At 34.4% G+C, this 134,242-nt stretch overlaps 1 protein-coding gene across 1 annotated transcript; it reads right to left on the bottom strand.

Moving 5' to 3' along the window:
- Positions 1–16,324: 16,324 nt before the first annotated feature.
- Positions 16,325–116,150, bottom strand: LOC150104168 (gamma-aminobutyric acid receptor subunit alpha-2-like). Its single transcript, XM_090396413.1, has 12 exons — positions 115,886–116,150; positions 113,506–113,523; positions 91,294–91,296; positions 72,473–72,608; positions 64,865–64,968; positions 57,566–57,633; positions 56,931–57,151; positions 54,506–54,588; positions 53,440–53,574; positions 43,630–43,785; positions 30,037–30,326; positions 16,325–16,672 (listed from the first exon to the last, which is right to left on the bottom strand). Exons 1-12 carry the CDS (start codon positions 116,148–116,150, stop codon positions 16,325–16,327), a joined length of 1,827 nt encoding a protein of 608 aa, XP_090252539.1.
- Positions 116,151–134,242: the final 18,092 nt, after the last annotated feature.

Below are 134,242 nucleotides of genomic sequence, written 5' to 3'. Positions count from 1 at the left end.
TTAATTTTGTAATACTTTATAAGACCTACCTGTTGACTTTAATTCGATTAAAATATTATTAGTATTTTGTTGTCAAATTCAATACATAAACTTTCTTAATATTGCAAAAATTACTTTTATTTTAAAAAATAATAAAAAAAACACTAAGTCATATAAGCTATACAACGTAAAAGTTCCAATCGTCTATTAGAGTCATAATTTTGTACAATATTTGAAATACGTTGTTTTAACGAAATGTACATACGACGTCCTGGATTTCGTTGCCAGTTAAATGCTGCAAATAGTTTGTATGTTGTAAATATAATTCTTTAACAATGTTATCCAAAAATTTCCAAACAGTTGGATGGGAACACTGAAAGAGAGACTGAAGTCCATAATGCCATCCTTCGATACAATTTCTAGTTCTAGCTATGCAGTTCGCTGCAGAGTGTCTATGGTTCCAAGTAGAAATATTGAATAGAGGTTGTCTATAAGTGCCGTTCCTGAGCTGTCGACCTCGAATATATGAATGTTCGAAGTAAAGGAGAACTTGCTCGATTTGTTCATTATATTCCTCTAAATTTTAGTCCACATTCATTTACTTTGGGTATAATAGATTGTGATAAGTGGAAAAAGCAGCCACCAATTTCGATGTTTTCAAACACGGCACGGAAAGCATTCATTGCTGCTGTTTCAAAATCGGTCAAAATGTTTCATGGTCGAGCTTGAGGAATTTTCTCCAGTAACATGTTCAGCATCTTCACGTATATTTCTTCCTTTTTGCCTGGTAGAAGAGCCAGTAGACAAGGAAAAGCGACGCCTGAATCATATTGGACATGGATACTGTATAACTGATAATATATTTCTGAACCCACTTTAAATGTACCATCTGGTAGCCAAAAATTTAACTACAAGTTGATCTAGAAGAATCTTGTGACCAATTAGTATTATACGTCCTGCATCTTCTGACCTGGAATCATGAATAATCCATTTAGAGTATTTCTCTGGTATTTCAAAGTTTTTGTTATCTGGATTTGATGGAACGTTTCCGATTGTTTTAGCTTTGGATCTATTTAATCGCCTCGTCATGGAGCTCTTCTTCGGTAGGCACATTTTTAATCCGTCTGATACAGTCACTAAATTGTTAGCTATAATTGCACGAGCCGTTGCGCCTGGATTTGACATTTTTCTTTTCATTTGATTTGCAAGTTGATGAGCTTCAGATTCAAAAGTCCTATTAACATGACAGTGTTCTGAAGACTCACGGATAATCTTGTTGTCTCTGGTATGGAGCAGCGATCAACAATGTAAAGTTCTAAACTTTGCACAACGCCAATGAATAGTTCCAATAGCAGTTTCACGGTGACGAACAAACTCGAATCCTTTGTAAATTCTAATTTGACCACCTTTATTACTAACGCCGTACTCAAAATCAGCCATGGGTAAATTAAAAATTAATTTTAAAAAAATTAATCACGAAATTTATTAACTCGCACGTTATACACTAGTTGTATTACGAGTCATTAAACTAGAACTGAAGAATGTAAGACAAATATTTACTTATATACCGTCACCCAAACAATTCTTAGAAATTCTTGAGCAGTTCATGGTGATTAACAATTGTCGATTAGTGATTTACCTTTTGATGGTTATAAATTTTGTACAATTTTTGGTAAATTTTATTTTATGTGTAATTTCTTACTTGTGTATTTTTTCCTTTTAATTTTTTCGTAGTGTAATTTTCGTAATTTCGAAATTGCTTGTGTAAATATTTTCCTATTTTTCCTTTTAATTTTTTTCGTAATTTCGAAATTACGAAATTACGAAATAAAATTACATTTAATTTCTTATATGTGTAATTTTTTGTTTTTTGAAATTACGAAATTACGAAATAATTTTTTGTTTAATTTCTTATATGTGTAATTTTGTCCTAGTGTAATTTTGGCTGTATAATTTTATCATGTAACCAGGTCAGGCATGCATTAAATCTCCCAGATACTAGTGCTGACCATGTTGCACCCGCATCACCTGTTGAATTATATGATATTATTAAAAAACCTAAGAAAAATAAAGCTCCTGGACCATATGGCATCTCAAACAGGGTGATCAAGCTGCTGCCTCGAAAAGCTGTAGTGCACTTGACCAGTATAATAAATGCAATCTTAAGATTTCACTATTTTCCTTCTACCTGGAAACTGGCTGATGTAATTCCTATACATAAGCCAGGCAAAGACTCACACCTACTGCAAAATTATCGTCCAATCAGTTTCATCTCCAATTTGGGTAAGGTTGTTGCGGAGAAGATCATCCTCTCACGACTCCAAACCTCAGTAAATGACCAAAACATCCTCCTTAAAGAACAATTTGGTTTTCGGCCACACCATAGTACTACCCAGCAAATCCACAGAATTGTTGACTACATCACCACCAGCTACAACTAGCGCCAGTGCACAGGAGCTGTTTTCCTAGACCTATCGAAAGCATTTGACAAAATCTGGCATTTTGGACTCCTTCACAAACTTATCTCAGTCGGTACCTCACTAAAATGGTTCATTTAATCCATTCATATCTTCAGAATAGATCAATATAAGTCAAAATCAACGGTTCTATATCGTCCCGGCACCATATCGTTGCTGAGTGCCGCAAGGATCTCTACTGGCTCCATTGCTGTTTTCTGTATACATGTCAGACATCCTGCACAATCAGATGTCTTCCATTTTGGCCCTGTATGCGGACGATACATCAATACTAGCCAGATCTCTCATACCCCATTTCATTACCAGAAAGCTTCAAGAAAACCTTCTAAAGCTGGAGGGTTGGTTCTCCAAATGGAGATTGGAAGTCAACCCCCAGAAAAGCTCAGCCGCTCTTTTCTCAAAAAGGCCAATGTCTCCTGCAGGAGATGTGTTACTATTCAATACTAAAATTCGCTTGCAGACAGAAACAAATTACCTGGGTGTAATTCTCAACAAAAAGCTATCTTTCAACCAACACATCAAGTCTACGTGTACAAAGGCATCTAAAGCCATAGCTCAGATCTATCCGCTAATTAATAGAAATATCAAGCTCAGCAACAGAATCAAATTGCAGCTATACCTGATGACGGTTCATCCTATAATCACCTATGCCTCTCCAGCCTGGAGTCACACCTCTAATACTAACATTATCAAGATACAACGCGTGCAGAACAAGTGCTTGAGAATGATTCTGAACGTCCCGTGGTATGTTAGAAACTGTCAACGTTATGGATATACAAATATTCCCTATATTTTCTCTTTTCTACAATCCTTAGCATCCAAGGTTTTCCTAAAGACGTCCACACACCCCAACGATTTGGTTCAGCAACCTGCAGCATACGAGGGTTGCTGAACCAAATCCCATTCCCATGCCCATTCAGGGCGAGCAAGCTGCTCATAAATTTTACCCTCGCTGTAACCACAACAGATAGCGGGGAATATGAAAAACATCTTGCTTCACCTCTAAAGACATAAATGTCAATTGTCAATTATTTCCGATTTGTGTAACACTTAAAACTAATGTGTCTTGCTTAATTATTTGATGCACAGCATCATCTTTTGCAATGTCTAGGAGTCGGGGCAACAGAAAAGAAAAAAATTGGAATATGATTTAAAGGGTTACTAAAATCGCCTTTGGCTGTGAGGATTTCATTGAATCTCCGTTGCCGTATTTACTTTACACCAGATAAAATTAACAAGCCAATGTGTCATTTTGTAATTTTATTCTAATATTTAACGGAATCGTGTTTTCAAAAAGTTACTAAACCCGAATTATCTTTTGACATGCGTTTCATATACAACAATGGTTTGCTTTATTTACATCGGCTAGTTTTGAGAAAAGATAATATTTTCTTTCTTAATTTAAACTGAAAGTACATTTTAAGTCCAGTTAAAAAAATGGATTTTTTCAACTGGAGTGAAGTTGAAAAACTTAAATATTCTTCTCGTCCTAGCCTAGACGAAATTCCAACTCAGGTTACTAAGAGCAAAGGGTGCCATTGCTGATGACTGCGCTACAAAGATGATGATGAGACGCAGACCCATAACGTGATAATATTATTCATCTTTCCCTTTAATAAGTCAATTAATTAATTTTAATTTTTTAACTGTTTTGAGTGCGAATCAAAACCCTTGGAGTGATACAAAGAATGCCAGAACAAGTCAGTACATTAAAGAACCCATTTTGAACACGCTTAAATGGTAGATAATGTAAAGGTTTTTTACAGACCTCGTTTCTAATATATTGAAGCATTCCAATTTCTCTCATCTAATACTGAAATATTTCATAATCGTTGTGGTCTCATTGTTTTTTTTTTATCAGTACAGTGTTAGAATTATAATGAGATATATAGTTTATTTTTTTTTTCATTTGCAAAACTCGGGAGAAAGAAATTTATAACAAAATTGGATATGTCATAAAATATAATCGCATTTACGTGAATAACTTCACGTAAAATTAGGCCATAGTGGCAATCTAATGTCTCTGGTACATGTTTACAGCAGGCGGACATGTCTGTAAAATCTGCTGGGATTTCTGCATCGATCTTTAGGCCATGAATAATGTTCAGGAAGATGCATGTAGTACCGAGAAGGATGAATCTGAAACTTTAATAAAAAAAAAAAGTATGCATTTTAGATCATAGCTGTTTTGACAAAGTTTTATTGCTGGTGACGTACATAAAGTGATTAAAAAGTTAGAATAGCCGGAGAACTTCAAGATTACAAGGGATTGCAAATATACACTACCCCTTTTCTTTCTGGGCTGATGATAAAATTAATTGAAAAAGCCGTTTCTTTTAAACTGCTATTCTAGATTTTTACAAATTCCCAAGAGAATGGAGACTAGTTATTCGAAAAGACGTAAGAAAAAGTCGTTGTTTGAAGAGGCTTAAGCGCTGTCCACATACAGCTTTAACTTTCTATATGCTGCAAAATGTTTCCTGATGCGTGTGTAATTGATATTAAAAATGTGTAAAGTAAAATACAATATAGTTTCCTGGTTTTATTTCTAAGTCTCTTTTTACCATATTTGATAATGACGTCATATACGTTACAACGCGAAGCACTTAGAAATACACAGGAAAAATGGCTAAATTTATAAATAAATAACTCTAAAAATCAAGCTATTTATAAATAGTTATATATTTCAAACAGAAAACCTCACCTAACATATACAAGAATAGAATGATATAACAAAAAAGCAAAAACGATGAATAGGATAATTATATTAATATGAATCACATTCACTCCAAACCGAAGATCCCTGAATCTATTGTCTTCTTTAGTGTGAAGTTGATAATCATTCACGTATAATGAGAAGTCACAAAGAAATGTGTTATAATTTTAGACCAGGTCTAAACACGGAAGAGCTCAGTTGGTTTTCATAGAATCAATATACAACGGAAAGCAATAGGAAATGTATCGCAGCCAGCTAAAATTCGACTAAAGAGGGAGAATCTTTTGGCATTCACGATATTTTTATTACAATTAAATTAATATGCGTAAAATTTAAGATGAATTATTTATATGGAATAAGAAGAAGTTGGCAAAAACTGTAACGTAGAAGAATAGAAAGCAAAATTCGAACTAGTTTTATTTTCTAGAGTCGAATTAGTCATTAAATAGCTGCTCAAAAACTGGAGATCACAGATATGAAAATACCAATAAGAAATATTAAGAGGATGGTGAAGATCAGTGGTGGATTCATATTAAAAATTAACCTATTACGGAGAAACGTGATATCACTAGTATTCAAGAATGCCTGACTAGACCCAGTCTAAGCTGGAAATCGTTATCACGTAAACAGAATGGGAGGGATGAAAGGTTTAGCAAAACAGGTGTTTAACCTCAGAATGGCTGGAAAAAAGTCATTGGAATCCCAAGATCCAGGCGAACTGATGCGGTTGTTAGTGTCTAGACCGAAATGAAGGATTCGACAATATCGGAATCTGAACAAATTAATTTCGAGAAAATCTTCACAGAAAATTAGGTATAATATTAAACTAATCATGTTGTAATATTGTAGTATCTGCACACTTTCAACTAGTTTCGCAGGACTTGTCATCTGTTTCTTCAGTATTAGTATTACATAAGATATACTTAAAAGAGAAATATGTAGAGCAAAATCTTCGTAATTCAAAACTTATTGAAGCATTTTAGGGTATATTACTTATGATTATAGTATACTAATTTTGAAATAAAGAAAATCTTCAAGCTTACTAAAATAATAAATGCCATTTTAAGTTTAGGAGTGGCTAGGCTTCGAAGTCCCCCTTTGAAATTTCAGAGCGAGTTCTATAAAAATGTAATATGAAATAGCCTCTCACATAACTCAATAAATGACCGAATTGTCATGTGTTTTCTACATAAGTGTGAAGTTTTATGAAGACATAGCCGAACAACGGATTCTAGAGTATTGAAATGAACATGACAGTAGTTGTAGTAATTCAGCCAGACCGATACTTCAGTACGCATTTGGAAACACTCTAGTGGTCATTGGTTGGAAAAACTTCCTTCCAATCCCTACTCCTTCCTCTCCTTCCTTATGTAGGGTTTTCTCTTCTGAAAGATCCGCATTTTTCACACTATGTATAAAGTTTCCGTAGTTCAATCGGTTTCGAGAACCTCCCTTCAGTTGGAAAGATTTTGTTTTTTCGAATCAAGGTTTTTCTATCAACGATGTGTTACCAATTTCATCTCACACAAAACAGACAGGACAGCAAGAAGAAAACGCGCAAATTACAGACATTATATACTGGCCTTATATCCTCAGTTACTTCTGCCGTAAATCCAAAACACCCAATCCAATCACACTCATTATTTCGACAAAATTCGATTCTAGTCGTAAAGGCGAGGACCATTTCTTCGGAATAAACTTACAAACGTACAGTTGGATTTTCAACCCACACTGAGTTAGTATACAGAGATGCCAGGTCTAAGAACATAAATTTTTCCTAGAAGTGGTGTTGTTTTATTTATTTTTCCCCTAAACCGGAATCTTTGAAATCATTTCTGCTTCAGTTTCATCCCATCCTACTACACGTCACCAAATAGCCCGGGTAGAGTTATGCTCTAGTATTTCCAAGCGGTTTGCTAAAAATTGTTATTACAAATGATTCCATTAATTGAGGTGACTGATCAAAATTTTGTACGGATAATAAATATCAAAATTCTATAAAATTCATCTATAAAATGAATCTATAAAATTATTCTATAAAATAAATCCGACAGATGCTGCTCGTATGGATAGGTACTTGAAGCGTTAGGCTCCTAAAATGCATAACGTATAGGCGATGTTTTCAGAGAAAGCAGTGGCAGTATGCAATGGTTATAGTCCACAAGCGTAATGACGACATATCTGTTTAATATGACAAAAAGTTATTATTATTATTATTGTTAAATTAGAGATACTTTTAACCCTGGTCCACAGTTATGCTACAAAATGTAGATTAATAAATAAGTAATTACACATCTCGATAGTGATTTAAAATTTACTGCTACACACAAACCTTAAACGGCTTATACTTAATACAAGGAACAACTCTATGAAACTGCTAAATTTCAGGCTACAGCTTATTTAACACTGCGTATATGCAGATTCTACAGTACGTTGTAATTCATTGTCATCTGTTCATATTGTAGTTATAACAAGTTCACTTGTTCCAATTCTAAGTAATTACATGAATTTCAATTCTCTATATTACTGACGAAATATTTGCGATTTTAGGGATATTTTTGAAGAACCCATTTCTCTTTCTGTAAAGTCAACCGACTAATCCATTTGTTCTCAACTTCGAGAAACGGTGACTACTTAGCATGAATCAAAATGATTTATGGCAGCCTGCGCTCCTAAAGTTATGAGACTTTGTAATCCGGAAATTACTATGCTCTATATAAACATATTTGAATTACTATTCTGTACACTTCCGGTGAAACATTTGCTAACTGCGAGAAACTTTTAGAGCTATATATGGACTCTCAAAATTACTATCCATCTATTACTTCTTGCTCTTTATCCATTACGTGTTATCTAAGATACCTTAAACATGCGCAACAGTCCGTACACAGATTCTAATGTTCGCGGAATCTGCTCCAGTAAATGTAGAATGAACGTTTACTCCCGCCAAAAGCTTCCTTCCCGCCAAATTTCCGTTTCAGCGCCACTGGAAGTGGGTAAACATTTTGATTTGTCAATCATTTAGCCAACCACTAACCAGCTATCACAAACACAGGTTTCTACAAAAGACAATATATTTAGCTGCAAGTCGCTTGACTAACCTTTGCCACTAGTTGCCTTTGTATGTACTACTTCAGAAATGCATTCCTTAGGTTCATACCGAAGCGCCACATAGTGGCTGAATCTCTTATTGCATTTATTCGTTTTGCTTTGGTAGGTGAAAAATATGGATATTTAAATACATTTTAGGATGCCGATCGATTTTGTCTAATTAGATTCTTTTTAGTAAAATTTTAGCAAAAAAAAAGATTAAGTGATACAAACAAAGGTTACATGACATTAAATGAAATTATTAGAATTTCTATTAAAATATTATTATTATTAAGAGGGACCTACAGGGAGTCAGGAACGCATCAAGGGAGGCTACATGCATAATCTATCATACTTATTCTTGAATTCATTCACACTGCTTGCACACACAACATCCAGTGGCAATCCATTCCAATCAAGCGCCACCCTTATGAGAGAAAAATCTAGCCCCCACCCAACTTAGCGAGATTCATTCTCAGATTCCAAGGATGCTCTCTTGTCTTTTTCCCACCCTACATAAAATGAAAAATTTCATCAACTGAAATCCTGTATGACCCTTTCAGAAGTTTGTAAGTCTCCACTCCTCTTTCTTCTGTCTGCATTCTATAAATTGTCAATCTGTCTTCATAATCAGTATTCCACAATCACTATATCATTTTAACACTCTCCTTTGCACTCTCGCCAATATATCAAATTCCAGGAGGCCAGACCTTTCCACAATAGTCCAAGTGAATCAAGGCCTTGTAAAAAGGCAAAATGACATCTTTATGTTTAAATGTAAAAGTTGGTTTCAATATTTCAATTATCTTTTGGATTGTATTTGCAAACTTTGCTATCATGTGGTACCCGAACTTCAACTTCTTATCTGCTAACACTCCAAAATCCCTAGCCTTATCAGTTTCTTCTAGCATAATCCCATCAATATAATAAGACATTGGATATCTAATAACGCTGAAGTGCATGACTTTATATTTATTGATATTGAACTGACATGTATTTCCCCATGCCAAAAATTTCGGCCTATTTAAAATCACTCTGCAAGTTCTGCAGATCGGGATCATAACGGATTACTTTACCTATCTTTGTATCATCAGTAAATAGCTTCATGTCGCCTGTCAGTTACTTCCCAATATCATTAATGCATAGATTGAATAACAGTGGATCAAGAACAAATCCTTATGGTGCACCACTAGTTACCTTGAATCTTGCAAACTCACACTCCCGTATACTACTTTAGTCAGCACGCTAATATTTTATAAGCAAAGCCTATATTCTCCAATTTATGCAACAGTCCACACATGCTGTATTCTGTCAAACGCCTTAGCAAAATCCAAAAGTATCATGCTGTATCCATTCTCCTTGTCTAACTCACTGGTACCATTATTATAGAATGTTGCTAAAACATGACCTTCCCTTAGTAAACCCATGCTGTTCGTTGCAAAGTAGAGATTCACAGTCAACCCATTTCTGAATGCGAGCGCTAACCATTTTGTTTTCCAAATCTTCACCACTACTTCTGAGATACTGATTGGTCGATAGTTGGATTTGGCGGTCTTTGCACCACACTTGTTCAATGGGATTACCGTACATTCTTTCCACTCCAGCAGAATTTCCCTGTTCTGAGATTCAAATTTTATTGAATCTCAGAACAGGGCAGAGGAATATAGCCAGGTCAAAGGAATAGCCAGTTCATGAATACTCTTTTAGCATACGTGTTATTCATCAGCTATAATACCTCTTTTTCATACACTTGAGTGTCTCCATTCAGTAAAGAGGTAGTAGTGAACTCAGCAATGCATACACCAAGTCGGTAGCTTTTAGCAAAATGGGCACGTATTAACTGAACAACCACTTCTGCATCTACCACCTTCACATCATCCGATTTCAGAAGAGTTATTCTTTCATTTTCCTTCGTTCTTTTAATTTCAGCATATCGAGAGAATTCTTGTGCGTTGTCTTTATCTTCCAGAACCAGTTTGTTTTCATGCTCAGACTTTGCTTTCCGTACAACAGTTGTGACTGTTCTAGCCTGCTTCTTATAATTTTCATACCGGACATCATCTTTATGCACACATTCCTTCCACCTCATCCATTTCTTACGAACCTCGTACTTAATAAGATTACACATCCATTTGATTCCTACTCTATTTATTCTTCGAACTCTCTGGACACTTTCTGATATTGCGTCATTCAAGTCTTTTTAGATTGCACCTCGCACCAGATGGCTTCAATGTCACTGCCATATTTCATATGGCAGTGACTTTGAAGTAAGGCAAGGCAACAAACTGTATCCCTTTGTTTCTGAGACTTAGTATTCGTGTATAAACATAACAATCTACTTGCATGGTCTTTTTTATACTCTTGTCTGCAGTCTGCATGACACAGGTGAACAGCTTACAGATCTCTAGTTTTCATTAATATGCTCCATTAATTAGTATTAATCTCGATTTTAGTATCAGAATAAAAAAAAGAAATTATCGTACAACAATCGGATAAAGCACGTTTTGATAGATCCTCTTGTAGACTGAGAAATCAAGGAATTGTTTTAATTCCTATACTAATCATACTTTTTAACCAAAAAATCGGAAACATTCATGCTGCTGATTAGTTAATATTCTTATATGATATAATTATGAAGGTGTATTTATATTTTGGAAACCAAACATTTGCAATTTCTTAACGTCTAAAACATTTTACTAATTCATCTATCGTTTTTTTCCCACAATCTATTTAAGGGAAGTTGTTACTATATACGTCCGCGTGTCGCACTGGCAGGATCGTAAACATTTTACTCCTACACATCAGCAAGAAAGATAAATAGACTAAATCGCTCATCCACAGCAAATGCTTTCGTATTTCCTTGGTTTTGGTTCCTAGAAGCGATGCGATGTATTTTAATCTTTCCCACAAATCTAGAGACACACACACACACACACACACACACACACAGAGTGAGAGAGAGAGAGAGAGAGAGAGAGAGAGAGAGGGAGAGGGAGAGAGAGAGAGAGAGAGAGAGAGAGAGAGAGAGAGAGAGGGAGAGAGAGAGAGAGAGAGAGAGAGAGAGAGAGAGAGAGAGAGAGAGAGAGAGAGAGAGAGAGGAGTGAAATATGTTTTCCTTTAGTGTTCTCCCTAGGAAACAATTTTGCGTTATACGCTGACAACAGACCTCTTTCCCGGCAAACTATGTTTCGTAAAGTTGTTCAGATTGTTTACTTTAGCTAAGAAAAATAGTCACAATCTAACCTGGTGTCATTCTTTGTTATGAAAAGGGCACAATGTGTGTGTTTTTGTCATTTTATTTCCTTTTTTTTAAAGGAAGCAAATCTGATCTAACCAAACCATTCGATATAAAGCAAACCTAGAGTGTTTTCTGAATTTAAAGGAGAACACCAGCTGAACGCTGATTTATTAGTTTGAAAAAATGACTCAAAAGCATGACAAACGTTATCAATAAAACATATATATATATATATATATATATATTGGCTTCACCAATTTTTATTATTATCATTTATTTATTTAGTACTTTAGATCAATGTCGAAGCTGCAACCACGAGATGCAGGTTATATGTCAATTTCTTTTCACATCGTCTTATACAGGACACAGTGGACAGCTTTGCTCAAATTGTGACCGAGCGGATCTCAAACATAATTTCCTTCTCCACCATTCGCATTATGAAATGAATGTGCTGAAGGGACATAATCGGCATTAAGATTTTCTGAGGACTTGATAAGACGGTCACAGAAATGTAAAAGAATTAAGACGACATTCGAAATAACAGCGAATATAAGATGCTAGTTTCATTGGTTTTCCAAAGCAGTACCGATCATCGCTCTCCTGAATATGGAGGTCCTTTTACATTATATTTTATTCTCATGGCTAAACCATGAAGAAATCGTACTGCAATGAAATAAATGCTATTGACAGCTATTCTTTCATAAAAGATCTTACATATAATTAATGTTCTGTGTTTTTGTACCACGATAATGTATCATGCCTCAAGTTTTCAAAATTCGCATCAAAGGACAACATTTCTTTAGTACCTTCTTAGCCTGATTCTCCAGGATGGTTCTCCTCCCCCTCTGAAACTCTTAGTTTAAATGATTGCAAAACATCACAAAATGCGATAAAGAAGCATTTAGAATAGGCTTGTCAAAGTTTTGATAACAGAAAAATCCGTCCTTGCAGTCGAAAGGATTCTACTTTTAATGAGTTCTTTTTAATGATTCTTTGTATCTCAAACCACGTTCCCGGTCTCTGTTACCACTTATTGGAGTATTTTAACAAGATGATAGTGTTCATTCGTAACAAATGCGGTTTATTTATTTATTCATATGGAGTTTCCTCCCTTTTCTCCCCCGTTCCTATTGGGGCGAGTTGAACCTCCTCATCTATGGCTGTAGATCCGTGTGTTCACGGTGCCGGTTTGCCTACTTGTGGGATGAAAAACCCCAGATAAACTAGGAGAAAAAACCTGCTGTCCACGCCCAAAACCGGCTAACTTGGCTATGGCTGAGGAAGATCCTTAAACTCCTCACGTAGTCAACGGGAATCGAACCTAGGACACTCCTTCCCCAGGCATATGCTTGCGAAGCGCATAGCCACTAGGCTAACCGCGCAGACACAAATGCGGTGATATACCGTTAAGGGAAGCTACTATCATGTGTTTATTTAGAAACTTTTTAAAAGTGTCGTATGTAGTCCCGATTATAACTGTGAAGTGCCATTAAGATTCTAATAAAGTATAGATTTTGGAAGCAGCTGATTTAGATCGAATGCCATATTCTGGATAAAATAACGGTATTTTGTGGGAGTAGCATTGGAAGAGATCTTTGGAGTCCTTTAGTTAAAAGACTCGCATCTAAAACAGATCCACACTTTATATACATTTATACAATCATATAAATGCAGAAAAAGTGAACTAGTTGAAACTACATAAGCGCTTAATTGAGTTTGGTATAACTTCACAAGCAATAAGTTTATTCATGTAAATAAGTACAATAGACAATTTGAATAATAATTAAACTACTTAACGTAACAATATTCATACGGAAGTACCAGGGTTTTCTTTAGGAGACTCGGCTTGTTCATCCCTCATGCAAAAAAATCGGACAGAGCAGGTATGGAATTTACAGGCAAAAAATACTCTAAATGGCAGTAGAGGACATTACATATAGATAACGGATACTGGTCTGTTGTGTAGATAAAGGATTAAGTAAGAGATCTTTGCAGTCCTTTAGTTAAAAAACTCGCATCCCATCGTTAAAAGACGTTGAGTTGTGTAGAGTGAAGTATCCTCGTTCAGGGAGTTCTTAGACTCTTTGGAGGTGTCACATATTACTACTACCACTACTACTACTACTACTACTACTACTACTACTACTAATAATAATAATAATAATAAATGCTCTAATGCTTTAGCAATTAACATAAAATGTATATATTAAAATTAAAAAATTAAGCATCATCGCATTTATTAACTTTAATAAATAACATATTTTACATTAATAACTGGCATTATTAATTCAGTCAATGACAATTGATAATTATTATTGTCAGTTTGCATATTTAATACGTTTTTATCTGCTGGAACGTACCTGTTGACTTTGTCAGCAGTTAGATGACTTTTTTCCTCCCTTTTATATTCAAGAGTATTGGGATTCCATTCATATCGAAGGAGCTCAATCTCTTTCTGCTCGATGGTGTAATCTGCCTCGTAACAAATAAAGAATTCCCATTCAACCTTGTGCTAGTGATTCTCGAAAAATCATTTGCTACTTTAAAGCAAAGATTACTATTTTGTATCTTAGAGAAAGCTGGTTTGGTTCCTTGCATGTGATCTGAGATTGAAGATATCTATGTGACTTATACATGAAGATATCTATGTATAAGTCACATCGTTATTAATAAACATATTTTTAGAACCTTCCTGTGTGTAAGGGATGGGGGGAGGTTTCGGCGCGTGCTGCTTTCTAACTATTCTTTTCTTCTATAGTTTTAGAATCATTTTTACAAAAAGAAAAAAAAAAACGACGATTTTCACTCATCGGAAGGTGTTCTGCTGATAATCTGAAAGCGGATGTAGACGTATGTTAAGAACGTCATAGGAATCTTTCAGGATTTCGATTTCATCTACATTTTCTTCACATATTGATACAGTTCAGTGCAGTCTGTAGTTTTCGCGAGCGCGAATCCAGAAAAAAAGTTTTTTTTTTTTTTTTTGGAAAATTTGATTCTATTATTCTTTTAAATAGTTCAATAATGCTGACGTTTTTAACAGTACCTAGGAATTCTCTGTCTTGTGAGCACAGTGCTGATCACTCAACAGTTTGTCTAGAAAAAAACTAGCTCCATTCAAATGTAGTTATTGTTTTTCAAAGGGAAAGCAAAAGTACTAAAAACTAACATATTACCCATGTTGCTTCGAGCCATAAACATAAGAAATATAACGGAAGCACGAGAGAGAGAGAGAGAGAGAGAGAGAGAGAGAGAGAGAGAGAGAGAGAGAGAGAGAGAGAGAGCAGTTCATAGGCTGTTAACTTCTTTTGGAGCCTAGGAAACATGAGACACTCATGGCACGTCTTAATCTTCAATCCACTTACGTTTTCACTTCCATTTCTAAGATACTCATACTTAGAAACAGAATTTGAAATTTGAACCATATGAAAAGAATATAGGCATATTAATTCCATACATTTTACGGCAATTCCTGCCCTATTTTGGGATCAGGGACAGAACTAGTCTGTATGTGGTTATTTCAGAATAGTATTATTTCATATCTAATAAACTAAGAAGACTTTTAACACTAGAATCTGGTTTCTTCGGCCGGAAACATAAGAAATGTACTGGAAATTTTTTGATTTTTTTTTCGGTTACAAAATGCCCGACCTCTACACTGACAAAGAGATACTAGGTACTGGTGGACATGTCTTATTGGGTTTTTATTCTAGGTTATACTGCTATTTTATACAATTTTAATGTCCACTTTTATAGTCTGTTTATTTTGGTTCTAGGTATTTAGTATTTTTTTATCCTTTTTAGGACTTTTCTCTAGAAAAAGTTAAAAGTCAAACCTTCCGTGGCTCTCCTTCGATGAGTCACTGAACCTGCACAAGTGACCATATGTAATAAAAATGATATGCATGTTACTAATTGAATATATTTTGTTCTATTTTTAAGTATGCTAATAATTAAAAAGGCTCTCTTCAATTTCTAAAGTTTTTGTTTTTATGATATACAGTATTTCGAAGAGAAATCGTAAAACGATCATTTAGTCTCCAAAAGAATGTAACCATATACAACTTCCTTTATAACTAACGAATAATAACAAGTTACCTAGGATGAAATAGTTTCTGTCTTTTCATGAGCATCTCTATACACTTATATCGATTCGTCCTTGGCATGGTTCATGTTATTTTGATCGCCTCAACAGATGACTCCTTCCAGTGTAAAAGTGTTACAAAAATTTTTATAGCTATTAATAATTCTATGTGTCTCTGTCGTCAGCTGGCTGCTCTCTAAAAGATACGAAACTGCAACAGAGAACCTAGCAAACGAGATGACTAATTGAACATTCACAATTAGTTTGTAGTGTGTATTAGAAGGAAACCAAACAATTAAGTAAATAATTATGTTTATTTACATATATACAATATCTTGCAAGCTACACAAATCAGATTGGTAGAACGCAGTTGTAAAGAGATGCGTTAAATGAAAAATCCACTACAGTGTCTTCGCAGACGAAAGTCCTCCATATTGATGCAGTTTCACAAAGAGAAAACAATAGCGCGACCAACTTAATATTTCAATTGCTGTCATGTTGGGAACATGTTGCGAAGCATTATGAAAGCCAGATCAGAGAGGATCACAGAAAATCCAAGTGGTGCCATGTTTGTCATCTTTTCGTTTTTAAATCATGAAGGTCACATGATCCAAACTATAACCAATAATTCTTCGAATTAATAACTACGATAAAAATCTTGGATAGTTTAGCGAGGGATTGAACAGAAATATAGGTATATATAAATAATGATCGTCTGTCAGTTGAAAGTTTATTATATTTCACCTGTCCTTTTCTAGATAAGTGTACCAATAGATGAAGTTCATCAATACAAAAATTACAGGAAAAACTATCCGAGAACTCTTATCAATTCGGCTAACACTGTTGAGCTGTACTTGGACCGACCGTTTTCTTTCTTTCTTCTTCTTGCGTCTGTTGAATACGGAATGGCGTTTCTGTTTTCTGTTGGCAGGTGCTGGAGAAGAATTAAGAACCACTGAGTTGTTCCTTAAATCTCTTGGCTTAAGAGTTCTCGTGTCTTCTTGAGTAAGTGGATAAGAATTTGAAGGACGCATTTGATTTTCGTCTTCTTTCTTGTGTAACTGGTTATTAGGGGTGCACTCATCATTCTGGATGAAAACATCATTAGGAATTACTAGACGTAATTAAATAAGACAGAATAAAAACAAAAATCTAAATTTTTACGATTACTTCGACTTAATTATTATGCAATCAGATTGTTTATCACAAAAAGATTAATTGTAGGTTTGAATCCAATGCGCAACATTTGTTAACTACAAAAGAATTTATATTATTGTTTCTTGTTGATAAATTATTTTAATAATAACATGTACTGATTAATAAATAATTATCTTTCTACGCCACAGATAGATGGCGCTGCATACGAAATGAAAACTTTTATTGTATTTCTCCGAAGACTAGTTCCTAAAAACAGAAAAACAAGTTGCTTTATTACACAATAAATTTAGAGAAACGTTTTCTTCAACATTTCAATATAACGCGCAATATACAATGAAATGGAATCATGAATCTGTGACGAACCAAAGGATATAAAAACGATATTATGGGGACAGCAAAATCATATCTATTGATTGATTGAAAATAGCTGCCAGAGAAGCAATGAAATCCGTGATGTAATGGTCTTGGAATTCGTGCCTTTGGATATGTTTAGACTATATCAGGCGTTATATATGAATTTAACTTTGTTTCATTTGATAACTTGTTAATTTTCGTTCAAACATTTCAAGCAATTTACCATTAGCGAATCATAATAGTTAATATTTTTTCAATATAATAATTTGCAGATTATAAATAAACTATAGAACTCTCAATAATCATTGAAATAATTACGACTGCAACCTCCAAGTCTCACAATTCAGCATGCTATCATCAGTATTTCCAAAGTAAATGTCATAATAAAATTTATTTTATTTAAGACATTTAATTTATTTTATTAAGGCGATAAAAATCTGCCATAATCAGAAGAAAGCATATATGCGAATTCAAAATTATAAATAAGAAAAAATAATAAACAATTCATAAAATTTTACACTATAAGCAAAATGGATTTATCTTTAAGTAATAAAAATTGGAATAATTTTTATTACTATCGAGGAATTTCTTCCAGTATCAAACAGCATTTTTATGATAATATAATAAAATATAAAAGTAAAAAGGTTGTGCTTGGTTTTGATTAAGAAAGTAATTTTTAATTATTAAATATATGAAGAGCCAAAGGCGTCAATTCGGCGACATGAACTTATTTAAGTTAAGGGATATTGCATCCCATATTGTTTCATAGCCGAATAAGAAACTGAGAGTTTAATGCCGAATATAGAAACTATATAAAGTTTGGCGAGTCCAAGCGTAAGCAAATACCTGGACAGTGCAACATTGACCCATTTGGTAGTGCAACATTGACCCATTTGGTAGTGCAACACTGAGACAACTCATAGTAAGGGTGGAGCAAGCTCTGATCACTATTCTTGGTATTTACCCATAATGTGAAACCCAGCTCCGAGGAGCTGTATTATTGTTCTACATTATGAAAGAAGGTTACTACCCAGACCGGTTTCAACCTTTATTGAGGTCTCATCAGTGAGTATGTAGACCTTGGTATTACTCGGTCTACCTACTCACTGATGAGACCTCAATAAAGGTTGAAACCGGTCTAGGTAGTGACCTTCTCTCATAATGTAGAACAGTAATACAGCTCCTCGGAGCTGGGTTTCACATTATGGGTAAATACCAAGAATAGTGATCAGAGCTTGCTCCACCCTTACTATGAGTTGTCTCAGTGTTGCATTACCAAATGGGTCAGATGTTGCACTGTCCAGAAATTTGCTTACGCTTGGACTCGCCGAACTTTATATAGTTTCTATATTCGGCATGAAACTCTTTCAGTTTCTTATTCGGCTATGAAACAATATGGGATGCAATATCCCTTAACTTAAGTAATTTTTAATGCTTTTAAAGACAGTCACGTAAATCGATGCTCACATAAAAATCTTTCTTTATAAATGATATGTACGATAAGTACTCCATAGCTACTGGTCTTTGGAATTTTACTTACGATGCTAAATTAATATTTCTGCTATGAAAAAAAAAAAATCACTTATTAAAATATAATTTGATAAATATTGAGAATCAAAAATTTTTAGCGTAGAATAAAACAAATATGAAAAGTATCCGAGAATCAGATTTTAATTTCCTATTAAAAGTTTATTAATACGTAGTAATTTAGAAAAAGATACTAAATTTTGTGTAACCAGGGAAGTGTGATGTCCAGATATTATATTAGCTCTTCCATTGAACATAACTGGTATTACTCACAAGACTGCAGGACAATTATAAGAGCAACAATCTAAGCAGTTAACAAAAATGGAAATTATTATAGGTTTGATCAAATTATTAATATTTTTTGAGAAAATCGCTTTTTATCTTGTATATAATCAACAAATTAATGGTGGTCTCTGTGTAAGAGTATATTATTATTATTATTATTATTATTATTATTATTATTATTATTATTATCGACACATAAATACATTCCAAGTTATTGTGTGTGTGTGTGTGTGTGTGTGTGTGTGTGTGTGTGTGTGTGTGTGTGTGTGTGTGTGTGTGTGTGTGTGTGTGTGTGTGTGTGTGTGTGTGTGTGGTGCGCGCGCGCGCGCGAATTTCTCAATCATAGATCTCGTAGCTTCCCAACACAACAAAAAAAAAAAACCAATAAATAATAACCAACTGGTGTCATCCTCAGATAAGCTGACATGTAAGCTTCGCGGATGAAAGCAGAGAAATTAGTTACATTATTCCTTATATTACATATATTTGTTTACATATAATACATACATTACATACTTTGGTTTACATGTGATACGTACATTACATGAACTTGGTTACATATGATACATCTTGGATGAGATGTATCATATGTAAACAAATGTAAGTAATGTATCATATGTAAACAAATGTAAGTAATATATCATATGTAATCAAATGTATGTAATGTATGTAATAACTGTAACAAAATTATGCAATATAGAGTGATTATATCCATTGATATTATATATATAAAGTGTAAAATTGCAAAGAAACATCTGTAATAATCATCATTATGAATATTATAATAATATATGTTGTAAACAGTTAATTTTATTATTATTATTTTTTAAAAAAAACTTTTTTTTAAAAAATAATAAAAACATATTATTTATTATATGCATAATTGTCTTCATATAATGTATGTAATTTATCTGAGAAATAATAATATGTTAAAAAAATTATCATTATTATTATTATTATTAATTACATAACGGCTTACAACACAAATAAGAAATACAAAAAGAAACTACTACAGAGACAAATTAACCTCTTCACAAAACAACATGAAATAAAACCTGGCACCTGATCAACGAGATGCTAGATTGTGCTCCTAACGCCACCGCCTCCGAAACCATAAAACACAGCTTCATGAAAGACGCAAAACCTATACAACAACTAGCAAATGACTTTAACCAATACTTTGCAGACTCCATCCAAGAACTGCACAGAAATATTCCCCAATCACAAAACGTAATCCTCCACTTGGACCACAATCAAAACAGACATTATGGTTCCCAACAATAAAAGAAGCAGAACTTCTCTCTGCAATACATCAAATCAAACCAAACAAAGGCCCAGGAATTGATGGTATAAGACCTAAGGATATCAATCAATCAATCAATCAACATGCAACTAGCTTAGGTCCTATCCTACTAAAATTAATAAACAAAATATTTTAAACAGGAGAGATACTAAGTATGTTAAGACCGCCATAATCACACCCATATTCAAACATGTAAAAAGAAATTTAATCTGCAATTACAGACCCATAGCAACATTACCAATTATCAATCAAATTATGGAGCGGATCATACTGAAGAAACTCATAGCATATACAGAGACCTTTCATATTATCCCCAAAACACAATATGGTTTTCAGAAAACTAAGGGGGCAACATCTCTCTTGGAAGGCTTTACAAACGTAATTAATACCGCCTTAGACAAAAACAAAATTGCCATGGTAGTCTTTATTGATCTAACTAAAGCATTCGATACACTCACACATCAAACCTTGTTAGAAAAGCTGAGGCATGTTGGAATAGACGGGCCTCTTTATAGGTGGTTTAAAAACTACCTTCAAAATAGAAAGCATATCACACGTATCGGGTCAAACCGAAGCAGAGAGCTACCAGTAACCTGTGGAGTGCCACAGGGAGCTGTCCTCTCCCCAACTCTATTCAACATTTACACGCATGTTATTAATCAGCTACCACTCAATGGTAAAATATTCCAATACGCAGACGATACAGCAATAATATCCATCCACAAAAACTCAAGCATAGCCCAAACAAATATGCAACATGATATAAATCTGATCATAGACTGGCTCACGAAAAACTCCATACACATAAACTCAGAAAAGACAAAATTAATGATATTCAGAAACCCACTGACTCGACCAGTTGATAACAAATATATAACCATCCAACATCCACTTTTCAACATAAATAACACACAGAACAGCGAAACCACTATAATCACTCAGATTGAAACAATACGATACCTTGGAATTTACTTCGATGCAGATGTGAATTGGAATAGCCACATGAACCATCTACACAGTAAACTCCGAACAATAACTGGCAAACTCTACAGGTTAAAAGACATAGATTCCACACGCCTAAAACACTAATATGAAAAGCACTATTCCAAAATATACTAAGATACGCTATAACAACGTATGCTTTCTGTGCACCCCATAAACTAAATAGATTAATCTCGTTAGAGTACAAGATCATAAAACTGATCTTTCGGGAACAAAGAGAAAATAACGACTTTATATACACTGCAATGTCAGAACACAGAATACTGACAGCAAAACATTTCTGCCACTATGCAGCCTTGCTAAAACATTATTTTGATGCCACCTACAGGACAGTCAGAAACACATATCGCATAACAAGACCTCAGACAACTAATTATACCACATATAAATACAATAATGACTACGGAAAACCCACACGAAACTTCTACATCCCAGACATGATAAACAAATTACCTTTTGAATACAGAAACTTTACAAATTACAATAGCCCGAAAAGAGCTCTAAGGACATACTATGAACAAGACACACGCACCCAAAATACCATACAAACTTAATGAAACACAATATATTCGTTCAGGCTTCCAGTTCAGCGACGCATCAATACATTCCAACAAAAAACGCATACATACAAGTTATTGTGGGTGGGTGTGCGTGCGTGCGTGTGCGCGCGCAAATTTCTCCTCAATCATAGATTTCATAGCTCCTCAACACAGCAAAAAAAAAACTAATAAATAATAACCAACTGGTGTCATCTGAGGATGACACCTGTTGGTGTCATCCTCAGATAAGCTTACATATAAGCTTCGAGGATGAAAGCAGAGAAATTACTTCTCATCCAAGATGTATCATATGTAACCAAATGCATGTAATGTACGTATCACATGTAAACTAATATATGTAATGTATGTATAAATGTAAACAAATGTACGTAATGTATGTAATAACTGTAACAAATGTATGCAATGTAATAAAAAAACGAAAAAATGTAAATCATGAGTTTACACTGTATATTTGTGAGAATTAGGAAATATAATATTTTGATTGCATATGTGTAAATACTGTTGTATAATCACACCTTTTCAAACTTGAAAAATAAAAAACACAGTAAACTACAACATGTAATATTATACAACTTATGTAACTGTGAACAATATAATTGTAAATTTTTACTGTGATCGTTTTTTTAAAAAAAACTACATTATCATTACTATTTAAATCTCATTATATATAGCACAAAGTGCTGAACCTTGTAAAATAATATACTGAATAGATGATCATTGTACATATGTAAATATTTGAAAGAACAATTTAAAAAAAAATTAGGGAAGGCGTTATGTAGGCAGGCAGATGCATGCACGATGTTATCGCTGCTCCCGTTTATATAAGTTGGAAGTGGTTTTAACTCATATTTTTAATTTGAAAGTGCTGCTGTTTAATTCCACTAGTCACTCTGAAGACAAGGACGTTTAAATAATCAAAATCGGCTAAGTAATATCCAAATTTTCTGTGCTAAAAGTCATAGAGTGAACTGCTGTCACCAACCAACAAAGATCCAAGGATGTCGTCATTTTAAAAGTCGCACTACAGTCGTTAAGGTCAGAAAGTCCAAAGGACTACGAGACAGCTAAGGTCAAGCACAATGAGCTGTAACAAGTGCAATAAGCCATTAAGCAACGAAGGGGACGGGTCTCATTTTTCTGGATGTGGTCAAAGACAATACTTCCAATGTTGTGGGATCTCAGAAAGCACGTGGAAAGCAAAAGGAGCCTCGAACACTCACGGCGCTGTGTACAATGCCGTGAGAAAATGAAGAACAAAGAACAGACACCAAAGAAAAGCAACGACGAACATCAAAGTAAGTCTTTTCCTAATCATAAAATTACAGACAACTTAGACTATTTCAAACTTATGTTTAAAGATTTTCTAAATACACACATGGAACAAATTAACAAAAAATTCGAGAGTATGAACATAAGATACAGTTCATAAGAAAAGATAAAATAACATGACCGTTGAAGAAATGTTAGGAACTGTGCGAGAAATAAAGACAAAATTAACGATAGCGATAGAAATACAAGAAACACTCAAGCGCGAAAACTAAGAATTGTGGAAAGAGGTAAACACACTCAAGTGTCAAATGGAGCACATGCTACAAAACGATCTTCAAATTGAGGGAATACCAAAAGAAACAACAGAAATTTAAGCAACATAGTACAACTGATCGGCAGCAAAATTTGCATTCAAGTCGCAACCACAGACATCGACTCTATTAACAGAGGCCCACAACAAAGAGAGAGAGAGAGACCGCCATTAATCATCGCTCGTTATACCAGCAAACGTCTGAGAGACTCCATTCTTGAAGTTTTAAGCAAGCAAGAAAAAAGAACGAAAACATCAATCTTAAATGACAAGAAACTCCTAACACCAATCTATATATATGAACACTGGACTCCATACTTTAAAAATCTTTTATACCAAGCAAGGAAGACAAAAACAGAGGAAAAACTACAAATTCCTCTGCACTAAGGATTCACAGAAATTTATAAGAAAGAATGAAAACACTCGAGTTTATATACTTGCAAAAGAATCCGACCTACACAGCCTACCAATATAAAACACTAACTCTTCACATCCTTAAGAACAAGATTAGCAATCAGTTAAAAACTATATAATGGAGACCTCAAATATAGGCGAACATATCCAGTGAGACAATATAAACTTCAAGGTCTTTGACTCTTTGAAGAAATGGTCAGACAACATTTCCACCAACACCAACTTCACTATCATACACACAAACATAAGAAGTATAAAAAAACACTGGCTTACATTGATAACACTGCTCAACTTCACCTTGTCAAACACAGATGAGCTAATACTGACCGAAGTTGCAATAAATGACACAGAAACTTACCCATACAACATTAATAATTACCAAACCTACAACTTATGTAGACTAAACAAAAGAGGAGATGGTATCCTGGCATTTATCAAAGAAAAATACAATGTGACAGAAAAACAAACTCACATCGAACATGCGGAAACACTAATTTTGGAAATCACAAATAGCGCAAACATAGTATCAAATACACAATAAACATAATATACAGACTCCCAGATAATAATCCACTCAGCTTTCTGCATGAGTTAGAAGCATGGCTAAGCGGCATCGAACAACACACAGGCTAATCCTAATAGGAGACATTAATATAAATACTCCTGACCACACTTCTTCAACCACTAACACATACCTTGATATACTAAGTAAGTACAATATGAACCCTGCCATACATATACATCATCAGTAATTAATTTCAAAATTTGCCGATCACTACTTTGTTTCAACTTCGTTTTATTACGTTACCTACCCCCCCTCTCTCATCACCACAAAAGTCAACAAAACTTGATTATATTAAAGAGCATTGCCAACAACCTTTTAAAAAAAAACAGACTGGAATTGCTTACTTAAAATAAATAATCCTGTAACATTACATGAAAATTTCCAACTAAAGTTCACAGAATTATACAAAAAAGCGACACTGCCTAGACAAACGAGGCGACAAACAGACAATAATCCATGGATAAATGGCAATATACTAAATAGTTACTGTAAACGAAAATCTATGGAAAAAATTAAAAAAGTCACCCAGTAACACACATTTACAAACATTATACAAAAACACAAGAAATCACCTAACAGCAAAACTTTGTAGGGCAAAAATACACTACTACTTCCAAAAATTCATGGAATATACCGACAACATTTAGGAAACATGGGCTCAACGAATTAGTAACTCCAAAAAGAAATCTTCAACACAAGATTTTATTGCAAAACGTTTTAGTCAGGATACAAACCAAGAGGAACTAGCAGACTCATTCAATCATGCCTTCACAAACAATATCACACGACTCAAGAAAGACAATAGACCGACGATCAACAAAAAACTGCCGACACAAAGTCAACAACAAACTATTTATTCTCTACCTGTAACAAAAAAGAAACTGAAAGAAGCCCTCTTACAGCGCTAAAATCAAAGACCACTCCAGGAACAGACAAAATAAGACTCACAGACCTTTTAACACATTTTGAACAAATAAATCCAATACTTTTGAAATTAATGAACATAATATTCGACACTGGCATTATTCCACAACAACTAAAAACTGCAATAATTACGCCTATTTACAAACATGGTAAACTAGAGACCAACAGCTACCCTACCAGTCATTTCAAAAATTCTAAAAAAACTAACACACACCAGACTACAGTACTATCTACAGAAGTATAACATCATCTCACAAAACTACGGCTTTCAGAAAACAAAAAGCACCACTTTATTAGAAAACATCGCCGACGCAATAAACAAAGCTCTCGACAAAAACAAGTACATCGTCCTTATACTGTTTGACTTAACCAAAGCATTTGATACACTTGAACATGACATACTACTCACCAAACTATACTCAATAGGTATAAGAGGAACACTGCATACATGGTTCAGGAACTACCTCTCAAACAGAACAAAGTAACAAAAATAGGTACATGTCACAGCCGGGGTATACAAATAAAACACGGTGTCCCTCAAGGCGCCATATTATCATCCACTCTGTTCAACATATACATTAACGATGTTCATAACCTGGCCATAAGAAGTCAAATATATCAGTAGGCAGATGACACCGCACTACTAGCAGTCCACACAGACATCAACACGGGCTCTCTCCAAAGCACAACAAGACCTAAATGAAATCACAACACCAAAACGCAATTGTAATCAACGGCACCAAAACACAGATGTTAATAATACATAACCAGAGAATCATACGCCCCGCACCACTATCGATACACACACACATACCGCTGCATTAACAACAGAAAAAAACCTGCCAATGTCCCGAAATCAAACCTGTACCACATGCAAAATACCTTGGTCTTTACATAGATTGCCACCTTAAATGGACAAAACATATAGAATACCTACACCAAACTCCACATCATCGCAGAGAAACTCTTCCAGATAAAAGATATTATTCCATCTAACATAAGAAAACTCCTCTATCACGGTATCTGCGATTCCCCGAAACAGAATATACAGAATTCTATGCAAACACATCAAACAGCCACCTAAGAAAATTAGAAATATTAAATTTGTGTCAACAGTGATTTGGACACCTTACACCCAACAAAATATCCGACAAGCACATAGCAATACACAGAATTCTGAGCATTAAAAACCTGAAACACTACATGACATTAACAAGGAATTACTTCAACATCACCAATCGAAACAACAGAGACACATATCGTATAACACGACCTGCAACAACTCTTTACATTCCTACACCTTCATCAACTCACCCGGTTCTTTTGTGAGATCACATCAGATACACACGCAACTCAACAACCTACCAAGAAATTTTAAAACACATAGACAACTACAGAACACTAAAGCACGAACTCTGGAATATAATCCAACAAAGTTAATATACCATTAACACTAATATATACATCACAAATCACCAGCATCCAATGCCTACATCCCATCTAAACAGTAACAACAATATAAATAGTGGAGGCTAAATCCCACTCTCTTCATAAAAGTTTCCAAATAGGTGAGATAAAAACGCCTCATTGATACACACGTAATCCTCATAAGCAAAGATTGCAAATTATGTAACAAAACAGTCAGTACGGTGTATAATAATAATGGAGATACAGAATATACAAAAAAAAGTATATGATTTTGAATCGAAAGAAAAAAAAATATTGAAAAAAAAAAGAATGTGCCTTAAACTGCGTACAGAATAATGTATAGAGTATCAAGTGTAATATGCGTTAATTGTAAATATGTAAATACTCTGTACTATGGGAAAAAAATTGTTATTTTATACATAATGTGTAAACCAGCAAAAAGGTCTGTAATAATCATCTGTAATAATCATATGTATGTAATTTATCTGAGATCTTATCATATTATTATTATTATTATTATTATCCATTATTCAAAAATTCCGTATAGTCTTCATTGTTAATATTAGAAGAACACGTGTTGTAAATACAGATGCAAAAAAAAGTGTTATTATCAAAATTTAATTGAAATGCAATGTAGAAATGAATCACATATGCAGCACTTAGTGCTGAGTTTTGTAAAAATTACAAGCTGGAATATCACTAAAGACGATTATTGTAATTGCTTAAGTATTCTAGAAATCAATAAAAAAATATTAAGAGATTATTATTATTATTATTATTATTATTATTATTATTATTATTATTATTATTGTGTTAATTTTATGAGGTTTCTTAGAACTGAAGATACGACTGACTGTCATTTTATTTTCTGAAAAATGAAAATGGATTTTTATCGCAGAAATTCAAATCTTGTAACACAAATTAGCGACAGTTTTCCTTATTACGCATAACAGGGAACAGAAATGTATTCGTTGTGTTAAGGAATTTCGAAAAATGGTAGAAAAGACGTTCTTCAATCTTACATTTTCTTTCTATCTTTATTCCGTCATTGTTTGATACTTGAATTTCATTCTGTCGACTGTCCTCAAGAATCGTGAATAACTTATTCACTCGACATACAAAACGCTAATCTACGAATTCCGAACACGGTGCGCGTGTACAAGGCACGTTCCCACACATGTCCTCTTAACTGAAAGTGCTGCCGGTCTACTTATGGGGATGTGGGAAAGAGTCGACCATAGAGAGGGAGAGAGAGAGACGTCCGTGTTCGTTCGATAAGCGAAGCCTCGAGTGCCGACCGGGAACGAATACAGGAGCATTCTAAAGGGCCGAAGTAAAACGAGATCTCCGGATGTGACCTCTTTTGGAAACGGTGAAATGAAAGGGTTTCTACAGCTTTTTCATCCCGCAGTAAAGTTCAGAATATTAAATGAGAAAATCGGAATATTTTCTTATGTGCATGGGAAAATTGGGTTCACATTGCAATATAAATAATTAAAATAAAAATAAACAAACACTGAATGTGAAAAAAAATACGATGAAATTATTTTATAAAGGGCAATTAAAATTACTATAAACAAATAATTTATCTCATAGAAAATGTTAGTCTCTGTCTATCTCTCTATCGCTCTTGGTCCGTCACCGCTAATTATTGTCACAGAATTGCATCTTAAAGATAGATTAGTAACTTCAGAAGATGAACAAATCACAACGATAACAATAATGCATTTCAAAACTTTTTTTGCCTATAGCTTTCCACATGAGAGAATTTGAACTTTAATTGTTGATTGATAATTGGATATATTAGGGACAGTTCGTTAACCAACTAGAGCGGTATACATTTAACCCTGTATTAGTATCTCTCTGTTCAGTATTTTTTCCACATTGCACTGGCAAGTATACCAACTAAAATAATATCATTTCAGTATTTCCTTTAGCTGATTTATACTGTATGTTAAAAAAACTGAATGCAGTATATTGGAGAGAATTCTCCCTTGCTCACAAACGTAATCCCTTTTGTCTGATGTACAACAGAAACAAAACAGCTTGATTTTTGGTTCGAATACAACCGAAGTAATAAAAGCCATGAGAACAGCATATTATGTTTGTTAATTTGCGCGTACTCACTAACAAGGCAATATGTTGGTCTTATGAGCAACCAACGTTTTGGAAAAAAAAAAGGGAAAAAGCAAATATGGATCTTACTGTAAAATCTGTTTCATTTATTATGTAAGAACAGGTACACCCACACCAACTAGTGAATGAGACATTTTTACTTAATACCCTGGATTCCATATCGGCATGCGACTACCATTTCAGATCCTCCTCAATTCCCTACGCATAGTTCGCTGAGAAATGGATCGGGAACAGTCTTCATTAAATGCTTCGGTCATTTGCTATCCACAGAGAGTTCTGTTTTTTCCGTAGAAGTCTTTTCAGACTACGGCGATATCGTTCCTGACAGAATTTCTTAAAAACACAGTTACGCCTCTTAGACAAGCAATGTAGGCTATTTTTCCACTGATTAAACAAAGCCAGTCAGCTCTGTTGTTTTCAAATTTGTTGCTCCAGCCATACGGGCACTCACAATAAGTCCTTTATGAACTCTGAAAGATCCTTTGAGTTTTCCTATTGTGATCAAAACTATTCTAGAAATAGTTTCCTGGAATAGTTGATGCACGTGACGAAATATTTTGCATATACTGCATAAGTTTCATTTACGTGTATCTGCATTAAGGTTTCTAATTAATTGGCAGACTTTGATATTAACTAAGTTTTAGGCAATCTGTAACTATCTTACAAGAATCACATTGTTTTACTGTTAACGTCAAGTATAAGGTTGGTTTTTTTTAGGAAGAAAAAAAAAACTTATTTTAGTCTCTCTCTTTCTGGCTTGGCTTGGTTTTGAAATGAGAATTTCTTATCCAAACAGGTTTTACCTGAGAATTAGCAAGCTTCAAACCTCTTCTGATTCACGCTGGACGAATAATTAAAATATTTTTAATATTTCATTTAACTATATTAATATTTTCAAAGCAAATCACATTAATGTGCCTTTCTTATTTGGGAGCAGTATATGCTCTAGACTTCATAACATGCTAGTAGCTAAAGCTCATAACCACTATGGCAAAATCTGAGTATTTGCATACGTTTATGAAGAGTTGTGTTCATGGCTCTATCTCGTACTGCAGTTATAGGTTATTACAAAGAATAACTCTTTCATTTATATTGCTAGCGACTGCTTTGACGTCTTTATTTAAATACTAAGTTATTTAAGTTTCCAGGTGCCCCGTCTTTCGGCCTGAACAATAAAAGAACTTGGTTTGACACGGGTGATAGATAACGGACATTACCTGGTCGATAAAAGGAATCGTTTCGTCATCCTTTGTCAATGCTTCCTCGTTGTTTTCTTCAGTGTCCCATTCTTCGCTGCAAGACTCGTCAGAACTCGTCGGTGGAAAGTAGATTTCCCCACTGCCGACTTTCGTAAAGTAATGGACTGCGGCGAACTCAATAATGACGGAGAAAATGAAGACGAAACTAATAGCGACATAGAAATCTAGCGCTGTACAGTAAGAAACTTTTGGCAAGTCATTTCTAACCTCGAGCCCCAGAAAGGTCATCGTAAGTAGAGTGGTTATACCTATTGTAAAGGAGTCAACAAAGAAGTAAATGGTTCATTGTCACTGGAAAATATAATAGAAATACATTTTATATATAATAGACCAGTAGAGAAATTTTCCAAAAGTATTAAATTGAAAATACATGTGTTAAATATTAAAATACTGCGATAGAGAATATAATTAATCATCCATATTTTATACAATGATTTTTTAAATCACCATTGATGGAGTCTTTCGGCTCTATACCTCATAATTTAAAATATTTGATGTTAAAGGTTGATTTTAAAATATGACTTTAAATTAACGTAATACCATTTCAAAAAACTGAAATGTTGCAAGTTTTTTACATGCTACAAGTTTTGCAACATTTTTTGGCTAGATAGGTGAAGCAAGAATGCTTTTCATATTCCCCGTTATCTGTAGAGGACAGTGTATGGATAAGGTGTTATTGAGCTATTAAAACTCTGATCATGGCAGGAGGATAACAGCCGAGCCTCAGTTAAAAATTCATTAGCAGGAGGATAACAGCAATAGCCGAGCCTCAGATAAAACTTCATTGTCATCCATTACCCTCCCGGGGTACCCATTTGAGTCGCCGTGCATGAGTTATAGTGGGGGCTATTCTTATCCTGGCCACCACTAGAATTTTGCTTTTTTGGGGGGAAGGAGAGATGGACTGAGTCCTTGACTCTTTATCCCTTCATCTGATTGAAGAAAATCTGTGCAGATAGGGTGTTATTGAGCTAAAGGATCTAGTCATGGCTGGGTAATGGCAATAGCCGAGCCTCAGTTGAAACCTCATTGGTTAGAGCATTGTTCAAATGCCACATTTTGAACGACGTTTTGCAGCTCCTTATCCTTATAAGGACTGGCTTAAAGGGGCAAAGCAAGAATGCTTTTCATCTTCCCCGTTATCTGTAGAGGACAGTGTAGGGATAAGGTGTTGATGAGCTATTAAAGCTCTGATCATGGCAGGAGGGTAAGAGCAATAGCCAGTTAGAACTTCATTGCTACAGCACAAGTTTTGCAACTCTTAAAGTTCTTAAAAGAACTGGGAGATGGACTGAGTCCTTGACTCTTTATCCCGTCATTTGAATGAAGAAAATCTGTGTGGATGGGGTGTTATTGAGCTAAAAGGTCTAGTCATGGCTGGGTAACGGCAATAGCCAAGTCTCAGTTAAAACTTCATTGGCTACAGCATTGCCATTCGTTACCCTGGAATTCCTAAAAATGACTCTTATCCCTCTCCAAGTTTTGCAACTGTTAACTTTAAGGGCGTGATGGACCTCAATCCCTTGGATTTTTATCCCTTCAGCGCTAGATTGTGATTATTAATAATGAGAAATTTTTGAGCGCCTGGCTCACCCGAATTAGGGCTGTGTAGAATCGTTTGAAACGATGATCAGAGCTGCCTTCCGGCGTTTGTGTCTCCATCTGTCGTTTTCATCATAATTCGATGCATCACGAATGAGTTGGTTGGGATGGAGTGATGCCTGAGCGAAGTACTTGGCAGCAATCTGGTTGAGATACGAAGGTATGTCTGGCATGTTTCCTTCTTGGTGGAGGAGAGCATTCCTAACAAGCCACGGGGCGTCGAAGATCATTCGGAGGCATTTATGTTGTAGTACCTGTAGTCTTTTGATGTTGCTGGGGGGAGATGTGGCTCCATGCCGGCGATCCGTACGTTAGTATGGGTCTGATGATTGTTTTGTATATTGTTAGTTTGTTTACAGACTTTGCTTCTTCGGTTGAGTAGTGGGTAGAGTTGAGCTATTGCTGAGTTTGCTTTGTTGCAAGCATGTGAGATGTGGGGGTTGAAGCTGAGTCAGTTATCCAGTTTGATTCCCAGATATTTTACTTCTTTTTGCCATGGGATATCAGTGTTGAACATCGCGACTGCTCCGTGGTGGGTTGCTTTCCTTCTTGTAAAGAGTATGGCAGTGCTCTTGTCGGCATTGACATCTATCCTCCATTTTCGAAACCATTCTTCAAGATTTGTTGCTGCGTCTTGTAGTCGTTGTGTGGCTAAGTGTGGCCTGAGTGATCTGGTCAGTATTGCCATGTCGTCTGCATAGAGAGCCATGGTGGTTGATGCTGTGCTTGGTACGTCTGAGATGAAAATGTTGAAGAGTAGCGGCGATAAGAGGGAGCCTTGCGGGACACCTGCTGTGATGCTTCTCATGGAGGATCTGAGGCCACGTAGCTTAACTTGAAATTTTCGGTCTTTCAGATAGGATTCTATGATTTTGGCGAGGTTTAGTAGGTATTTTGCAGCTATTAGTTTGTGGATGAGGCCTTTGTGCCATACTTTGCCAAAGGATTTCGCCACATCCAGAAGACTGCACTTGTGTGTTGTTTCCAGTTGTATCCAGTAGTTATGAATTCTATAAGTCTGTGGACCTGCTGGGTTGTGCAGTGGCCTTTGCGAAATCCGTATTGTTCTTTTGGGATTAGGTCGATCTTGTCCGTTTCGTTTTGTACGCGGTTCAGAATTATATTTTCCGCGATTTTTCCCAGATTTGATAGGAGGCTGATAGGTTTGTAGTTCTGGGGAAATTGAGGTGCTTTTCCTGGTTTGTGGATGAGAATTACTTCTGCCTGCGTCCAGCGAGAGGGGAAGTAGTTGAGTCTTAGCATCGCGTTGATGATAGCCACTGTTTTATGGGGGAGTGCTTTTATGGTTTGAAATCTCGTCAGGACCTCGGGCCTTTCTGGTGTTGAGGCTCTTGATGATTTGGTGTACTTCCTTTGGTGCAGCATATCGTGTGTTTCTTGGATGTTGGTTTGATGGAGTGCACAGCGGACATGCCTGTGTATTTTTTCAAGTGCAAGTCCGCATGCGCATAGTTTAGGATGAATTGCAGTTCCAGGGCGTCCGCGAAGGCTTCTGCTTTCTCGTCGACTCGGTAAGCTATGCCCCTTTCTCCGTGGATTGGCTGAATGTTGAGGCGGTCGCTTCGAAGGGCATTAGTCATTTTCCACAATGAGTTGTCTTCGGTGTTTAAGGAGCTTAGCTTCTTCTCCTACAGCTAGTTCTTGTGATCGTTGATCGCATATCGGACTAGGTTTGTTGCCCTGTTTAGCTCTTGTCTATCCTGGGGAGATAGTGTTGTATGGTAACGGCGTCTGATCCTGTTTTTGCTGCTGATGAGCTTTAGAATCTCTTCTGGAAGCAGGTTGGCTTTTGCTGGAGCGGTAACGGTGGAAGCTACTGCTAGGTCAGCTTGAATTGTGCTTTCCAGGTTTCTGATCGCTGTATCTATTTCTTTAGGTGAGAAGTTGGTTGGAACGGATCCTGTGAGGTTGCGGAGAGTAGCGTTCAGCTTTTCGAAATTTGTGGAGTACTGCCTGGGGATGATATCTGTTTCCCCTCCTAGGCTTAGTAGTACCGGATTGTGGTCGGAGCTAAGATCATTGACTACCTGCAACTGGAATTGGTGCGAGGTGTTCCTGAAAATGGCTATATCCAGCACATCAGGTCTTCCCAGTGGTCCGTAGTGTGTTGGTTCGGCGGGACCTGCTATGATGATGTTTCTTGTCATAATGAACGTGTGTAGGCTCTTCCCGGAGTCGGAGTTTTTGGTTGTTTTAAATTTAATCTCGGAGTTTCTCATCGCCTCTGAGATTGTCGACCATTGTTTTTTTCTCTTAAGATTACCGGCGGGATTCGTTCTTTGATTTGTGCAGCTGTGTCCATTAGCTGGTGTTCCGGTTTTTCGGGTGGTGTCTCTTTTCGTCGCTTTTTGCTTCTCACCGTTTGGTAGTCGTCCGGTTCTTCCGGGGGTCTGGGTATCTGTGGCTGGGTTGTTGTCTCTTGTGTCATCTTGAGAAGTGCTGGGGAGAGGTTCGGAAGGGTGATAGTACTCAGATTCGACTTCCGCGATTTGATGGATCTCTATTTTGCCCGCCCATTTTATATGTAGCAGGTTTCCTACATGTCGGAAAATTGCAAGCAGCTGTTTAAAGTCTAGTTCATCGTACGGAGTGTTCATGACGATGAACAGTTATCTTATCTCACTTATCTATCTAAGACTTATTCTCCCTATTGTATCACCTCATCCTATTTTTCCTTATCGTCTCTTCTCTCTTATCCAAGTATCAAGTTTTGCAACTTCCTTATAGTCTTAAATAGGACTGGCTTAAAGGGGCGAAGCAAGAATGCTTTTCATCTTCCCCATTATCTGTAGAGGACAGTGTAGGGATAAGGTGTTATTGAGCTATTATAGCTCTGATCATGGCAGAAGGGTAACAGCAATAGCCGAGCCTCGCTTAAATACTTCATTGGCTACAGCATTGCCAATGCTGTAGCCAATGAATCTCACGTTCGACTATAACAACCTCCCACCAGGTTTTATAACCTTATATTCCTTATAAGGACTGGCTTAAAGGGGCGAAGCAAGAATGCTTTTCATCTTCCCCGCTATCTGTAGAGGACAGTGTAGGGATTCCTACACTGTCCTCACGGTGGATTCCTTCCTTTCTCCGCTAAGGGTCTGACCTTATAGTCCTTATAAGGACTGGCTTAAAGGGGCGAAGCAAGAATGCTTTTCATCTTCCCCATTATCTGTAGAGGACAGTGTAGGGATAAGGTGTTATTGAGCTATTAAAGCTCTGATCATGGAAAGAGGGTAATAGCAATAGCCGAGCTTCTGTTAAAACTTCATTGGCTATTGCGGTGATTAATACCCTTCGAGAGTGATTAATCACTGCATCTCACGGTCGATTCTCTGCCCCTAAGGGTCTAACCAGGACGCAGGACGCAGGACATATATGGCACAGAGGGTGAAGCTTGACGCTTTTCATATTCCCTGTTGTCTGTTCCGGGAGCAGATGGGAGAGATTTGTGAGCTATTTTAGCTCGTCCTTAGAGGGCAGAGGTGGTTATTCGTCGTTGAGAATGGTCTAACAAATGCAACTTGTGACTAGTTATATCAAGTGTATCTAATAAAAATAAAGGTGTTTTAAAATATTTAAATATATATTTTAAAAACTTCAATTTCGAGTAAATAAACCTGTGTTCGCTAAAATAATTTTTAATAAAATATAATAGTAATCTTATAAGTTTGTTAGTTTTAATTCAAAGTAAATAGATTTTCTGAAAATATTTACAAAAAAAATTAAGAAAATCATTTTGACGGAGCTTTCTCCTTTGCTCCTACTCTACAAAAATATATAGGCCTCGTTGTTTGCTAAAACAACATACATAAATATAAAGTAAAAAATAATGGGATGGAGTGCATTAAGTCAAGTGACCATTCAGATTTAAAGAGGTATATTATCGTTGGCCATTTAATAGGGGAACAGCTATTAAATGCCCAACGCTAATAATCCAGTCTATGAGAGGATATCACTTTATATATTCTAAATATTGCCTTGTTCATTTTATTCCTTAAAAGAAAATTCTTAAGACATTTAAATTGATTAATTGGATGGAAAGGATTTTACTAATGGATGCAATCGCACACTCAGTGTTTCCGTAGTGGATAGCAATAGTGTGCCATCGAAAAACATTAACGTTAATTGAGGATCATTATTACGCATGCTCAGACAATGCCCGCATCATCATTGATACTGAAAGTACTTAGGAAATGCAAGAGCAATAGCAATTCACAACCAAAACATTGTAATAGCTCCTAAGATACCATTTCTATGTAGAAGTTTTATATGTTCAAAAAACACCCTAAATTATTCAGGTGTTATTCCGTTCTCCTCTTTCTCCAAGAACAAGAGACCATTTTAAATAAAATATAGACTAATATTTATATTGTAAATTAAATAACTAATTACGACTGAATTGACTGTAAAACTGATTAACTTTCGTAAAGAACAGGTTATATAAATTCATGACCGACAGCGATACTTTCATATACATATCGAAGTAACAACAATTTGTTATTGCAACTAAAGGGGAAAAAATCGGAACGAAATAAAACTGAATAAACTGTTTTCAGATTTTAAACGAGAATCTTATTTTGAAATATTCTATTCTCCCAAATCATTTTTGAAGTCCAACCTAATTACTTCAAACTTACTATTTATTCTGACGTCATTATCGCATTCATTAGTTTGTAATTACGAATATTAACGTCATTAAATGCATTAATACCTGAATGTACCATTACCTATTGGAGCGTGAAATTCATTATCCTTAATTTAAGGTTCTCATTAATTAGTAGTGATATTAATTAGACAGAAATTAATCAGTTCGTTAATTAATCCAAATTTCTTCTTTTTCGGAAAATGTAATTACAATGCTTTGTTTATAGCGGGATATGAATCCAAATGTGCTACGAATTTTTCAAACTATAATAACTCTCAAAATATATCAAATGATAGAAAAAGTTAAAATAAAAATGAAATGGGTAAAATCTGGAGCAAATTTCCCTTCAATTAATAATTGCAATACGATAGAACGTAAACATTGAACTTTTAGTAATCCAATTGATTTCTATAGAGAAAACATTGTAAAGAATTGATGGACTGGGAAATTAATGTAAGTTGTGTAAGTTTCTATATGATCGTGGTTATTGTTGTGTAAAATAACCCTGGTCTTTACAGTCAGTGGACGTTGTCGATACCGAGTGAGCAGAGGCTTTTTCATTAAAGAACGGTTGCTAGCAAGGCTTCACCGAGAACGAAATGTTGAAGCGTGGTATATTTCGCTTACAACATTTCTACTGTGTTCGGAACGTTATGTTCTAATTGTAGGAGATAAATGCTTCGGTAGACCATTCAAGCCCATAGATAAAACGTACAGGATGGTGCGATGACAGTAATTGTCCTCCGCTCAGAAATTCTGTATGAATCCATAAGTAAATAAAAATAAAAGAAAAAGTACATGCATTGGCTCAAGAAATAATTTCGGTCAGTTTTCTGCTGAAGGATTGCGCAGACGAGACTGCAGTATTCAATTGTGATCAGAAGTAGCAACATTGCTTCTCATCGACAACACACACGCATGCAATCTAATTCAATAACACTTCGATTACTAGGAACAGGAAGTGCTCTGTCATTCTTATCTTCATTATAGTCTTGACTTGATTGTTTCCCTCTATTTAAAAGGAAATGGCTCACCTTCATTTTAGAAGTGTTGATATTGATTCTCTGTGTAATAGAATACGAAATGAACTGTTGCGCAAGAAGCCACAACGGTTCATATTCTCTAGAATAACAATCAAGATACTGATGGGACAAATTCGGCGAGAATTTAAAATTACATTAGAATCCGATAGTTATGAAAACTTTGTGAGTACTGAAAAACAATTTAAAGATTCATGATCTCCTTTTATAGTTTGGTATGTGGATAACACTTCGATATGTCAATAATGGCGTAAACTTTAGATTTATCTTCCTGTTTTTATTAATGAATAACCAGAGTTTCCAGGAGGGGAAATCCTGCCAACACTGTATGAGACCGACTAACTCAACTTCGGTTGAAAAGCCCTGATAAAGGCTCTTCGCGTCCTAGACGGAATTTGAACCCTGTGTGTATGTGTGTGTGTGTGTGTGTGTGTGTGTGTGTGTGTCATTACCATTATTAGGCTAAATTTGGTGCAAGAAAATAAGCAACAGAGAACAACCTACAAAGTCAACATTAATGGCTCTTCAGGCAATGTTAAACCTTCCATCCCTAGTATATATATATATATATATATATATATATATATATACTAGGGATGGCTCTTTCCCCCTAGCGCCTAACCCCCCGAGTTCTTTTTACTACAATAGGATTACTTCTTCTGGTTCCCATCTGCCATACGGCCACGGGAGGGTAGCTATATGCTACCATTCTAGGGAGAGATGATTATGAGCAAGGTGGCTTCCAGTTGCCTTCCTTGCCGTAAGTATTTATGACCGTAACCTGTGTGTTCACGGGGCCGGTTTGCTGCTTACGGGATGAAAAACCTCAGATAAACTGGCGGAAAAAACCCTGCGGCCCACGCCCAAGACCGGCTAACTTGGCTATGGCTGAGGAAGGTCCTTAAGCTCCTCACGTCGTGGACGGGAATCGAACCTAGGACACTCCTTCCCCAGGCATATGGTTGCGAAGCGCAAAGCCACTAGGCTAACCGCGCGGACTAATAGGATTACATGCATACAAAATATTAACAAGAAAATTAATTGTTGAAAGTTTTTCAGTTGGTTATATTATAAATTAAAGATACGAAGAAATTTTATACTTGGTTTAATCCATTATTTAAGTGTAAGCAAACAAAGTCTGCGCCCGAAGCATCTTTCAGGACAGGGGCAACTCGTGGTAAAGGTGGTAGAGTTCATATCACCTGTCTTAGTATCTCATATGCGAAGCACATCTCCTTGCAGATATCTATAGTGCTATGCATTATGGGAAGGTCCATCACCTAGACCGGTTTCGACCTTTATATAGGTGAAGCGGGCTCTAAAAATTAGGCGATCCCGAAAGATCGCCCATCTCAGCGTTACTCCACTCAGTGACAGGCTCATCCCGTCACTGAGAAGAACTTCTCAGCATGGGGCTCTACCCAGTGGCAGGCTCGTCTTCCCCCCCACCAAGTAGTGCCCTAATCTCAGCGGTAGCCCCACTCAGAGATAAGCAAAAATCTACCCTCAAGCAGAGCCAGAGCCGCACTGCTTTCGACTTTTTTGAGGTCTCGTTAGTGTGAGTCGGACCATGAGGTGTGTATCAAGTCCTTATAAGGACTGGCTTAAAGGGGCAAAGCAAGAATGCTTTTCATCTTCCCCGTTATCTGTATCTGTAGAGGGCAGTGTAGGATTAAGGTGTTATTGAGCTATTAAAGCTCTGATCATGGCAGGAGGGTAACAGCAACAGCCGAGCCTCAGTTAGAAATTCATTAGCTATAGCATTGCCATCCATTACCCTCCAAGAGTATTGGGTTGAATGAATCAATCACCGCCTTGTGTGTATCAAATTAACATTAACATTTCTGGCTAGATGGGTGAAGCAAAATTGCTTTTCATATTCCCCTTTGTCTTTTAATGGTAGGACTTTAAATGGAATGTTTGTGAGCTTTATGCTCGCCCATTGAGGGCAGTGAAGTTAGTTGTGTTCAGCTGAACTTAAGATAGACTTTGGTCTTTTATATTTGTTGATTTCTTCTTCATTATATTCCGAGGCTTCCTTGATTAAAGGGTTTGGGTGGTTACTTGTCTTGGTAAAGAACTTCTCAGCTAGATTTTTGAGAAGGGAAGAGATATATAAGGGATATTAACTTCTGTATGGATCTGGGTGTTTCTTATGTACCAGGGGGCATCCAGAATCATCCTCAGGCTCTTATTCTGTAATCTCTGAAGTTTTAGAATGTTTGAATTTGCGGTGTGGCTCCAAGCTGGGGATGCATAAGTGATAACCGGTCTAATTGCCATCTTGTAGATTGTTAATTTTGTTTGCATATCCAGTTTACTTTTTCTGTTGATCATAGGGAAGAGCTGTGCTAAGACGTTGGATGTCTTAGAGGTAATGTAACTAATATGTTTGCTGAATAGGAGTTTACTATCAAGAATCACTCCAAGATATTTAACTTCAGTCTGCCATGGAATCTTTACTCCCAATAAATAAATATCCTCCATGGTGTGAATTTTCTTTCTAGTGAACAGTATGGCTGAGCTTTTCTGGGGGTTAACTTGGATCCTCCAGTCTGCCATCCATTTTTCTAAGGTGTGTATGCTATTTTGTAATCTTTTAGTTGCCAGTTTTGGGCTCAGTGATCTTGCCATCAGTGCAGTATCATCTGCATATAATGCAGTGAATGTTGTTCTTGGGTTCAGAGGGATGTCTGCTACATATATTGAAAACAGTAGAGGTGCCAGAAGAGATCCTTGAGGTACGCCTGCCGAGATCCTGCGTCTGGTCGAAACCGTTTCGCCTACCCTGACCTGCATGTATCAAAGTTGAAGTCATGTAGAAGTCATATTTTCCTATATGAGTCTCCAAAAGGTGTCAGACCTGATTATCAAAATACTCTGTTTTAGAGATAGACAGTTGTCGAAAGTTTTTCACTTGGTTATATTATAAATTAAGGACAACAAGAAATTATATACTTGGTTTAATCCATTATCCAGTGTAAGCAAATATAGTTTGCGCCTGAAGCAGCTTTCAGGATAGAGCAACTCATAGAGGAAAATATGATTTCTGTATTACTTCAACCTTGGTATCTCACCTCCGGGTCTGGTTCCCACTGATGAGACCTCAATAAAGGTCGAAATCGTTCTGTGTGATGGCCCTTCCCATAATGCATAGCATTATACATGCCTGTAATCAGATGTGCTTTGCATTATGAGATACTAAGGCAGGTGATGTGAACTCATACCACCTTTGCCACGAGTTGTCCCTTTCCTGAAAGATGCTTCAGGAACAATCTTTGTTTGCTTACACTTGGATAATAGATTAAACCAAATATAAAATTTCTTGGTATCTTTAATTTATAAGAATACATTAAATTAAATGTACAGGTAAAGTATACCTAACTATCCGAACTTCTCTGTACAAACTCTGTTAGTAGTATTTCCAAATGCATTATTACGTTCGTTAACCTTCCCTTGTACACAGAACGGCAGTCTTAATCAAATTACACAACCTGTGTAAGAGTGTATTTTTCCTAGAGGATTTTCTCCTAAGTTTTCAGGAAGAAACCTTTGTCACATCACTATACTAGGACGACTGCTTTTAGATGTAGAAATATCCCATCTTAGATGGCATGATTCTACCTCAGGCCTTTCAGACGAAAGCGCACCAGTGGTAATAGAACCTCGCTAATAATGAATATAATTTATAGTATTACAAGTGAAAAATACACCATAAGTAGCTGTTTTTGTGCTAATATAAACAACGCAACTAATAAAAAAAAAAAATCAGCTAACGCCATTTTATTCCCGTATACGGGAGTAGGCGAGGCCATTTAGCCCTTTCTAACTTTTGGAGACTGAGTGGGCAGTTCAATCTCCACTGGTACCCAATCAGAGACAGATGGCCCAAGGCTATCACTAATTAAGCGGTACGCAGTGAAGAGAGACGGCTCAAATGTGCCGCCATCTCGTGGTCCCTAACCCTAACACAATATATTTAATGTCTGAAATAATGTGGGTTCTACGGTCGATTTTCTTGAGTTTACAGGACGAAAAACCCGAGTTTCCGGGAGGAAAAACCTGCTTGCCCGTGCCAGAGATCGACTAACTCGGGAACCGGTCGAAAAAAGGCTTAGAAAAATTTCCTCTAGTCGCCGACTAGACTCGAAACCAAGACTTCCTTCGTGCGGCCAAGCGCGGCGGTGTGCAAACGCGACATCCGCTGAGCTACAACGCAACTATAATCGTACAATAAATTCAACTGAATGCTAATTTAGAAAGATTTCCGTTACCTATATTAAATCCTTCCTTCCGTATACGTATATTAGGCCTAGTGGCCTGCTACATCAAAAATGCCGCAGCATTCTTGGTTACAAACTATTTTAAACCTTACACAGTTGCATATGTATCGATTTTAAAGACCTGTGTTTTTAAAGAAAATATTATTAGAAAGAAATTTTTGCTTAATTAGCTACATTTGGTAAGCCTCAACAATCTTTAACATCTACGATCGAACTCCGCTCTAGAGTCTCTAAAATTCAAGGGTTTGGGAGAAACCTGTGGTCGTGAAGTATCATTAAGGAGAAAAACGTAACTACAATTGTCCTTCTATGACAGACAAGGAAATAAATGTCCAACTAACACCATCTTAAGAACAAAGCGGCAGTCCTTGATCGAGTCACGCAATCGATGCTACAACATAATGTTCTGGAGGGCTTCTGAAGACTAATTATTTTGGGATTACTATCGTGTTCTTATTGTGGTTTAATGTCTTACGGCACTGTCGATTCAATCACATGACTCGATTAAATACAATCGTTCTGTTCTTATCACTCCCTTGTCAACTATACGGTTTCTTTTTTTGGCTGTCTTTCTTATGTTTCTTTCTTTTATGATAACAATAAAAGTTTCGCAAGAGCCGATTTTAGGTTTGTGCTTGAATTTTAAAACTACGTGGGGGACGTACGTCAAAATAATAGGATGTCTCGTTCTGATAGTAATAACAACGTCCACCTTCAATTGTTAGTGTAATAATCATAGAAATGCAGTAATAAAATTTAGAAGGGTGTTTCAAGAGTGGATCGTGATAACAAGTAGCTTATAACATCAGATGTTTTCTTTAGTCAGACATTTTCTTCTCTCTCTCTCTCTCTCTCTCTCTCTCTCTCTCTCTCTCTCAATCTCTCTCTCTCTCTATTTCTCTCTCTCTCTCTCTCTTTCTCTTTCTCGCGTCAATTGTAAAGAAAAATCCATGTGCACAGTATAGTGCTGTTGATGTTGCTCTAAGGCAGTGTCTCAAACTCAAGGCTCGTGTGTGTATGTGTGTGTGTTGACATTTAAGAGCACTAAATTTTGTTCAAACTATTTCGGTAAATCCTTTTTCTAAGATACCAGCTCAAAACACATTTTTCTTATCTTTCGTTTCACTTTTCGTTGCACACAATATGTAGACTTGATCGATAAACTACTAAAATATCTAAGACAACTTATATGTTTTTATTTATAAATGGACGAATTAATTAAATGAAGACCTGTTTCGAATTCTTGTTGCAGTTTGCTGCTTAGGTAGCTTTCTGTACCAGTGAATTTTCGGGCAGGAATTATTTCTCGAAATTAGCGACGATCCCTGGCTTCGTGTATGGGAAGACATGAGGCTAATCATCCATTTATAGTAATGAGTTGTGGCACTCCAAACTACGAAAATAGTATTATCTGGTAGCGTATATAGGTACTGACTTATTTTGAATTACATGTTGAGAATTTTATGACACAATGCAAGAAACTATTTTTGGATTGTTGACAAGGCAATTGCATTTGCTCAATTTCACACATAGGAATTTAAAATAAAACCCCCTAGTTGTTAACAGATGATCTTTGATTGTGAAGACGTTATCAAAAACATTCTTATTAAAAAGATACTTATTTTCATTAAAAAAATAAAATATTATAGAAACCTGAGATTTTTTTCATCCCTAGTTTCAAAAAATTGTACAAATAAGTTTAATGTGAAATATTAGTTGCATGTCCAAAAAAATCTCTGCAAAGAATTTGCATCGTTCTAATATTTGAACTCTATACTATTGTGTTCTTATAACGGTTAAAATGGTTTCTGCATGGAGCTTCATTTCAATAATTTTCATTTTCTTCCTCTAATTGTGAAAATCAAGGTTTTTGCACACAAAACGTAATTTCTTTTAACTTGATAAATACAAAAGAAATTTTGGTTAAAATCCAGCAGTGAAATTGTAATACGAGAATTACCTAAGGCTACTCTGTCTGCGGTCGCTTCTCTGTTGATCCAAAAAGAAACCCAAGACAGTACCACCAGCATAGTGCATGGAGCGTATACTTCAATTAAGAAATATCCCATATGGCGCTGAAGATGAAAACTCACAACCAGCACTGAAAATGGACCGCCTGAAAAGAAGAGAAAAAATTTTTTCCCGTTATTTCTACGATTTCCATGTTTGCATATAGAAAACAAACATATGGGATAACATCACCTCATTGGATATTTCAGTTTTAAATGGCGTGGATGTATTATTTAAAATTTCATTACTTAGATTGATAAAGCATCTAAAACGTAAAAACACACACATCTAGAATGATATACTTTGAGGTTGTTTCTGAAAGTGCGAGTTGCATAACTCACCGATTTTGTCTTTTCCTAACAAAAACATTTCAACTATTTTCACTGGTGATGAAAACGAAATATATACTCTAAATACTAATTGAAATTTTTGACTCATATTCATACAATACACGCAGTTCATCTTTCTAAAACATAATAAAAATTGGTCTTAGTCCAAAATCTTTGTTAAAAAAATCAGTGACAACTTTTGAATTCAGGACCTTAAATTTAAAGCTGTTTATTATAAAACTAAAATAAGTCTCTTAAAGAAACTTTTGCCACTCTCTACACAGCAACTAGATTTTAACTATCCGGATATATTCTAATAACCTACTATATTCATAACCTACTATATTCACATGTCAATGATTGCTGCTTATAACAGGAATGGTTATCTTATAAGATCCTTATAAGGATTGGCTTAAAGGGGCGAAGCAAAAATGCTTTTCATCTGTAGAGGACCCGTTATCTGTAGAGGACAGTGTAGGAATAAGGTGTTATTGAGCTATTAAAGCTCTGATCATGGCAGGAGGGTAACAGCAATAGCCGAGCCTCAGTTAGAACTTCATTGGCTACAGCATTGCCATCCATTACCCTCCAAGGGTGTTGGATTGAATGAATCAATCACCGCATCTCACGGTCCATTGATCATTCAATCCCATTATATTCAAGGAATGGTTATCACTGAATGCCAAGCTCTTATCAAAAAAGTTAAATATTATTGTGTTGTAAATAAAAAACTGAAATCTAATCTGATTATTGATAATCAAATATACAATTTAAGATTTAAACAAATTGTTTTTATTGCAATAAAAATTATATCTACGAATATTATTGAAATGCATTGAGCTTTGCACTATCTAATTTTGATATATTTAAACGTCTATGAAGTTTATGTTTTGTCGATTTGTTTCGATTTGTATGTTAAATAAGATATCTTTATTTCTGCTATTCCTGCAACTCATTTGATATTTATTTCATATATAAATATCCTCTCGTAGTTAAGTTTACTGGCCAAGTTTCAATTAGTTTAAGGAATATTTATCCAATACGGATTATTTTAAGTACAATATAGTTAATAGATTATTTATTTTTGAGTACGAAAGTTTTGGCCAGATTCGTTTCCTCATAATGGAGTTAAACAAAAAAACAAAGGAAAAATAATGATCAAGATGGTTAATTCTGTAGCTTTGAAACAACTGTAGTTATTTCAAAAGTTATTCCGAAAAGAAGTGATCATTTCAAATATGATCACTTCTGATTCATAAATATGATTCATTAATATGATTCACAAATATGATTCATCAACAAAACATTTAGTGATGAAGTTTTATCTCTGCAAATGTTTTAACACTCTTCTAGCAACAGCAAATAAATAAAAATCCAATTATGAAAGAACGCAATTGTAGAAAACTAGCTTCTTCTCTAATGCCATTCGAGCGTTGTGGTCCTCAATGGACAGGCCTTTGGTTATAACTTCTGCTGATACAATCATAGTTTTAACCAAAGATAAGGCAATCTTCCTGGCTTTCTTCTTCTTCAACATCTGCACAGATGGCTAAAGTAGTTTATATTAAGCATTACTAAAGGAACTCACACTATGACTTCGTTGGTCTTTCGTCAAATTCAAACTAGAAAACTTCAGATTAGTGTAGACACCTACTTCTCGACCACCTAAAGATCTGGGAGCATTAATAACAAGCAAACACATCAATAGGGTTTTCTTTTTGCTTAACCTCTGAAGAGTCCCCCCCCAATCCCGATATATACACACATATGACATTATCTATAGGTTTTGCTAATTTTCGTTCTTGTCCGCATGCACTCTCGTTATGTTATAATAGTGCATAGTGGCGGGATAAAAATGTTTTCCTTAATTTCATTGATTTTATATATATATATTCTTAAACTGATTTTTTTTCATAATCCAGAACCCTTCTATAAGACCAAACATGGAACTTTTACAAGCCCTTTCAGACCTCTAATAAACAGTGCGGTGGTTGGTCTCACACCTGGTGTAATTCATGTAATTCCTCTCCAATCTCAAGACACTCACAAACATCCATACCAACAGCCGATTTGAACCCCCTATCCTGCTGACTGAAGAGCGTATACGCTAACCACTGGCCAGTATTTCAGTCACCAAATTCATTGTTGGTATTTCATTTAATCCTGTAAATGAACATTAATGGAAATTAATATAAATTCAGAATATTGGATGTTTATTTAACTCAAGTCCAGGATGTCAATTTAAAGTACGCTTTTTAAGAGATTCTTTGCTGGAAAGACGTCACGGTAACTGTTGTTATAGCAAAACGTGCCTTAAAGCAAAAGGTTTAATTAGAATATGTCAGTTACATTTTGTTCCATTGCTTCTGTTGAACACTTCATACTGTCCTCATGTAAGAGAAAAAATCGACAAGTCTTGAACAAAAAATTCTAAATAAACTATTTCGAATATGACCTGTCTCTTTTGTGCTTGTATACAATAAAGGTACAACGAAATTATTAGATTTTTCTGGTCCAAGAATGACATTCATCTAAAGATGACCATTTGTCTTATTTGTATTCGACATATTTGTATTCAGGGCTAAGGCGGATTCCTGGAATGTGTCTCAGCCTTGAAAACCTTTCCAAACCTCAACAAATTTGGGTAAATGAAACTGCCGAAATTTGGAAAGCACTCATCCTCAGAACTTGAGCCCAACGACCAAGAACGTCATTGAGAAATCTAGGCCCGACTTTGGTTGCCTTTCTTCAGCCTTATTTATCCAGAGTAGTGCATGCGTGCATATATCATTGTTTTGTGAGTCCTGATGATGGCAATGTAAAGTTGCGGAAATATAGGAAGTTGTAATTATTATTATTATTATTAATATTATTAATAATATTAATAATATAATATTATTAATATTATTAATATTATATTAGGGCGCCTACACAGCGCCCTAATATAATTATTAGGGCGCTGTGTAGGCATACGAACGATCGCATGGTGATATCGCTGCTCCAGTTTTTTATAGTTTTAAAGTGGTTCCAACTCATGTTTTAAGTTGAAAGTGCTCCCAAGTAACCCTACTTATCACGCCGAAGACAGTGATATAAAATTCAACGAGATCGGCTAAGAAGAAACCAAATTTTGAAGTGTTGAAAAGGGAAGAGAGAGGACCGTGGTCAACAACCAGCGAAGAACAAAGGACGTCGCCATCTTTATAATCACGCCTCACTGCCTAAGGGAAGAAAGGTGAGTCATGAAGTGTATCAAATGCCTGGAGGAGTTATCGTCCAATGGAAATAATATAACTTGTACGAAATGTAGTAGTATTCTACACTTAAATTGTGCTGGCTTTTCAGAAACAACCGGGCAACATAAGTATGAACCCGATGTAACACGTGAGGAATGGAAGTGTGTAATCTGCATGAGGAACAAAGAAACGCACGTAAGGCAGCCACCTACGATGCAGCCGATTATACCGGAGGCAAAATCAGATGACGAACTGAACAGACAAAAAAAAGCAGGTGAGTCCTATAATTTAAGCTCTTTAAGTATACTAATAGAAAACGGTCTAGTGACTATAAAAGCCAGCTTAGTAGATCTTGTGCAAGAACTCTTTAAGAAACAGAACGAACAAATAACAAAAAAAAATCTAGCGAATATCAAGATTTGGTAAAACATAATAATTTAGAAGTTATAGAAGTGTTGCAAACGGTAAAAGACATTAACGCACTAAAATGAGCATTAACGCACGAAAAGACAGGCAACACAATTTGATGAAAGAGACATCCGAACTCCGTCAAGAACTTCATTCTCTAAAACTACAATACGAACGTTTAAATCAGCAACAACATACAAAAGATCTTGTCATAAACGGTCTTCCTGAAACTGCACCTACAGAAAACCTCAGAGATGTGGTTTTAAAATTAGGCCATGTAATTGATATCCCCCCTACAGCTTAACGACATTCAGACCATAAATTGGATTCCTAGGAAGAGCAAAAACCAAGGCTTCCCACGACCTGCGCCAGTCATAATTCGTCTTAAGAGCAAGTCCACAAGAGACAATCTCATAAAAGCCAGCAGGCAGAAAAAACCAGTTGCCAAGGACTTGAACGCACAGCAAGACGATACACCAATCTTCCTATCCGAATATTTAACACCATTCAACCAGAATCTGTTGTACCAAACAAGAAAAGCAAAAATGGAAAAAAATTACCAATTTTTGTGGACCAGAGATGCCAAGATATTCATAAGGAAGTCACAAACTTCAAAGACGATACAAATTAAAAGCACAGAAGACATAGAAAGGCTGCCACTGTGAAGAAAAAAGCCTCCTAAATAGTTCAAAAAGAAGCCCACAATAAAAAAAGAACGTGAACCATCAAGAGAGATGCAATAACACAGGATATATCGGCAATTTCACTTTGATCTGACCTTTCAGATCATTCATTTGACCTCCCAAAGATCTGCCTACTTCCAACACAGCAACCAAATCAATAACAAATATATGTATATATAACGAGTATCACCCTCAGATAAGCTAATTACAAAGCTTCGAGGGTGCGGTTGAGTTACATCCCAGTATCAGTATTTATCTATCATTATTCACTTAACATTCTGTAATGAATTCTAGTAGTAAACAGAAAATGTGATAGTAATACTTCAGTTATATATTTAAGTTTAAAATTATATATTTAATTTACAATTTAAATGTAAAAAAATTATCATTATGTAAACTGCAACATAAGTAATATTGCTTAACTTGTGAGTCATTAATAATAAACACGATTATTATTACTATGATTATTATTAATGGTAATAATACACACTTTTTACTCTTGTGTCAATGAAAAATTCTGCAAATGATAATGATATTAAGAGTAATTATAATTCTTACTGAACCATTTTGCAAGAAAAAGATGCATTGTTGCCTAAATATTAGTATATTCATGTAATTATTTGAGAGATAATAAACTATAAAAAATTATTATTATTATTATTATTATTATTATTATTATTATTATTATTATTATTATTTATATTACGTTGCAATTTCCTGAAAAATAATATTTATGAATACCCAACATACAAGCCATGATTGATTTAGGAGTGATTATTGTTTTATATTTAGCGCTAAAGTATATCTAAAATAGTAAAGTATTTTTATAACTAATGGAAGAAAAGCATATAGATTTATAGAAATGTTTCGAGGTTGAGCAAGATTTGAACATCTAAGAAAGAAAAGTAAGAATTAATAGGTGCTTAGAAAAAAACATAATTTTAGATGCTGCCAAGTTTGGCTGCTTAAAAACCGTCGACAATAAAAATCATAACTTTATGTATACTAAAATGTAATGTATTTACATTTTAGAAACTATATTTAAATAAAACATGTTTCAAGTTACTTTGACAATGTTCTTATTCTCAATTCTGTTTAAAGATATTTGTGCACTCCAGAAATATTTTTTTCTCGTTTCAAAAATACTACTAATCATATGATATACATAAATGATAACTCTGGATTGAGTTATTATATACTACCAAGGGAAATCTTCTGAACTAAGATGTCAGATGTTTATTGAAATTATTGAAAATATCTTCACATAAGTATCCATTATTGCTGATAGTTCTCTTCATAGTCACCGATTCAAAGGAAGAAACTTTATAAGAGCTTTTCAACTGAACAAAACTTATCCAGTTTCTCACCGAGATGATAGAATTCTTCATCAAAAACTCAATTTTTCAATCCCATAAAATGGGCAATTCAGCAGTACATTACATGCGTCTTTCAGACATAACAATTCACTACCGGTAGTCTTAGTTTGTGTAAATTTCTTCTGGTTCGCAGGTTAAGTGAAATTTATTAATATATTAGCATGCTGGCAAAGGTTGGTCGACGGGTAGAGCCTCTGCTACTAATGGCTCAGTTAAGTAAGTTTGAGCGCGGTTAGTAGTTGGAAGGGAACAATCGTTCGATGCTATTGGCACACTCTCCCTCCATGAGTCCTTGGACTCCCTGGAGGTGTTAAATAATAATAATAATAATAGCAAACTTCGAAACAAGAACATTTAAATATCTCTAACTTACTCGTAGAATGTGCTGAATATAAAGAGATATATTTGTTATGTTGGACACCGTTGTTTGCAGAGCCCTCTCGTGGCAAACGGCTAAACTAAAAATAATAAACAAAAAATCTGTGCGATTTCGTGTTTCTTTTAAGTTGTCTGACTTTTTGTCAAATAAATATGTAAGTCGATTGAGTGCAATAAAGTTATCTATAATGTGTAATTAATAAAACATAAATTATTTATTAATAAATATTGTTATTTAATGTAACGAAAGTTTATTTAAACATACTAATATTAAATATACTAATTAATGTCGTAAAATCTATAAATTATAATAAATAATTTATAGATTTTATAGATTAAAATCTTAGCATTTTTCCAGAAAAAAAAATAATAATTGAGTAAAGATTAACGGACTCTAGAATCAGAATACAAAAGACTTACAACGACTTACAACAGTTACTAGACTTAGTAACATTTGATTTACTTTAAAATTTGTCAATAAAAGATTGCCTGTCGTGGTTGTTGTTGTTGTCTCTAGAATTACTGCAGATTCACTACAAAGTCTGTAAATTATGATTGTACCGGTTTCAGTAAGAAAAATCTCGTTTCTTCTTCACCTTCAGATGAAAACGAACTTTCTTGATATTCACATAGGTTGCATTACTGATTACTGTCAGTAATCTGGTCTGTAGTTAATAGTCTGCCAGAGATTTGCAGATCTGGATAGCCACATTTTGAGAATAAATTTGCTTGGCATTTGTTTTTACAATTCACATAGTAAACTTCGAAACAAGAACATTTAAATATCTCTAACGTACTTGTAGAATGTGCTGAATATAAAGTAGACTTTACGCTTTTAAGTAGATACACTTGAAAACAAATATATTTTTCTACTTGATAGTCTAAATGATTTGGTATGATAAACAGCAAGAACTGTCTCGTGCAATAATATGAAAACTTTTAATTAAACACAATAATATTTCAATGATCTCAAGAGTCAAGTAAGAAAAACATACAGTCAATGGTAACTAAGATGAAGTACTAAATTTTGAATAAAAAACCACAGTATAAATATTATATGAAATATACATACTTATTCTGTTTTATTCTCTTTCCGTTACTATTGAACGACTGTTTCCCATTTAACTTTCCAGTTCTTTACGTATTTAGCCAATAACCAGCATCTCATGACGAACCATTGTAGATTATCCCAACATTTTCTTGTTCTTTGCTGATATTTAATCTGCCATTTTCCATTATCGTCATCGCATATCTTCATTTATATGCTCCGCAATAAATCACAATAACCTCTACGCTAATCTTCTCTGTATAATTATGCCATTCTATCCCTTAGTATTATGTGAAACAATCTTCTCTCCAAGGCTCTTTAGGTTACACTCAAGTCTTCCTGCTTTACAGCCGTTGTCTATGTCTCACTTCCATAGGTATATATATACTAGAATAACGCACATATTAAATACCGTTCTTTTTTTTTTTTTAAGCATAAAGCCTCTTAACATATAAACTTGGTACAAACAAAACGCTTTGTTTATTTATATGATTCTTCTATTTATTTTGTTTTTCCTTAAAATTAGCTAATTGTCTTCGGTAAATATGGCCATCTACAGTTTCAATAGGATTAGTAGATAATTTTATTTCGACTAAACTGAATTTGAATATGAATTTTGCTTAAATTATGCAACTTTTGAAATTTCGTTTTTCGTGCTAACTCTGTTAAGTATTTTACCCTTTCCTGAGCTTGATATTTTATGGATTTTATGAATGTTTTGATATTAATTCCATGTTTTCTCCACGAGACATTCCTAAAGACACATTCTAATGGCAATTCCTTTCTCTCAAGTTCTAACTTTATACAGGCCGGCGAGTTCTGATATACTTTTTAGGATGGCGTTTTAGTTGAATCTATTTATTAATTTGACTGCTATAAAGAATAAAGGGCTTTCTCAAAATCTACAAACACTAAATATACAGAAATTTGGTATTCGTTTACTTTTCTGTGACTTGGTTAATTATGTGGATTTTTCTTTTTTAGGGAATCTTGCTCTGAAGCTAGCTTGTTCATTTTTTGCATCTTGTAGCGTATAAATTATTTGATACCAGACTAATTCTCCCATATTTATTGATATTATCAAAATTATTTTTTTATGCAATAAGACAATATTTTCTTATGATGCTCCCGCCCATGTTATTTGTAAACTTGTAGTACATTTTGTACCGTGAGCTGGTTAGGAATATTATTTTCCTATTTTAATCAATTTTATACTTTTTTTGTATTTTTCATTTATATTTTACACAGTCAGGAAACCCTGCTCTGGAGACCAAATATCGAACCTTTTCAAGCCACTTCAGACCTCCAATAAGCGCACAGATGGTCTCACACTAGGAGATGAAATTCATCTCTCACCTGTAGACAATCACAAACACCCATGCCCACGCGGGATTCAAACCCGCAGCCTATAGGTTGAGAGCGAGTACGCTAACCACTCGGCCAACCACAAACCGGCAGATCATTTCTTTATGCCACTAATTGATTGAGGAGTGATTATTATTTTATAGTTTGCGTTGAAACATAACTAAAATATTAATGTATTTTTAACCAATATAAGAAAAGTACATTAGACCAATAGAAATAACTGGAGGTAGTATTCCTCTCTGTGAATTGGTGTTTAGTAAAACATATACTTTTAGATATAGTTAAATTTCTATGGTTAAAAAAACACTATCGGAAAAAAAAATTATATTTCTGTGTATGTTGGTAAATGTATTATGCATTTCAGAGTAGTGGCCGGGATAAGAATAGCCCCAGTGTAGCCCATGCATGTAGTACGAGGCGACTAAAATGGGTACTCGGGGAGGGTAATGGATGACAATGCTGTAGCCAATGAAGTTTTAACTGAGGCTCGGCTATTGTTGTTACCCTCTTGCCATGATCAGAGTTTATAGCTCCTATACTACTCCATCCATACATTTTCTTCTACAGATAACGGGGAATATGAAAAGCCTTAAATGCATTAAATAAATAAAAATACATTTCAGAAAAAATATATAAATAAAAAATATAATTCGAGTTCCTCTGACGATGTTCTTATACTCAACTCTATATAATGATAACTGTGCACTCCAGAAATATTTTTATCGTTTCGAAAATATAATATTACGAGAATTATGTTATATACCATGGATTATTCTAAATTTAATTATTATACAGTTACAAATTTCTGAACAAATATGTCAGGTGCTTATTGAACGTTTTGATAATATCTTCGAATTCATGACCGCTGATAACTTTGTTTATCGTATTTATTCAATTTTTTTGGAACAATTGATTATCATAAGTTCCAGTTCCTTACCTTTTTCAACCATTCTTGTCATATTCCCGACTGGATTAGAGATTAAGTCGAATGAAGACATTTTCATGTCTGAAGCAATAACAACACGTCTTGATGGATTCCATCTGTAAAGAACATCTTTAGATGAATATCCATCTGGAAGAGAAAATACGTTATATTCAAATATAACAACACAAAGTTATGTAAACTTTGTACACTTAAATTGAGTAAAATATATCATAAATATTTTATGTGATATTTTTGGTAGGTTGATACATTCATCGAATTTAATTGGTTAATTACTAGATAGTATTATTATTTTTAAGAAAGATAACCCATATTAACAAATGCTGGTCATTGTTTTGTGAAAAAGGATAATATAATTTCGCTTCCTTACCTAAACAAAGAAAAACCAAATTTGGACTTCAAGAAACCGAAATTATTGATACTATTAGCAGTTAGTTGTGGTCGGAGAACTAGGTAAACCTTCAGCATAAGCTGCCTGCCACTCAAAATTAAATTATCACATCGAAAGAACGGCTATCGCATGAATAAAATACTTAAGGAAGTGGTAAAGGACTTGTATACTGTCCTGCTGGATTCTTTCAGAAAACGTAGTTCAAATAACCCACTTTAAGATGTGTTACTGAGATAATCATCTCAAAGATGACGGGAGTCGTTTTCTTATGAATAATTATTCATAAGAAAACGACTCCCGTCGTTTTCTTTGAGTACTAAATTAAAGTACTATTAATTAGTACTATTTAAGTAAATTAAAGTACTAATTATAATTAGTACTTTAAAAAATCAACATCTTAATTAAACCTTTAATTCATAATATTCTTATTATAACGTTTAATTGGAGATTATTTGATTATACGATATTTGGAGTTGATAAATTCATTTATGATCTAAGCCCTACTAGATTCAGGAATTAAATTAGTAAGTAAGCATGTTAGAAAAGCATAAAATAATATACTATGTAAAGTATTCTAAAAATAAAGCTGTTTGATAACTCTGTATAATTTTTAAATAAATACAAAATATTATAATAAAAAACATCATGTTACATAATAACAACACTTACAGCTTCCAATATGCAGTGGGCATCTTTGTATATCCATGGGAAATTTTCTCAAATCCATTGGACAGTTAGCCCTAACTGTTAACCTAAACACATTGAGAAAAAACAGAAATTAATCAATTCCATTAAGTAAAGGAAATTTATTTATTGAAGAAAAAGGAGGAAAAGCTATATTAATATCGTTTTTCAACGGTAAAGTCGATTGCAGAAAACTATTTCGACATATTTGAAGATCACGTGTTATATTTAAACAATAGTTTAAATATGATTAATAACAGTGTTATCCAGATGCAAAATTATGATGGTATAGCGGAAATGTTGTACAGAAGAATTTCTGAAAAGCCATTCAAGAATTAAATACTTTAGCATAATGACTCAAATATTTTCAATCATGTGGAAAGTGTTTGACTAGGGAGTCAAAATCTGGTCCCCAACCGGCATCTTACGCAATTCCTATACGAACAGAATGGTATGACTAGTCTGTAGCATTGTCGAAAATGTAAGAGATTCTTGTGGGTTCATGTGTTATTTAGATTTCTTGCAAAATGTTCTACTAAATACTTCCTAATTCTTCTATCATCTGAAGACATTCGACATACCTTTAGGTGGGATCGAATCAATGGCTGTGTGCATGTGTGTGTTTGCATTCGCTCACACACGCACACCATTAAAAGCTAGTTAATTTTGTAGGCAGAAATATAAATTGCAGTTCGATAGAAGAAAACTGATTCTGATAAATTTTTCGTTATATAAACAACTAGGTTAAGCAGTGGGATGGATCGAAAACGAATAATTTTTAGATGTTAAGTCTTTCAGATGATCTTATGAATGTAAAAGTCGCTAACATTCGGTAGAGAACATATGAATTTTTGAGGTGAAAAAATAAAGAAGTGCTCATCATAGGCCTAGAGTAATGCAGGAGAGCCTGATAGTATTAGGAGAAAGCAAAGATAGACAGATAAATATATAGTATGAGAGATACAAAAAAGGCCTCATCTCTTTTATATAATCATATGGCCAAAGGCTATCAGTTTTCCTTTTTCACCAACCTCGTGCAGATTAATAACCAAAAGACCAATTGAAACTAAAGCGCAAAGATGATTGGTACCCAGGTTAACCCATCTGGGTTAATCGCCTTGAGTTAGCCTTCTCTGTCTTGGATTGCTCTCACTCATCCGTGCAATTGACTATAAGACCACATTGAACTAAGAGAATGGAACTGTTCAATAAACCTCTCATAGCAATAATAGACAGAATTTTATCTTCCCCTAGTGAATATTGCATAACGTGGGTGGTCTACACCATCTAGTTATAAATTTGATATCTCCTAGAATGCTTCTTTCTAAATACAAAAATCATCTGACTGAAAATTTCCACAATGCAGTATTATAAAGTATTTGTATGCCATAATGCTGGTTTTCAAATCCATGTTTCTTTCTAACTTTCCATAAATTGTATTTTAATTCATTAATTACAAAAATCGAAATTCTCTTTCCATTACTAACGGGTGTTGAGCACTGGAAAAAATAACCTATTCTGTGGTAAGTAATGGAATTCTCAACACATCACATAATATATTCCAAATACGCAGGCAAGTGGAAGCTGCAGAATAGGTCTCTACTGTTTCCAATCGGTAACAGATGTCAGAGATCAGATCTCCGATGTTAAAGTACCACCATTTGATGATATTGACTGGAAGGTGACTATATGCAATTCTCTAAGCAACATCCCTCCTGTTATAGTGTCCTTGGAACTTCAATGAATTATGAAACAGTGTTGTTGGCAGTACCAAAGTGCGGAAATTCGAGGCGAAATAAATTAAAAAAATAATTATGTGAATTTGATAAGTAAACAGCGTTATTTGTATAATTATATAAATTTGATAAGTAAACAGTGTTACTTGTATTTGATACGTAAACAGCGTTACTTGTATAATTATGTAAATTTGATAAGTAAACAGTGTTACTTGTATGTTAAGTTATATGTATAGAAGGAATATTTTACACGGATAATTAATTCTATAAAGTGTATTATATTATCTAAAAGAAAATAATAATATTTCAATAAATATAAAGAATATACGATTTATAAAAAATGTTTATTTAGTTAAAACTATGATATATATAAACTATGACATAATCCAATATATTTAAATAAACTGATTAAAAAGAACCTGTGAAATTTGTAATAGATAGAGAGCGAGAGATTTAGGGTGTGAGATTTTAATTTGTGCTTTCTGTGGATAATTATTTAATGGCTTTAAACCATTTTATTAGGTCGAACTCAAAAGGAATAAAAGTGAAAAAAAAAACGTAAATGGAACATAACTAAATTTGTAAGAATATTTTAATATTTATTAATTTTCAACTTCTTTGGGGTTTTAAATGCGATTTCTTCTCTCAAAAATATAACTTCTAAAATTACGTACCGTGAAGAATACAAAACCCTCCCGTCTTGATGAATTCGAACGAACTTGTTCGGAGAAGTAATGGTATGAAGATACGATTGCTTTCCATTAAAAAAATAAGTATCAGGACGCCATATCTTTTCTAACATGGAGATAGACAAGGCCAAGGTTGGCATTGCCCCTGCAAATTCCAGTCTTCTGTCTACCCAGCTCTGGCGAAAGTAGCAATCCATTGAAAAAGACTAGAAAACGTACAGTAACAAAGTAAGACATTAGTTTCTATGGAAATGACCACGTTTTTATTTATATTTACGATTTTTATGTTTGCTGTGACGACGTGCATTTACTTTAGTTCACATACAAAAAGTATTATTTAGATTTTTATTTACAATTCAAATTATTATCATTAAATTTTATGAACTGTTGCCCATTAAATCATGGGGAAAGATGTTTCTGCATTTCATAAATAGTAATGTGCTAGCAGATTAATATAATTAAAAAACACATTGTGACACAGTTAATAAAATACTCCTTTCGGAGCTGTAGAGAATTATTATTAAAAAAGGAATATTTCGGAAATATTATCTTTGCGCCATTTATCAATAATCGAAATAATGGGAGTTTTTTTTTTTAACAAAAAAAGTATTATAATTTACCATGTCTATTTCGGACACAGGACCCATACTTCGAACTTCGATATCTAGAGACACTTGAGTTGGTTGACCTACAGAAATAAAAAATGAAACTTGACCTTTCTCTATTGCACTGAATCATATCAAACGAAACAGTACCGATATAATACTCTGCAACAATCAATAATTGGTAATCATTTAATAAATCAACGAACGAATCATTTTATTCTGACATCCAAATATACGAAATATATACAAGAAATAAGTGCAACATACTGTAGAGTAAAAAAGTGACATATACAAATTATTAGGCAAAGTAAACCCAAAGTTAGCTATTGGCCAATATGTACATTTTATGTATAAGATAAGATTCGTGAACACATAGTCAAACCACTGAAACTAGTACCGTTGCCAATCGATTATTTTATACATTTTTTCTGAAATATTTTCCTTAATGTGAAAAATAAATATTTAATGAAATGATTATATTTTGACTTTCTTCATTCCTTATAGACAAAGGCAAGTTATTAGAGTATTAAATGTTTTTAACATGAATTAGTTCCTGTTTTGTGTCTACAAAGAAAACTATCTTATTTAACTTACACTCTTCAGTATTATTATTATTATTAATAATAATAATAATAATAATAATAATAATAATATAAGAAACACTCAACCGACCTCCTTCCAGTTATACAAAAACTGTTAAATAAAATTTTCGAAACGGGACACATACCTGAAGCACTGAAGACTGCACTAATCACACCCATACACAAACAAGGAAAAAGAAACATAATAAGTAATTACAGACCTATCGCCACGCTGCCTGTAATCAACCAAATCATGGAGCGCATTGTACATCAGAAACTCTCCACATACGTTGAAAAATTTCAAATCATACCCAAAACACAATATGGCTTTCAAAAAAATAAAGGAACAGCAACACTCCTGGAAGACTTCACAGATCTAATAAACTCCGCATTGGATAAAAACAGAATAACATTAGTGGTATTCATTGACTTAACAAAAGCATTTGACACACTAACACATAAAACCTTGTTAACGAAACTTACCCATATCGGAATTGGAGGTCGTCTACTCCAGTGGTTTAAAGCATACACGAAAAACAGAAAGCACATCACACGTATAGGATCAGCACACAGCAAAGAGGTACATGTAACCTGTGGAGTACCACAAGGAGCTGTCCTATCTTCCATTCTATTTAACATATACACACACGACATAAGCCAACTCCCCCTAAAAAGTAAAATCTTCCAGTATGCAGACGACACTGCCATAGTATCCATTCACAACAATGCAAATATCGCTTACAAAAATATGCAACACGACATCAATCAAATCACTAACTGGTTAACCGAAAATGGCATATATATAAACCCTGGAAAAACAAAGCTAATGGTATTCAAAAACCCCCAAACCCTGCCCATAGAAACTAAATATCTCACTATCAAACATTCATCCTCCTATACACAAAATGCAGAACCTAAAATCACAACCATCACACAGGTGAAAACAACACGCTACCTTGGACTTCACTTCGATGCAGATCAAAGTTGGAATAGCCATACAAACTACCTACATACCAAGCTTAGGATAATAGCAAGCAAACTAGACAGATTAAAAGACATTGCCCCAACCCACATAAAAATACTAATCTATAAAGAATTATGTGAAAACATTTTAAGATATGCAATCACATCATACGCATTTTGCGCAGACTACAGACTTAACAGGCTACAATGGTTGCAAGATAAAATGATAAAACTGATATTCTGGGAACAACCCACTCTTATGCAGGAAGCATGGACAAAACACAAAATACTTAAGGTGAAACACTTACGCCACTACACAGTCATGTTAAAACACTACTACAGCCCAACTTATAGAGCAACCAGAACAACATATCAAATAACAAGACCACAATCAACAAACTACATAACATATAAGTACAACAATCACCACGGCAAAGCCACCCGAAACTTCTACGTACCTGACATGATAAACAAACTGCCGTTCGACAACAGAAAACTAGGAACATACAGAGAGCTGAAACAGGCACTATATAAATATTATAGCGAGAATGAAAATTAGAGCAATTCCTGTTTCTCTCTCCCCACCACACATACACACACACACAAACCACGACAACCCCCCCCCCCCTCAATAAACTACCACTACAAGAACAAAAAGAAACAAACACACCATGTCTAAATCCAACCCTATTTGCACAAAAAAAAAGTTAAACTGTAATAGCAGTCAAAGTCTTTCAAACACGTACCAACAAACAGTAAAATCAACACCTGGCTTGTGACCACTATAGGAACACAACCATGAAACCACCACCCTCTGTCATCTATTATCTTCCTCAGATAAGCTCTGCTAAGCTTCGAGGAAGAAAATTACTGACTTGCAAGTATCTGTTATACACACTTGTAATGCGTTATAAATATTATATACATATAATTACTACAGCAACTATGTAAGCAATTCATCTGAGACAAAAAAAAAAAAAAAAAAATTCTGTATAATCCTTATTGTAAATACTGTAAATATTATTATTGTATGTAACTTATACTGAGACATAATAAAATGTAAAAAAAAAAAAATTATTATTATTATTATTGAATTGTGTGTGTATGCTGCATTACTGCATTGTATCGTGAATTGTGTCAGATTGGTGCCAATCCATATTTAGCTAGTTTAAAAAAATGTATATTCATAATTATAAAATGTACTCTGCATTTTGTATATCGAATATTCGTACTGTACAGAAAAGATAATATGTTTTTCATTGTGTGTGTGTGCAGATACTCTGTATGATTGTAAACCTTATTATTTTCATTGTAAAAACAAATAAGTCGTTTATAAAAAAAAAAAAAAATTATTATTATTATTATCATTATTATATTCTAAATTCAAAAATTCTGTATAAACCTTATTGTAAATACTGTAAAAATTATTATTGTATGTAATTTATACTGAGACATAATAAAATGTTAAAAAAAATATTATTATTATTATTATTATTATTATTAGGAACAGTAGTGATCTATAAGCTATAAATAGCTCAGAAGTAATATGTTTAATATGGTATGTTTATTGCACATTGCGATACCGCAATATCCAGTTATAATTAACATCTGAATTATTTAGTAGTTATAGGCTTCACTGATAGAATAGATCCCTTCACAATTTAGGATTTCATAATGAGCAGCATTCTGAATCTATGCAAGATATATAATATAATATTTTTATTTTTATTTTTAATTTTTAAGTTTAAGAATCTATCATATAGTGAAGTCTGTTTAACGTGTATATATATATATATATATATATATATATATATATATATATATGAATAAAAAATATTTTTAATTATTTGTATGTATTTAATTATGTAGAAATTTATTTCAAAACCTGTCTGTTATTGTGCTGAAACTTAATCAAACAATCGAAGTACTCCATCCATCTATTCATTGGACATCAACAGATGCAGTATGGTCATTCAGGTACTCGGTGCTGTGCCACACTAGTCTTCCAAGTGGTACTGTTTTATCTAACCTTCTAATACTGTTTTGAAAAGTCCTTCTATCCTTTCAGTGTGTCCAAAGTATTTCAACTTTCTTCTGTCAATGTCTTTACCGAGCCTTTAAGTTCCGCTGATACTTTCTAACATCTATTCATTTGATCGCTTTTCAGTATATGATACCCTAAACATCCTTCTGTCACACCACATCATATAAGTGGCTATTCATTTTCTGTCAGAGTTGTGTAGGTTCAAATCTCACATCCATAAGTCACTATTGGAAAAATAACTGCCTCAAATACTAGAGTATTTAATTTGCGCTTTTACAACTCTCTCTCTCTCTCTCTCTCTCTCTCTCTCTCACACACACACACACACACACACACACACACACACACACACACTATCTCTATATAGTTTGGTTGTCATTATATCTTGTTTTTATTTTTCAATACACTATTGTAAGAATTATAAATATTACTTCATTAGAGTGAGTCGCTTAAGCATCATAGTTACATAACGGAGGACAGATTTCCACATAGAATCCAAGGGATACCAAGAACAGAACAGAACAGAACAGAACAGGAATTTCGATCCATTTTTTTAATCCATCATGAGCTCTATTATTAGGTATCTACCTGGATTCCGTATAAACGAGTATTGGCTGGCAATTTGACATAAAATGCGATGAAACATTCTCACAACGGAGCTCCGTAGATCATTCAGTATAGACGAAGCCCTTTTGTGGCAAAGACCAAGGTTCAATTACCGTCAGTGAAGTGAGGAACTTTATCTGGCCTTTTTCGACTAAGGGCGAGTTAACCGGTCTCATACGAAGATGGATGTTTTTTCTTCTGGTAACTCGGGTTTTTCATCCCTCAAAACAGGCAAACTGGTCCTGAGAACACACACGGCTACAGTCATAAAATATGCCTACGGTAAGGAAGACAACAGAAAATGACCTTGCTCATAATCATATCCCTAGTATGGTAGCATATAGCTGCCCCCATGAGCCGTTTGGCTGAGGGAATAGGATAGGATAGGATCATCACAACTGGAGAATCACTCAGTTCAACACGACTTCCAGAGTTTTTGTTAAGGTGCTAAGCTAATATTGAGAAGTCATTATTGGACAGAATTCAGCTCACGCCAGAAGAGATGAAGATAAGCACTATTAGGTTAAAATTATTAAACGGATATAAATGGATCAAGAGCGGACGTGGAAGTAAAATAACATATCTACATGACTGATGTTACAGAGAAGACGACTCAAAATCAGGTATGATGTTGCCAAACAATAATAATAATAATAATAATAATAATAATAATAATAATAATAATAATAATCTTCATTATTATTATTATACATCGTACTGACTGTTTTGTTAGATAATTTGCAGTCTTTTATTATGAGGATTACGTGTACATGAATGAGGCGGATTAATCCCACCTATTGTACTTCGAAACTTGTGTTAGCTTTTATGAAGCGAGTGGGATTTAGGCTTCACTATTTATATTTTTGTTACTGTTTATGGATGGGATGTAGGCATTGGATGCTGGTGATTTGTGATGTGTATATTAGTGTTAATGGTATATTAACTTTGTTGGTATAATTTACAGAGCTCGAGTTTTAATGTTTTGTAGTTGTCTATGTGTTTTAAATTTCTTAGTAGGTTGTTGAGTTGCTTGGGTATCTGATGTGATCTCACAAAAGAACCGTATTAGTTGTTGAAGGATGTAGGGATGTAGAGAGTTGTTGTGGGTCCCGTTATACGAAATGTGTCTCTGTTGTTTCGATAGGTGATTTTGAAGTAATTCCTTAGTAATATTATATAGTGTTTCATATTTTTAATGTTCAGGATTGATTCTCTGTATCGCCATGTTCTGGTCGGATATTGGTTGTTGCGTGTAAGGTGTCCAAATCACTGTTGACACAATTTTCGTATGTAATATTTCTAATTTTGATAGGTGGCTATTTGATGTATTTGCATAGACCATAGATTTGTTGCATAGATTGCATAGATTTGTTGCATAGATTGCATAGATTTACATAGCATAATAATAATAATAATAATAATATGGAGAGGCAAGAGGAGCTATGATATTCAATAGTAGACATGAAGAAAAACATTAAATGGCAGATAATTTCAAGTAGGTTGGTGAACGAAAATTTCAAAATGGGATAACTTATATTTGTTAATGATCTCATAAAAGGGTCTACTAAAGCATAAGTAGAGAAACTTTCTGAGTCACCAGAGAAGGTTGCCGACCTTACTTTTTTTCAGCTCTAAGCAGCAAACTGAAAATTCAATAAACATGTAGAAATCTTTTGGAAAATAAGAATAAAAACAGGAAGCGTATAATATCATCCAACCACCAATGATTCGGCATCGTTAGTGGTTGGATGATATACAACGCCATTTAACCATCCTGACATTTCTATAGGGATGTCCAGCAGTATCTCCCATTTGACAATTTCCTCGCACATGTTTCGTTTTTCCAAGAATTGGCAACAGCTGTCAACAGATTTCAATCAACCATTCATCCATGTATAAAAATGCAAACTGAGCGAACCATCATCTGATCATAAAGCAATTTTAGCGAATTCTGGTGTCTATAGAATGTTGCGAAATGACTTTTAATCTACTAATCAATTAAACTATATATCACATTAAAATGACTGGGATGACCTAAAAAATTTCAAAATGAATGTGGAATTTATCTTCAAAAATTACTCTTTATTCAAAGGAAAATTCATCGTTTAGTAATATTATTAATCCCAGAGAAGATTACAGCTGGGAAAGACGTGCTAATACTACAACAACTTATTAAGATTGTAATCAGATATGCCTTTAGAAACATAAAAATACATTCGTGTAAATTGGATGTTATTGGGAGGAAATAATAAACTTACTACTTTACTTATTGTCGATGATATGATACTCTTAAATAAATGTAGCGCAATTCCAAAGAACTCCTTCACTAAACTGAATAACTAATGTAAGATTCGGAGTTAAAGTCATCAGAAGATAACCGAATAAAAATGGTTGCAATGCATTAAACCCCACTTCCAGTTATGGTTCTGAAGGTTGGATCCGAAACAACACTGTCGATAAAAGACTTGTAACTACAGTATGAGAGTTCTGAGAAATATTAGAGGAGTGAACTACTGGAATTAATGGCAGAATTAATAACAAATGAAGAAATTATAAACGAACTTCATATTTTTAGCCTGAAAAAGGTCCATGTTTAATTTCTACAGCACATACATAAATTCAATATAAAAATAGAAACATCCTTAGCTCACTTAGGGCGTGTGTACTCTATGTTTATAACCATTCTTGGGCTGAGCTTTACATAAAACAATATCAGAATGTGAGAGGAAATATTAGCAAACCATGTAAGGGCGACCTGAAAACGATCCAGGGAAAACACAAATATCGAGCTGGACTAATGCATTTTAAACAAACTTGATATAGAAAAGTCTCATCTGTGTTTTTGAAAAATAACTTTTTCGATGTTTAAATCTGATTTTAGGAGATAGAAATATAACATGAAGATATAAGCAATGTTTTAAATCTACCTTAAAGCAAATACGATGTTTTGATTGGTCCTCAAGAAAACATTAAAAAAAAAACTCTTCGTATAGGAAGCATAATATACAAAGATATTACACTATTCACACTCACGCATTAATTCTCTATTTATACAGGTTTAATTAATGACCTAATACTTTCTTTCTCTCCTTCAGATAATTATTACATTATAAAACTTACCACCTAGGTCTGGACGGACGTGGTGATCGTATCCATCTAGAAGTCCATCTAGGAGTTCTGATATATTTTCTTTCAACGATGTCTGGTGTTCGTTAGCACCTAATCTGTAAAGGTGCACAAAAATGAATACAAGGTTAACGCAATTCCATGTTAATTTCAAAATAGACCAAAGTAAATTGTTGCGCAGTTGTATTTTTGGAAGAGTGAAAATTATTCTGTCAGCGGCAATATATTATCAATATGTTTCTCTAAAACATATTATAACAGAAAAATTTATTTTTCCTTTTCTTTCAATATATATATATATATATATATATATATATATATATATATATATATATATATATATATATATATATATATATATATATATATATATATATATATATATATATATATACAGGGAGATAGAGGGAGAGATAAAATGATGCATTTTAAATGCTAAACCACTTCTATTTTTGGTTTAAATATTGATGACTTTTAGGACAACCCTCATACAGTGTAGTTCCATCTTATTTCCCTCTATTCAAACCCTGAATAAATATCTGAAATAGAATTATTTCGTACCAAATGGTGAAATCAAAGGTGAAGTCCTGGTTCGGTCAAAATGCGCTGCTTTCATCACGATGGACTCGTATTATTTGTGCCCAGGGTTGAACGTGCCAAGAGGTAAACCAGCGCGCTACTACAACTTTAACTGGTGAACAGAGTGTAGGTCGTGAATTCAGATAAGTGGTTCGTTATTGAAAGTGGCTTTAAACATATCCCATGAAGCTTGAAATAACACCGTTGGTTTGATGCAAAGCCACAGCAGCATTTGCTACCTTTTTTTCGCATTTCCGACATCATCTTATTTTTTTTTATACAGTGTGACTTGTGGCTAAATAAATGTATATCCAATGTCGGATATGCATCGTGATATCTCTAAAGGAATGTTCGGAATATATTAATGATGGCTGTTACAGTTCTTGTTCCAAGACCCTGCAAGTGATGTCAACAGGAAATCAATCTGCTAGTTATCCATGTGAAAATGCAAATACACCAGATACTATAGACACCAGAATTGCAGCCAATTCTGGTATCTGTTTAATGGATACTGTTATATTTAATTTAATCAAATTAAATAATATATTTCACTTAAAAGCAATTCGAGATCATCTAAGAAAAAGGCCAAGATTATTGTGGCATTTATCATCAAAACACCATATTTTATCATGAAAGAAATATCTCATTTATTAGTAACTGAATCCCAATGATTTCTCTTATAGTTAGCTAACGAATGCATCTTACAGTAATGCTATCAGATTATATTGCATTATTTATAATTTAAGAAGCCGGTAGCTCGCCTTGAATTCATTGAAGTAGAAGTCACAAGCATGTTGGTGTGACGCCTTTAGTTGTAATGTCCTGGGTTCAATTTCCATGGAGGACACAAGAATCCTTAATACAAATTTCATTTAAAGAAGCGCTGGTCGGTTTCATACGGAGTCAATTAAGTTTCCATCTGAAATACTGTATTTTTCCTACTGCTAAACAGGCAACTCATCCATTGAATATACCTAGTGAATAGATACAGTGTATTAGCCTTTAGGATATGAGCAGATAAAAGGAAAGTAATTTGCAATAAATGGTAATAACTATTAATTCAAGACAATCCATTATGGGAACTAAGAAATTACGAACATATGCGGAATATGTTCGTAAGTTTAAGAAGAATTATAATTCCAATAAATTATTATATTCAACAATTTTTGACTGATAAATATTCCAAACAAATACTTTGCGGTTTAAAGGTTACAGATGGACAGTATGAGATGGGTGAGTGTCATCTTGATCCTAATCCGTGGAGCAAAAAAGGGCGGTTTCGAATCCGGTGTAGGACGTAGAACTATCATAAGAGCTTTTCGAGTTAACAAAACATATACAGTTTGATAGTACCTAGGAATATTAGAAGCCAATGATATTCTCCAATCTAAAGTTAAACAACAAGCAGCATCAGAATACATCAAAAGAGTTAGAAATATTCTGAAAACAAAACTAAATGAATTAAACGCAATTAGAGCAATGAATTCTTGGGTTACACCAGTGATCCGATACACAGCTGGCATAATAGATTGGACAAAAGGAGACCAGGACAATCTGGACAGCAAAACTAGAAAACTAATGACTGTGCATCATACATTACATCCACAAAGTGATGTAGACCGGTTGTACCTACAGTGGAGAATAGGTGGACGGGGTCTGATGCAAGTGAGACAGACTGTGGAAGAAGAAGAAATTAGTTTAAGAAGTTACATCGACAATAGCTCTGAGCCAATGCTTCCATCAATTACGCAAAGGGACCTTCTAAACGTAACAGAAAACAAATCCGATTACAAAAAGGAACAACAAAATAACCGATATATACGCTGGAAAAAATAAACCTTTGCATGGCCAATTTCTTCGAGATACTGAGGACAAAACTGACGTGAACATAGCGTGGCAATGTCTACAAAATGAATACATTAAAAAAGAAACAGAAGGATTTATTCTAGCAGCTTAAGAACAGGCATTATAAACTAATGCAATCAAAGCAAAAATTTTGAACATCAATAATAACAGCAAATGCAGATTATGCGATCAGAAAGATGAGACTGTAGAACATCTAATCAGCGCCTGCAGCAATATAGTTCAAACTGACTAGAAATACCGCCATGATCAAGTGGCCAAAATAATTCATTGGCATGTATGCAAAAATATGCCTTTCCTACTTCTAATGACTGGTGGCAGCATAAAATAGAGACTGTATTAGAAAACGAAACAGCAAAAATTCTCTGGGACTTTAGAATACAAACTGATCGGCATTTGGAACACAATAGACCTGACATCACAATTATCGAACATTGACAGCGATATCAATAATCCAGGTTTGGATTACTGATATAGCTGTATCCAGTGATAACAACATTAACAACAAAGAACTGGAAAAACTTAATAAATATCGAGATATGGCAATCGAAGTTGGCCAACTGTGGTTTAAACACACCAAAGTCATCCCAATAGTTATCGATGCACTTGGTGCAACTTCAAAGAAGCTATTCAACTATTTATAGCAATTAAATATCAACGAAGTGATCCCATATGACCTACAAAAAACTGCATTACTTGCAACACTCCATATTTTACAACGCTACCTGACGGACTATTCTTAGATTCTTGGGTAGAATCTGAATTGTTCTGTATCACCAGTCAAATTTTTGGTTATATGATATCTTGTTTTGACTGTGTATCAATTATGTGAATAATTTTATTTTATTTTTGTTTTGTTTTAATTTCACGTTTGAACATTTTATTATGTCACAGATAAATTACATAAATAGATACAGCAATAATTATAATACATTACAATTGGGAATAACAAATACTTGCAAGTTAATAATATTTTTAAATAATAATAATAATTTTTTTTCTGTATAATGTATTATATTCTTTCTTTGGGAGGCATTTCTGATTTCTTCCTCGAAGGTTAGTAGAGCTTATCTGAGGAAGATAATAGATGATAGATGGCGGTGGTTTCAGGGTTATGTTTCTATACTGTTTTTACTGTTTGTTGATACGTGCTTGGAAGACTTCAACTGCTATTACAGTTTAACTTTTTATTTCTTTTATTTTGCAAGTAGGGTTGGATTTAGACATGGTGTATTGGTGTATTTGTTTCATTGTGTTCTTGTAGTGATGGTTTTTGAGAAGGGGTTTGTCATAGGTTTGTGTGTGTGTGTGTGTGTGTGTGTGTGTGTGTGTGTGTGTGTGTGTGTGTGTGTGTGTGTGTGTGCGTGCGTGCGTGCGTGCGTGCATAGGGGGGAGAGAGAAACAGGAATTGCTCTAATTTCCATTCTTGCTATAATATTTATATAGCGCCTGTTTCAGCTCTCTGTATATTCCTAGGTTTCTGTCGTTGAACAGCAGTTTGTAAAAAACTGCCGTTTTTTGTAAACAAACTGCCGTTCGACGACAGAAACCTAGGAATATACAGAGAGCTGAAACAGGTTCTCTATAAATATTATAGCGAGAATGAAAATTAGAGCAATTCCTGTTTCTCTCTCCCCCCCCTATGCACGCACGCACGCACGCACGCACGCACGCACACACACACACACACACACACACACACACACACACACACACACACACACACACACACACACACACACACACACACACACCTATGACAACCCCCTCCCTCTCAAAACCATCACTACAAGAACACACAATTAAACAAACACACAATGTCTAAATCAACCCGACAAGGTACGTAGAAGTTTCGGGTGGCTTTGCCATTAAGATTGTTGTACTTATATTTTATGTAGTTTGTTGACTGTGGTCTTGTTATTTGATATGTTGTTCTGGTTACTCTATAGGTTGGGCTATAGTAATGTTTTAACATGACTGTGTAGTGGCATAAGTGTTTCATCTTAAATATTTTGTGTTTTGTCCGTGCTTCCTGCACGAGTTGTTCCCAGAATATCAGTTTTACCATTTTTTCTTGCAACCATTGTAACCTGTTAAGTCTATAGTCTTCGCAGAATGCGTATGATGTGATTGCATATCTTAAAATGTTTTCACATAATGCTTTATAGATTAGTATTTTTATGTGGGTTGGGGCAATGTCTTTTAATCTGTATAGTTTGCTTGCTATTATCCTAAGCTTGGTATGTAGGTAGTTTCTGTGGCTATTCCAACTTTGATCAGCATTCGAAGTGAAGTCCGAGATAGCGTGTTGTTTTCACCGGTGTGATGGTTGTGGTTTTAGGTTCTGCGCTTTGTGTATAGGAGGATGAATGTCGGATAGTGAAATATTTAGTTTCTATGGGCAGGGTTTGGGGTTTTTGAATATCATTAGCTTGGTTTTTCAGGATTTATATATATATATATATATATATATGCCGTTTTCTGTTAACCAGTTAGGGATTTGATTGATGTCGTGTTGCATATTTGTGTAAGCGATATTTGCGTTGTTCTGAAAGAATACTATGGCCGTGTCGTCTGCAAACTGGAAGATTTTACTTTTTAGGGGAAGGTGGCTTATGTCGTGTGTGTATATGTTAAATAGAATGGGTGATAGGGAAGTTCCTTGCAGTACTCCGCATGTTACATGTACCTCTTTGTTGTACGCTGATCCTATATGTGTGGTGTGCTTTCTGTTTTTCAAGTATGCCTTAAACCATTGGAGTAGACGACCTATAATTCCGATATGCGTTAATTTGGTTAACAAATTTTTGTGTGTTAGTGTGTCAAATGCTTTTGTTAGGTCAATGAATACCACTAATGTTATTCTGTTTTTATCCAATGTAGCGTTTATTAGGTATGTGAAATATTCCAGGAGTGTTGCTGTTTCTATATTTTTTGAAAGCCGTACTGTGTTTTGGGTATGATTTGAAAATTTTCAACTTATGTGGAGAGGTTGTGATGCGCGATGCGTTCCATGATTTGGTTGATTACAGACAATGTGGCGATGTGTCTGTAATTACTTATAATGTTTTTTTTCATGTTTGTGTATGGGTGTGATTAATGCAGTCTTTAGGTTTCAGGTATGTGTCCCGTTTCGAAGATTTTATTTAACAGTTTTTGTATAACTGGAAGTAGGTCGGTTGAGTGTTTCTTGATGGCTTTTTGTCTGATTCCGTCTATCCTCGGTCCTTTGTTAGGATTAATTTGTTGAATTGCCAGTGATAGTTCTTCTTTTGTTACTTTGGAGAACCACATCGACTGGGTTGCTCGTGGATCTAGTGGAGAATGTTCGTTTGTGTGAGGAAAGGTTGTTTCTTTTAGTTTTTGAACAGAGTTCACGAAGTGGTGATTAAAGTTGTTTGCCAACTGTTTGAGGGATTTGGGATCGCAGGTAAAGCTGTGTTTTATTGTTTCTGAGGCAGTGGTTCTGTGTATATTGTCCAGCATTTCATTAATCAGGTGACAGGTTTCCGTCGTGTCATTCTGAGCTGTTGTTAATTTGTTGCTGTAATAGTTTCTTTTTGCCGTTCTAATCTGTGTTGTTAGGAGATTTCGTTTTCTTTTGTATTCAGCTTTTAAAGCGATATTGTTCGGTGACTTCTTAAGTTGTTTCCATAGGGCATCCTTTCTTTGTATGTATGTTAATATGTTGTCTGTTATCCATGGATTTTGTTTCGTTTGGGTGCGTATTTTTATTTTTGCTAATGCTTTGTTATATATTTTGTTAAATGCAAGTTTAAGATTATTATATGCAGCTTCAGCAGGGTCTAAAGATGCTATCTGCATCCAGTCTGTTTTTCTGATTTCATCGTTTATTATTGTTTCGTTTAGAATGCTATAATACTGTTTTGTAGTCTCAATGAGTTTTATCGGTTCTGGTTCAGTGTGTAACTGTAATACTGTGAAATAATGGTCTGCGAGTTTGCATGTTATGACGGCTGCTGTGTGGCCGTTTGGAAGGGGCCCTTATATTTATATGATCAATGCAGGATGAGGTTATTGTGTTTCTGACTATCTCTTCTCGTGTATACGACTGAATGGATGGATGGGGTTATCTTATATGCCGATAAGAGGTCTAGGTATTGTTCTGTGCTGTTATTTGTTCCTAATGTTTATATTCATGTCTCCTATTATTATCAAGTATTCTGAGGCGCCTACTTCCGTGGCTGAAAGCCATCTGTTTAGTTCTTCAATTTTGTGGTACTTAAGTTGGGTGGTCTGTATATTGCGTTTAATATCAAGTTTTCTTGTTTGATGTTTTTAATTTCAATGCATATGTTTTCTGCATATTCTAATTTATAGTTTATTTCTGTTACTTCTAGTTAATGTTTGGTAAATATTATTATATCACCGTCTCGTTTTGTTTGTCTGCAGTGTTTGTGTTGTTGGAAGTGTGTCATTTGGTAGGTGGATGCCTCTTCGTTTGTCGTAGATACTTAAGTCAGTATTAAAATGTTTATGTCGTCTAATAATAATAATACTTTTAAAGTATTACGTCATTTCGAAGACGAGTCTTAACCTCTCCAACACGGGACAATCTTTATTATTACTTTAATAATTTGGAAATTGCGATTTTTTCTCGTGGCATTGATTCTGTGTGAAATCAGTTAAGGACAGGATTATATCATTGATTGATTTGAAATAAAATAAAGTGGATTTTTCTTCTCCATAAACAACAGACAATGGATAACAGATATCAGTAAGCAAGCGACAACTGACTTTATTTTGTCATCGTAGGAAGTACAAATTTTGTTATCTATTTCATACGGTTTACAAGAAAACGAGTGTCCTTGTGGGTGTTTTCACTATCATGTGGGAATAAGAAATTTGTTATACTAGTTACAGTCCTTAAACCCCGTCATGGCATGATGTAAATTTAAGCAATTTATTTTAATTTGCTGTGATTACACGCTTTATGTATTTAACTTTCTGCTAAAGCTTAGTATATTTCTCTGCCATTGCCGTGTGCAAGAAAAGAAAGCAAATAGGATTAAAAGTTGTCATCTTTATTTATATGATTTATGATATAATTTACAACTTCCTGTCGTAACATATATTTCAGGAAGTGTATTTATTTATTAAGACGAAACCACATAATTAAAGAAACTGATTAGAGCTTACCTTACAGACGAAACCGATGACACTGATGAATATCCTAGAAACATAAAAATATTAACTGCAGATTGCAGAAGTATCATGGAGCAAACTAGGTAGCAAGCTGTCATTGTTTTAACATCCACTTTCTTGAGAACATCCTCTAGTAAAAAAAAAAAGATAAAAAATACTTTTTCTTCTGAATCTTGTAGTATATGAAACATAAACGAAACTCTTACACTAACAATAGTGACAAATCAAAAGTAATTATGTTACAATTCCTAAAATTTTTTAAAACCTTCTCAATGGTAAAAGATCAATTAATGGAAAAAAATCCATTTTCATACAAACGAAACTGCATCGACGCGAAGATAGTCAAGAGGATGATAAATTGAAGGGTACAGTTGTCATTAGATCGAAGAAGACTGAGTGCAGTCATATTGGAGAGTAAAACAAACTTCCGGCGATCGTTTAAGACTGGTTTATGTGAAACAGAACTTTTCTTTAGAGTGTTCTGGACAAGCACGCAAAGGGAATAGGCAGAAAGATGAAATCAAGGTAGAAACTTACTGTTATTTGTTCTCAAAAAGTTTGGCAACTTCTCGTGTACTTGATTTTCAATACTTGCAGAGAAACTAGAAAGTGACATGGCTGGATAAGTATTAGGAGACATTCTTTTATTCCAACTAGTCTTCTCGATGATGACACTGCTGAATATATGAACACTTTCGCAGCCGTTATTTAATGTACGTTTTTTATCGAACCAAACTCAAAATGCATTATTTTCAAAACCACTATAAAAATACAGTTCTTTCACTTTAGTACTTTTTTTAATCAAATAATATGATTCCTTTGGTTCACCCAATACCGATTTAATTACTTTTAGTTCGCTTTTACAAAGTGATGAACAATACTGTAGTTTAAAAAATATTTATTTTATTGTCGCAGAAAATCAAACAAATGAATGAGATCATATTAAAAAATAAAGATGCTTAAGATTCAGAATATATACATTGTTTCCGGAGATCGTTTATTACATCCAGAGGAGACAAGGAAAAATACTTTAACCAGGAATGCCAACAAATAGAAGACCAAAACAAAATAGGAAAAACAAGAGATCTTTTCAAAAAGATCGGGAACCGACAGTGAAGTTCAGCGCGAAGGTGACAAAATTGAAAATTAATCACAAAAGATATCTTACAGAAGCGGCAGACATCAAAGAAAGATGGAAAGAATATTCCGAAGCTCTTTACGGAAAGAATTTCAAAATTACCGAACATTTTGACCAGCAGGAACCATTAACACTGGAGAGTGAAGTGAGGTGGGCACTGCAACAGCTTTCCAGTAATAAAGCACCAGTAGGGGATGGAATACCTATTGAGCTGCTCAAAGCCCTAGGAGAAGAGGAAGTTAAAATTTAAACTGCTCTAAATCAACGAATTTTGGTCACAACTACATAGCCTAGTGAATGGAAAAAATCAGTTTATATACCTTTATTGAAGAAAGGCGATGCAAGAGAGTGCAAACCTTACAGAACTATAGCACTGATTTCTCATGTAAGTAAAGTCTTACATAAGATCAATCAGAAAAGACTGGAGCCATTGATGAAGAGAGAAATGCCAGATGAACAGTCAGGATTTCGAAAAGGCAGACGAACAAGAGATGAGATCTCCAATGTGAGATGGATAATAGAAAGAGCACAGGAGTATCAAAAGAATATCTACCTTTGTTTCCTTGTTTATAGTAAAGTTTTTGACTCTGTAGATCATGTGAAACTGTGGAATGTCTTAAGAACAATGAGAGTATCAGAGCATTTCATTATCCTTCTGAGGAATTTTTATTGTGAACAAGAAGCTACTGTCCGAACAGATAATGGAAAAACTAAGTATTTCACAATTGGAAAAAGGGTATGACAAGGATGTATCTTATCTCCGTACCTGTTTAACTTATACAGCGAATACATTTTAAGAATGGCAGGGCTGAAGTTGGTGGAAGAAATATTAATAATTTGAGGTAGGCAGGTGATACCACCTTGCTAGCACAATGCAAAGAATATTTGGAGGAACGTATTATGAAAGTTAAAGAAGAAAGTGGTAAATATGGCCTTAAACCTAACCTCAAAAAGACAAAAGTTATGACAACATGTGAATTTAATGATTTTGAAGTAGATGGGGAGAAAATGGAAGTAATTAACATGTGCTCCTAGGATCCAGAATTGATAAAGATTGGTATGATACTGAAGAAGTTAGGAGAAGATTATTATTCAGAAGGAAAGCAATGACAAATTTAAGCAAGATCTTTAAAGATAAAGACATCAGCCTCGCAACAAAAATTAGAATCGTGAAAGCAATGGTATTCCCTGGTACTGAATGGATGTGAAAGTTGGACCCTGAGAAAGAGTGAAAGAAGGAAGATAGATGCATTTGGATTATGGGTTTGGAGACGCTTACTAAGAATACCATGGACGGTAAGCATACCAATAAATCATTGACAGACAGAATAAAGCCAGATTGCTCCCTCGAAGCTACGATCAGCAAGCAAAACTTGTCATACTTTGGACATATTATGCGAGAAAATGACAGTCAGGAGAAGACTATGATGCTTGCTAAAGTTGACGGAAGCAGGAGAAGAGGAAGACCAAGAATTAGATGGGTGGACGAAGTTAAAGAAGCAATGGCATGCGAGTGGAAATTCTGAAAGATATGGTCAGGGACAGATTTGATTGGAGAATCTATGTTCATAGAAGAAGAAAGTGCTAATGTTATGTAATGAAAGTGCTAGTGTTATGTTCCATCAAGTCGTTTTCGACTCGATGGAACATAACAACAACAAACATTGTTTCCACTACCTGTTTATTACCTTGTAACTGTAATTAGAATTTATAACGGAATTCCAATAGAGTTAATTGCAGTCACGAAAGAGATTCGATATAATGAATTATTAAATCTATATTTTTTAATGGATTTCTGTATTTCCAGTGAGTCAAAGAGAACGCCTGAAGTGGGGGAGCACTTCGTTTATAAATGTGAATTAAAGAACATTGATGAAGTGTTTGATGGTTCGTGGTCGGCTACGAGCGTGATAACCGCGTGCGAATCGTGTTTAACAAGATAAGACTAAATTTGATGTAAAACCATCCTTTGTTTTTGTTTTTTGTTGCACTGTTGAGGATGTTTGATGATTTCGGCTGACTCCGTCAACGGACTTCAGAAACGTAATATACGTAGTACATTTTTGGTTTGTTAGCATAATATTAATCTTTGGTTTCGGGTGTATGTGCTGCTGGTCCTTATTTGAGTTTCCTTTCGTTCGCTTTGTCCTCGGTATGTTCATGTGGTAAGACTATGGCAACACATTTCTAGAGACTTGAAAGTATAAAAGTAAAACATCCATTAATTCTTGAACCAGAATTGCGTATTTCATAAATAAAAACCGTAAAAACCCGAAATAACTGTCATTAAATTTATTATCATATAAAATACAAGAAAGAAATTGCATATTTGCCTGTCTAGTTGGATAACTGGTTAGCGTACTCACTGTTCGGTTCAAAACCTTCCATTAGCATACGTGCTTCGATCACTCGGTGTGAAAAATCCCATTTATTTATTGGAAACATGAAGGGACTTGAAAAAAGTTCCATTGTTGGTCCATTCTTGACAATGATTTACTTTCTTAATTTTTTTTTAAATCAAGTGCAATCAAGCAGATCTGCTTAAGCAAATTCGAATCTAAACATGAATTTCGTGTTTTAACATGACTATTTATGACATCACAGCTATAAACAGAGAAGATGTTGACTTCTAACTGATTTTCGTAGATGTTCAGATAGTTTAATTACTTATTAATATTATTTCCTACTTGATGGAATCTCACCAGTCAACAGAATGAAATTCTAAAAGCAAATCTCCTGATTTTGGATTATATTGCAGCAAATACTTAAACCAGCACTTATTAGTGATCTCATTGCTTGTATGGAAATATTATTCATACAGACTCGAATATGCTTTAAATTAGTTTAGAACAAGAAAATAAGTTAAATCAGTTGCAATTTGTAACAAATACAGCTTCAGAAAGGAAACGCAAACTTCACTGGCAATTCCTGTTAACTTCAAAATCAGCAATGGATCTGATGCAGGTACTATCAGGAGGATGGCGACGTTGATTCGGACATACGTTATCGATCAACTGCTATTTTGTACAGTTAGCTTATTTGACTTAAAAATGCTGAGTAATGGGGTACATTACTTTAAAACAATTTTGTTTTGTACAGTTTTGTAGATTATTTACAAACAAGAGTCATGGGCTGAGATGTTTCTTACTAAATAATCTACTTTATATCGTATACTTTTCAGAAAGTTTGGCTATTAACTGAATGCATTAGTGAAGAACCATTCGTCAGATGTTTACGAGTGTAACTACGTTTTTAAATTTTGTGTCGATCGATGTAAAAACGGAAATAACTACCATACGAATAGTAATTTAAACGAACATTTGTCTTCGTATTTCTTTCTCTATCAAGTCGTTCTTTAGAATTAATCATCATTTCTCGAACCCATTTCAACTTATCGTAATTCAGTCCTTTTCTTGACTGTACAAAAAAAAATCGTATCCATTACTAAAACCGTATAAAAATGACAGCCAGTATGATTTGGATTTGGAAGTCGGCTACTAAGTCCATGATTTTGTCAAGCATTAGATAGATTTTCTAAATCGATTATACAAGGAAATCACCGATTTAATAGTTTCGACCTGATTTTAATTTATTTCAGTTGCTCTGGTTGATGACGTCAAAGTTTTTCAATAAGATTTGCTTTGTTTTCCATAGAGCTTTATGATATAAGAGTACATGCATATGAGTGAAATCAGTCAAAAAGGCCGACATGTCCTGCAGCATTATTTCGGTAACCATTCATGCGTTAAGAAATGGATATTTGCATGGTAAATTTCTGAGAAGCAAATTAAAATCTGCCATAAAAATTTAATTCCCACTTAATTAAATCCTTATGACAAATGAGCTTAAATTTATAACAAATCTATTTAATTTTTTATGAAGTCAACACAGAAATAAAATATGCTATGATTCATTTGAATTTCATCAAATATTTGCATAGTTCTGCATAAGTATCTGCTGATTAAATATCTCAAATAAGTATAGTTCTTAACGTGGATAGAAAATTGATTGTTAAGTCTGCGGAAATTATCATTTAGAGAGGAGTCGTCTTAGAGACAGGTATTTAGAGGAGAGTACCGTAGGGATCTGTATTAGGTCCTCATTATTTAATGTATCATAAATGGTTTAGTTAAATATTACGAATAGAGTTTCTCACTTTGCTGGTGATTAGAATAGTAAAGGACAGACGAGTACATTGTTCAGATGATTTGAGTTCTTCACAGAATAAACTGAGGTACACATCCATACCCGCTACATAAAGTTTATTATGAATAAATGCAAGCATATTCAATCCTGTTCATTTAACAAAATAATATTTGGATGATACACATCGAACGGACAGGTTTAAAAAAAAGTTGAAAAGTTGATAAATTGTTGAAGAAAAGTTGACTTGGGTATATTGATTGATAAGGATTTAAATTTACGAATCATACTAACCACTAGTAAGTAATATTTTTTATACTTACGAGTATAATGTAATAACTATAACTAATTTCAAAGCCAGAAAGAGGTCATATAATCCTAATTTTACCACGTTGGTTATCAAAATGATAATCTGTTTTGAAAATGCAACTTGGTGAATTGTAAAACAAGAAATTAAATTACAGAATAAATTAGGATCTGTTGTATTGGATCTTCAATGCTTTATGTGCCTATTGATAAATTTTAATTCTTTGTCTTTCTTTTTGAGCATTCAATGATTCATTTATTTTTACTCCCCCACTTGCGATTGTCACATGATACACTACTTGTGATCTAAAAAATTATCTTGATATACGTGTACTAAATATGCTGAATTATATAACAAGTCCGCACGGTTAGCCTAGTGGCAATGAGCTTCGCAACCATATACCTGAGAAAGGAGTGTCCTGGGCTCGATTCCCGCCGCGAACGTGAAGAGCTTAAGGATCTTCGACAGGCGTAGCCAATTTAGCCGGTCTGGGGCGTGGACACAGAAATTTTCTCCCTAGTTTATCTCTGGTTTTTCCTCCCGCAAGCAGGCAAACTAGCCCAACGAACACACACAGAGCTACACCCATAGAATATACCGGGAGGAACAGAGCTAGTCACCTTATTTTCGGACGAGTACGACTTATAAGGTTAAGATAGCTCTGGAACAGGCCGGTAGGCCCTAAGACGTAGAAAGGAGAAGAAGATATAACAAAAATTGTGGTTTCTTTGTTTCGAAAGGCTTTCTAGGCTAAATTGTAGAAAATAAATTGGACCAATTCTGATTTATATCCGCCTATCAAAAGTATCTCTACTATAAAGTTATTACATGGCCCTCTCCAAATAATATTCTTGAACTTCGAATTCAGTCATTTTTAACATTTTTGTAAACACCTTTGACATTTTTTTATAAATACTCCATTCAATGTGATATTTTGACATACATACATATTACATTTCATTTATACACAAAACACAAAAAATCATACTTGGATTCAACCTGGAGCTATAGTGTGGAATACAACAGCAAAAAGAAATCAGAGCAATTAAACAGATGGCCAACATCTTGAAAAAAACAATATTTTTACAAAATACAAAAAAAAATAATAATAATAATAAATAAATAAAAAATTGAACATTAAAGTGGCCTTTAAAATTAGAAATTGAACACTCTGAAAGTAAGCTGCGATTAATTTTAAAACCCTACGAAACTGTACAAAATTTTTGAATTCGTCGAATAAAAGGGGTCGCTACAATTAATACGATGCTAGGAAAAATCTAATAAAAATGTTTTTTTTTTTCATCTAATAGGATAGGGTAACCAAATTGACTGTTTTCATTAAAATACAGAATTATGCAGGATCAATATAGCTGTGAATCTGATGATTTCAAATGAATGATCTTTTCTCTTTCATTGTTCACAAAGCAAGTAGGGAGTTTATTGTAGTGGGAACATAATACGAATACATTTTGATTTTCAGAAAAAAAAATAAAAAAATAAAAAATAAAAATAAAAAAATAAAAAATATATATATATAATTTTCATGATGAAATGGACATTATCTACTTGAATAACTAAGAAAAAGTTGTAATTTATCTTTTTAACTCTTTCTCCAGTTATACATTGGAAAATAGCTATTAGTGATCTTGCATATAATTCACCATACATTCCCAGAAATAGATTTTTCAGATTTTCTTTAATTATCACATGTTACGTAACTGTTCCATATTTGTGTACAGAGCCAGGCTACCGCTTAAAATGCACTGGTCTAGAAGGATAACAGTATACACTTTCCCTAACATTTGGATGCGGCCGACAAGTTTATTTGCATTCTGTATCTGTTAATCGGAGCATCCTTCACTATGGTGTGTGTGTGTGTGTGAGAAAACGTTTTGCTTACTGAGAGAAACGCATGGCTCTGAGATGGAAAGTTATTCTTATTCGACCATTTGAAAGGATGTGCTTAGCTTCTTCAAATTTAAGAATATACTGCCTTTTCGAAAAAAAATATTAAACGCTTTCGAGCTGAAATGATAACGATACGAAAACTGATAGATAAAGATTTAGTTGAAAATGAAACAGGCAGCACGATTTTTCGTACTAACGTGCGCTGCATAGCTATTCCCAAAGATTATAAAGTAGAGTATTTTGTGAGTTTTATTGGTTTCATAAATAAATAAATATCCTCTCAACAGGAATCATTTATTTAAAGGAATTTTTTCCATCTTGTGTTGAAAATCCTCCACGTATTTTAAAAACCAGCATTTAAAAGTTGTAAAGCTATATAATAAGCAATATTTTATTGCATCTATAAAAATATTATGCTTTCCGACAAGTAATCCTGTTGTAGATAGCATCAATTGGAACCATGCTAAATACTTACTCACATAATATAGAAAAATTAAACATAACAATGTGAGCAATTCATTGCTTGCATGGAAACATGATAATATTCTGGAAATAGTAAACGATTTATGGTGTACTATAATTTGTTTTTTGATAAAAGTAGTTGGAAGAATATTAATATTCACGTCTTTTTGTATTTTATTTAATTTTTATTAAAATAAAAGGCAGTATATCTGAAATTGCCGGCCGAGTAGTTAGCGTATCCTCTCTCCATCCAAGAGGCCGCGGCTTCAAATGCTGCCTAGGACATATGGATGTTTGTGATTTTTCCCCATCATACATTCATCCAGATATGGAATGGGTCAATATGGGAGAAGTAGACCTAGAATGGGAGATGCCTTTACCCAGCAGTGTGGAAGTTAGAGGCTGTTAAAAAATATCTGAAATTAGTAGAATTTATAGTCAACTAGCAGGTTATTTTTCATCTAATCCAATCATCCTTAATATGTATATTAAAACCACCAATGGGATAATCGAAAACCTCTTATTTAACACTCTACCGACATATTTCATTTGCTGATCACCAAAATACGTATAAAATATGAAAGATTTCAGTATTTACAGAAAATTACGAGAATATTTTATTAAATGAATATTTTAAAATTAAATTTAATTAATATTAAATTAAATTTAATATTAAATTAAATTAAAGATTAATATTTTATTAAATTATACTGAACAAATTACTATTTTAAACAGCTAGTACTAAGTTTCATATTTAAACTTTTTTTAAAAAATCTGGAAATGCTTTAATTTCTTATAAATTCTTATAAATATAAATTCATATTTATATAAAATATGAATTAATATCTACGCTGTGAAATTACAAATACCCAGAACTAATATACGTACCGGTGACTGAATTAGAAACTTAGAAATTAGAAAATTTCTAGAAAGAAATGCGAGTGCTTTCTAATTAGAAAATTAAGAAAGCAGTAGTATGTATATATATACACATGCGACTGCCTATACTAATCCTCTTCAATTCCCTGCGCATAGTTCGGTAAGATGTGGGTCGGAAACAGCCTTCGTTAAATGTTTCGGTCAATTGCTGCGAACAGGAAGTTCTATTTGTCCGTACACGCCTTCTCAGACAACGACGAACTTGTTCCTGACAGGCTATCTTAGGACCACATTTATGCCACTTAGACAAGCAATGTAGGCTATTTTTTCACTGAATAAACACCCGGGATATCTCACCTTTTGAGAAACCAATCACCTCTTCTGTTTTCAAAATCGTGGCTCAAGCCAAATGGGCATCCGTCTGGCTTGAGCCACGATTGAGAAACAAAATATCTTTTGTTTTTCCCATTGTGATCAACACTACATCCGTCATACTCTCACTTTTTGTTAAACGTACAGTAAACCGAGCAGTCTCCATCCAGACCAGCAACATTCTTAAATAGTTGCCTAGAACACGTGGTGACGCACGTGACCAAGTATTTTGCATATACGCTGAGTAAGTGACGTTTACGTGTATGCATAAAGGTTTCTAATTCAGTGGCCTCCGACCTGCTGTACCAACAATAGAGGTCGGAGGTGTTTTTTAACTTTCTAACTCACCATCAGATGAAATGTCCTGTACAAGTTCTTCGCGTTCTAGACGGGATTTGAACCTGATCTCTCCAACGAAACTCATCGTTAAAACCAACAGAGTTATGGAGGCTGTAATTATGAAATAGGATCGCTAGGGAGTTTAATCTTTAAAGATTTTTAGCTTAGCTGTACACCGGATAAATGCTTTAAAAATCTTCCTTCAAAATTTACATTAGACGATAATTAGAAATATGATTCTAAATGATTTCAAGTCTTTCGAAAATTATAAAATTTACTAGAAAATGTTAATAAAGTTCATATGAAAATCAGAAAAATTCAAGTGAAGAACGTTTTAAAATAACAAAAGTTGTTCTTCAGCTTATATGCAAAATTCAATATTTCGAGAACTTTAATACAAACATTTTTCTTTTATATAGCTTAATTTATTTTCTTTTACGAAGTTGCTTTTCTATATATTATGTTTCAAAATAATAGTAGGGAAGGGCTAAATAGAATAAAGTTGCTTAGAGGCATATATATAGCACATTTTTCGCACATGACCTTTGTAATGTGCTGCCATTTTAACTCAGATTCTGCAATAGAAACATATTATTTCATTCCATTAGTTTACTTCACATGATTCTCCTAAGCGCATGCACTTATCTCATTTAAAAAGAAGGCGTGATTGGATTTTAACAAAATTATTCTTAATTGAGTAAAGAAATTCTGATCAACGCATTTAAGATACAGCTAAGAAATAAAAATTAAATTTAAGTTGAAACTTAACACAAATCTTAATCCCATTTGGTAAATAACAACACTTAAAAGAAACATTACTCCTATGGAAAATTTTGAATCACCCTGTATGATAATCTGACGATTTTATTGGATTCCAGAGAGATCACAAATTATGAATGAAATATGACAACAATTAAGAATAACACAAAATTTTCATGTGGTACTATTGTAGTACGCGTCTACACCATTTAAAGGGTAATATCAGGAATTTGATGATTGTGAGAACGAACACGTGATCCCTTACTGAAATGGGAATTTCGTGCTAAAATTTGAGGAATGAATTTCAAAAAAAAAACAAAAAAAAAAACTGGATGCATGAATGTTATCGATTGGCATAGATTTAGAACAATAACTTTTTATATCATAAAATGATTATTTTAATCATTTAAGAGTTTTACATTCGCTTTACACATCGATTTATATTTTTTCGGAGCGAACAATTGGTTCGTAATATGTGTCCCATTTATCTGTAGGAAATCAGACTATTCTTAGAAATTTCAGGCACCGAATCTTCAGATACTCGGCACCTTTTGCATACAATTAAGACCGACTCTCCCGTCCATCGTCTTTATTTGATTTGAAATTGAAATAAACGTGGAATGTTTTGAATTAAATTCGTCTTCGTAAAGGCAATCTTGCTGAACAATATCGTGATTATTGACAATTTCTCGGCTGTCTTCGTCTTTAGCAAGCATTTTTCTTAAAGACGATTATTGATTTCGCTCATAGTCCTTCACTGGAATCTCTATTACTACACACACACAGAATATTTGCTTTGCTGTGGAGAAATGAAAGGACATCTGGTGAAATTAATCCTTATTGCATTTTGAGGATGTATGAAAAGAGTGTGTGATTCTGGTTGCATTGATCTAGAAATTTAATTATGTTCATTTTGAAGACCAGAAAAGATCCTTTTATGGAGAAGTTTCTCTTCAACTATTTCTTGTTTACGAGCTACTCCAACACTTCACTTTTAGTAGTTTGAACTGTAAGAAACTATGGAATTAGAAAAAAAAATTAATCCAATGTATTCAGTTATATCAACAATACTAAAACGCACTGTATTTGGTGATATCGCGTAATGATATTTTTTGTAATTTTTATGTCTCTAATATATGACTATTTAACCTATTTTGAAAATGTGCATCTATAGTGACATATTTTTCAAGATAAACTATTTATCATCAACAATCAGAAAACCTTCTTCATAATAACCAGAGTTATAACAAATATAATTCGAAGATAAAAAAGAATTTAAAAATAATAAATATGGTAATAAATATAGTAAATATTTTAAAATCATATTTTCATCCATATTAAATCCACACAAGTGTAACAAACAAAATTTTCGTTGAAAGAAATTATATTGAAAATGGTACCACATTTTTGGTAACTATCACAATGGAAAATGCACTCCACTTGAAGTAGAATGTATACAGTTGTCAGGTTTTCATTTTTTTCTGTATACTTAGAATGTTAATTTATATTTGTCGCTGACAGAGAATAGTATATCAAGGAATAAAAGTGCTTTTTTTAATTAATATTAATTAACATCTAAATCTTTTGTCCCACTTTTCTTTGGAGCTTCAAAATTCACAATTTTTTTTTTTTTTTTAAGATCACACAAACGGAGCCTTGCTTATCACAGTAGAAATGAGAAATATCAGGTTAGCCGAAAACTAAAAAGAACGCTAAATAGTGAATTTAATTACCCGTGAGTTTAAAGAAGCCTCGAAATATGGCACTATGTACGAAGCAGTGTAATAGAAACCAGGGCCATATTTTCAACCAGCTTCGGTCAGCCTAATAAAACACATGAAATTGACAGAAACAGGTTATGATGGTGGACGATATGCAATACACGAAGAATGAAGCACGTATGTGACATCACTATCATTTCAACAATGATCATATAAACAATATTTTTTTTTTATTTTAAGAAGAATCATTTTGTACCTTTTACATCCTGATGAAGACCACCATAGTGCAAAATATAGTAGAATTAAATAATGTTTCGATCATATTTGTCATACGGAGCTATTTAATACGGACAACCACAATCAAAGTTGTCTTTTCTGCTTGAATTGTTTTAAGGTTTCAAATATTTTCCGGAAGCTTATTACAATGACTGCATACTCCTTCGCTATTAGAATATTTTCTGAAGCCTTCTATGCAGCAAAATCTTCATTAGTTTTAAGGTAGGTCTCGTAATACGTGATTCCTGGGAAAAATCTAGAAATGATCCTAATAACTCAACTTATTTAGTCCCCTGACAGCTTCATAAATTTCATTCAAATCCATAAACTTATAAAATCGAAGTATTTCGTCATAAAATTAGTCACGCATATGAGATGTCAACCCCATCACTCTCCTATGCTTAATATATCTTAGATTTTTTTCAAACACTCATTTACCTCAGAGTTTTTTAAACTGCGTTCCTTAGGCCTCGAGAGTTCCATCAAAGATTTAGGGGTTCTCCAGAGAATACAGACATTTTAATTGTATTATAGTGGTTTCTGAAAAATGAGAGAGAGAAAATTAAGTAAATAGAGAAAATACTGTGTGGGGAGGGATGATTTCTATCATAGGTAGAGGAGGCGAGACTCACCAGTTAGGGTGATGTGCAGGCGTTAATACTACCTTAATTATTTATTAAATTCATTTACCGATATGGGTAAACGAAGTAATTTATATCCTCCTTCCTCCCCCCACCCTTAAACTACAAAAGTTAGTGTAACTACTGTTACACGGCCTATGAGTATACACCATCGACTAGCATTCTATGTATGAATGTAACTGCTGCCGATGAAAGTTCTGAAGTACATACGCCATCTCCTAAGACTGATTTAAACTTCTAATGTTACATTTTTCCTCTAGATGTCTTCTAGCAGTTACTAGTGTTTTATAAACTTCGAGTAAATTGGGAAATAGTGGCAGCAGTTTGGGTGGTGTAGCGCCCCTGAAAATACCTTCAGTAAGTTTGTGTGCATTATAAGTGGTTAATTTTGTTAAATAAACTTCTTTCTAGAGCAACTATGTTACTTTATAATATTTTGTATCTTATGTTTTCTTGATTAAAATATTTTCTGTGTAGGCTTCTTTGTGATAATTTTCTTTCCGATAATTTTTTCTGAATATTTTTTATTCGGGTTCTGGGAAAAAGAAGTATTTTTTTGTTTACAAAATACTGGTTTAGATCGGAATATGACTATGGTAATCCAGAAGATGTATAATTCTCTCTTTTCTGCCTGCTAGGAAAGTTAACAATTAACGTATGAATCTCAGTTGCAAGTCTGTTTGCTTTATTGATTTATTTAGAAGAATATTAAAATATTAGACTGCATTAGGCTGTATTAATGTTTCCTAAGTCACTCATCTTTCACGTTTCAGTTAATCCATACTCAAATGGAGAATTTTGTATTTTAATCTTATAAATAATCTTCGTCATATTTCAAACCAGTAATATAATTAATTTGATTTCTTTCTTGTTATCAATAAAAAATCAAATCAGTACATATTCTGGTGCCTGCATGTGAAATGGCAGAAGTAGCTTATGATCATATCTAATTCAAGAAGACACCTGATCAGTCAGAGTCAAATACGTCACTGATGTTATAATGAAAATTATTGTTTATCATTGCGTACGTATTCAGCAGATGGTCAAAAAAAAGTAAAACTAAATAAGGCAATGCAGAACGTTTCCTAGTATATACCGATTATTTTGGATTGAGTTGTCCTTAATTAACTCTTAATGATCCAACTTAATGAGGAATCAATTTTATGTTTGTCGGCTGCCCATGTCTTTCGCCAGATATACCTTTTTATATGATTCCCTCAAGTAATTTCCAAACTGTTCTAAAATTAAATTGAAGCACACAGTATTACGTACTACTGTAATATTAATAAAAGAAACAAGTTTAAAAATAACAATAAAACAATTTTACCGTACAACAATCATGAAACTGTGACGCAATAACAACAGACACCATACATTCAGCTTGTACTCATGTACAACTCAATGACATAATTTTTGAACGAATGCCGCAGCTGCTAATACTATCTTGAATTTCTCGTACACATTACCTAATGTTTTGTAGAATAATCTCATATAGATTTTTGACCTCGTTCTACGAGAGGAGAAATTCCCTGTGATATATTAAACTGGGCTGTTATCTACAGTATCGCGCCCCCTTATAAAATTGAACGAAAAAAATGGAATAGGCGATGTAAAGAGAAAACTTGGGTTTGGAGTAAAAGAAAACGATCTTGAAAATGGTTTTCAATATCCACTTAATTTTTATTAAAAAGCTATCTGTAGAAAGTAAGATGAGACTAATCCAAAGAAAACCAAGAAGCTCATAAGGGAATTTCAACTGAAGGTGAGTTACCGACCTCCTACATATGAGGAGTGTTCCTCCAACAAAATTTGGCTGCTTTTTGCGAGATTTTTGATCTCGCAAAAGCAGACAAAACAGCCGGAAAAACACATGCAGTTCTATTATACCACACTAGCCGTGTGCGTGCGTGCGTGCGTGTGTGTGTGTGTGTGTGTGTGTGTGTGTGTGTGTGTGTGTGTGTGTGTGTGTGTGTGCGTGCGTGCGTGCGCGCACACACCCACACAAGAAGGATTCCGCGAAAAAATATTTTAATTCAAAAAGTCACACATGGGGGGGGGGAGGAATAAGGTGCTTTTATTCCCGGGAAGCCCGAAAATGTGCACTAAATTTCGTGAGTTTAGAACCTTCCTCTGTCAGCTGACTTAGTTAAATCCATGATTCGGAACTTTGAAGAAACTGGACCGCTAGAATTTCGTGGTACCAGGGGTAACTGAAAAAGTTGCCGCCTCGATTATCAACAGATCGTACGAAAATGGTGCTGGTAATAGCAGCGGCTGGAGTAGCGCGACAACTGGATGTGCCTTATTCCAGGTATGGAACGTCTTTAGCAAAACTATGACATTTTATCCATAAAAGTTCAGCCGCGTACAGCAGCTGCTACAAGATGGATATGATAAGCGAGTGGCATTTACTCTGACGTTTCTGGTCACATTGGAAGTTGACGGTGTTTGGCCTTGGAAAATTCTGTGGAAGAGATGGAAGCATGTTTATCTTAACGGGACTATAAAATTCCCAAATTGTCGAATTCAAGCTTCCAAATCTACCATGCGGAAGTCCCATTATATTTACCAAAAATTACCGTTTGGTGTGGTTTCACAGAAGATTTTATAATAGGGCTGTTCTTCTGTTTTGAGAACATCACTCCGACTGAACCAGTACTCGTTCCATTACCCACGGAAATATGGGATAAGCTGAACAATTTTTTATTCCGCAACTTCGGCAACGACGATGTCTAGACGAGACCATTTTTATGGAAGATGGGAGGGTTTCCCGACGGTTCCTCGACATTGTACACGGACGGTACAGCAGCTTTTACGACATCACTTCACAGAAAAAAAAGCGTGTTTCGTCGTGTATTTCCAGTTCCATTTCCACCCTCGCTCCCGTGATATATATCTCCATGATATTTTTGATTGGGTTACCCAAAGGCTGGCGTTTACTGTGGGTGTGTCTTGAACTTGGCAGCCTTAAAAGACAACACATTGCCGACTGTGACGAACTCTCTGACGACAAGACATCTTACTTTCTGCTGTTGGTGTACAGGATACAACTTATGGCCCACGAGAACAGTAGCCACATTGAACCAGATCCTCTTTCACTTGGGTGAACTCAAGGTGCTCGAATTGTGTAACAGGTTTGTAACAATACCATAGGACCAGTAATACCGTAATTGCTGTGCTAAATTAAAGTGATATTAAATGTTTTATTGCTGTGTTATCATAAGTGCAACAGATAAAATTAACATATTTAATTTCAGTTTAGTGTTTTGCTAATCATTTGTCTGTGCATTTTTACACTTTATTTTACATTGTCACATTATCATCATGCATATCAAGGATTTAGGCCTAGTGTGGCCTGTTCGGGCGTTAGAAGTCATCGTTGAATCTTTTAAGAGGATGTCCTAGTTTTCTTTTTCCTAATGGCTTATATTCTAAGGCTTATTTTGATAATCTTTCTATTTTAATTCTTTGAACGTGTTCCATCCATTTATGTTTATAGTTTTTAATTTTTTCTATTACTGATTCTTGGTTTAATTCTTTCATAATTTCTTCGTTTCTTTGGTGATCAAATAGAGTACACTTTGCAGTTTTTCTCATAAACTTCATTTCTGCTGTTATTAATCGTTATTTGTCTTTTTGTTTTATTGTCCAGATTTCACTTCCATACAATAATTTTAGGTTGCAGAGCGCCATATTCCCACCCTATCGGCAACTTTGATTTTTTTTTTCATTTTTTGTTTTCTCGCGGAATCCTTCTTCCCTTGTCTTGCTTAGTCTCCCTACCAAATTTACCGACATTCTCGTTGTTGGATCGAGCTACATAAGGTTCGGAAAGTTTAATTGTGGCCACTCTGTGTGAACACACACACACACACACACACACACACACACACACACACACACACACACACACACACACACACACACACACACACACACACACACACACACACACACACACACACACAATGCTTTCTCTGAATATTTTCCTTTTAATTTTCTGAATTGTGTTTCTAAATTTTTATTGTTATTTAGGACAGTATATTGTAAACAGAATAAGAATAGAATTCTGTAACAATCCGTACAAACTCATTGTTTATCAAAAATTCCTTTGAATTACGGTCAGGAAGCATGGAGTATGAAGTAGATTTCACGAGTAAGTCAGAGTTAGTTAAGCATTGATTTCATTGTTTTAAAAGTTTAGAATATGAATTTTTAATAATCAGGTTTACAAATCTGATCATTAAATTTATCTGCAATGCAACCTACTTGAATAATAAAACAGGATGCTACTGGAAAATTCTTTTTTTTAAGGGATACACGCAAATCCTTACACATTGACAGCACCCTGCTCCTTTAGGCTCGGAAACGTCTTTGGTATTATAAAGTCTGAGATTTGATTATCATTACTTAAGTTCGCTGACAGCTATCAGCAGCTGCCATTTTTAAGTCTGAAATTTTAAATCAGGGAATGCTTTAGTGATCATTTTGTTTTATTGCTTTAACTCATTTCCATTTTTAACGCGATGTCTCTCCACGCGGGATGAAAAACTCAAGTTTCCTGGAGGAAAAGGAAACCCTGCTACCTCGTATGAGATTGGCTGACTCACCTTCAATTGAAAAGAAGACCATGTATAAAAATTCCTCCCTTCACAACAAGAATCGAACTCAAGTATTTATTTACCAATCGAAGGGAACAATGTCCCTTTGTTCTTCCAAACAGAGATAATCCCCATCTATTTCACTATGGGCTCTGGAATGCTTTATCCAGTCCAGTTGTATGTGATGAAGACGTCACTGGTTTTTTTTTCTTGTCAACCAACATTTGAAATTGAATTTTCTTTACACCCAACTTCAAGTTAATTCCTTTTGGACATTCTCAGATTAGCAGACTACTTTCCCTAATGTTCCATTATATGAAAGGCATAAGTGCTTTAAATAACCGGATTTGAACCAGCAAAATTCAGCAGAATTTTAAATTATCACAAAGGATTTATCCATTCATATTTCATGTTATTAAGTAGAAGTTTGGATACTTTTCTCAAGATTCTTTCAAAATGAAATAGTTCCCATAGCTCCAATAGCGAAGAACTCTCTTTCACTTTTCCGTCGATAACTGCATTACATCTGAAAATAACTTACTTAAATAAATATAAAAATGTCATTTTGTGAAATCTCTGAACGTGGAAGAGAAAAATGGACACACTTTTCAGTCTTTCAAGTTTCCAATGGGACAGGTAAAATATTTAACAAACGAAAGTCATCAGAGGCTGTACTATTTATGGGAGCATCACAAGAATAGCCGAAATCCTGACGACTGGGAAACATTCGCTGCCAAAATAATCCATCAGAGCAGAGGAATTAAAGAATTAAAGAACGGAGCTGAAAATGCAACGAAAATATCATCATAAGCTTAAATTCGATAATATGAAATCTCACATTATAAAGAAAATAAAGTGAATAACACAAGTCTGTAATTTCTAGAGTTGAAAAAAGGGAGAGCGAGAGAGAGAGAGAGAGAGTATTAGAAGAGTAATAAAACTAATAGTGATATATTACAATGGGATTTAAGACGAATACTTCTTTCATATGGTAAATGGAAAGCATAACAAATATGAGCTATAGAATGAATCTTGCTATAGACATGGAAAGCAGTAAAGAAAATGTGAAAGAGCGGCATTTGTGCAGTTGCAGAAACAAATGCCGTGTGAACTGAAATGTATTAAAATCTCTTGGTTAATGCAGCCAATGTCAGTTTCGTGACTTTATCCTGGTTGGGGAATTATAATTGGTATTTAACTTCATTCCATGAAGAAAATATATGCCTATACATAAAAAGCATTTCGGTAACATTTCGTTTCTTAACTTACCATCTAAAATAAAGAAAAGGAAATAATTTCTACATTCCATAAAATTTTATTGCAGCACTTGGAAATATCTAATATATTTTGCAGATTTAAGCTACGATAATATCAAAGAGTTATATTATGTCATTTCTCCATAAATCTTGTATAGCTTCTATATATAAAAGTTCATTTGAAGTTTTTTTCTTATTCTGTAACAAACTGCATCCTCCTGAGATTGACAAAGTGGTAAACATGTTGAGCAAAATATTGTGTTTTTGAATACCTTTGTGTATCGTTTTTATTTGATGTATTATTCCTTTTAACTGTGCTTTAGACTTTTCAAATAATGAACATTTGAAATACCTGAATTTCTCTCATGATATGGCGTCTCCAGAGCTGAGGATGCTTTTCAAATGAAAGCAATCATTAAAAGGTGTTTGTTGCTACCTATCAAAGAGACATCTTTCAGTGAGCACGTTCATTTCAGAAGTTTTCTTTATCTCAGCCGCTATGAAAAACAAACTGATTTTTGTTTGTTTTGGAAAGACTTGGATTCGAGTCCTGTCTACTACGCAATGCCCGTTTACTAGGTCATCTAATGGTGGACTAGTGTCTTATACGGTGGTTACAGGTGTTTCTCTCCTGAAATGGGATTTCATTCCATAAAATAGGTAGATCCGCTAGAATACATGAATATCAATTCTAATTTACTTTCCTCATAATGACTTATCCGTAATTCTAAAAAAAACAAGAACTTTGATTTAGTAATTCTAAAAGACATCGAATGTCAAATATTACATGAATAATATTGCATGTAATACATCAACAGTAACGCTCAATTATCATTAAAAATGCTTATATTTGTGTTTGTTGACAGTTCCTTTGTTTGCCTGTAAGATGGCAACTATAGTAGGAGATCAGCGAAATTGTTGGGGTACTGTTTCCTGATACCATTAACTGAAGTTTTCAGTGTTGTTACGTTGCGAGGATAATTAAAAGGCTTTGTAATTGCCGTCCTGTCTGAGTAATTGGTTGGGTCAATGGTCTGTGTGCATGGTAACAGCTGGAAACAATGGCTTTCCAACCTTAGATTACATCTGATATGTCGTTGATTCGAATTCCGCGTCAGTCATGGTTGTTTGTAAAACCAGCACAAGAACTGGAAAGCATTAAGAGTGAGGGTGTGTGTTTAATTAAAGTATAAAAATTTAATTTATAAACTGCACATATTTTGGACAAATCAACAATAATTACTTAAAATTAAATTATGATATAATAATGTCATTATATCAAAGTAAAATTTAAATATTCCTTTGCAAAATATATGAGATATCTAATATAAATATTTCACTAATTTATACATTTTTTCATAAACTTTCTCAAAGAATGATTACACGTCCTAATCATTATCTGAGGAAGGAAGAGAATCAGAGAATGATTATATTTATAATTGATCTGCCTGAAAAGGTTCAGATATTTCGATCGTTCCTAATTAATGTTATGGATGTTTTCATTTCTGTCTGAGTTATATAGGCTAAATTAAGGCTAAATTTTCTATTTATATAGATAATAACTGTAGTAGTTTAACAATATCTTTTAGAGATACAGTTCTATTGAAGACGGTGATTAATTCGAGCTTTAAACAATTTGACATTTTCATTTAGTCAAGTTGTTTGTTGTTTTCATTCAATATTTCAAAATGTATTTATTTATTTATTTTTCTCTAATATGTGTTTTAAATTCGTATCATTAGGGAAAGATAAATATTTATAAACTTCAGTTTTCAAATTCATATTTTCAAATTAAAATAAATAAATAAACGTCAGATTCCATTCACTTAATGCAATAATTTTTTCTGCGTCTTTTACTTGCTTTTTCCAGCGTTATTCGATCTCTGTCTCAAATAAGATTATCTTTTTCCCAGTTTTTAATTTATCGCATTCTTGGTCTTTTATCTACCACACTATGCAAATACACTACGCTCCACTGTTATCGATTTGAAGAATAAAAAATAAAAAAATTAAATATTTATTCGTATTATATTATTATTATATTTTAATGAATCTCACATCAATATGAATTAATTTTAATTGATATATTGAATAAATTTACGTGTTTCTATTATACATTCTTTAAACAACACGAATGAACTCGCACAGAACTAACAACTCGAAATCAATATTTTTTAATGCTTATAACTTGCCACGAGAGTGCGCTTGTAACAATGATGCGTACATTAAATATCTCTGAAATGTTCATATCTTAATAAGTTTCCACACCATTCGCCAACTGGAAGAAAGAATTATGTTACAATTGTTGTGATTTACGCCGAAGCAAACTAAGACTTGAAGATAGTGTATTAGGTCACATACACGAGTATATTCTTCTGTCTGTTTTCATATTTTCAGGAATGAAAAGCCAAGTTTTCAACAGAAAGAGCTTAGCCACCTCCGTATGATCCAGGATGACGTACGTTCAGTTGGAAAGCCTTTATGAAGGGTTCTTCCCCTCCTAGGTGGGATAGAAACTCACGCCTTTCAAACTAAAGGGCAATGTTGACGAAAATCCAGCTGAATCATATATGATTACAGTGCTCATACTGGCTATCTTTTTAAATGCCAACTATTTTTTTTTTGCCCATAAGAAAAACCTGATATCTCAGATTAAAATCTTGCCTCCTTCGTATGAGACCGAATGACATACAGGGTGTTCGGGATAAATTTGACATATTTATAATTAATTATATTTTTCCGTAAGTTACATGTATTAACACACACTTCTCTTCATTTAAAAGTTTGGACCCTTCTTCATTCATATACAAGATGTCAGAAAGGATGGATAGCTGGAACCCACCTGAATCATGGAAGAGAATAACTTGTATCATGATGATTCGTGCCCGCCATCAAAATAAGGATATTACGACTGCTGCCCAATGCTCCCTGAATACAGTAAAAACAATCAGGCATGAACTAGAGACTTGCAATGGTGACTACGAGGATGTAGCAAGAAGAAAGATCCCTAGCAGACGATCTGATTGCGTTCGTACAGCAGAATTCCTCGCAAATCTGCAGGAACAGGTGTTGAAGAACCCTGGCATTGGAATTCGGGCTTTGTTCGTGGAGTTGCTAACTGTAGTCAAGCCCTGGATAACAAGGGTAGCCAATGGTAGGCCGTATGTATGGCAGCAGGATTCGGCCCCTTGCCACACCTCTGGGAAAAGTCAAAAATGGTTGTCTGAAAATTTCTACGACTTCACCAGTCCAAATGTTTGGCCTCCAAACTCCCCAGACCTTAACCCCATGGATTATTTTGTATGGGGCGCAGTTGAAAAAGACACCAATCGCACTTCCAGTAATACAAAAGCCCAGTTAATGGATAAAATTAAAACAGTTTTTGCGGCCCTTCCCAGGGAGACTGTAGCATCAGCTTGTTCGAGGTTCCGAAGCAGAATTGAAGCTGTGATCGATGCTAATGGTGGTTATTTTGAGTAAATCTTGTTGATAGTATTGTAATTAACTCTGCCTGTAATGTTTTTTTGTCAATTCATTAAATTTAATAGATACAAAGAAGATTTTCTTTTTCCTTACGAAACTGTCAAATTTATCCCGAACACCCTGTATATGAGAGATCGTACACCGACGTTTAGATTGATGGGATCACCATCTCAGTCCAGAGTTGAGTGATATATTGTATGATGTATTATTAGGAGGAAGATGGAATTAAACCATTCATTTAAGTTGACTTGATGGCGAGCGAGTGAGCGAGATTATCACCATACTTTGTATACATTGCTGCTATAGGACATTTTTTTTTTATAAATATCATGGAGCGCATACAAATCGGAAAACACGTTGTATTCTTAATGATAGCTAGAGTTAGAAGATTATTTACATGCGAAATGATATATTCCTGGGTTCTAAAATTAGGTTTATACATTTCGAAATTTAGGTGTCTTCAAAAAGTTTAATCCACTACATTTGAGTATTGGCAAGCTAAGATTCTTAGTCTGAAGCAATTTCCACAGACAATAAATAAATGGAGGAAGTACATAATAGATAAAAAAATAAAAAAAAGAACGGGTAGACCCCCAGTGAGATGGATGTATGGTGCGTCTGAAGTGACGGATCTTCAAAGAGTTGAAGCCTCAAGAAGGCATACAACAGAGCAACCTGGCGAAGACTGGTGTGGCACAACACCGGGGAACGGAGTAATCGTACGATATCTGATTTTTATTTATTTATTTCATATGGAGTTTCCTCCCTTTTCTCCCCCGTCCCTACTGGGGCGAGTTGAGCCCCCTCATGGGGGTTAAGTATTTATGGTTGGAGATCCGTGTGTGTTCACGGGGTCGGTTTGCCTGCTTGCGGGATGAAAAACCCCAGATAAACTGGGGGAAAAACCGTGCAGTTCACACCCAAGACCGGCTAACTTGGCTATGGCTGAGGAATATACTTAAGCTCCTCAAGTCGGCGATGGGAACCGAACCCAGGACACTCCTTCCCCAGGCATATGGTTGCAAAACGCAAAGCCACTAGGCTAACCGCACAGACACGGTATCTGATGACGCCCAATGAATAGATGGATGGATGGTACATAACAAGAAAGCACAAGTATATTACATTTACATCAATAAACTTTGCACACCTTATCTTATTGTTTTCTATTGCATAATAAAATGTATTTTTTTATTATTATATCACATAAAACATTATATAAAATATACTCAATTGTATAGAAAACAAATGTACGAATCATATTCATGCACATGAGTATGAATCTTACAGTAAAAATATATTTTCCGTCATAATTTGTTCCACAAATTATGGAACGATGTCTCCTGGTAGAATTATTTATTATATATTAATTAATCTATCGACCGGTCAAAGTAGTTATTTAGAAGTTTTAGAAGATTCTCCTTTGTTTTACTTCTCCTGAAGATAAATTCATTAGACTACAACTAATGGACCGATTCTCAAAACTATCATAACGCATTCTCTCTGAACACTTAATCAATTTCAGAATACCCTTGATCTTTTGATATCCATTCGAAACATTGATGAGTAAAACACGAGCAATAATCCAACACTGACTTGAGTGAGGCTTCTGTAAAGGTATCATAACTTATTTACTCTTACAATCAATTAAGCCTGCTGAGCTTGACTAATTCTCTCATCAACATGATTCCTGGACATAAATTCCCTATGAAATAAAATAACCACATGAACTTATTGATTAATTTCTAGAATTTGCCTCTTACTCTCTACTGTATGTATCTAAATATATGACCTTCGAACCTAGCTTCCTGACTACTAAAACTCCGGGATTCCTAGTTTAATCAGCTTATTCTAGCATAATTCTGCTAATTTGGTGCATTATTGATATCTCATTATAAAAAGTGTAAAGTTATAATAAAATCCCATTTACTAACATTGAACTGACAGCGATTTCCACATGTCCTTATTTCTAGCCTATTGAAAACATTCTGCAAGTAGAGCATATCAGAAGAACCTTGATAACGTTGCCGATATTTGCATCGTCCGCAAACAGCTCTATGTCAAATACTTCAATTCACATATCAAACCCTACCCGATGTGATTAATATAAAGATTGAATAACAATTCAATGACTGATCCTTGAGGTACACCGCTAGTTATCATAAATCTTACAGACTCGCATCTCCCGCACATTATTTTTTGAAATCAGTCAGTCAGCCATCCATTTATCCAAGCTAATAGTTGATAATAATTACAATAATTAAAAATAATAATGATAGATAATTATATTATTTTCTAATAAGAATGAACCAGTCGTGGCTAATAAACAATATAACTATTATTTCCTTCCCCCTAAAAGCATTTATAAAAGTGAATTTCCGTTATTCTGCTTATAAAATATTTTAATTTTTTCACCTTTCCTAATACTGTTCCTCCTTTTTTATTAACGTCCTGAGTAATTTTGTTCTATATTAATAGCGCTCAGATTTTAGAGTCTAACGTAAGATGGTTTAAAAATTAATTTTCAAGCTAAAGCTCTAACCCCAACTCTTTCAATTTTTAAGCACATTCTTGCCAATATTTTTAAATTGAGTTCATTGTTTCTTCCTGAAAAGTATCAAGAATTCCTTAAGTCAGTGCTATATTTCTAATTCTTTATTGATATTTTTAACTATTTAAGTCAATTATCGTAACAGAGGACTGACAAAAATCTGTTTATTTATGTATCTTTAGTAGATGGTTTAATATGAACACTAGAAACAATCTCCATCTTTCCGAAGGGCAATACCGAAATTCATGTTGAATTTCTCACATCAAATCTCAGGTAATTCTTCCTGGACATTCTTTTTATTTCCTATCCAGAATGTTTTCTCTGCTTGTTACATTCTCACGAAACATAACAATTTTGTGGAACGAGATTTCAACTAGAAAAATACAACGGAATTTTAAATTGCCTCAAAGGAGCTATCAATTCACATTTGATGTTATTAAGTATAATTTCGAAATTTTCTCACCTTTCCTTCAAACTCAATCAGACACCATTGTGAAGAACTCTTTTTAGGCTTTTCCCGATACCTACATTAGTTATGTAAATAACCACTTACATAAATATAAAAGTGCAATTTTCTGAAAAAATCTCTGCCTAAGGGGAAAATAGACAACGATAAAACGTGAAAGGAAGACTATAGGAGAGATAAAATATTTAAGAATACGATGTCATAACAGGTGCGCGATTCGTAGGAGTTAGACAAAAAAAAAAGTAGAAATATAAAGCACAAAGAGTACCTTCTCTTTACTGAGCAGTGGAATTCAAGAACAGAGCTGAAAATGAGAAACACACCAAATATATAAATTCGGTACTACGAAAAGATACATTTCAAGTAAAACAAATTGGGTGATATTACTCTGTACTACTGAATGACTCTTTTATATTTTGTTACAAAATTTGGTCTAAGCTCAAAATTTATGAAATGAATTTCGGGAGTACCAAGGTATCTTAGAGAGAGAGAGAGAGAGAAAGAGAGATTCATAAATGGGAATATCAGCAGAGAAATAAAAACGATACTTGATATAATATATATAACGAAGTCGAGACAACTTACATACTTCATAATGGTAATGAAGTATATAGTAAAAATATGTCGTTAGTACAAATCATTCTATATAAAACAAAATGAAAATTAACAATGTAAGGTTAATGGGGTTACAATCGTACAGTTTCACAAACTAATCAGTATGAATCGAGATCGATTATAATCTTTTCTGTATTGAAGTCAATGCGAGTTCAGTAACTTCGTCCTAGTAGCGGAATTGTAAGCGTAATTTACGTTTCATTAAAAATTATTAATATCTACTTTCCAATATAAAACAATCGAAATATTATCCTTTCTAAGTTCCCACCAAACTAAAGAAAAATTGCTACATAAAATTTCTCTCTCTCTCTCTCTCTCTCTCTCTCTCTCTCTCTCTCTCTCTCTCTCTCTCTCTCTCTCACACACACACACACACACTCGATTTTCTCGCTGCGGTGTTAAAATTCCAACTTTCTTATCCGCAGCTAATATCCACGAATTCGTAACTCAACTGATATATGAATTCTGTCCATAATTTTCTTCACTATTTATACTCCCGAGAGTTATCTTTTGATAGACATCAACAGAGATACTTCTTCATGGATGTTATATTTGAGAAGCTTCCTTGGGTCAGTTGTCATCGACGATCACCTTCCATAGAAAGCCTTGGGTTCAAATTCTCTAGGATGCAGTGAGACTGAACTTTAACACATTCCTTTCATCTAAAGGAGAGATAGTGTCTTACATGGATGACAGTATTTTCCTCTCATGAAACACGGTTTCTTTATTTTGCCTCAGAATTCACTGGAATTTCATTTCATTTTCCCCCAGAATTTCTTCAGAATTTTTAAACAGCTTTAAATGTTACAGCAATGTCACGGTTGAACTCTTTACTGCTGCAATTTTTCAGTATGACATTTACTATTAGGGAAGTGGTTTTGTGATTATTTTGCATTTTCTGCTTCTCATTTATATTTCTTTTTTAAATTTGACTAAGGATTTCATCATGTTGCGATGCTATGGCGTCTACAGATCGATCCTTCAACTATTTCTAAAGATACTTCTGTGATTAATAAAAACACGTGCGCTGAGGTGTTTTAAATTAAATGAATCCTCTCTAATAGTGCAGTTCTTAATATAAGGGATGTTTATGTATTGTTTTATTCATATTGCTTCTTATATACTTTTGTGCATCCAAAGTGATCCTTTGTAGATCGTCCATGTAATCGAACTCTTATAAGCATAGATGAATATATTCTGTCATTTCCTTATGGCTAGTTAATTTAACTTTTTTTGATAATTCTCTGTTTATAATAAGTGAATTTCGATAATTCGGTTTAAAACAGTCTTTATTTTATTATGTCATGTATAGATTTCTTCTCTAAAGTGAAATTTTTTTAAAATCATTTTTCTGCTTAACACCTAGAAAAATCAGCAATTTTCTGATTATTACACCTTTCATTGGACTTTTCCACTTAATTAATGTCTCGAACTATCTCTCTCTCTGTTTATTAAAAACTACAACATTTACAGGTGAATAGCCTAAGGTGGGTTTAAGAAATGAATTTACGAACTAAACCTGCGAAGCCAACTCTCTGAATTATTGAGCACTTACTTGGAAACATTGTGGTAATTTGATTCATTGTTAATTCCTAAAATATCAATAACGTCTTGACTTAGTGCTGAATTTCCAACATACTTCATTAATATTTCACAATGTTCATCCGAAGTCACTAATATTAAATTATGTCTGACAAAAATCTCTTATTTTTTATTTAAGTTATTTTTCTTAATAATCAACTTACGGCGTTGACCATTGTAGCAATCTCCTCCTTTCTCTAAAGTCTTTCGAACATCTTGTCAATCAAGAAGATCCAAGTATGAATTGTTTTCCGGGTCAACAGAATTTCATGGATACTTTTTTTGGCAACGGAAATAAGGTAAACTCTTCTAGCATATTTCTTCTGTGTCGAATACGGACCACGTGTCTTGCTATTGAACTCATGAATGGCATGCATAATATTGCATATGGTACTTCCATAATAATCCCTAGTCATCCGTATACGTATTCGTATGAAAAGTCTTTGTAGAAAGTCTCTCTGTTTGTAATGTCATAACTGCAAATGAGTAGCAAAACAGCTGAGGTATTTTTTCGTTGGTCACGATCTGAACAGTTTCAATTGTTCAGCTTAAATGATAAATGAGAATTTTCACAGTTGTCAGCCTTCATGGAGTAGTTTGTTTAGCCAGTGGTTTGTTAGTATAGTAAAAACAATGTATTTACTGGCTTATTCATTTCAAGTAAGGCATGGATGTGTGTAAAGACTCGCACACGACAGCTCTCGGAGTTAGTAAACTTCGAGAGTGTGGATGTGTCATATATTATAAAAATATGTAAATTTTATTTACAAACGTAAGTTTTAGTTCTTGTTTTAACAAAACAGCAATACTCACATGATTATATAATTGATATATTAATGATTATTTTAATCAATTATTTTAATGATAAAATTGATTATATAATAAATTTATCTGACTATAAAAATAAAATTTTACACATTTCTTTGATAATTTCGTCATTTCATCTTTTAATTCATATACTATTTTCAGATAGCAGTTATCTTTATGATATCATTCCTTGATCTAACGTTACGTAAATTAAAAATGTTTAATATGCAGATATTCCATCTTCTTATATATGAACTCATAACATATGGATTTTTCATCAACTGAATATCAGTATTTTTTATGTCGAGTAATAAGAGTTTAATGATTTTATATAAAATGTTAAATTAGTAATAACATTCAGTTTTTATTTAACAAATAACGATAGGTTTATTTTGTGCTAATATTTGTTTTATAGTTGTATCAGGCCTCCGAAAAAAAAAAACATCCTTCAGGTTCCAAAATTAGGAAAGATATTCAATACCATTCACTTACTACATTATGTTTTTCCAGGTCATTTTTCGATCTGTTCATGAGTTAGTCAATTTCCGTTGGAGATTTTTTTTATTCACGTAAGAAACACGCTGTCGAAATGTCCTCTAACTCATAGGCGAAATGCAGAATCTCTGCTAGAACTTTACTGTAGTGAATCGGTTGGTGTTTCTGTTAAAAAATCCATGTTAATATGAATGAAAACAATACCTCTCAAAGAAACACTAAGTGACATTGGTGATTTTCTCATTTAGTTCAGTGAATCGCCAAGAGATGGCTCTTGCGACAATTGTACGCAAATAGCGAACCAAATACAAAATACGAAATATAAATAAGTTATACCTGTCTTATATCTCTGCACTGTTAATAAAGATTTGCCATGATCTTCTAATTGAGAAAAATAATAATGCAGTATTTGTTGTGATTCACTCCCAAAGAAACGAAAGGAAACGCTATGAAGTCAGTGTGTTATCTGTTAAAACCGGGTATTCTCAGGCCTGTTTGCCTTCTTTGTGGGAATGAAAATCTCTGCTTTTCAAGTAGAAGAAATCTTCTACAGTTTTAAATAAGCTTGACTGGGATCCAGTCACACAAAATGAATTTTTTCTTAAATAAAAATTTAATAGTGTTTGATAATATTTCTACAATTCTCTTGAAATGTTTTTAGATGATTTGAAAGTATTTTTAAGCTATGTGTACTTTATGTTTTTCTAAATTAAATATCATTTCACAAGATGCTATAGACACCAAAATTCCCTGAAAATACCTCAACGATAAAAAGATTTTGTTATTCCCCGATTAAGATCCATTGACAGCTGTTGTTAATTCTTAGAACAACAGTCACTTTGTCACGACAGTGCCCATTCATATATTGCAGAAAATTTTTATAAAACTTTACAGCAATATTGGGAGGAATATCAGATGTTGCATATTATTTAGTCACCAACGATACTTAGATGTGTGCACTTCGCTCCGGGCACAAAATGTAGCTGAGGATATGCATGAAACCAACGATGCAATTTCAACCGTCAAAAACGGCGCATCAGATGGTTGAACTGAATGCTCTTTTTACTGACTGAGGTTCTAATCTTGCCTGGTTTCGCTATCGACGAGATAAACGCTGATCACATTATTTTGAGAACCATCGCGAGGAGATTGAGCTCCTTATTAATTCCAAATATTTATTGACTTTTTTAAGAGATGGAAGTAATTTAGAGTGAGGCGATGTTAGCTTAAAATGCATCAATGTTTAGACCTAACTTTATATTCAAGTGTTTTACCGTATAAAATGCAATCTATCCATTTGATGTCTGACCGAGACGGGATGAGTCCCTAATTAGGGTTTTAGGCAATTAGTGCAGTCGGCTTGGAACTCCTTTGATGAATCCTTAAGGGCGAGTGTGGGTTCACGACGCCCACACACTTTTTATTTGTTTTATTTATTAATATTTTGAAGAAGCACATCATGCCATGGAATTAAGTTAAATCCACCGTTGTGGTTCTGTTTCCCCGTTTACCCCTTGCCGCCCCCCACGTTCAGATTACTTGCCACCCAACCACACGCTAATAAAAGAAAAGTATTATAAGGCCAAGATGGGTCTTTACATGGTTATGATAACCACCATCCAAACCTGGGAATAGTTTTATAATATGTTCATTTTAAATAGAGAAAGAAAAAAATCTACTAATTTCATTGTAAAGTTTCTAAAATCTGTTTTAAAAATCCAAAAAGTTTTGGTTTTGTTCAAAAAAAAAAAAAAAAAAACGTACTTCGCTCCACTCCAGATTCATTTTAAATACATCAGTTCACCTAGATCCAGTCTTTCTCTGGATCGTCTTACTGCCGTCTAGCAATAAGTACATATTTGGCTAACATGTACTTAAAGCCTATGTTAATTCTTCTCCTATATTATTTAAATTATCATACCAGATTTAATTACCTCTGTTCACACTTTTTCTTATGTGACATCAAGCCACGAACGTTGTAAAAGAGAAGTTATTTTAGCTTTATCTAAGCTTTTAGAATATCGATGGCCAGTCAAATCAAACCCTTCGTCACCAATGAGAGCCGGAACGAGGCTATCAATGATTTAATAAGTATCTGGGGAGAAGAGTAATGCAGACAACTTCTGCCATCTCTTTTGTTCTAAAAACTAACATTACATATTATTCTCTGAATAGTGTGAGTTCTCTGGTTAATAGGTTTAAGTTGCGCAGTTAAAATCCCCGTAACTTGCAGAACAATGGAACTTCCTGTTCCAAGATCTCACTTGGGAACCGCCTTAAAAAAAAATAAATAAATAAAGAATGAAAACAGTTGGTTTGCGACTTCTATCGAATTTATAATGGTCTTCTATAAGTATATAATAATTTAAATAAAGTATTAATCGTATTAAATCGTTATGCATTTTATTTTTCATTTAATTGTTCCTCAATGAAAATAAACGCCTTATGACGCTTATAACCAATCAATTCAAGGCGTTTGGGCGAAATGTCCTACGACGTCTGTTGGCTTTTACTGTGTTATATCTCATAAAGCTGGTTATTATTGCTGTCGATTTGAAACAAGTGAGTCTGTGAAGTTTGTGTGTCTTCTTTTGGCCGGTTTCACAGTTTTGTTAGATAAAAAAAAAAAAAAAAAAAGAAAGAAGAAAAAGAACAGAAAAACAGAGAAAGGAAATAAACCGATATTATTACGAAGGTTGTTCGTTGCTGATAGACGATAACTGAACACACACTGCTCGCAAAAAAGTCAACGGACACTCCTATGGGCAAGGTACATGGTGCTATGAAACGGGTCACTTGCCTGTAGCCAGTATAAATTAGAGGAATATGATTCGTCCCAAGCCATTGTAACCGTGTCCGCGTGAAATGGCTGCGAGAAGGAAACTGACTGAGTTTGAAAGAGGAGTTGTGATAAGATTGCAGGCCTATCTGTTCGGGAAATTGTTGAGGAACTGCGCCAACCCAGGTCCAGTATTGATACCATACTGAAATGGAAGCGCAGGGAATCAACTCTGCAAGTGTAACCCGAACCAAAAACATCGAACGTGACCGTAATTTGCTACGAAGGTTAATATGTAAAAAACTCCATTTGTGGGCCAACATTCAGAAAACATTCAAAACCGAGGATCAGAACATGGGTTTCCATGGTAGGCGCAAAATACAAACCGCACATTATCCGAATCAATATGCAGCATCGTCTTCAGTGGTGCAAAAAGCGTGTCGGTGGGACGTGGAAGCTTGGAAAGCTGTTATGGAGTGATGAATCCTACTACACTCTTTACCACCACACTCACACCCTCTGGACAGGTGTGAGTGTGGCAGATGCTCGGTGAACATCTCTTACCAGAGTGCGTAACCCCAAGTATGAAATTCGGAGGTGGCAATGTGATGTTTTGGCCCCTGACCTCTTTTTGTGGCGCCACGAACATTGAACTCCGAGAGTGTCTATACATTCTGAACAATGCACTGCTTCTTACTTTGGGGCGTTTCTACGGAACTGGCCATTGTCTTTTTCAGCAAGACCGTGTCATAAGGCTGCTGCTGCTGTAACTGCGTGGTATATATGGACTTGAACGTCACCATGCCTCACTGGCTTCCACAGAGCACTGATCTCAATCCTATTGAACATCTGTAGGAAGAATTAGAGCCTTGGATGTGGTCACGGGGAGTTCGCCCCACAACAGCCTAGGACCTCATTGCATGCCTACAGTTAGAATGATCCAAAATTCCCATTGATTTCTATCGTACCCTTGTGGAAAGTATGCTTCTTAGGATTGCTGCAGCCATCGCATCGAAAGGAGGTTTTACATCTTATGAAGGTGGGCGCCATGGCTGTTTGTTCCTCACACCATGGTGTCTATTGATTTCTTTCCAAGCATTGCATTGCTGAACAGTTTTCTCAAAAACAAAATGCACTACTTCGTTCCATAAATATATAATTTCCTTTCCTTAACATTTTTTTCTGTGTAACCCCATCTCTTGGTATTACACAGAAAAAATATTCAAAAACAAATTCATTTGTTGAACTTACTAATATTTCATTGATTTTCTATCCAGCATCATCAGAGCACAAATTATATCCGTGCCATGCACACCACTAAATATTAGAAACAATTCGATTTGTAACTGATACAGGACTAATGTACTAACAAGACGCTCTCTACTGGATACTCCTTCACATAGTATTAAATGGAAGAAGGCATCGATTTTACCCATTAGTCACTATAGATTCGTAAGACTATTATCAGAATCATCTGCTACGAAGTACTCCCCAACCAGAAGTATGATTGTTTTAAGTTGTCAAAGATCTGAGAGACGATCGTTATAAGACAAGATAGCCTGACTTCTCCAAATCACCTCTTCGGTTATTCCGTCCATACAGGGAGAAATATTAGAACATTAGTTCATTAGGACATTTAAAATATTAGTAAGTTCAATAAATTAATTAATTTTTTTAATCTTTTGGTTGTTTATACCATGATGATCTAATAAGAATATTATTATTATTATTATTATTATTATTATTATTATTATTATTATTCCTCATAAATGGTCTCCCAGAAATAGCTATGGAACCTCTAAGAGACACTGTAATATAACTAAGCCAAAACATTGGCTCCCCCATTGAACCAAGAGACATCCAGTCAGTGCATCGGTTACCACAAAAAAGGAAAAGAGAAAATAATACCCGTCCTTCTCCCGTCGTAGTGCGACTCACCAACAGCCTAACAAAAACTACACTTATAAAAGCTAGCAGGATTAAAAATCCAGTAGTAAAGGATCTGAAAGGAGACCACGACAACACCTCAATATACCTGTCTGAATACCTTACTCCACACTATCAGAAAATATTCTACCAAGCAAGGAAAGTAAAAACAGAAAACAATTACCAGTTTATATGGATAAAAGACAGCAAAATATTCCTTAGAAAGACACAAGACTCAAAACCAATCGAAATAAAATCCGTAGTTGACCTCAACAGGCTGTCACATTGAAAGGAATATTGACAACTCGTAAAGAAGGACCAGCACCCCAACCAACATGAATGCACACCATCAAGCAGACGTAATCACCCCGGAACATGATAATTGCCACATTCTGAAATCAATATCAGAATGGAAACAACTGACAATCCCCAAAAAAGGACTATCTATTCTCCACATCAACATCAGAAGCATTCAAAAATACTGGCTGACCCTGCAAGCTTATCTGAAGGAAGATATAGACGAAATAGACATTTTAATACTGACTGAAGTATCTACGACAAACGAAGAGGCATCCTCCTACCAAATGCCACACTTCCAACAACACAAACACTGCAGACAAACAAAACGAGGCGGTGGTATAATAATATTTACCAAACATAAACTAGAAGTAACAGAAATAAACTATAAATTAGAATACGCAGAAAACATATGCATCGAAATTAAAAACATCCAACAAGAAAACTCCCTGATATTAAACGCAATATACAGACCACCCAACTTAAGCACCACAACATTCCTAGAAGAACTAAACAGATGGCTTTCAGCCACGAAAGTAGGCACCTCAAAATACTTGATAATAATAGGAGACATTAATATAAATATTAGGAACATAAATAACAACACAGAACAATACCTAGACCTATTATCGGCATATAACATAACCCCATCCATACAGTCGTATACACGAGAAGAGATAATCGGAAACACAACAACCTCAACCTGCATTGATCATATAAATATAAGGGCCCCTCCAAACAGCCACACAGCAGCCGTCATAACATGCAAACTAGCAGACCATTATTTCACAGCATTGCAGTTACACACTGAACCAGAACCCATAAAAATCACTGAGACTACAAAACAGTATCATAGCATTGTAAACGAAGCAATAGTGAACGATGAAATCAGAAAAACAGACTGGATGCAGATAGCATCTTTAGACTCTGCTGAAGCTGTATATAATAATCTTAAACTTGCATTTAACAAAATATATAACAAAGCATTAACAAAAATAAAAATAGGCCCCCAAACGAAACAAAATCCATGGATAACAGACAACATACTAACAGACATACAAAGAAAAGATGCCCTATGGAAACAACTTAAGAAGTCACCGAACAATATCGCTTTAAAAGCTGAATACAAAAGAAAATGGAATCTCCTAACAACCCAGATTCGAATGGCAAAAAGAAACTATTACAGCAACAAATTAACAACAGCACAGAACGACATAAAGGAAACCTGGCACCTGATTAATGAAATGCTGGACAATATACACAGAACCACCGCCACAGAAACAATAAAACACAGCTTCGCCTGCGACCCTAAATCCCTTAAACAGTTGGCAAACAACTTTAATCAGCACTTCGTGAACTCTGTCCAAAAGCTACAAGAAACAACCTTTCCTCACACAAACGAACATTCTCCACTAGGTCCACGAGCAACCCAGTCGATGTGGTTCCCCACAGTAACAAAAGAAGAACTATCACTGGCAATTCAACAAATTAATCCTAACAAAGGACCGGGGACAGACGGAATCAGACCAAAAGACATCAAGAAACACTCAACCGACCTACTTCCAGTTATACAAAAACTGTTAAATAAAATCTTCGAACCGGGACACATACCTGAAACACTGAAGACTGCACTAATCACACCCATACACAAACAGGGAAAAAGAAACATAATAAGTAATTACAGACCTATCGCCACGCTTCTGTAATCAACCAAATCATGGAGCGCATTGTACATCAGAAACTCTCCACATACGTTCAAAATTTTCAAATCATACCCAAAACACAATATGGCTTTCAAAAAAATAAATGAACAGCAACACTCCTGGAAGACTTCACAGATCTAATAAACGCTGCATTGGATAAAAACAGAATAACATTAGTGGTATTCATTGACCTAACAAAAGCATTTGACACACTAACACATAAAACCTTGTTAACGAAACTTACCCATATCGGAATTGGAGGTCGTTTACTCCAGTGGTTTAAAGCATACACGAAAAACAGAAAGCACATCACACGTATAGGATCAGCACACAGCAAAGAGGTACACGTAACCTGTGGAGTACCGCAAGGAGCTGTCCTATCTCCCATTCTATTTAACATATACACACACGACATAAGCCAACTCCCCCTAAAAAGTAAAATCTTCCAGTATGCAGACGACACTGCCATAGTATCCATTCACAACACTGCAAAAATCGCTTACAAAAATATGCAACACGACATCAATCAAATCACTAACTGGTTAACCGAAAACGGCATATATATAAACCCTGGAAAAACAAAGCTAATGATATTCAAAAACCCCCAAACCCTGCCCATAGAAACTAAATATCTCACTATCAAACATTCATCCTCCTATACACAAAGTGCAGAACCTAAAATCACAACCATCACACAGGTGAAAACAACACGCAACCTTGGACTTCACTTCGATGCAAATCAAAGTTGGAATAGCCATACAAACTACCTACATACCAAGCTTAGGATAATAGCAAGCAAACTATACAGATTAAAAGACATTGCCCCAACCCTCATAAAAATACTAATCTATAAAGCATTATGTGAAAACATTTTAAGATATGCAATCACATCATACGCATTCTGCGCAGACTACAGACTTAACAGGCTACAATGGTTGCAAGATAAAATGATAAAACTGATATTCTGGGAACAACCCACTCTTATGCAGGAAGCATGGACAAAACACAAAATATTTAAGGTGAAACACTTACGCCACTACACAGTCATGTTAAAACACTACTACAGCCCAACATATAGAGTAACCAGAACAACATATCAAATAACAAGACCACAGTCAACAAACTACATAACATATAAGTACAACAATCACCACGGAAAAGCCACCCGAAACTTCTACGTACCTGACATGATAAACAAACTGCCGTTCGACAACAGAAACCTAGGAACATACAGAGAGCTGAAACAGGCACTATATAAATATTATAGCGAGAATGAAAATTAGAGCAATTCCTGTTTCTCTCTCCCCCACCACACATACACACACAACAAACCAAGACAACCCCCCCTCTCAAAAAACTACCACTACAAGAACACAAAGAAACAAACACACCATGTCTAAATCCAACCCTATTTGCACAAAAAAAAAAAAAAAAAAGTTAAACTGCAATAGCAGTCAAAGTCTTTCAAACACGTACCAACAAACAGTAAAATCAACACCTGGCTTGTGACCACTATAGGAACACAACCATGAAACCACCACCCTCTGTCATCTATTATCTTCCTCAGATAAGCTCTGCTAAGCTTCGAGGAAGAAAATTACTAACTTGCAAGTATCTGTTATACACACTTGTAATGCGTTATAAATATTATATACATATAATTACTACAGCAACTATGTATGCAATTCATCTGAGACATAAAAAAAAAAAAAAAAAAAAAAATTCTGTATAATCCTTATTGTAAATACTGTAAATATTATTATTGTATGTAACTTATACTGAGACATAATAAAATGTAAAAAAAAAAAAAAACCAATTATTATTTTTATTATTGAATTGTGTGTGTATGCTGCATTACTGCATTGTATCGTGAATTGTGTGCACATTGGTGCCAATCCATATCAAGCTAGTTTAAAAAAATATATATTCATATTTATAAAATGTACTCTGCATTTTGTATATCGAATTTTCGTACTGTACAGAAAAGATAATATGTTTTTCATTGTGTGTGTGTGTGCAGATACTCTGTGTGATAGTAAACCTTATCATTTTCATTGTAAAAACAAATAAGTCGTTTATAAAAAAAAAAAAAAAAAAAAAAAAAATTATTATTATTATTATTATTATTATATTCTAAATTCAAAAATTCTGTATAAACCTTATTGTAAATATTGTAAATATTATTATTGTATGTAATTTATACTGAGACATAATAAAATGTTCAAAAAAAAAAAATTATTATTAAATTTGTTATTCTTATTGATTATAGGACTTCCACTAGAAGAAACGAGTCCATCACTAAATAAACTCGTTTCTTTTCGTTAACGCCTGTAATAGATGGAATTAACTCCGCAAATTACTTAAATTCATTTTTATGCTTGATGTACACTTGATTATTACGAAATATCTTCAATGTGGGTTAATGAAACTATATGAAAACCATCAGAGATCTATTAACCAGATACTGTAATAATAATAATAATAATAATAATAATAATAATAATAATAATAATAATAATAATAATAATAATCTGACTATAAATACCGCCATGATCAAGTGGCGAAAATAGTTCATTGGCATGTATGCAAAAAATATGCCTTTCCTACTACTGATAACTGGTGGCAGCATAAAATAGAGACAGTATTGGAAAACGAAACAACAAAAATTCTATGGGACATTAGAATAAAAACTGATCGGCATTTGCAACACAATAGACCTGACATCACAATTATCGAACATCGACAGGTTTGGATTATTGATATCGCAGTATCAATAACAAGATTGACAACAACCATCAATAACAACATTGACAATTGACCCAGTGATAACAACATTAACAACAAAGAACTGGAAAAAATTACTAAATATCGAGATCTGGCAATCGAAGTTGGCCGACTGTGGATTAAACACACCAAAATCATCCCAATAGTTATCGGTGCACTTGGTGCAACTTCAAAGAAGATATCCAACTACTTGCAGCAATTAAACATCGACGAAGTGACCCCATATGACCTACAGAAAACAGCATTACTTGGAACAGTCCATACTTTACGACGCTACCCGACGGACTATTCTTAGATTCTTGGGTAGAATCTGAAATGTTCTGTATCACTAGTCAAACTGATGTTTATATAATATTTTGTTTTGACAGTGTATCAATTATGTGATAAAAAAAATAATAAATACAAATATATCCGATTCAGTAAAAAAGATAATTATAAATAGATACACGTTGAATACAGGTTTAGAAATTAATGGATACATGAATTTCGAGTATTTGGTTAATAGGTAATTTAAGTTAATGAAATCATGTTGGTTATAGAATCAGTAAAGCTCAGTACACACTTCGTGCACTCAGTTCACACAACAGTATTATCATGTTTAAGGACATGATAATACTGTTGTACTCAGGGCAAGCCAATATTGTATTATGGCTCTTGTTGCTTTAATTATTAACGTTTGTAATGGATATTGAAAAAAAGAAAACGAGGATATTGAGAGATTAAATGTGTAGAGAGAATGTGCCATGATAGTTATGCGAACACTTCATTTATGTAATTTGATGAAGTTATTTTTTCCTTTTTCCTTTTTCCTTTGGCTTAACTGATGAAAATCAGGCACATATCTAATTGCTTAGACTGTTTTAAAAGCATTGTATGCATCTATAAGTAGGGAAAGCAAAAGAAAAAAAAAGATTCTGAGATGAATCTTGTTTACATGACATGCGAACTGTCTCCAAACCAGAAAACCTTATAAAGGGGGTTCTGGAACCATTGAAAACAAATTCATGGCATTCAGTAGCACGCCATGACGAAACACCGGATAATTGTAAAAGTAGATACATTATTAAATATATTTAAAATAAATGTAAAGTGAAAAAAAAATTTTATAATTTAAATTTCGTTATTTTTTGTGTTAAAAATTTATTATAAAATAAAATTTAACAATAAACCTATTATTATTTAATATAAATACATTATATTTAATTGAGAAAGCTATTATTAATTGTTGGGAAGAAGGAAAGGAGAAGATAGTCCTTTTTAGAACTGCCAGGGTAACGGATGGCAATGCTGTAGCAAATGAAGTTTTAACTGAGGCTCGGCTATTACCGTTACCCAGCCATGACTAGAGTTTTTAGCTCAATAACACCCAATCCACACAGATTTTCTTCATTCAGATGACGGGATAAAGAGTCAAGGACTCAGTCTATCTCCCAGTTCTTTTAAGAACTTTAAGATTAATTGTTGGGCAGATGTGGCCAACTGCGATTTTCCCTGGGAAGGTAATGGATGGCAATGCTGTAGCAATGAAGTCCTAACTGAGGCTCGGCTATTGCTGTTACCCTCCTGCCATGATCAGAGCTTTAATAGCTCAATAACACCTTATCCTTACACTGTTCGCTACAGATAACAGGGAAGATGAAAATTATTCTTGCTTCGCCCCTTTAAGCCAGTCCCTATAAGGACTATTAATTGTTGAGAAAAATATTGGATTATATCTCCACTTTTACTGGTATTTGAGGAAACGTTTTCGGTACGATTAAACCACCATTTAAAAAAAAGCAAACGTATAAATATACTCATAAATGTATATAAGACTTCCTGTTTCGGATATGGTCTCTTTATAGAAATCATCTCTCCAAATTTTTTCATAGTTCAGCAACTTTTCGAAAGAAGCATTTCAGAGTTTTAAAATAATAAATCGGCAATGCCTGTGTAGCTCAGTGGATGTGGCGTTTGCACACCATGGCGCTTGGCCTCACGAAGGAAGACTTGGTTTCGAATCTAGTCGGCGACTAGAGGAATTTTTTCTAAGCCTTTTTTCGACCGGTTCCCGAGTTAGTCGATCTCTGGCACGGGCAAGCAGGTTTTTCCTCCCGGAAACTCGGGTTTTTCGTCCCGTAAACTCAAGAAAATCGACCGTAGAACCCACATTATTTTCAGACATTAAATATATTGTGTTAGGGTTAGGGACCACGAGATGGCGGCACATTTGAGCCGTCTCTCTTCACTGTGTACCGCTTAATTAGTGATAGCCTTGTGCCATCTATCTCTGATTGGTACCAGTGGGGTTTGAACTGCCCACTCAGTCTCCAAAAGTTAGATAGGGCTAAATGGCCTCGCCTACTCCCCGTATACGGAAATAAAAAGGCGTTAGCTGTTTTTTTTTTTTTAATCGGCAATAGCAATTAATTTCCTCGCTTGATATGAGAAAATTGCTCTAATTAGTGATGACTAAAATGATTCGTATATGCTCCATGTTGATATTTAAAGTGGGAGTTCCGAATAATTTAACACTTTCATTGCCATGCTGAAAATTGGAATTTCGTGTGGTGGCCAAATTTTTTTTATTTTTTGTATTTAGTTAGCAACGTCCACGCGATAACGCGTGATCGACCGTTTGGTGAGAGCTTGCGTCGCGCGATATCGCGTGATTGGCAATGAACATGTTAACTGTTAAACCGCCCACAACAACAATAGTAATATATTATACGTTAATATCCTATCATATATGAGATTACCTTTTCCCATTGAAGTATCTGAAAAAAAAAAAATAAATAAATAAAATAAAATAAATAAGACTTTTTGAACTCGGGAAATCCCGTGTTTGATCTCTAGAGCAGGATTTTCGATTTATATCAAAATAAAAAAATAAACTTAACATACCTACAATACTACAGTATGTTACTATACAGTATGTATATACCACATAAAATGAAAATGAACAATCCAGTTTCATCTTGATTTGCATTCATCCATCCAATTATCGTACGTTCAAGACGGGTTGAGTCCCCTGATTAGGAGTTGAAGGCAATTAATGCAGACGGCTTCCCATTCATTGCTACATCCCCTAAAAACAAATATTTATAACTGCAAATCTGTATGTTTAAGGTGCCGGTTTAGCTTTCCGGGAAAAATCTTCCACCCTTAGCGAACCGGCTAACCTACCATTTGATTGAAAATACATGATAAAGATCCTTCATGTCATAAACAGGATTCGGATCTGGGCTTTTCCAACCATAGGGCTTTTCGTCTGTAATACAAAGATTTGGCTAACCTCATATTAAAGTTTCAGTAAAAATGAAAGGACTGTAGCGTAACTGATTCTATTACTTTCAAACAAAATGCAACAATGTGTGAGTGAGATTACTTTAACTGGGAGCATGTTAAATCATGTGGATAAAGGCTTGATGCAATCAAAGAAACTGCAAGAAATTCATGAAAATTCAGCAACTCACACAAGTGACGAAAAGGAAAATGTGACTTTAACAAATGTTTTGGCGTTCCTTCAGCATCAGAGAATTCAAGAGTTCTTTAGCGGAGTCTCGAATTCTCAATTACAACATTATGTACTAAATGCCATAGAAGTTAATTCAAAGTGTTAATGTTTAAAAGTGTAAGTTGTATATAGGAAACACCAATTGCGATAGTCACTCTTCGTTGAAGTTTATTTACATGATGGTTGAGTAAATTGTTAACATTGTCAGTAATTTTGAGTTGTCCATGTGTGGCAATCAATGGAAACGGACAGTTGAGTATCAACTTGATACTCAACTATCCGTTCTATAAGAAGTGCGGGGAGATATTTTTAGGAAGCGCAAACTTAATTTAATTAGCAAACAGTTTTAGGGCTGATTGAGGCAAAATTTAGCAAATGGTGCAGTCAGATTTATTAAAATAACAGAAGGATGGTCCGAGAAGGCTAGTCCTAGAGAAGAGTCGTCGCTGAGAGTTTATCGCAAGAAATTTAGAAAGAAGACTAATTACGTAGATCGTAGTAGGCAAGCTTTTCCTATTTAAAGGAACGGGATCTGCAAATAAATATCAGTCCTACCTGCCTCGTATGAGTGAGGAGATTGTGCTTAATATTATTGCTAAAATTACAGCAAGCCAAAATTATTATTATTATTATTAAGAAAGATCTGCAGTGAGTCAGGAAAACTCGGCGACGGAGGCCATATTATTCGCACGTTCACACTTTCATGCCTGTTCTTGAATTCATTCAGCTACTGGCACACACAAAATCCAAGGCAATCCATTCCAACGCACTACTCTATGAGAAAACAATCTAGCTTTCACCCCCCCCCCCATTCTTGACAGCATTTATTATCAGCTTCGAAGGATGCCACGCGTCCTTACCCCACCCTCCATAAAATAAAAAATTCCATTTATTGAAATTCTGTATAACCCTTTCAAACTTTTGCAACTCTCAATCATATTACGCCTCTGTCTCCTCTCTGCTAGTGCCTGTAGTCTACAAATTCTCAGTCAGTTTCATGATCATTATTCCAAAATCCTCATATCATTTTGGACACTCTCCTTTGCACTCTCTCCAATATATCAGAATCGTTACGGAAACCAACCTGCTTCATAGGAGATGCCGATATGAGGCGGGATCTCGTCATGAAGAACGTGACTGTGTCAAGAACATTTTTTTCCTGCAGTCATGGTACCACGGTTTCGCGTAGCGGTTTTAAGTAGCGCTGAGCATTTACTGATCACATCTTCCAGTTCCTTGTTGCACATGGGTCTTCAAAGAAAAAGGGACCGACAATGAAGGATGCAGTGAAGAAAAACCGACCAGTTTGCTACGGAGAATGCAACTGCTCCTGTGTGCAGGCGGATGGATTGTCCTGCGCCTAAATTCGACAGTTATGTCTATTAATTGTCCCATACAACGAAAAAGGCGGTTTATCTGTCCAAACGATGTTGTACAGTCATTGTGGATCTTTCTTCTGTGACTTTTGTCAAAGCGTACGTTGCATATTTCTCCTTCCGTCAATTTGTAACAGCTGTGACGAGATTGCAGCTTGAATGGATAAGTTTAACATACCATGAACGATGCGGAACGGACGTTTCCTCTATGCCTCTTATTCTTACAGCTTCTCGTGCACTGCTTACAGCACTTGTTGATTGTGCCACTAGGCCATTCATTTGCAATACCACAACGTTGGTACAGGCCTCGGATAACACTGGTCTGCCGGTGTGAGGGCGATTTAACAAATGTCCAATTTCCTCGTCGTATTAGCGACTGTAGTCTGACAGGAGTGATAGGACCTCGACCTTTCTTCATTCTTTTCTGCGTTCGAAACTTTCGTGAAGATTCTGCTACCGATTCCACACTTACATAAAACAACTTCACTAACAATACGTTATCCACCAACATGGCAGCACCAAATTTTTCTATTCACTAAAAAATTCTGTTCGCCCCAATGACTGGAAATTCTCGTGCATTCATTACTAGCTGTCAGTGGAACACCCGAGTCTGTAGTACTTTCATTTGCAGGTATACAATAATTCATAAAAATTAGTATATTAGAGTGCGGTTTGCATGAAAGTGAATCGCAAGGGGGAGGATTTTTTCGGGTGGAGAAAAAAATTAGTTCACATTTTTACCTATAGAAAGCGCTGTATCACATTTCTCATTTGCGAATACCTGCAAATGAAAGTACTACAGACTCAGGGTGTTCCACTGACAGCTAATAATGAATGCACGAGAATAATTTCTATATATATATATATATATATATATATATATATAGAAAAAATCAAGGGAATGGAAAAGCAATTAGTGGAATATGGGGCATCCATGTGATCGGTTCATTCTTTTTTCCTTGAATGGTGGTCGGTTAGACATGCCTGGACATGTTCAAGAATAAGATTATAGTGGCATTGGATTCCATTGGCTGACTAGAATGATTAATGCAAGAAAGTGGCACTTACTATTTTTCAATGCTGGTTAGCAAATTGGATTTTCTTCTAATGTTGCCAATATGGTAAACGGGGTAATCTAAATAATCTAAATATTTTGAGTATTTTTAGTAAAGACAGTTTCAGTGTGTTCTGGATTTTTTAAACAATGCAAAATTATATTAGGTTTATCGGAAACAGAAATATAATTCACTAGAAAATATCGACATAGACATATTCACTGTTTGCAGCGCATATCACCCCCCCCCCACACACACACAATCACTGAAAAATACATAAATTTCAAATATTGTTTTCAAATAATGTTTGCTCATTATGCTATCGGTAAAATTATTATAGATTATCCCTTAATCTAATTCAAAAACTTTTTTTCTCTCTCTTTTTCTCATGCACCCACCCACACACGTCCTGAATTTAGATCGATTTTTCTCAGCTATAGCTTAAAAACTCTAATTTTCTTACCTTTTTGAAATATCCACTAATTGCAGAAAATTAATAAATTGCACAACTCAAGTAATATCTGTAATTCCTCACCGGATGAGAAAATTCGCATTGACTGCAAATATCAGACGAGTTACGCATCCTGAGGGTAATATCTTCGACGATTTAGTGACTGCTGTCATTTGAGAAGTCACTTTAGTTAAAAGAACTGAGTTTGAATCACGTCTAAACAATGACCGTTTATATCTTTTCATCTAAAGGAAAGTCTGTTTCATACACTTGTGATACGATTTCCTGAATCGTGCGTTAATTTATCCCTCAAAAAACATACCCATAGAGCACGTCTAATTTACTGAATTTTTGGTATTTTATTTCAGCTGTAATCAAAAACCACAACAACACCAGTTCACCTTTCAGTGAAAAGTGTAAAGTAAACCAAATATTGTAGTATGCATAATTGTGTATTTATTTCCATAGTAACCCTTAGATGTCAGTAGACGTTCACATAAATGCTCTTTGTTGAGAATCTCTCTGTTTATGATGTGACAACTGCAGCTGAACAGCAAAACAATTTAGGAATTATTTCATGATACCAATCTCTGAATAGTTTTCATTGTTGTAAAATTTAAATATTAGATGAGAACTTTTATAATTGCCGGCCTGAATAGTATAGTGGATATGTTTGTATCTAAAAGTTGCTCTATAATTGTTTGTAACAGGCTGTGGGTTCAAATCTCACGTAAGACATGGATGTGTGTAAAGACTCGCACACGAGCTTTCCAGAGGTTTGAAAGCTTCGAGAGTGCGGGTGTGTCTTTTTCACAAAAAATTAATTTATCAGGAGAAATCTTTAAAACGAAGTAATTATTATTGTCGACAGTATTTATTGTCTTATTCCTATATAATTGATTGTGTAGGAATTTTATTTCTTTTATAAATACATATTTTATATATTTTTAATTTAAAATTTTAAAATCCAAATTTAAATATTCTTTTGAGAATTTTAGAGGAAGTCCAATTATTTCGAAATTCATGTTTTATTTATTTATTTAATTGATAAAATAAATAAATTCTTCGTGAATTTATTTATTTTGCCATATCGGAATTAATGATGATATTAATTTTTATTTTTATTTTTTATTTTCAGTATCACATATTTAGGTTAAAGGTTCGGTTATTTTATTTTTACTTCGAAGAAAATAAGAAATAAATGATCTTACTTTACCGTTTACAGATTATTTAAACTCATTGCTTTACTTAATCACATAAAAAATAACTACATATTCTGAGATTCTCTGGAATAATATGTGTGATGCAGTTTTACTGAATAAGATGACTTTAATTCAGCTGGATATCACTAAGTTTTTTCATTAACAAAGTCAAGGTTTAAACATTTTAATTAAGATTTTAAATTAGCAAAAATGTTACCATTTTCATTTAATCTGTAAAATTGTTATTTATATATTTATTTATTTGCCATTTTTTCCTAGTTATATCTTTGATTCTAGTTACTCATGAGATTAAATGTTTCTAGGTGATTTATCTACCGATTCCAGACTTCGTGGGTCCCTAAAGCAAATGAGATCGCTTTTTCAGGGAATTTCAATTTTTTAAAAAATCTGTTTTATATTTGATCTCTTGTATAATACTCTGCGGAAGTACTACACAAACGGTAACAGGATAGAGCTATTGTTACGGTTTTTGGAAGGAAGAAAAAAAGATTTATTAATTAATGATTTATGTAATACTTTAATTATTGATTGTTAATACATTATTAATTATACATTTTAATTTAGACTTATTCCATTGAATAAGTTTATATTTATAATACAAAACTTAATAATATAAATGAAAAGAACTTAACGAAATCGCCAGTCAAACAGATTTCTTTATTATTATTTAATTGAGTTAAACTCCACGAGAGGGCTCTTGCAACAATGGTATCCAACAAAGAAAGCCAAATGGAAATGTCTAGTTATATGTCTGTTCGTTCATATCTTAAAACGTTTCAACACGCCATAATTTAAAAAATAACTACTATAATGTTGTTATTGTGATTTACTCAGACCTTTTGGCTGTTTTGTGGGATTATAAACCCAAGTTCTTGGGAGGAAGAACCCTTCCATCTCTGTATACACAGAATATCATGCATTAGGATGAAAATCCTTTATAAATTACGTCCTAGATGAGATTTGAAGGGCTTGCTAATTTTAGGGCATTGACGATACCAAATGCGGATGGGGATTATTCATATATATACTGACCACCTGTAACCTTATAAAATGCAGACGCTATTGATCCAGAATAATTATCACAATAAGTCAATAATTACTGTATAAAATAAATTATTGAAAGTGCAAGCCTTTTTTGGCTACCCAACGTTTATAAATTGTCATTTATCTGATCTTATCATAACCTATTCTGTTTAATAGCGGTTAATGGAATTGAATGCAAATTTCTTGCCATTCATCTGTTCATGTGCTATGGTCTAATGCACTGTGTCGTTGTCAGTTGGAGAACTGATCCCAGTTAGAGCTATTCCCTGGCAGGTTTGCCAGTTATCCAAGAAGAGAAACCCTGGATCACAGATGAAACCCTGCTACAACTATATGAAACTGACTGGCATATCTTTAAATGAAATTGCTCTTTGTCATAGACGAAATTCGAACCCAGGACTTTCCAATCAAAGACAAATATCTAGAAGTCTTTTGCACACGACCTCTACTAAATCTTTGTAAATTATAAATAATGCAATACAATCATATTACACAATAGTGATACGTCTTCTCCAGCTGTCTCGATGGGATTCATTTACACTAATAAATAATGCTTTTTTTTCCAATAGCATATATTAATTTTTATGACAAATTCCAAAATTACAATGGCATATTCTTAAATAATCATTGCTTTTGAGTGAAATTTCGTTTACTTTTTTTATTAGATTAAACATAATTTCATGACATCATGTAGACATCGGAATTCGCAGAAATTGCTTCTATTATCCTGTGACGTTTCGCCCACTTTGACATATTCATACATGCTAAACTAGCCGATTAGTTAGAACTTAATGTTGATGTTAGTGACCAATGATACCGCATCGATTACATAAAAATAATGTGGTGGTTTGTTCGGCTAACAAAATATTCGTAAGGATATTCGTCAAATCAATGGAGCAATTTTAACCATTAAGTGACATGTTCGCAGCTATTTTCAATAAGGATTCAGCAATCCTGATATGAATCGTCGGAGTTCTCGACTTGACTGCTCTTTTTACTAGCTAAGGTTCTATTGGTCATCTTTGGACCAAAGCTTAAAGATGATCACAAATATTGCGAGAGTCGGTCGCGAGGGAGCTGATGGCCTTGTTGAAGGAAGCATATCGTCGACTCTTACTGGATTTTAGCACTTCACACGAAATGGCGTTAATTCAAATATTTACGCAGTTTTTGAAGAGCGGGAAGTAACATAGAGCTAGGCTGTGCAAGTGGTTGTACTGCAACGCAACACCTTTCAGGTGTAAATTACAAGTGTTTTAGCATATAATGATTAAAATACATTAAATTCCATCATAAGAATCTCTGAATTCTGAGTGAATGAATAAAGACCCGGTTTTCAAACTTACTGAATGATGCCACTAAAATAGTCTCATTTGTTCCTGTTGGCTGTGCGTTAGCAAAGATAACTGTATAAATGTTTTTCAGAGGTAGACGCTTAGTGAGGTTATCCTGAAATTTCACTGATGTAATGTGCATAGTATCTTTCATACTAGCGCCTATATGCTAGTTTCTAAATAACGACGCATTCGTCATTTTCGATGTGTTTCTTCTCCGAAGATAGAGAAGTTATGGCTTGGGACATCTGCAGAATGAAGATCTCTGTTTATTATAGGAAGAAAACAAATGAATACATACGATATCCGAAATATTATTATAACTGGATTTTCCTTTGATAGTGATAGAGTACAGGTTAAATGTGTTAATACGCTGATTAAAATCTGTTGTTTGTTTTGCAGTTCCTACTAAATAAATTCACAGAGTAGATAATTATACTAGTTTTAAGGTAACCTGGTTCATTTTCATTTACTCAGTTTTAAAATATCTGAAAAGATAGCTATAAATATTTATATTGGTTATTTCTCCCTTGCAAAGCCCATTGACAAATATATTGTTAATCACATCTTTGTTGCCGAACACCGAACACGCACTGTAAGAATCCTGTTTACTAGTAGAACAGATTCAGAAACAACAATTAAATAAATTAGTCAAAATTCACTTTTCTAAATTAAATATAATTTTGGAATTCTTTATAATTTGAATATAAATATTAAACAAAGTACTACTGTGCACATTTTTGTCTATATGCACATAACACTGTTCACCTCGATTTTTTTTTATATATTTCAAAAACAAATAAAACCAAATCTCGTTCTCGTCAATCGAAACCTGAATTTCGATAGAAACTTGCCTTATAATTGTGCTACGTCGTAGAAAGTTTGCTCATTCGAGGGGGAAAAGACGCATCATTGATTGAAAAATATATGAGTTTTAAACGTGCACGGAATGCTACATTTCAATGAATCCCTTGGACGTGTCTCTTAAGTATTTTAATGTCATTACTATTTCATTGGAAACAGCTTCATCCTACTTTTAGAATAACTCTCTATTTAAACTGACTGCGTTCTAAATTTTTGCGACATTGCAGAAAACGTTTTAAATAGTAAAAAAAAATATATGCTGTTATTCATGAGCAGCTCTTTCAGCTTTCTTTAATTACATCGATATAAATGCATAGCGTTATTGATGCCAGGCACACGAGAGATACGGGGAGAGGTGCTTTATATCGACCATGCCAAATATGTGGCTTCGTGTTGTCTCTTCCAAAACAAATCTGGTGCGTGCATTACAAAAGTACAACGACTTTCGTTTTCATGTTTTTCTCTTATCTTTCTTTGTCCGACTTGCTGCCTCACGTGTTGGGATATATGTTATGTGTAATGATAACAGAATAGATACTTCGTTCGCTATTGGGCGAAATGATGCAATACAGCATTGTCATAAATGACATTTTATTCTATTCAAAGATGTAGAGTAGTAATCTTCTAGAAAAAGGGACACTTTTATTGGCTTATAACAAAAATATTTAAGAAAGGGAAGGTGGAGAATAATTAATCGATCAGAAAAAAAATTCTTTTAACATAATATTTGATATAAGAAACTAAAACATTTCTCGTATTCAAACCGTGTCATTGTCTTACCTGGATAATAAGTCAGCTAAAACAATCCATTAAGTCTCACTGACAAAATATCGCAGTAACGTATATATTCTTAACATTATACAGTATTTAGTTGTTTTTAATATGAAACATTAAGAAAGCCAAAGACTTTGGAACCTGTACGGTATAAATATCGCAGTAATTTATATCAAATATACTATTCTTAAAATTATATTTAGTTTTCGTTTAATATGAAATATGAAGAAAGACAAAGATTCTAGCCTATACTGTAAAAATACTTTATGAAACATTAATTGCAACAAAGACTTTAGAGCCTATACGTTAAAAATACTTGAACGTGAGATATCGCTACTATTTGAAGAACTATTTATAAATAATTATATGGGATATTGGCTAATTATTAATTTAAATACAGTTATGTAAAGAAAATGTCAAAAAAATTAAAACATTTTAAATTGAAGTAATAGTTGAACACCGATTGTTAATATTTTATTAGTTAATTTTTCCCCAAGCAATAATAATAGCCTTTCATTTATTATTAAAAAATCATTCAATATACAATTTATGTTTTGAAATGCTGCCGTCGCAATTGCGACTTGTCTTGAATTCCTGTAATTTGTGTAAAAGGCAATTTTAATTCTCCTCTTCTTCGGCACTACAGCCCCATATAGGGCATTGCCTCCCATTTTTGAGTTTCATAACTCACTATGAGGTGGGGTCGTTACCCCCACGCTCAACTGTGTGTAATTGTCTGTGAAGCGTTGTGTTCTTAAGACCGGTTTGCCTGCTTTGCGGGAGGAAAAGCCCCAGATAAACTGAGGAGAAAAATCCTGCAGTCCACGCCCAAGACCGGCTAACTTGGGTATGTCTGAGAAAGATCCTTAGCTCCTCACGTCAGCGACGAGAATCAATCTCAGGACACTCCTTTCCTAGGTATATGGTTGCGAAGCGGTAACCAGTCGGCTAACCGCGCGGACAATTTTATCACTAGTGGTTATGAAAAGTCCTATCACAAGTCGCTACAATTGTTTTTCTGTTCTTAGCATAATCATTTGTCTGTTTTGCCAATATTATGAAGCCACGTTAGTCAATATTTTAAAAATACCATATGCATGCATTTAAGGATTATTATAACAGTCATAATTACATTAATATGTAAAGATTATTTCTTCTTTCTAGGTACTACACACACACACACACACACACACACACACACACACACACACACACACACACACACACACACACACACACACACACATATATATATATGTGTAGAAAGATTTTTACCTTGGGTATATAGTATAGTAAAGACTCCAAGCAATTTTATAAGCTAGGTTTTAATCCTTTTTTTTCCCAAGTAAACAACAAACAGACAAGTAAGTCAATTTTTCGCCTGCACGTAGTGCAAGTCTGAGGCAACTCTTGGTAAAGGTGGAGTAAGCTCCGATCACTTTCCTTGCATTTCCCCTATTTTCCCCAATAAAGGTCGAAACTGGTCTGGGTAGTGACCCTTGCCTTTACTGCATAGCATCATACATCTCCGCAAGGGGATGTGCTTTGCATTAGGGGAAAATCCCAAGGAAAGTGATCGGGGCTTACTCCACCTATACCATGAGTTGCCTCAGGCTTGCACTACGTGCAGGCGCAAATTTGACTTACTTGTCTCTTTGCTTACTTGGGAAATAGGATTAAAAACCTAGCTTATAAAATTGCTTGGTAACTTTAACATAATAACATAATATATACCCAAGGTAAAAAAATCCTGAGAATTTTATTTAATAAGGTCAAAACACCTTGTGGGAACTTGTTTAGGTAAAATTTATAAGCTCTGCATTACTTCAATCTTGGCATTTTTAGGTCTGGCTCCCACTGACAACACCTCAATAAAGGTCGAAACCGGTGCGGGTCTGGCTGTGATTTGAGAGGCTCTGCTTGGAGGTAGGTTTTCGCCTGTCTCTGAGTGGGGCCATTGCTGAGATTATGGCTCTGCTTGGTGGTGGGGTGAGCCTGCCACTGGGTAGAGCCAATGCTGAGAAGTTCTTCTCGGTGATGGGGCGAGCCTGTCACTGAGTGGAACAACGCTGAGTTGGGCGATCTTTCGAAATCGTCTTATTTTTAGAGCCCGCTTCACCTAAACAAAGGTCGAAACCGGTCTGGGTAGTGACCCTTGCCTTTACTGCATAGCATCATACATCTCCGCAAGGGGACGTGCTTCGCATTAGGGGAAAATACCAAGGAAAGTGAGTGGAGCTCACACCACCTTTACCACGAGTTGCCTCAGATTTGCACTACGTGCAGGCGCAAACTTGACTTACTTGTCTGTTTTCCTACTTGCGAAAAAAAGGATTAAAACCCAGCCAACATCAGTGGAGTATTGAAGGCAAAGAATCGTTGTTACTTAATCTTAATCTACACATATCTTGATAATAACATTTGATAATACCAGGATATAATTAAGAAACTTACCATGAAGGCTGTCCCTAGGATCCAATGAATTTACTTTGCCCGTTACTGTGGCATTGTTCTTAAGGAAATTAGTAAAATTATTTGCAGACACATGAATATTTCAATGTCGCACACTTTAAAGTGAAAAGGGACTCCTTCGAAGTTACTGGCTCGTCTTACACGAACAGGAACAGCTAAACTCTTGGTAAGGTTCCAGTATTCTGTGCGCCCTGTTTGAAAAGAGAGAAAAAAAAAACTTATCATCCAGGCTAAACTGATTCGCTGAAATTATTCCATCATTACTGCTTTTGAGAATTTCTATTAAGAACCAACATAATCAAGGGATACGCACTGTGAAAAAGCTTTGACCCCATTTAAAAAGATTGTTTGAAACGGAGCAGGAATGCTGGAAATCAAAATGAGATATCTGCATCTTTTAAATGGTTGGCAACATTAAGGCATACGATTCTGACCTAGATCCCCTACAGTTTTTGTTTTAGGTCTGCTTTCCTCACGTCTCCAACTTAATAAATGGAACCAACAAAAATATTCAAAACTGGAAACGCATTTTAGGTTTGTATTCTTTGGCAAGCTTTAGCCAAATATGACATTTTATCCGAAGGCAGAATCAAAAGAGCAGTTGGCAACAATTTCTTCTTGATTGCGTACAAAGGCGTCTAACATTGTATGGTTGCTACTTTAACATTGAAGCAAGCACGTTATTTTTCATTGAAGAGAAAACAGACATTATAGCGTGTTCGTTTTAAATGGATATGTTAGGATAGAAGTAAATTCTTTATTCTATACTATTTCACAGTAATGGCCGAAATATAGGCTAATGAAGAATAATCGGTACTGAGCAACATTCCCTTAATTGTTTTAAATATTATAAAACTAAAATAAAGAGCCTAAAGGCTTCAGTTCGCGATGCAAAAAAGCTCTCTGGTCAACTTATATTTAACGAGATCATGCTCGTTAATACGTTGCCATTCGAAACCTTCATAGTTTCTACATTCGGCTTTGAAATAATGCTCATCTAATATCCACTTGATTTTTATAATTTTAAATATTATAATTTATGTTTATGTATTTTATATATTACATTCACATTTAGATATTATATTTTATTGATTTATATATTATAATATAAGTCTCCAAGTATATTATCATATATAGTATATGGAGGGCAAAACAATAAAGGAATTCATTAAATAAAGATTTTAATGAAATTCGCAGAGGTATTTGAAAAACTCATTATTAAAATTAAAATAACGAAATACGCAAACGTTAACAAAATAAAGTGAAACTGTGTTATAGAAGGTAACAATCTTTGACAAAGTTAGATATGCTTTATTTCCTGTCTTTTCGGCACTGTACCTAACATCAAATCTTATAATTGAGCAGGCGTACACTTTTAAAATATTCAAAGAATCTTGAGAGGAAGCTGAGGCTTTGTTTAGGTGCGGGAATGTTTTTCAGCTACTTTTTTTAACAGGTTTGTGCATGAAACATTGGTGATTCACGTGCGAGATCAATCTGAATGAACGTGTGGGACCTGATCAAACAGAACTGAAAAATTGAACCTAACACTATCTTTGTTTTTTTCTTTAAGATTTGAGTATACACTGCCTTGCTAAAAGTATCCTGAAACCACTTGTCTGGTAGGCCATACATGAAAGATGCACTCACTAACATGTTGGGCCATCCTTTATAGAATAGCCCCTGAAACACGTAGTGGAAGGTTGTCTACAAGTTGCTGTACTGGTCTGGTGGAATACGTTGCCATTCGGACTTCAAACGCTCCAACAATTGATGGTTGATGGTGACAGGTAGCTTTCACAGGAGTATGCGTCGCTTCAGAATATCTCACATCACTTCAGTAAGGTTCAAATCGTGACTCAGGACCGGCCAAGGTAACAGGCTAATTCCAACCTCTGCGAACCGCCTTTCTGTTGTACACGCAGCATGGCATGGCGCAATGTCCTGTTGGAAGAAGCCATCGGTTGCATTCCCATAGAACTGCGCCATCGCTCCAGCAAGATGGTTAGCCATCACCACGTGGTACCTAGTGGCATCGAATATCGTGTACAAACCACATATGGGCCTACACCTGCAGAACAGAATATTGCCCATGCCATGACTCCACCCCTACAGTCTTTGACTGTGGGGACAAGATAGTCTTGGTGATATCTCTCGTGACCACAGCTCCAGACCCACACACACACGTCCATTCAACTGGTAGAGAGTAAAGCGACTCTCATCACTTCTAATCACTTCCGCCCACTGGTCACTGGTCCAGTGCTGACGCTCTTGACACCAGCCTAGACGCCGCCGAGCATTCGTCTCCAAGATGAAAGGCTTCTCCTTCGTAGCCCGCCCCAAAACCTCATCTTATGAAGAGCACGCTGCACTCTCCGTGTTGATGAGCCACACGAAGAAGTGGAAGGAGAACCCGCTGGGTTCACTGATGCAGCAACTGTGATGGTCTAAAGAGTGGTGCTACAAGTCCTCGTGACCTCTCGGGTAATGACTTGCTTGTTGCAGTCTGAAAGTATACAGAGTCTTTCTAATCGTGGTGCTACCGTCTTAGCACCTTGCTTCTCGTATTTCTGTACAAATTTATGTACAGAGAATCGTGATACCGGTCAGAACACTGATCTCATGGATGGACTTGCTACTTATACAGCATCCAGTGACCATGCCTCGAACAAAATCACGTAACTGGCGTGTTTTGGACATGCTGGCTAGCTGTGTTCTGCAAACCTGTTGCTTTCGATGTCTGTTATCTTTCTTTTATAGTAGATGCATGTTGTGCTTTACGGGAGTCCAGTACATTATATCTAGGGATGTCCGGATACTTTTGAGAGGGCAATGTATATTATACATGGTTTTATTGCAAAAAAATTTCATGCATTTAAAATTTCTATTCTTTTCATGCACTTCAGTTTAAAAGAGTTCCTTTGGAGTGACGAAAGGCAGAGGAAAAAAATAATATCTGATAGCTTACAATTAATAATAACATAACTTCTAAGAAAAGCAAGTCAATAACGATTGGTTATTTCTATTTACTAGTTATGATATCATGCTTCACGCACGCACACACACACACACACACACACACACACACACACACACACACACACACACACACACACACACACACACACACACACACACACACACACACACACACACACACACACACACACACACACACACACACACACACACACACACACACGAATAGCAATAATTGCTAAGATATTATTGACAATATAATATCTGTTATTTGCGTTGGCTTAGCTGGCTTCGGTTTACAATACAAATTATTGGGCTTTTGGCATCTTCAACGCTATTTTATATCTAACAATATTTTATGATTATTGATTTCATATGCATAATCGAAATGAAAAGAGGACAAAATCTAATTTATCCAATAAATAAACAAATAATTTATCGGCTTCATATTTAGATTTGAATTAGATTTGCTTAATATATAATTTTAGATTACAATATTTATCTCAAAATTAATAAAAGTCGAAATGTAAATATTATTGCAAAATTGTGATTCCTAACATCAGTTTGTATTATTCAGGAGTAATACGTACTTACTGGCTAATATTTAAATATAAAAGAACACTCTTAAAGTATTACAATATGCCGTTCTGGTTAATCATCGTACCGAAAAGTGAGAATATCATTAATTTCTTATTATTATTATTCCTTCCCTCCTCTTTTATCTTCGGTATCGAGGATTTTTCTATATTCAAACGCTCTTCAGGGTAAGGTCTTTAGCCTCCGGTGTGTCCTACGTCTGTAGATGCGTGTGTTCACAAGCCGGTTTGCCTGTTCTGGCTGACGAAAAACCCGAGTTTAAGGATGAAAAAAACCCCTACCTCCGTATAAGACCAGCTACCTCACCTTTCCTCGAAAGAGACCAGATAAAGATTCCTGGTAAACGTCACTGACGGGAATCGAACCCAGATCTTTCCGATCAAAAGGCTTCGTCTATACTGACTGATCCTTTGATTTAGCATGTCTAAATAAATAAATGCACTGAACATGGATCCATCAGCTGTTACTGAAGATATCATTTCGGTATATCTGATTTCGAATTCTGAATGTGACGCGGAGGATATTCTAAGGGTATTCGGCTATGGTAAGTAAGCCACTCTGAAACGGAGATAAAAACATTTTTCCTCCCAGATACTCCTGCAAAACAATCAAATCAATTTGGCATTACTAGATTTAGCGGATTATAAGGATGAAATAAATAGCCCTATTACGATTTTTAAAATGTTCTTACCAATGCTAAATTACATTCTCTTAACTCAATTGGACCTAATGAAACAAATAAGATCAGATGACAGTTTATTATCTCTATATTATAACGAGAGGCAGAAATGTTCAATGATTTCAATCTTTTTATATGTATTCTTTTATAATACATCGTTTAATATTAGATTGCCTTTCAATAGTTACATAACCCTAGACTGTCAGTTATGAAATCATTTCATAAGAGGGCTATTAGACCTATTTATGAAACAAAATGTAAATTAGCACTTCAAAAAATCTGCTTTTAATCTGACTTTAAACGAAATGTCAAATGTATAACTACTATAGATAGACGCTCTTGGCAAGTATTCATCTCATGGGCTTAATTACTTCACTAGCACATTTGGGAGAGGGTGGATCACAAGAAAACTAGGACACTCTTTATGATAGTATTGTTATTACTACTACTACTTAGAAAATTAATTTGAAAAATATATGAACAAGTCATCACTCTTAAGAAGAAGTGAATTTCCTGAAAACTAAACTACAGAGCGATAGAGAGAGAGAGAGAGAGAGAGAGAGAGAGGAACTAAGTTGTAAGAGAGAAGATCTATTACTCCCTGGTATAGAGCAAAAGTCAATTTTATCTGCAAATAAAGAAATGATGAGGAACATAATTATTGCATCCGGACAATAGAGCAAAGTCAATTTTATCTGCAAACAATTATGGAATTATGAGGAACATAAGTATAGCATCCGGGCAGATTCTTTTCGCCTCTTGGTCACTGACAAGTACTCTTCCTGTTGAACCGACGCTATAACAATTTGCAAACGTCAAGGATCATATCAAGAAAACATTCAGAAAGGCAAATATTTTACTAATCGCTATAACAAGATTCATAATTTCAACAAAATACTGGACATATAAACACAATAGAGTTATTTCATCCTATCAAAGGTTTTGATCCCAAACCATTGATATATCTAAACTTAGCCTATTTCTTACCGCAGTAATGGTCTGGTCTGGTCACCGAGTTACATAAATTTATTCGCATCTTGGGCCTTGATAATAAAGCAAGTTGTTTAATTAATTTCTTCTGGGGTGATTTATTTATTTATTTATCGCATGATACAAGTGTGCGGGATACCACAAAACGACTTATGATATCAATATATTATTATTGGGTGTAATTTATTTTTATCAAATTTTATGTATCTTATTGTGAGGCTTGCCTGGTTCGTTTGAAAAAACAACCGAGTTTCCTGGAGGCTAAACACTGCCATCACCGTATAAGACCCCGCGAACTCACCTTTATTGAAAAGCTTTGATAAAGGGTTCTTTGCCTCCTATACTGAATTCGAACAGCGGTCTTTCCAATCAAAGCCCTTCGTTTATACTGATCCAGAGTATGGTGATCTAAAGTTTACATGCTAAAGATTACTTTTAGAATTAGAAATAATTAGAAATACACACAAAGTGTACGAGGTAGTTAACACATACATCGTGCAACTCAACTTATGTACTGATGTTCCACTGTATCCCAAATTTCTAACATACCTCAAAGAGCTAGTAAGGAAAGCACGCTTATCCAATATCTTTGTCTGTTTCCATTCCTTTCTGAATATGAAAACTAACCTAACTGGGATACGCTTGTATGATTTCATGCAGTCAAAAATATACTGAAGATATAATGATTACTTATAATCGTGTTTGTTTCTTAGTTAAATAATAATGATTTCATTTCAAACTATTAAGTAATTTTACTTCTAGTATATTATTCTTTATTTTAAACTGGAACATAATTTTAAATCTTAATTTGTTTATTTTTTATAAATATTTTAATATTTGTGCTCCCTTAAAAAATTTGAAGACCGCTCCCTTTCAATTTTACTTAGTGTGAGAGGAGAGTAGTAATGCCAGCTTAGGTTTCCAAATTTCCAATGTTTCTTAGTTTTGCTAGTTGAAGAGCGGTCGATGAAGCAACCGCTCTTCAACCAGCAAAACGTAGATTCGAATTCCGCTTTGGCATCGATGTACTGTATGTGATGACGTTAGATGAGAGAAAATTATTATCACTGGGTGTGATACTACTCTGCTTGTTGAAGGTCTGAAGCAGGTATGAAAAGGTTACAAGTCTGGTTTCTACAGAAAATTTCTCGATTATCAAATTTTTAGCTTACTTAAAGAAGTAGAGCTAAACGCATTATAGAATTCTAACCTTTTTTTGGTCTCCCTAATCATGAAATAATGCAAACATAACTCTCAATTCTAACTTTCAGAATATTTTTACTCGTATATATCGTAATTGCACATAATACTGGAACTCTTCCAACGCATATAGGACAACTAAAACGATAATAACAATAACAAAAAAAAAAAAAAAAAAAGAAAGAAAGAAAGAAATGCTTCGTCAACTCCACGGGCACTTTAGTTATCTTAAGGAAATTTAATTTTAATAAAAAAAATAAATAAAAATAATGAAGTATGTTTCGTTTCATTACGTTAACATTGTATTTCGCAGCATAATACTTTACCATTTCCCTATGAATATAAGGAAATGCGTAATAAACCATAAACCTTCACATTATTATTTGATTAAAAATTAGTACAGAACTAAGAATATTAACATAAGTCCATCAGACTTTTCTGTTCAATAATAATCATAATTATAACAATAACAATCTGCAGTACTTACAGGCCTTTAAGGCCTACAACCTTCAAAGATTGACTTTTGTGAGCAGAATTTTTTAGCACGATGCCACCTCTGGATGAGAGCAGCTTTATATGTATTAGGGATGCTTTGAAGGATATGATTTGGCTGAATAATAACCGAAAACTGAATATTCAGTTGGAAATTTGGCAGAATCACCGAGTATTTCGCCGACGCATGCTGAATGAAATTTATAATGTTTTTGTAGAATGGGAAAAATATAATGGGAAAAACATTTACTCGTTAAAAACTGATAAAATCTTAATGCGTGAATGTTTCATTTAGAGTTTTTAAAATTTCACTCAGCATGCTTTACCCGAATATATGGTGCTTCAGCCAAATTGCAGAATAAAGAATGAATGAAAAATATGCGGAATATTACTTCACTTAATACTTTTTATCACTGGGTGTGATAAAAACCATGTCACTGCATGAAAATGCAAAAATAAAAAGAACCTTTCTTATTACACAATAAAATCTTTATGAGAAAATTTGGAAAGTTTCATAAAGTGACCAGGGAACTTTTGAGAACACATTCGGTGGCATCGGATTTCGCTGCCCAGGTGCCCATATATTTCCCTTTTATTAGGAAACTTTTGATTAAAGTTTCGCTGGCTTGACAGTTGTTTCGAATGTTGGTTTTCATCACAGATCAGACAGAAACTTAGGGCCTAAACGTCTTATTTTCGGCGTTGTGGAATAAACAACGGAAACAGAGAGAGAGAGAGAGAGAGAGAGAGAGAGAGAGACGAAAAAAATGTCCTTAGTGCAAGCTAAAGCAACTCTGCTGCCGAGGAGTGTATTCTCCTACTCCTATATGTTCGGTTATGAAATGATCATGGATATTTAATATCCCTTATTTTTGCTTATTAGGGATTATTTTAAGCCAAGAGGCTTCAATTTTGCATTAGTAAGACATTAAAAGAAGGATATTATGAATCCATCCATATTTTATAGCCAAATGTAGAAAAATTTACAAGCTATGAAAACATAATTTTTTCATAAACTCTCTGGTAAATTTTAAAAAATTTTAAAAATGTTTTCCACATTTGGCTATAAAATATAAATGGATTAATAACACTCCATTGTATATCTAATTTATTCCAAATTAACTGTATTTCCTTTATGCAATATTTGATTATGCACCCACTTAGATTTCATTTACGATGAATTTAACATTTTGTTATAGGATTGCTATGGTTAATTTAGCAGGAGGATTGTCACTCTTTTAAGATTTCTGTAGAGTCTATGATCAGAACGAACAGTTCGCAGCTCCTATCAGGCCGCTGAAAACTAATCAGTGCACTAATGAAGTATGTTTACACCTGAAGAAATCCTAATTGCACAGGATTTCTTCAGGTGTAAACATACAAACTAAGAGACAAAACTGTATCGACTAAGAAAGTTGACAACTATTATCTAGTTATTATATAAGAGACTAATAATATCTTAAAACATTTCTAATTGTATGTTGCATTGTTAAGAACTTTGTGTGTGTGTTTACGCATTCACGTGCACATATTTGGCTAATATTTAGATGATTAGAATCTAAAGATGCCATTTCTAAAGACCCAGATTTTTCTCTCCGTTGTATCATAGCACCGGTGTAACAGTTTTATCCCATTAACAATTGCTGTCTCATTTGCGAAGAGTCTTGTGGGTCAGATGAATAGAATACATACGATAACAAAGTTTCACTGCTATGGTATTCAATATCTCAAACGTATTCTTCAATATCCTGTTCAGTTGATTTTTTGTCTGTCCATAGTAACATGACCAGCAATGGCACCTTAGCCGATAAACACCCGAATATTGAAGTGGGCTAGGCTATGTCGAAGTTTTGTGGTTCGGAACAGTGATCTCATCATGATATGTGGAATAAATACTACTTTGGTTTGATATTCCTTTTTGCCAGTTTTATGGAAACAGAGCTTAATATATGGAAGCGTGAAGAATCCTTTGCTTTCTTCTTCATTAGAAATTTTTCTGGTCTCATGTTGGTAGTCTAGAGATGAAGTTGTTATTTTAGCTGTTTTGAGAGAAAGGGTGTTTTTAAATGTTGAAGCTATTTGGCTAATTCATTCTTGTCAGTGATGAGACGGAAGGCTCTTGCTTCAAGATTGGAAATAATACCCAACTTTTCAGGCCTATAATGATAGGAAGAGGGATGTAGATATCTTTCAGTATGTGTTGGCTTTTGGAATAAAGATACTTTTAATTTTCCCGATTCCTTAATAGAAGATTCAGTAATGGAAATGAACCATTAGTTTCAAATTCACAGGTGACTTTTATGTTAGGATGTTTACAATCCAGGTACTCATTAAAAACCAGAAGTTAAAGTATTTCACGGTTCCAGACTAAGCATATATCGCTAATGTACCATAATTGTGGTTTATGATGGCATTTTTCTAGGACTTTGTTTTCGGATGTTTCCAGATA

The sequence above is a fragment of the Typopeltis vanoorti genome, chromosome 8 (assembly GCF_054136105.1).
Source record: "Typopeltis vanoorti isolate ZY-2024b chromosome 8, IOZ_Tvanoo_1.0, whole genome shotgun sequence".
Taxonomy (NCBI): Eukaryota; Metazoa; Arthropoda; class Arachnida; order Uropygi; family Thelyphonidae; genus Typopeltis; species Typopeltis vanoorti.
Note: the sequence above shows the minus strand (reverse complement) of the source record. Positions and strands in the feature narration are given on the sequence as shown.

Coding starts and splice junctions, on each gene's coding strand:
- LOC150104168 (XM_090396413.1), bottom strand. CDS start 116,150: ATGTTGGTGGATAACGTATTGTTAGTGAAGTTGTTTTATGTAAGTGTG. Junction 43,786..53,439: donor GACAAGAATGGTTGAAAAAG/GTAAGGAACTGG, acceptor TCTTCTTTTCAG/GCGGTCCATTTTCAGTGCTG. Junction 30,327..43,629: donor CGCAGACAGAGTAGCCTTAG/GTAATTCTCGTA, acceptor CCTTTACAATAG/GTATAACCACTCTACTTACG.